Here is a 144179-nt window from a genome sequence, read left to right as displayed (position 1 = left end):
TTATTTAGGAAAACAAAGTAGGAAAGGGTAACTTGAGACATATTATTTTTGTAATTGTTTAGTCTTGTTTCTAATCATGCTACTTTCTCATTCCTCCATCAGAAGCCCCTAAGTCTCCTCTGACTAATACTCTGTTAGCTGTACTGTTCACTTGGTGTTGGTCTCCTTACTCGATGGATGCCTGCCACCGATCTGTTATCAGCAAGGCAAGTGGTTCGTTTCAAATGGGACAGCGAGAGCTGTGTCATTCCAGTTGCTGTTGTTTCTTTGGAAATAACAGTTTAGTTGTCACGACCTGAGCGTTCATTGCGTGTGAGCTGGTACCAAACAGGACCTGGTGAGATACTGAGTGTAAATATAGCAACTTTATGGTCCTCTACGCTGGCTATTAAGTGAGTGTATATGGCACAATAAATCTGAATTGTAGTACCTTGTCCTATTCTGGAAGGTTTTCCAGGCTGTTGATACTGCCTTTAGCAATTGGCCTTGATTTCCTTTGGGACCATTTTATTGTTGGTTTGTTTTTTTTTTTTTCTTTAAAGAACTTCACCCAGAAGGAGGAAAACACAATTCTGACCATGACGAGGTCGCTGGTGTTTTACTCCTTGCCGGCCGGGGGGAAGGTGCAGTCTGGCAGTGGGTGCAGGCAGAAGGGGAGTGCGGCCCCTCCACGGGGCGCGAGGATGCGATGGCATGGCGGAGCTTCATCCGGCACGATGAGGCAAAGGCTTCTCGGCGCGAGGGGCTGGAGGAAAGGAACTGGGGGCTCTGCTGGGAGAGTGGGCATCTCCCAGAGAAAGGCTCGCGGGGACCTGCCGCCGGAGCGGGGCCACGCTTGCCGGTCTCCGCAGGCACAAAGCAAAGTCCGTGCTTTGTCTCGCAGTCACGCAGGGATGTTGCATCCAGGTCAGCATTTCTGGGTGACGTCTTTGCCACGCTGCCTCGCCAGTGTCTGCATAAAGGAAGGTGGCACCTGCAGCAGAGTGGGTAAGTCCAGGGAGGGGGAGACCTTCCGAGTCTGCCCTCCCTTCCTGAAGGCCTGAAATACCATATTGTGATCATTATTTTATTTGGGAGATGAGCTCAAGATCAAAATTATCAATGCTAATTCATAAATAATCTCTTGTTAAGTTATCTTCTAGAGCCATTTGATTTACTGGTAGGTTTTTTGGATTTTTTTTTTTCCACTTAGAAGAGTATTTTGCACAAGTGCAGTCTGCAGAGTTCACGCGTGTTAGAATTGCTTTTAGAGTTCCATCTCATAGTATATAATTACATACAAAATCCTCTGCTTTAAACAGTATTCCCATGACTAATAACAACAATTGCAGACCAATCGTATAACATTAACGTAGTTTGCCTGGCTCTATTGCAAATGATGTCTGGGTTCACGCTTTTCCTGCCTATTCCATTTAAGCTCCTGTCATTAAGGTGATGTAAAAGCAGGAAAAGGACAACTCCCATTTAAAGTTTCGTGTGAAAGACCAGACTGCTGCACGATTATTTTAAAAAACATGGTTTGTAACTTTCAGGGGAGTTAAGACCATGCATTAACATTCATTAACTTGTGTGTAATTTCTCCCACCCAACATTTCTTCACCATTTAAAATTGTTTTCATCTTTCTGAGGAAGAGCATATATTGTCATGATGTCCTTAAACTGCAGTTTGGTAAATGACTTGTTTAAATTTAAGGAAAAGAGGTTGTTGATAAGTATAGTTTTCTAATACTCTTCCTCAGCTGTCATTTACTTTGACTAAATTTATTTAAACCACCTTAACCTTTCGGAGAAAGGCCAGGAGATGTTTAAAAGAATAATATGTGTCTGACATTTTGGTTTACCAAAAGGACACCATCATAATTCTGTAGTGCCTCTGTTAAAAATAAGCTAAGAAAAGGAAATTAAAATCTCCTTTTCTTTCTGCTTAATTTTGAAAGAATGGAAAGAAATTTGATTGATAGTTGCATTAGAAAGTGACCTGCAAAGGTAATCACCAAATGCCTTGATTTGTCACTGCACCACGATGGGCTGAGCACCCTCCGCATACAGGTAGTCTTTCTCTCTAATGAACACCTGAGTGTTTTATTACCAAGAACATACTTTTTTTGTGTTCTTTCTGGTACTGACCATCGACTTGTCCCGCGGCTCCTGCCTTGGCATGGCACTGCCGGGCACCACCTCGTGCTGTGCCACAGCGTCAAGCGAAGCCTTGCTGAGGAGCGGGCTGGGCATGGTTCTGATCAGGTAAGGTGGTCTTAAAAATACCTGGTGGGGTTTTAATATTATTTCATTAGAAATGCTCTTTGCTTTCTTTCTATTTTTGTGCGCACTATGGTGGTTTTGTACAACCTGGAACGGTGAAAAGCAGGATGGAGAGCCCAAGTGACTGCCCATGGCTTGCACAGCAGTGTCTTGAGGTGGCTCTGCGGCTGAGCTGGCAAAGCAGGTTGTTCTGCAGGAGACCCAGGTGGCCACCAGTTTGTCTTCTCTTAGGCTAGAAATATCTTTGACTTTGGCATGGAAAATACAAATGTAGGCCAGATTTCCTGGCTGATTTTAACATAATTCTGTCTTGCTTTCAGAGTGTTTCTTCTTTATAGCCATTTCTGTGTAAACATTTCAAGGTCTCAGGAGGGTATTGTCAAAAAACTTTATAAGTTAAAGAAGTAATTTTCTAATTATTAGTAATTTCAGAGTTATAGAGCTTCTTTCACTCATGTTGTTGTTCTCAGACTGTGAATTACAGCTATGTATCAATGGGCAACACAAGTACAAAAGTTTTACACGTTTAGTTTTGTTATCCTCTGAGTTCAGGTGCAAAGATATCTGGTAGGTTCAGTTAAATCTCCTGGTTTTATTGTTTTTCAGCAGTTCTGGCAAACATATCTGAATTTTAACACTAGAAGAAGTGGCCAAATATGAAGCAAGACATTGCCATGTATGTGACTTTATTTTTATGTTTCATTATTGTTATCCATAGGCCTTGTGAGAGCTACATGGACGGTGTGGTCGTTCTGAAGTGCTGCTGCAGGAGAAGGTGGTGGGGGAGAGCAGACTTTAATACGCAGTTCCAGCCACTTTCCTCCGTTTGTGGGCATTTGTGATGGGCTACAAGAGACCCAAACATAACGTTAATGTTTATTATTGTGGAAAACCACCAGATTTCTCTTTGATGACGTCAGGATGCGCAACTGACAGCCATAGTTGATAAACACAGAGGAACCTGGAGCATGCCCCAGTGCAACAGGTGGGCTTTATCAAGGGTTTTCAAACACTGGCCAGTTCGAATGAGGTATTTTAATAACAAGACAGTCCCCTGTTCTTTTTGTCACGCTCTATGCGTAGTGGCAAAAGCAATCTTGCTCCTACTCATGCATCATTCCTGCAGAAATAACTGCAGCAAATGCTTGCATGCAGAGCCCCTGGTTGTGCGTGGAGCTCGTAGGTGCAACTCGGGAGGGGTGGGAATAAGCAGGGGTGAGCAGGAATAAGTAAGTGTTTTCAGCTTTGTATGTAATTGATAAAGAATCGAAGGGATTGTTCGTTTTCATTTTTAAGAAGCGATTAGGTGGTAGTGGATACTAACTCACAAATAATCAGGACAAGACTGACTCTTCTTTGAATTGAGGGTTTGTTGTTGTCTGCTTGGTGTGATGAACTTTTTAAGCCCTGCTGCTCCAATGGCTCAGCTTGCACATAGTGTTTTGATTGTATTGTATTTCTTGGTGAGAGATTTTATTTTTCATTTCTTTATAACATTCAAAAGGCACAGTGATGTCAAAGCCATATATCGTGTCCCACACTAACATTCACATTATTAGTATTATTTAATTTCTACAATAAAGTTGGGATAATGAGTTCCTTTACAGGGTGAACGCTTCATGATGTTCAAGTTTTTCCCTTGGATGGAACAATAATCCTGCCCTGCTGCAGATCCCTGCCAGCAGGCCTTCCTTTGATGGACATGTCGTTTTGCAGTAAACTAAGACTTCATCAGATCTTCTAACCTTTTCACTAATAAGATGCAAAAGATAACAAAATTCATAACTGCATGACAAAAGATGAGTTACAACAACATGTATATATGCTTTTTGTTCACTCTGACATACTGATATATTCATTTGTGGAGGGGCACCGAGGAGGTCCAGGGCTGGAGCACTTGCTCTGTGAGGGCAGGCTGGGAGCCTGGCTTGGTTACCCCAGAGCAGAGACCTTTGGGGCCCCTAAACAGCAGTCCTGCCCGTACCGACAGGGAGGTTAGCGAGAGGATGGAGCCAGGCTTTTCACAGCGGTGCATGGCGGGGGGATGAAAGGCAGCGGGTGTAAGCTGAAATAGGAAAGTTTCAGACTGGGTATAAAGAAAACTTACTGCAATTTGAGTACAGCGGAGGAGTAGAACAGATTGCCCAGAGGTCTCCATCTTCGGCAGTTTTCAAGCCTAGACTGGGTGAAGCCCTGGTCTGACCCTGCCCCTGACCTGGCTTTCAGCAGAAGCCGGACTAGATGACCTTCTGAGGTCCCTTCCAACCTCGGTTATCCTATGATGCTCATTTATTGTTTAGAGTATATAAATGGCTACGTTGATAGTATTTGAAACTGGGTTTAGAAAATGAATATTTTTTGGACTGATGATTTTGGAAAGAGGTTTGGATGCATCAGGTATGACTGCACTTTACAGTTGTGTCTGCATAATGCAGACAAGCTACTGGAGCCCTGAGCTGTAAAGTAGCGATGGTGCAGGTCAGCTCTGCATAAACATTAGTTCTGTGTGTGTGTGTGTAGTTTCAGTAAGTTAGAAATAAGATTTTCCATTGTTTCTAGAAAGAACTGGAGAAAGTTTGCATAGGTTGTATTAATCGCCTCTTTCCTGGGGCTTGCAAATAGGACTGGACTTTCCAAGTTTAGCTTGGCTGTCATTTTGATTGCCCCTCAGCATTTGTGGGTGTAAAAGGAGCTGGTCTAAGGTTTTGGATTTATTGAGAGAGCTAATTTACATGGTGATGTGCCGTGCCCTTGTCCATCCACTTGTTTTGAGTGATGTGGCCAGAGTGCATAAATAATGTTATCTTGAATGTGCTCCAAACCTCTGTTTGTAGAATTTGAGGTGTCTGTTTTCAAATGATTAAATCGACTTTTTTTAGCCTCCTCCCTTTCTCACCAAGATGAAAAGCAAGCTCAAAACTTTTTAAATACTCACCATTGACAGGCAAGACTAGAAAGTAGATTTCTTGCCCAAGGTGACCCTCTGTTCTTCTTACAAAGCCAAGGTTGCTCTCTTCAGCCGCGAAGCCCTGGTTGGGCTGCTCAGGGTGGGGATGGCTGGCAGAGCCTGCGCGCTGTCCCTTTGCTGATGACACCGCGCCACGCCGGGCTCTGGCACTTGCCTGGTGCCGGCTGTATCAGCTTGGGTGCACGGGCATGGGTACCGGCACTATTCCTACATACACTAAACCAGATTGGGCTTGTATAAGACTTTTATGCCTTTACTCCGTAGTTATTCTACTTTGATCATGCCAAGAGAGATACGGTCTTTGGATCTTGTAGACAAAATCTGGGGTAGTACCTCTGTCCAACACACTTACCTTCAGAAAATGCCATCAGCTCCTCTGCTCTGCCAGCATGATGAAGTTCTACAACACTCCGTGAAGTGAGCATAGAAACGGCATTAAACACAATTGATAATTTCTGTGAAAAATGTTTTCTTCTATTAAATAAGGGGATTAAAAAATTCTTTAAAAAGTATTAAGGCATGGATACAAAATTGCAGAAATCAAAGTCTTCAAACTTGAGACCATGACTGGAGTTACACTCTTGCCCTCCCGCCCTTCCTGAAAGTCGTGTGAATTAAGGACAGTGTCAGCTGTGACTCTGCATTTCCCGGCTTTTGTCAGGTTGTGTCACAACCTTAGCATTATTTAAATGAACTTTTTTTTTTGTATTGAATATCCATATTCAGGTATTCAAGCCATAATTTCTTCTAGTAAAAGTGACATTTTGTAAAGTTCATTATTTTTTTACAGAGAAAATCTCAGGCACTTAAAAAAATAGACATTAAATAATGGAACGGCTGTGTCTCCAGGCTAGCAATCATCCCTACAGTTTGTCATTTTAATACCTGAATGCCTGTGAGAAAGAAGTTTGATAATACCTAGGTTATTTAGCCTGACCCGGGCTGCCTGACCAACTGGGAACTGCATCCATCAGCCTGAGCTGCATCCCCGCAGCTTCGCCGGGCCCTCGGCATCCCACGGGTGCCCTGTGACTATGTTTCTTTTGACACTTTTGCGTGGCACTTTCAAGATGCACCATGAAAACCCATCAGGTTTGTCTCCAGCTTTGGTGTCACGAACGCGTAGCGCGGTGTGGGCACGGCGAGCTGTCTCATCGGCTGAGCCCTGCCCAGCTAGCAGCGTCTCTCCGCCGCGGTTTGTAGGTGACGTGCACGAGTCACTGCACGTGGGCGAGGGCCTTGGGACTCCAGCTACTGTAAAATGAAGTTCATTATTAATAATTTTTATCACTGAGAGGAAAGGTGAAGACTCAAATAACTTAAGATTAAGGGAGAAGTGGACTAGAGGGGCATGTTGTGGACGGGCTCTTCCAGAAGTCCCCCAGGCAGCAGCCTGGCCATTTGTACACTGTGGCTAGCGTTCCCTTTTGTTCATCTTGTAGCAAAGTAATGTAAAACCTCAAAAGGAAATAGTTGGGCCTCCTTTTATTTTTAAGTGACATTGCCCTTCCTTGGAAGAAGATTATGTTCACAAAGGAAAGCCCTCCTTTTGTGCATTTATCTCAGCACTAGTTGGAAAAGTGACAGAAAAGGCAATTTTTGCCTATTTGCATAATATTTTTGAATAAATTATAATACAGAATTATTCCTGTTGGGAAGACCATAAGTGTACCCACTGCCTTTTTTTCAGTTTGTTAGAAATCCTTGCTCCATACTTACCCTTTTGTAGTGTTTGATAGCTGTGAAGGCCAAGAGATCAGCACGTGCAGATGCTGCCTTTCTAACCGCTCCTTGTTTTTCTGTAGCCCGCGGCCTGCTAAGCTCCAGAACAGCTCTCCTCAGCCACTTGAGTTATGCAACTCTCAAGCAACCCACCACCTGAATATCTGACTCGGTCCGAGCTCTTGTGTTTCCCGCCTCGGGAAGCAGCCGGCAGGCCAATACCCGCTCCAGCCGTTCCCGGAGCCATGCCGTTTCAGGTCCTGAGAGCCCGCCTGCACGCACACCAGTTTCAGGAGCAATAGGATGGAGAGCAGGAGTGGTGCGCAGGACACTGCCGTGCGAGGGGGCTCTCCATGATGCTATGAGGCAAGCAAGGAAGGTTTCAGGAAAACCTTTGTTTTCCAAATAGAAGTGGACCAACCAGCATGTAAAGTTTGATATTTTTAAGTCTTTTTCTTTACAGGAACACAATCAGAAGGAAAATATATTCTGCAATACTTTTCTTAGGGTCCGGTTACACAGATCCCTTACCATTTCAAAAATTAATTTGCTGTGTGTAGCTGGCAGATATGAACGACCATTAAATATGAGCGAAACTTAAAACATTCCTGATATTATCAAAATATAGAATATATTTAGCCTACAGGTAAGTGGAGTAAACTTTGTTGATGTTACTGGAGCTGATCGTATACTTCAAAATTGAATGTGGGTGGAAATCCTACGTTAATACTGAATAGCCTGTTCATTCTGTGTTTTAAATATTCTTAGAGCTAGTTTCTCTTTTAAAAATAATTCTTGAATTTTAAGAATTAAAAGCTTCTTTGGCTGTGAGCTATTCCTGTCTCTCAAACATGGCAGTGTATATAGCATTCATGAATTATATAGTTCTGAAAGGTGCTAGTTGTCTGAAGAAATACAGATTTCTGACAAACACAACAAACATACGTGTCATGTTGTCCCTCTCTTCTCCAGTACTACGTTAGAAATCTAACTTTTTTTTTTTTGTCTGGAGGAGATAATTTAATCTGTTGTGTCCATTCTTTTTGATGGGCCATAAGGAGTCCCAGAAACCATTGTTTCTTCTGATAAAACTATTCTTATGCAAGAACATCATATTCATGTATTGGCCTTCAAAAACACTGGCAAAAATCAAGTAAATGCTTGCTTAAAGCCACGTTTCTAGGAGTAATAGCTTCAGTTCTTTCCTTCTGTACCTCTCGGTAATTCCTAAGGAAGCCTCAAGTTAATGAATATACACTCTCCAACTTGTTCCAGTATCAAGGAGTGCCAAAAGCATCGTTTCATACGCTGGTAGTACTTTCTGTTCAAGTCCCCAAGGACCAATTCTAAAAGTGCCACATTAATTAATGCCCTGTAACATTGTTGTGACAATAAATATCCTACTTTTGAGAGGGGGAAAAAAAAACCCATGTGAAGAATGAATACGAATTAATTTTCAAATCTACATACTACAAAAAAAGGTCAAATGCTACAGAGGTCAAATGCCTGATACAGTAGGATGTTTTGTGAAAGCCAAGCGAAATGTCTTAAATTCAGATGAAACATTAGATTATTTTTCTTTAGTTTTCAAAATACTTTTTTTTTTTTCCTTAGGGCAAATAATTTATTGAAGTTTTTGTATGTACCATATTTTAAACTCCATATACTTTGTCAGGTCACTGCTTACTAACAGACAGAATACCCTCAAACACAATTCCTGTAATTATTTACAACCCACAACAATATTTAAAAAACAAAAAAAAAACCCAAAGGCAATGCAAAAAGTTTAAGTGTGGCTCTGTTCCTAATGGGTCATTCTCCAAATGGAGCCTCAAGGATGCTCCACTTAATTCGCCCAGACACCACGGACTGGTAATGTGGCATTTCTCTCAACTACGTCAGGAGAAGGTATTTTTAAAGATTGCTTTATGTTGAGGTCAGCAATGGCTAGACCATTATGCCCTGTCTATCTTGCTAAGAAAGTTTTTGCAAATTTGCTTCACATAGAAACCTATCTCTACATAAAAAAAAAAAAAAAGAAAATTTTGTGTTTCATGGGTGGCTTTGCAGACCGTGTGTGTGAAGGCAGGCAGCTCTGCAAATGAGGTATTTGAAAGTATCTAAAGAACATAACAGCTTGAATGTAAGAGGAGCAGCACCACTCCTAAATCACAGTTTCAGCCATGAAAGCAGTAGCCTTATGATGAGTCTTATACCAGTCAATGCAATATGTCCTTTTAGGTAGCAGTTTTCAAAAAATGAGGAAAACAGGCAAAGACCATCAAAGGGGGAGGCAGTACTACAAACACTGTTTTGATTTTGCAGTAGCCTCTGTAGCTCAGGATGTGTAACTCATGATATATTATGAATACTCATTGAAATGTGGAACTTGAAATTGTTACTGTGTCTTATGAAGAAACCCGACAGTTTTTTAAATTTGGGAGGGAGCAGTTTACTGTACCCTGGAGCTGTTTCTAGGAAATGGCAGTGTGTGCAAGTGACACAGGGATTTTTCAGCTAAAATGATAATATCTATAGTTATGTAATGATTATAAAACAGCACATGTGTACAGCATCTTCTAGATACTATAACTCTTGTAATGTGCTGTCCAGACACACAGAAAAACACAACTAGTCTGTCCAGTGGTCTTCTGGTCCGTGGGGCTTTGCACACAGACTAATAGCAGGTCTGAAAGCACACGGGCATGCTGAGCACAGCCAAAAAAAGCCCCCACGCTCCGAGACTCTGGCTTTTAACACGGCTGTTTGCTGAAACTTGAGGCATCTCCAGTGGTGTTCTTGGGGTTTTGAACTGGCTCCAAATACAGACGCGGATTACATGAACCTGCTTGAAAAGGCCAATGTGATCTGAGAAGAGTAACAGTGAACTTAACAAACCAATGGGCAAGAGGAAAATACCAATCTGAAGGTGACTTTGCACGGAGAGATGTGTTATTCGTTCGGAGCAACCTCTACAAAGAGATAAGTAGAGCAGTCCCAGTTGTTCTGGCTAAATGCCAGCTCAGATATTTAAGGTTTAACTTTGTTGGATAAGTTTCAGAGAACATCTCTCAGTTTTATTGTATGTTTGCAGTACTGGACTGACCACCTGGAGGAACGGCATCTCACTGTACCCAGAGCAGGGAGCGAGGGTGGTGGTGCCTCTCCACACTTGCTTCAGCCACCCAAGGGACCGCCGGCTGTTGTTGTGCTTTAGGAGCCATCCACACCTGGAAACGTTATTCGTTCTCCATCTCCATGGAGCTCTGTCCTTGTGCTCAGGTTTTCATAGGGTGGCATTTTGCCATCTTTGGTGGCATTTAAGGAGAACTCTGGGTCGGCACTTGTAATAACGTGCACCTTTAATAAAATGACTTGGTAACTGAGCATATAGGATCTTGTAAGTGAGGAAGAGAGAGGGATCTGTTTGTCATACTCTGTGCCCAGCCACTGTCACCAGCTGATTTTTGTATTATCTGAGCTGAATATTATAAGCTTTTTAAAGGGGCAGATCCCCCTTCAGTTGCAGTGATGCTCCATCAGGTGCCTAGTGTCACATACCTTGTATGACAAACATTTGATGTGACACTTATGCACGCAGGTTGCTCCAGAAATATTTTTATAGGTCAGACTAAATACCACACATCCAACCCTTCAGTCAGGTAGTGGAGCTGTCTGTGATTGCAGCTAATGGTCTTGGAAGTTGCTATGGTTCCTGGTAAACACGATCCCCTGGCTTCTGCTCCCGTCTTCATCGAAGCGAAGGGGCAGATAGCAGCAGGGACATCGAGTGAGTTGGTGCCAGTGTTAGCTCCAGGTTTCTCTGGACAATCAGCTAATCCAACTGGCCATAATTTCTATTTCTTCCTCCCTGTTGGAAACTCACCTGGTATCCCGGTATCCCAGCAGCGCAGCTGTGCCCGGCTTCCCTGGCCATTCAGCGATCATACAAACCTCCTGGTCCTCTGTAAACCTCTCACGGCTCTGTGTTCCCTGAATTCCTTGACCCCAGCCAGGTGTTTTGCTGCATGATTGGAAAAGGAGTATATGGTACTGAAGTCAAGGAGAGCATGAACAGGGAGGGCCTTGGAAATGCCTGTGTGGTCTGCAAGGATTAGATAATTAGGAAGGATGTAACAATGCTAATTATTATCTGAACCTCTTGGGTATGCACATGGGTCCTGGAGATCTCGGGAGACCTAAGGATGCTTCTGATGTGTTTAGTGCACAGTGGGGCCATGAGTGAAATTAAAACAGGGTGTCTCGCAGAGTTTAGCTACTTCTTTTTCCAGTCCTCATCCTGAAGCTGCATCCTGAAACAAAGAAATGCAAAATAATTTGAAAGCTAGGATGAAGAGAATTTTAATTATATAAAAGTTGGGAATAGTTTTTAGTATCCTATCGTCTTATGAAAAATAACTAAGGACAGTGGTAGTTGGTATTTAGAAATGCAGTTGCATAAAACAAATATGTGACGGTTTGTATTTTAATCACCTCAAAAATCTATTTTGGCTGATAATTTACAAGATATGTTTTCTTAATATTTCTCTGTTGTCTTTTGGGAGACTCTCAGAGGAGGGGAAGGGAACGTTGCAATGCTGCAAGAGAGCGAGCAAGCAATCCTCTCTGCTTTGTCTTCCCTCTTCCTCCCACCCTTGCAGTTTGCTACGGAGGTAATTCAGCACAGAAATCTCTGATTAGCTCAATTTTCAATTATGCTTTCCCGTCACCTTTAAACAACCGCTGCTTAACCCATGTTACAGAGAATGAGTTGCAGATTCAGAAACAGATATCTAGTCAATTATATTCTTTTATGTATTCCAGATAATGCCAAACAGGTTTTATATTTACTTACGTAGGTTATTCTCATGCTATGTGTGCTGTGGGTGTTTTTTATCTACAGTTGACACCATAGGGACTCTATCGCAACGCGTGTCTGTGAACAACTCTGTCTAAACATCTTAAATGCTTCTAATATAAATACAGAAAAAACTCCATGTAGCAATTATTAAACTAGCACAAATGTTTCACTGATTTTAACACCATTCAAGTGGTAGGTTTTTTCTTCATTAAGATAAACAATGGAACTAATTGGAATACCACAAAAAATCCTGTTAAGTAACAGGAGTATCGGGAGCTCTTCCTTACTTGAAGTGACCAGAGGAAGCTGTCTGGAGATGGGGCAGGAGGAACACACTTGTGCGTTCGGGTAAATTTTGCTGTACCTTTGAATTTAGGAGACAAATGTAATATACTGAATTTTGGAAGCACGAAACACGTAAGAAAATGAGAATCCACAGAAGGAGAATCTAAAGGATGGAGGCTGAAGAGATACTGAGGGAGCATCTTTTTAAAATGAAACAATGATGAAGTGAAAAGAGTATGAATTATTACCTACATTACAATATAATACATTATTTATTGTGCTAGGCACTCACTAATAGGTAAGAAAGCCTTCCTGTCCAAAGCTACCATCAGCTAAAGAGGCAAGAAAGTGGCTGGATAGGAGACGGGAGGAGAAAGTTTTCCCAGGGATGTCTGTCGGAGGGAGGAACAGACCCTAAGTCTTCTGCTGCACTGGAAAGATCATCCTACATAGCGGTGATTCCTGATGTTTAGCAGGTGATGTGCATGCTCTGCTGTTTCAGTATGTGCTCTAGAACCGTAGGCATTGATTTGTATTTCATAGGTTTTTTCTATGGATGAGGCAGGTTATAGTAGTTTATAGTGTTCATGAATGACAGACCATGCTGCGGTGGTTTTCAAACTGAAGCGGAGTCAACAGTGTTGTGTTCTGCTGAAAAAGACCAGCTTCTCACAGGACTGTATAAACAGGAAAAAAACCCTAAAGACACGGGGGATCATTTGCTCACGAAGAGTAAGACCTCAGCTGGGGTAGAGTACCCTATTTTGGACAGCCTCTTTTAAGAGTTAGGAACTACTGGAGAGAAAAGCAAAATGTGATGAGAAATGCAGGAAACATGATCTATGGAGAAGTGCTGGGAGATGAGGCATTGCTTATTCTACAGGATACTAAAGGAAAGCACATCAAAAGTCCTCAAATACGCAGAAAGACTGCTGCTGCAAGGGGTAGGACGATCTGCTCTCCACATCCACGTGGGTAGGATGGGAAATGGTACATTTATATTGTAGTGAGGGGGAGCTGCATTAGGTATTGGGAGTTTCCAGACAGTAAGATAAGACAAGGGTGGAAATACGTTCAGCGCATGGGGCGTACGGGCTTCGTTGCTGGAGGTGTTCAGGACTGACATTGCCAGGAATGGTTTAGGTATGGGTGATGCTGTCTGGATAAGTGAGAGAAAACAGTGGTGTTTTTTAGAACTTCTGTGTTGTTACTGGTGGGGACTAAAGAGTGGTTCAGTTATCCCGATGTAAAATCTGTTTAATTACTTGCCGAAAAAAAGATTTAGCTATTCTAGAGGTTTCCCTCCCTGGCCTGGGAGAAGGGAATTTTACTTTCTGTGTAAATTCGCACTATATCACGGTTCCTTTCCTTGTAGTTGTTTTATGATATAGTAAATAAGAATGTGCACTTGTTAAACTACCTCTTGGTGTGGCCTCCTCCTAACCCTACGTTTCATCCTGACATGTTCCACTGTTATTGGTTTAGTACATGTTGGTTGTGTTTTAATCCAGGGCTTGGGTCAGTGCAAAGTTCTTTGAGTTCCAGTCCAATGCAGCAGACGGTGAAGATCACGTCATAATGATTTTCCTGGGGTTGCCCGAGATGTTTAGGGCAGGACTGACACCAGGCTAGGTTTTTTTCGTGATGACCATCCAGAAAAATCTTTGAAAGACTGTGGTTAATGTGTTGTCCCTGCCCATGCGGCCTGGAGCAATGCAGCGAGCCACCTTTGTGGTGTCTCACCCCCGAGCCCCGAGGTGTGCTAGCTGTTCTTTCGATTCCGTGTGCCCGTGAAGTCTGGGTAAAGCAGCAGCCTGCACTGTTGGGGTGCTTTGACTTTGACCAACATCATCCCCACACACATCTTGTTACACCTTTCTGATGCTTTTTAATATCTAGTTTCTTTTTTTATCGTCTGCCTGAATTTCAGCAGTCCTCAGCTAGTTAGCGCTCTACCTTTACTCCCCGCTGACATCACCAAGTGGCCTTTGATATTTTCCTAAGCGTGGTTTGTGTGGTTAATATCAAGTGTATCAAGCTGCTCTTATTGAAATTTTTAAGGTTAGGTGATTGATAGTTTTTTCCCTAATTTCTTTAACTTCCTAATAATCCTTTGTTTTTATATTTTAATGGCCTCCATGGGATGTACTGTAATGTATTTATTGGTACACATAATTGACGCTGAATTTACATTTTGAGTTTAATTTCTGTTTCGACAAACCCTGCCTTTTCATCAGGTACTAGCAGTCTAAAATGAAGAACATTCTCCCCTCAGGTGAGAGCTGAAGACTTTTCCTGGGGCGGGAGGACGGGACCGTGACTCGGGACGTGCGTCCTGATGCTCTTCCTCCTCGGGAGCTGTTCGCTTGCATCAGGCTTCCCAAATTAATAGTGTCCAGACTTACTGTCATCTGGGACTGACGTTAGATTTACCCCAAATTGTTTGAACAAAGCTCAGGAGAGGAGGCGGCTGTCTCCAGACTCACTGTCTATGCCTTTTATCCAGTTCTGACATAATTTATTGGAAATGAGAGGAATTGTTTCAGAACCAGCATCTCTGACAGCTTGGCAGATTGATAGAGAGGTTTTCTGATTTCATCTCTCTTTCTTTTTTAAGTGATGCCTTCCTACCACTTGCCGATCTCTCAAGTATCATCGGTGTCATGATATCAGATGCCGAGATAGCAAGTTCCTGAATTAACATTGCAGGGAGGAGGTTATTTAATTTACTGTGGTCTGTCTCTTGGCTATTTATCCTCTTATAAAATTCCTAAGTTTTTCTAGTGACATGTGGAACACATGCAGTATGAATTTTATTTAGCCTGGGAAGGACCCCACCAGGTCACCTAACATGCCGTAGGTGCTGAACTGAGACCCGGGCAAGCCGTGCCGTTTGGGATCCAATCCCGCAATAGGGAATGAGGCAGGATTCTCACTGTCTTTCTCGAGTAAATGCTGTGTGCCTACTCCCCAGCTTCAAACATGTCCTTCAATAGTTCAGTGTTTTAGGAAATCCCATACTTTGCCCTACTGGAAATGCAAAAATGAAACTAACAGTTTTTCTGGTTTACGTACTGGTGCCACCACTTAAATAGTGCTTGGGACCGTCGGCTCGATGAGGAACGTTTCCCAGAGAGAGCAGCATATAGTATGGCTTACTTACCAGTCATAAACTGTCACTTTAAACAACATCACATGAGCAAATATGTTGATAAAGACACCTTAAAGAATTTTACCAAATTTGTCATTTTTAAAAGATTTTTTTCCTTTGTTCAGAGGAAAAAAAAAAGATTTCTCAAAGAACCCCCTTTAAATACTGGTATTTCTGTTTAGAAAACAAGCAGCTTGCCAGGAAGACTCTTCCTCTCATACCTGCCTTCTTATCTTCAGCTCGCATCCTCTGAAACAGGAGCTCAACTTCTGGTAACAGTTCCGTGCCGTTCGTTGGGTATAAATATTAGGTACACAGGTGAAGTTTAGTAGATTTAGTCCCTTGCTGTTCTTATAGCTTACTTGATTAGATGACTGATATTAAAATGAATTATAGTAACAAATTATGTGTACTCAGAAAAAGAGGCATTAAACCGTGTTATTTGCATTATTCTTGCAGCCATTCCTCTTCCCCATATGTGCATATCTTGATTTTTTGCAAAATGTCTGAATTCTGTTCCGCAGTCCTGGTGTGAAAACATAGGTGTCCAGAGCAGCGCAGATACTGGCTGACGTCATCTATATTGGTTATAATATTTTCCTCTCTCTAGGAGTGCCTGAGGTTTAGATCCTTGCTCCCCCCCGCACACATGTAAACCCCCTTTTTTCTGTAAAGTCACTTTCAGGTGTCTGCCTAGTAGAATTTTAGAAGTATTTATTATTCTCTTTCCTAGGTTTCTCCAGATGTTTAGCTACAGGGTAGTATTACTGAATAGATTAGTGCAGCTGGTTAGGAGACGCTGTGCTAAATAAGTAGAGCATCTGTGGTTTGTCTAGGGAGGTTGAATTTCAATTAATTAAATGTGCACCTAACTTGCAAGGATCTTTTGCATTTCAGTTAAACCGACTTCAGAGCAGACCTAAGATTTATTCTTGCCTTTTAAATTAACTGCCAGATCCTTAGCTGATATAAATTGTTGAGCCTCTCTTGACATCAGTAGAGCTCAGTTTACACCAAACAGGGATATGGATCATGACAGAGAAATAGACTTTGTATAAGCCCAAGTACTTCTTGGCTGCTATAGTGGTTCAATGGAAGTAAAACATTTATTTACTTGAAAACCAGAAGGATGTTATTTATTATTTACATTTTGTGTTAATTTTTTTCCCTAGGATTATCATAAAATATATGTTTGTGAATTTAAGAGATTAACATGTTTTTAGTATTTTAATTAAAATTGTTATTTAGAATTTTAGTTGATTTTTGTTGTTGTTGTTGTTTTGTTTTTAATATGTTTATTTTTTGTTTGGTAGAGCAAAAGAAGAAGTCAGTAATTTTTCCCTGGTAAAATGATGTTGGCACAATTATTTATCAGAATCATAGCCGCAGTCTACACCACTTATAGTTATACCTGTGATGTTTAGATGAATTTCTGCCTTCGTACTCTGTCAAAAGGTCTTCTATCATTATTCAAATATTTGGAAAATGGATTTTTATGAAAAGGCACTGTAATACTGAATGCTATCAAAACCTTTCCCAGATCATCTCCAATAAATTAAAGAACCCGATATATGAATGCTAGGTATTAAATAAGATAATTTGGAAGGTATAGAACTAAGCTAATGTTGTTTTTATCGTACACATTAATGTAATGAATATATGTCGCCCTGTGACACCAGATTGCTAGCCCTGGCCTGGGAACACACGTGGCCCTTCTTCCCCTGGCCATGACTTCACACAAAATGGTGGTCCTGGATGGAGCAGGGGCTGAGAACACGTGAAAACATTTAAAGTTGCTCTTCCTCTGATGTTGCCGTGCCCGTCCATGGGGCAATGCCCTCCTCCATGGGGTGTGCCGGGCACTTGGCACTCAAGGGACTTGCCTCAGTCACCAAGGTGACTAACTTGCCCCTTAAGTCATGGGAGAAACTTGCTCTTGAATTTCTAAAAGGGTGCACCATTTCTCAAAATCTATGCACAGCTGTCATCTTTTCTTTGGTCTTTTCTCCTGCATTGCACATCACCAGCCCTGACTTGATCCGTTCTAGGAATGCAAGCATCCTCTTCCTCCTCCCCCTGCCCTGCTGAAGCCGCAGCAGGAATGTGAAAACACTTTTCCCCTCAAAAGGCTAACCAGCCCTTTTCAGATTCTTTTAAATAGGTATCAATACCTGGCTTTTACAAACAGGAGAAATTAAACTTTGTAGCATTTTGCTATTTGAATGACCTACTCAGTGGAATTACAGCAGCAAACTAATCCTTTAGGAGAGATGGCTCTATCAATCTTTGGATTTTTCTAATGTGGAAGCTACTCAATTGCATCTCAGAAATCAGGGAGGTAATTACTCATGCAGACAGCACAAAATGAAAAAAAAAAATGCAAGTTCTGCTGAGTATCCCTTTTAGAACAAGCAGTGGAACAAGGAAAACAGCCTCTATAATCAGTCAAATTCTTCCACTAATTTTTCAGGAGTTGAAGGCTATAGTGAGGATACATGCTATGAAAGTTAACAAAGCAAAGTGGCTTTAATAGAGGGTTTTACAAGAGAAAAATGCCTCTTATTAGGCAAACATACTATTTTAGATGTAGTTCCCTATTTTACAACTTCATTGTTTAAAAGAAACATGTTCTGAGAGAAATAGATTTACAGATATCTTCTGAGGTGTTTGCTAGAATGACAACATCCAACTGTCCAGGAACCAGTGCCCCAGGGCAGATGCTGATTCTGGCTGACGAGTGTCACCAACCTGCAGATGAAGGCAGCGAGGCACAGCCTTAGAGGAGCACTCACGCCCTCTTATCACAGATAAATGATACTCCATTTAATTTTAAATTCAAGTGCTACTAGATAGATACAAAGTAAACAAAGCACACATAGAAATATATAATGTAAATAATAGTGGAAACAACTGAAAAGGACTAGTGATTTTGCACATCTTGGATTGCTTTGAATCCTGCCTAGATTATTAGTCTAAAATATTATTACCAGGTTGTGATAGACCCTCCTGCAGGAGAGGCTGTCATAAGGAAGTGGATAGCTCTGTTTATTGAGTAAGAAGCTTCTAATCCAGAGGAAACCTTTCAATGCAACATCTAACATGAACACCAGTAAACCAGTATTCAGGTAGGTATGGACCAAATTCTCCAACGTGACTCCAAGAAGGCAGTTGCAATCTTGAGCTTTTTCTCTCTTTTCGTCTAATGTGACTTCGGGCTAACTGCAGCCATGCCTTCCTCTGGTTACACCACTCCGAGATCAACCTAACCTTTGTTAGTTTTATTATAATGGTCTACTTGTACATGGTACTCTGCAGTTCTTGACTGTCAGTGAGGGTGTTACTGGTAGTTAACTGGAGTGGCTGGTGCTCACTGTTAGAGAGACTAAGACTTTTATTTTCCTGTACTGCGTATGACTTCTTTTTAAAAATACATATTCTGAGCTGTGCTAAAACCAGCCACTGAAAAAACCACCATTTGAAGGGCCGCCAGGTGCTCATGAGCATGGTCACTGAGATATATGAGGATGTACTTGATACTTGATATCTCTGGAAGCATATAATAAGGTTTAACTTTCCAAATAGTCATTCATGGGAGACTGATTTAGTCTTTTAGTCTAGCTGTGTCCAGTCAGGTTTTGAATATCTCCAAGGATGGAGACTCCACAGCCTTCCTGGGCAACCCGTGCCGGTGTTTGACCATCCTCACAATAAAAAGTTTTTCTTAGGTTTAAATGTAATTTCCTGTATTTCCATTTGTGTCTATTGCTTCTCATTCTCTCATGGCCTTTGCAGCCTGGCTCCATCTTCTTTATTCCCTCACATCAAGTATTAGCACACACTGATAAGACCCGCCCTGAGCCTTTTCTTGTCCAGGTTGAACAGTCCCAGCTCTCGGCCTTTCCTTGTAGGAGAGATGCTCCAGTCTCTTAATTGTCTTTGTGGCCCTTCGCTGGAGTTTCTCCAGAATGTCCATGTCTCTCTTGCACTGGGGGGCCCAGAACTGGACACAGTATTCCAAGGGTGGCCTCATCAGTGTTGAGTAGAGGGGAAGGATCACCTCCCTTGACCTGCTGGTGACCTTCCCAGAGATCAAGGTGAGGCCACCCAGCCTGTGGTTCTCCAGATTCTCCTTCTTGAAGATAGGAGCGACATCTGCTTCCTTCTAGTTTCAGAAGCGTTCCCCTGATCACCGATATCTTTCCAAGGTTATCAAAAGTGATCTTGTAATGACGTTGGCTGGCTCCTTCACCACTTGTGGGTGCATCCCATCAGAGTCCATAACCCTGTTCCTCCACCAAGGGAAAGTCTTGTGCTGAACTTTCCCACTAGTCTGGGGGACTTTGGGTTGCTGAAGGCAATCCTTACTGAGTCTTACAAGACTGAGGTGAAGAGGACATCAACTGCCTCAGCCTTTTCCATGTCCTTTGTCACCATATCCCCTGCCCCATTCAGCAGCAACATTTTCCCTGGTCTTCCTTTTGGTGTTGATATAAATGCATAAGGATGGCAACCATGGAACTGTTCGAGAATACCCAGATCTGAGTCTTCCCGGTAAGTGTAAAATATGCTTTTAATGTAAGCCACATACCTTTAAACATCAGTAAAAGATTAAGCAAACACTTTGGAGAGCATTACTGTATTAAACCAGCAGTGACTGCCATGTACTTTTGTTGATGTCAGTGTGGGCCTGTTGACATATGCAAGGGTCTTTTTCAAAATTTCATGAACTGAGAAGTCTTACTTTTTGTTTAAATTTGGAGACTCCTGAGGAAACATCGAGGTAGCAGGGCCGCTATCAAATGTGCCGTCAGTTAGATTAAAAATCAAAGGGATGTTTTTGAATGAATGTGAGGGCCCAGAGGGTCTCTTAGACTCTTTATGCCAGATGCCAGAGCAGGAGTGAAACTGTCCTCTGTGCCTAACCTGAGAATTTGTACTGGGCTTCCTCTGTTTCAGGCAGCCCAGCTTGTTCACTCACACGTGGTTCCTAATTTGAAATAATGATATTTGGACACTACTGATTGGGCATAAATAAAGAACATTAAGTCCCTTAGTTCTTAAAGCTTTCTTGATTTCAGTACAGTTATGGTAATTTACGCCACTCTGAATGCAGCTATGAAAGACAGCAGAAGTATACACAAATTCCTGCAATTGCTTTATGTCTAAGTCATTCCATCTTATGTGTCGGGGCACTGAAACACAATTCTACATCATCAGGTATTTTGGACGTTGCCCTGTCACATAACAATTCACCCGTCCTTTTTCTTTTTAAAGCAAAACCAGAAACAGTGCTGAGGTACTATGTTTTCTACTTTCCATGCTGCCTGGGACATATGTGTTGATCTGCCATTTCACCGAACCTCCAAATCGTCAGATACGTGTTGCAAAAAATTACACCCGCCACCCCGAATGCGATATGTGTATTGCAGTTTTCCTTTCAGTGCTCAGCTGGGCACCCGGGAGCAGCCAGTTCTGGGGTGGCAGCTCTTGGGGCGGGGGGACAGCCTGGCGGGACACCCCTCCGCACCGCCTCTGTCCTGTGCCAGCGCCTGGTTTCCCCGGCAGATCACCACCCACCGCGCCCATCGGGTGCTCTCCCTGAAGGACTCCGCTTCACCCTTCGCTTGCTCCGAACTGGAGCTTGGGCAGCACAGAGACCATCCTGGGTGGGGAACTGCTGAAAGGACCGAGTGCTCGAGCCAAGGAGCTCCGTTCCTGAGAACTGCCGGGTGGGTGCTGCAGGCTGCCCAGCTCTTTGTGTACCAGAGACATTTATTTCCCTAACCTGCTGCTGCTCCTGTTGACTTCTCACCATGTTTAGCAGTGCTTGTGTCTGGGCACCCGCAGAGACGACTGGGTTTTTGGGTTGGTTTGTTGGTTATTTTGGATAACGGCGCTTGGCTCCACCCAAACTACCCCACATACACCAGGATGCGGCAGAAATACGGAGGTGAATGTATGCCCGAGGCGAATGCCATCTCTCCAGGCTTTCTGAAAAAATGGGGGTAATACTCCCAGTCTGGGCAACAGCATCCAGTCTGTCCCAACCTCCCCTGTCTTCAGCTGAGGATGAAATAACTCTTGGCTTCTGTCCGAAACTGGTAATGCTGCTGTGTGTGGTGCAGTTATCCATTTTCTTCACCCAACTCAGGGAATGGTTCAAGGCTTAATTATTCAGTATCTGTAAAGCACCTTGAGATCTGCAGATGAAAGACTCCACAGAAGTGCAAAGTATTATTTTTATTATAGGTTTCATGGACAGAAGTGGGGGCATGCTTGACCTGATAACGTTAAAAGCCTGGTGGGCTTGCGAAGCTTTAATATGATCTGTTAAACGCAGTATTAGTGGGGTGTCTGGGTCTGAAGAGCTACGGTTCTGACAATGGGTAATTCACATTCCCTCTCGGCTATAGGCAAAACTCCTCGTGCAATTACCACTGGGATTTGTGAAAGGAGAAGGTATTTTTCACGGATGGTTCTCTTTCTCCTTATTTTTATCCATTCGTAACATCCTTCTAAATATTCAGACTGAGTGGACGTTTGCTAACACTTGACATAAGTAAAGGGTTTTTATTTTTAAAATGTTTTAATGAAATAATCCTTTTTTCAAGCTTTGTCAAGCATTTGCCAAATTAGACGGAAATATTTCTCCTTCAGCATTTACAGATGATATGTTTGTGCATAATTGATACAACTCATGTCTGTATGTTAGCAAAATAATTGTATTGTTTTATCTAATTATATATTTATCTACTAACTTTAAAGAAGATTAAAAAAGACGACCACCTTTCTCAACACGCGTACATTTATATATACGCAGACACACTCATTTCTATGTATATATAAGTATGCGTGTGTATGTGCTGTAATATATCTGTTTGGGATATTAATAAAAGCTTCTAATTTGTACCAGCTTAACTTGCATAAAATCACAGCCAATTCATTAATTGTTAGAACAAGAACAGGAAAACATAAAGAATCTTTCAAGAGAATAATTTTCTGAAAGTCAGAATCTGCAAAGTAGCTTATTTTTGATATCATGAGTATAATGGAAATAGTCATAAAGGTAAGAAACTCCCCTCTTTTAGGACTGACATCTTTGTTGCTCTTTTTGCAGTGGTGGGAGATTCATGTTGTCATTATAATGATTACAGTATATGTAAGGGACTGGTCATGTTTAAAAGTGTTGCTTACTTTAAAAAAAAAAGCATATTTGACACTTCAGAATTATTTTAGGTTGCAAAATAAAGCAAATACACGTAATGCAGTGGATTCTGCAGAAGCACCTTTTAGGGGAAGAAACCCCAAAACCAAATTGTATGCACATAATCCACCGCATAGATCATGTTCTTGTACAAGCATTTAAAAATCCTAATCAGATTTAATATGCTGGATAGAGCTAAATTAGTCTATAATCATGTGTTTAGTTACAATTTCAGCATGATATCCCAGAAAATGGTGCAAAATAAAGCACTTCCAGATAAGTTTGAACTTGTGTGTTACTTCCATACATAATTTTTTACATTCACAGCAGGTTACTACATTGTGCTTATCTTCCTACTGGAATAAACTTTATTCTGTATTTTTTAAGCTCGCAAAACTTAAAATAAATATTTTATTTTAACCTTACTGAGCAGGGAAATAAATCTGTCAGCATCACTTCCATTATCCCTTTTTCACCAATTGGCTCATCGGCACCTGGGTGTTTGTTGTTGGCCAGGAACTTCAAACTTTAACTGAACATCGCAGCAGCCCATCAGAGGTACATGTTTTGAAAATCAGCCAGAAGGCCTCCCCCAAAATATCTCCCTCAATTTTCTGTGAAGCTCAAAGTGTATAGCACACATAGAAAGGGTGCCAGCAACACCAAGGGACTGAGGCGCACCTGTAAGGGAGGAGGGGGCTCCAGGAAGGCTGGGCCGTTGTCTCTCTGCCTTCCTGAGAGGCAAGGCACTTCCCTGAGGAAAAGCCTGTGGCTAAAGCACTGTTATCACAGGAACCTCAATGCATGCAGAACGGCATCACCCTCCTATTTAAGGCAGGCAATCAACGAGATTCAGCTCATCTGACCTTAAATACTCCTAACAGGAGCTTCTTGGTCTAAGCTAGTCATCAAGTCTTCTTCTACAGATAATAGAGACTATGCTATACCCCTAAAATATCTAGAGATAAACATAAGGTAGTCTTTCTTCTTCTCTGGGAGGAACATAAATGACTGTTTACATCTGCTAGCTAGCTGAAGCTCGGTGGGATGAAGCCCAGCATCGGTGCCTGACAGGTGGGGCTCCACTGGCATGTCTCTCGGGCTGAGCTGTTGGAGGCAGATCCATCTGGCTGCCAGGGACCTCTGCTGAGTCCTGCCCTGCGCTAGCTGTTCCTGTAGCTTGGAAGTTTGGTGAGACTCATCTCTGCCAAGGCTTACAAGCCTAGCTAGTCTCACAAGCCAATGTTCTTCTGGACCAGGTATGTTTCACCTTTTGGTTTGTGTAAACATTTAAAGCAGTCTAACAAATAACCTTCTATGAGCAGCTGCATCATTTTTTTATGTGACATACTGTATTGATGAATATTTCCTGTTGAGTTAATTTGCAGAAAAGAAGATCCAACTGACCTTCCATCAGTCTCGCAGTGATTTAACAACTGTAGATTTCAATAGAGTTACTATCAATTTATATTTACTTTTCATATCTTTTTCTGCTTATGTGACACACCGTGAGACTCTTCATGCCGATCCAATAACATCTTTCTAGTTACTTCTCCCCTAAAGAAAAGTTTTTATTTATGACTATGCCTCCCTCCCCCATCTGCCCTTTAGCCGATGTCAATCCATTTTATGTTACATTTATGTCTATTCCGCTTCCTTTCTTTCTTTAGACCTCAATCTCTGTACAAAGACCTTAATCTCTGATGTGGAACTTTGTCAAATGCTGTCTGGGAGTCTGAACGCGGGCTGCCCACCGCAGGAAGGCAGAAGTCCTCCTCTGACAGCAGAGGTATGGCTGGGCTAGGGAAATATTGTGGGTTTGCTTTTGCAAAAGTTTCCAGGCAAAACTAGACTAGTGAGCCTTCTCCATCCCCCTGCATCCACCTACAAACACACGCGTTCTCTGTGGGTTATTTCCTCTTAATGCAAATCACCTATCGCTTGATGCAATTTGTTCTGTACTGGGAACATGACATTTACTAACAAAATAGCTCAGCTAAAATGGATTTTTAGAAGGAACACTTTAGTCCTTATATTTGACCACGTATAGAAGAGATGGTTGTGATCTTGCCTTCAATATGCAACAGAGCAACAACAACAAAGGCTTATTCTTGTATCAGTTCACAAGGTCAGATGTTTTCAAACATGCTATTAGATACCCAAATCTATTAATAATGTAAGTCGATTTTAGCATTACTGGATCTACATTGTTTTGTGTAACTATTTTGTTTCATAAGTGCTGTTTCCCTTGGTGTCGTGGTTTAACCCCAGCTGCTCGCTCACTCCCACCGCTGGGATGGGGGAGAGAATCAGAAGGGTAAAAGTGAGAAAACTTGTGGGTTGAGATAAAGACAGTTTGATAGGTAAAGCAAAAGCCACGTGCGCAAGCAAAGCAAAAATAAGGAATTCATTCACTCCTTCCCATCGGCAGGCAGGTGTTCAGCTAGCTCTGGGAGAGCAGGGCTCCATCACAGGTAACGGTTACTTGGGAAGACAAACGGCATCACTCTGAATGTCCCCCCCCCTTCCTCCTTCTTCCCCCAGCTTTACGTACTGAGCAGGATACCATATGGTGTGGGATACCCCTTTGGTCAGCTGTCCCAGTGTGTCCCCTCCCAGCTCCTTGTGCCCCCCAGCCTGCTCGCTGGTGGGGTGCGGTGAGGAGCAGAAAAGGCCTTGACTGTGTGCAAGCACTGCTCAGCAACAACGAAAACATCCCTGTATTATCAACACTGTTTCAGCACAAATCCAAAATGTAGCCCCATACCAGCTACTGTGAAGAAAGTTAACTACCCCAGCCAAAGCCAGCACACTTGATCCACCTTATTCCTCCTTGTCTGTCATTTTGTAAGGAAACACAAAGATAGGAATTTTACACAGAATGGAACTGTTGGATGGGAGGTCTTCAAGTGCATCAGCCGATGAATACTTGCAGGTGGATTTGGTTCATGACTTACAGTGCTGTTAAGTAAATATCAAGTGTTATTTTTCTTGAAGTGTATTTGTAGGAAAAGTTAAATCAAGGGCAGGAAAAGTTGTGGGTTTGTTGTTGGTGTGTTTTGTTTTTTTTTTTTTTTAATATCAGATTTAATTTGTTTAGGAAGTAAATGTTATCACATTTGTGTGGAGAAGCACTTGACGTCTGTGGCATACTGTTAGTTTTGCCACTGCCAAACATTTGGGAAGTCTCTTAATCTTGATGTGCATCAGTATTTATAAAATAGATGATATTTATCACTTAGTGTGAGGGAGAGGTTTTACAGCCTTTGCATGGGAGACATCTTGGAAGTACCAAGAATTTTGGTGCCTGCGGTTTCTTGCCAACAATTCCTCCTTTCTGACTCATCTGTGATTTAAAAGAAAAAACCAAAAAACTTCTCCTAAACAGTAAGCAAAACAATATCACAAAAAATGCAATAAACAAACCCTTTTACTGGCCTCCACTTCATCGCACCCTGCTCTCCTTCCCACATGCCTGGCCAAACAAAGAAAAAAACTGAGAAGCTGCTTTTCCCAGAGCAGGACAACAACAACTAAGAACCAGCTGAAAGTGAGGCAATATGTGGTGCATTTCTCATTACTCATCAGCTGATTGTTCCTTACATTTCCAACAAGTTTCTCTTCCACACCTACATGAGCTTGCTTATTCTGCGGTCAAGTGCCCCTCTCCCAAGCTGAAGTCTCGCTGATCGTCAGGGTATTGATTCAGCCCACGAAAATATGTTGCATGTTGCAAGTGGAATTTACCCTCTGACCTTCAGCTCCCCCTCTCCTGTGACCAACAAGTATTGTTTTCTCCTCTTTCCCCTTTCGCTGGTGAAAGCTGCTTTTCGCTTGCTGCAGACACTTGGTGCTGTGCCAGCGGCGGGTTTCCTTCACGCCTCCTCCTCTTACGAAACCAAAGAAAATGTAAAACGGACCGTTTCCCTCTGCGGATGGAAAACCCCCGCTTCTTTCCAAATCCACTCCAAACCCCGCTCCAGACGTTATTTCTGAGCGGTGCGAGCAGCGGAGGGCCGTGGGGCCGGCGCGAGGGGGTAGATCTAGCGAGGTGCCTGGGCTGCGACTTGTACTTGCAGTTTCTGAGCACTAAGCTAATGCTCACTTCTTCTTTCTCTGGTGTTGAAAGCCATGGCCAAGGCAGTGACAAAGGGCCTCGTTTTACCTTGCTTTGTAACAAGGAAGCACTTTAATTTAAAGTACAGTCAATTTAGAAAAAATTAAAAGGCGATGCCTCTTTCCATGCCTGCCACAGAGGGTTATCAAGTCAGATGCTGTGGCGGGATTTAGGAAAGGGCTCAGGTAATTTTTATGGCCGCTAATAAATTTGTAGCTACACAAAGTAAAGTAATAATAAAGGTAATTAAGTCTCATGCATCAAAATATAAGCTGATTGACAGTGAAAATCGAGGAAGGAACAGTATGCCATACATACAGCAAAGCACAGGAGGCGACTGTGTTTGTATTGCATTAATTTACCCGTCCGTGTAGGAAGCAGTATTCTGAGCTAATGGGATGTGCGGAGCTTCCCTCGCTTGAGGAGCTGATGACCTAATTGAATTGCTGATTGCTCCCAGAAAGGGATGTGCAGGAGATGCAGTATCTCCTGGCTTGGGTCCTAGTTCTGCTCTTTTGTCTTCCTCACTTTCTGCATCCCTCCTCTCTCTGTCCAAATACTCCCGTACTGCCGCAGCTGATTTCCACTTCGAACTCCTCTGGTTCGGCACAGTAACGTGTGCTGCGAGTGGCGTGTCACGGTTCTTCTGTAAAATCAGTCTGCAATTTCTGAAAAATTTCACATACGTGTTGAAAAGAAAAACCTCTTAAAAGATTTCTCTCTCGTTGCAAGAAAAGTTCTTTTCGTGTGATGCTCTTTTACCAATATTGTGCAGGCATCTAAAGAAAAAGCTTGGGAGGAAGAGTAGATAAAACTAGAAAAGGGCTCCAGACCATAATAAAAAGCCCCACCACACTGTTGAATATTAGTGAGGTACTGAGGAAGACCATTCTCGATTTGGAAGCTGGTGCTGGGGAGAAGGGACCCTTCCCCTCCTACCCCGGCTTTGACTTCTTGCAGTCCCCCCTTCCAGCACCGCCTTTCGGTGGCTGCTGCTTTGCCAGGAATTCGCCGACAGCGGTAGAGATTCCGGCTGCTTGAAGGGGCTCCTTTGCTGGCTGTTCCGCTGCCTTTCAGGTAGCAGATGGAACGAAACACCTTTATTATTCACCTATGCTTTTTGTGGAATTAGATAGTGAAAGTGTAAAATTTGGTTTCAAAGCAAGATGAAAACGCAAGATTTCATCAAGACAGCTCTTTTGTCTTTTCATTATTAGCCAGTGATCAGTCTTTTGTCGATGATCTTTTTTCCCTACTTTATTAATACAGCCGAGTTAACCCCAATTTTTGCATTACCTTAAGTAAACTGCTGTTTTTTTCCACTGATATATTTTAACTGTAATTTTGATATTGTGTCATCCTCATAATAAAAATGTTAGCAAATAGTTCATCAGTCTTCTGCAGATGAAGAAGAATTCTTTTACTTATTCTTTGAAGCTGTTGCTGCCATTGTTAATTCGTGTAGCACAATGCTGCTGTTTTAAACATACTTGCAGAACCCATTTGTTTTTATAGACACCTGTTTTTCTGTTTAGCATATGTACATACAGAGAGAGAGAGAGAGACTCTGGCTATAATGGAATTAAAATTAGCTGGATTTCAGAAAACTTTAAATCAGATCCTATTAAAAACCATTCTTGACTACTTGTGGGAATAGTGCATTAAAATGAAATATAATTCCAGAAATCAGCAACAGGTGAAAAAAAAACCAATTTGCCATGCTCTGTTTTCATGTGCCACTATTGCTCAGTTCGTGTTTAATTCAAATAGAGTCTAAGCCTGTTTCTTCCTTCTGTTATATTGTTTTATTAGAGAAGATGCTCGCCTGTATTAGCCACTTATTAGATAAATATGGGAAAACTGCTTGTCATTTATGGGTTTATCCATTACCATCTCCAACATCGGATAGAGTAGCCTGATTTCAAAGTGACAGCTGGTGGAACCTCTTCTTGATACATGCTAATCCAGTTTTTATTATGGAAAAATTGCCTGCGCTTTCAGAGAGTGAAAGGCAGTTACAAGATGTAGCTGCTGAGGGTGGAACCTTATGATCTCTGCTATAACAGCCTAAAAATGAACCATTATTTTCCAGGGTAATAGCATCTTGGTAAAATATGGACATAGGATAATTTATGGCATGAGCATGTCAAAATGTACCGTTGCTCTTACTGTCTCTTTCATGTGGTAAATAAAAAATAGCTAGTTCTCCAGTGACGGTAATTCACGTGATTAATGATTTTGTGGGAGTGGACGGAGGTGCACCTTTGGCTGCATCTGCAGATAATGTGGCACTGGAACGATGCCTCTCAGCTCTTTGCCCTGGGTGGGAGAGAGCATCTGAGAGTAGCATTGTGTGGACCCTGATGCCATGGGGAGGACGGGGTCATGGCTGATGCTCAGGGGTCCTGCAGGCGGAGTGCAGGCTCTCATTCGTTAGCCTTGATTAGGTCTGGTGTGATCGAGACAGCCGCTGAAGACAGATAGAGTAGAGATGGACCAGGTAAATTTCTTAGTAAAGGCAGTACAAACCTCAGAACCTGGTCGGGAAGGATGACGAGGGGCCGAGCTTCAAGACTGGAGCTAATACATGACTCTGAGCTGCCAAAAATATTCTGCCTCTTCTCAAAATCCAAACCAAGATAATGCAACTGCTGCTCGCAGAGCGCAGAGAAGCAGCTCGCTGGACTTGCAGATCCTGGATGACAGATGGAAAGATCAGCTGGCTGTTTCATTGCTCACCAATTATTAATTTATCACTAAATATATTAACAGAGTCACTAGATAACATAATATCATTTATTTGGGAGAATAATAGGTGTTCTAAACGTTGCTTTTTCTTTTCTCTTTGATTTTATCAGATTTCACTCACTCCAACGTGCCTGTCCAATTTCTGATTTAAGTCAAACATGCTAGTTTAAAACCTGAATTAGAAAAGAATTAGCATTGTCATCCATGCTTGACTCACTTGCTGAAGCTTAAACAACGTTTTATCAAAGCTGAGATTATACGAATGTTAAGTGCCCGTGAATGTACAGACCCTTAAAGACACTTTCCTTACAGACCCTGACATACTCTCAAAAGGAGCTGTGTTTAAAAAAAACAAAAAAAACCAAAACAAAAACAAAAATGGAGGAAGAAAAAAAATTTGCTCTTATCTCTGCCTCTGCTTTTCACTTTGTACAAATAATTTGTTTTACCTGTGGATATATTCTGTATGAGTGATATGATTTTTACCCATCTCAGCTAGATTTGAGGCAAAGCAGCATGAACTTGTGTGTGTGCAGGAATGTCTAACAGCCTACAATATTTTGAGAATTTTAGGAGAAAAGTTCAATATGAATCATGAAAGTCATGCTGAAGAAAACAGACCAGTGGCTTGAGAGGAGCCTTACTTTTTGTCAGAGCTGGATTGAATAGTCCTGAAAAATCAGGTGTTTTTCTCCAGTTTGAAGTTGTGTTGATTACATCACACGTGATGTTGACAGTCATGGTTCAGATCAAGCTCCTCCAAAATGAAATTCAAGGCTGCACAGAAACAGAGGAAGCCGTTGTCGCTAAAGTTTGATCTCTGCAACCTGGTGCAACCTCTGGTGCCATAAACAGATTAAAGGAATATATGAGAACATATATAAAGAGTCAATCTGCTCTCTAGCTCAATACCCCTATTGCTTTTATTGGGCTTTCTGAATTTAACTAAGACCCCTAAGTATATTCGTTGCTGTAGGGAGCCTATACAGTTGTTTAAAAAATTATATTGGCAATGATTCATGAATTTCCCACAGTACCTAGAACTTGTGTTTTCCAGAATGCTGTATTACACTCTTGAATTACCAAGCAAGTTAATTTTAAAGCATGCCCAGTGGGGAGGGAAGATATAAGTGAATATGTACCAGATACAAAGAATAAAATAAACATGCAACAATCGGCACCTATAAAATTGGTTTTGTCAGTATTCCATAAAATGGTTCTCCTGCTCTGGAGGGATGAAATGTGTATTTCTTCCCCATCATCCCCTTTTCTCTCCCCATTACAAGTATTACCTATCCATCTCAAAATTGTTAGTCGTTGCAATCATCATTTAAGAGAAACATTTAATTATCTTGCCTTGATTCTTTTTTTTAAAAGTATAACAAAATTCTGTAAGAATTTAGCCTGGCACTTGGGAAAAAAAAAAAAAAAAGTGCTAATTACCACTGACTTTCAGTGAAACTGCAACTGATACACTTAAAACCTTAAAAAACTCCCAGCCTCTGGAGGCAAGCTGTGAGATGTCTCATTGATCGACCCTGTGCTTGCTTGTATGGGGCCAAAAACGGAGCCAGAGCCCGGTTCCTGCGCAGAGGGAGCTGTGCTGGGGTTTGCTTTATGCTCGGAGGCGCGGTGGAGGAGCTGGGGCTGGTGAGGCGACCGCCCCGCGGCCGGTGGTGGGTCTTTGTGTCGGGGACTGTAGGGCTCCCAGCCTTTGTCGGCACTCCCGTCTGCTCCTGGGACTCACGACAAACCGAGTAATTAAAACATTAAAGCACCATCCTGCTACTCTTGGTTTTAATTGCAATGCGAGGAGGATCATGCCCACTCACTAGTATTTCTGGGGAATAAAAAGAGATTCTTAACTAATTCAGTAAAAACCAGGAAGCGGTTCTTTGTAAGAATGATGCAAAAAAAAGAAAAATATATATATTAAAAAAAAAAAAGTTTCTTCTGTGTGGTTTAGGTTTTTTTTCTATTTAAAGTAATTTTGGACTCTGAAGAAACTGTTGCCTGTTCCTGCACTAGTTAAAAGAGAGTCTGAGAACATTTCTCCCCAACAGTATTTATTTACTGGCTCCCAGCTTCTCAGTTTTATGACTGATGCTGAAGACTCTCCCTGCCTCTCATTCTCTAATGTGCTTTGATCTCATCGATTCATGAACATTTACAGTTTTCTCAGGGACCGCTGTTGTAAAAACTTGGCTCTGCTGTAGATGAGAACCCTTGCAGCTGATACAAGCTGGGTTTCTGCTCTGGTAAATGGTGGTACCTGGAAGAGTTTGGAAAGCAAGCTGAGTGCTCCCAGGTACCTACTCACTTCTTACCCAGATGCGGCTGGGAGCCCCCCAGAAGACTATTGGGAGCCCTCTCCACAGGGGTATTTGTGTTGTCTAAATTAGATTAGGTGGTTGGCTTTGATCTAGAACATCTCAAGTTAGCGAACTGCCTTTGTAGAGCCGAAGGAGCAGTGCAAATGTCTCCCGTGTGTAACTCAGAGAGCAGGAACTAGCTGTGTAAAGGTGGGTGAACGCTGCCCCAAGTATAAAGGACAGACCAGTGAGTGGGTCCAGTGTGAAATTTTCAAAATATATGCAGGAGATGTGATTAGACGTGACTTCGAACACTCGGTGAGCAGTTGGGTTTTGGTGAGGTCATCTTAATTATTTTAAAAAGACATCAAGTGTGCAGCCACAGAAATGGCTTTAGATGCTCAAAAAGGAGCTGGTGTAAGCTCCCGAAGAAGAATGGGGACTGTATATGGACCATATATGGGATCAAAAGGAGCTGCTGTATACTGGGTAACAGAGTGGCTTTTCGAGTACAAACAGCCCCTGCACGGCAGCTTGGGGTGGAAGCCTCCCACGTGCTGCTCCTCCATCCTGGGGCAGCCAGCAGTCTGGCCAGAAACTTCTTAGTGAAACCATGCTGTGAACTCATATGAAACAGTTTTTTGGGAGCGTTGGGGATTTACTGTGTTGGGAAACTGCCTACGTATTGATGTGATGATACTTATTAATATTCCCCATTCATACAAATAGTCCCATTTACCACGGTGGATGTGGGCTGTGCATGTGTCTAAGGTTTTTTTTCTGGGTTTCGAAGTTAAAATCTGTTTTGTTTTGTAAGAATATTTCTCATACGTATGGCATGTTATTTTCTGCCTTTACTATAAAACACAGAAACCCTAGACTGTTAGAAAAATGCATGGAAAGGATGCTGCGGGTCCAGCCGCGACCCATCACAGCAAGGAGATGGGGCCGTGGCTCAGCCAGCACCATTGTTCCCAGGGCTCCGAATTGCCCCTGGTCTCGTATGTCACAGGCTCCTGTATCTATAGGCACATGGGTGGGCTAAGGATGGTGTTTCATCCGTGCTTCTGAATTTCCTGGGTTTTGTGGATTTAACTTATTTGAACACAGTTTTCTGTGATTTAATATAGAATTATTTTAGATCAAAAACTGGTAGGAAAATAGCTGACACTCTTTTGCTGCTGCTTCCCCCCTCCTTTTTAAAGGAAAGAGCTTTATCTTAATTAAAGTTTAATTAAGGATCACGTTTGGCAGTACTTTTCACACCGATCTACACCAGCAGATTTTCTAAGGCTTAACTTTATCGTGCAGAAAATCCTCTTTTATTACTCCCAACCTGTTGTAAAAGCTGTTGGCACAGAGCGATGGCTGCTTCATTCAGTGGCCTTGTTTGCCGCTGGAAAATTCCCAAGTCTCTAGAGATAGCACCACTGTGGTTCAATTTAATATCTGTCCTATCACTACAAGACTCTAGCTCATTATTAATGATACTATTCATTAATTTCTTGTTGGGCTGATGTTGTTATTTATTAAAATATTAAAGAAAGCTCCTGAGACACATACATAATGAGGGACACCTCCATTTCATGAGCTGTACCAGCTGAGGGAACGAATATAGTGTAGATTTACCCACACCGCCATACCATATCCCTCCCTCATTAGTCCTGCTACATCTCTGAGTGACACTGTAAATTCATTTTGTGCACTGTCCAATCGGAGCCTAATACAAATGGGGGGCTCTTTTTTTTTAATGAGCCATTCCTATGCAAAATGAATTGACTACTGTCTAACTCATCTAATCTGCCTGTATTTGGGGGAAGGACTAAATTGCCTATATTTATATAGGAAATAAATAAAAGTCGACATATTTTTCCCTTTTCAGTCTTACATTTGGAAAATTTCAACATAATAAATTCTACATTTTAAGAACCTGCCACCTTAGTTAACTAAAGCCTAGCATGACATTTAAACGTGTGATAGTTGTATTTAAAAAAGCCTCGACAAGCAGTTTGTACACTGCATTGGTCATTTGATGTCTTTCCTCAGGCGCTCAGGTATAGCCTACAGAAATTCCAAGTGCGCTTGATGTATTGCTCACCCTTTTAATCAGAGGGATTTCAGACCGCATCTGCTTTGAGCGTGCGAGCCTGGTCAGAGTCGCACGAAGAAGCTGGGTATGGCAAAATAAATCAAATACACTTGTAATTAATTTAGCGATGATGTCACACTTTTATTTTGGTTATTGGAAGAGGGGCTATATCTTTTTTGGCCGAATGAAAATGATGAAATCTGCATAACAATTGAGGTAGCATCTGAAGGTAAAGTTTTAATTTGTTCTATATGGTTGTTACTTTCACCCCATGCAAATAATTACTGTGGTGAAGAAATACCTCACTGTTTTAAGAGGATTAACTGGGCATAATTGCAGCCTGTTTTGATCCCTCTTTTAATAATGGACCCTCTCAATCCACATTCCGTACAGCAGCTTTGTGTGGATCGAAGGCTGCTTCCAAAGCATTTATACGCACCTAGCAGGTCTTTGTACTGTAAATTTATAGTCATTTGTTTCTGAGGAAAAAAAGGTGTTACCTTGGTACTTCAAAGCAGAAGATATATAGCACAGCACCCTTAGTCCCAGGGAAAGATGAAATAACCACGGATGCCTGGCACGACGAATTATAATGACATAGTAACGGACCGCTGAATGCACTGCTTATATGGCAGTGACAATTTCTTTAGAAAATGAACTTCTGGAAGTTCTTCTTCCTTTTCTTGTCATGAAATATGAATTTTCTGAAGAGACTCCTATATTGTTTTAATAATGTGTCTGTAAATTTAGAACGCCCCCCCTTGTTTAAACACAGTAAGTCCTTTATTATATGTTTCTTGCTACTACTCTGGTCTGGCCTCAAGAATTTATTCTTTAACTTTGATTTCTTTTCTCAGAGTTGACCCTAATTTAATATATTTACAGATCCTGCATTCATGCATTTCATTAAACAGTTTTAGCTGGCGCTCTGTCTGCAGCGGATCTGTCTTTTGCAGGTGAGGTTTTGGAGACCAGGGCATCGGGGTGCCTGCCTCAGCCCTGCAGCCATGGCGGTCAGGCTGAGACACTGCTTAAGAAGGTTTCTAGTGGAAGTGGTGTCTTTAATGTGATTTTGTAATCCCGTGCAATGGATTAACGCGCAGACCACTTGCATTGCGCGATGCATTACATGATACGCAGTTAAGAAGGAGCATTCACTGGGAGCTGGATTGCACCGTTACGATCTGCCCTGCGAAGGGCCATGCACAGATCCTGACCCGCTGCCCGGTGTGTCGCGGTGGCTGCTGGTGGTCCGTGCCAGCCAGATATGACGTGGTGGTCCATGCTGCAGCTGCAGATGCTCCCGTGCGGGGCACGGGTAGTGCAACCCTCCTGCAAGGAAGCCTTTCCCGCGGCGGTGCCCAGCGGGCTGGGATGCCCGCACTGCGCAGCGAGGCGCTGGCCTGCGCGCAGCATCCTCGGGTCCGGCCTGCGGTAATTAACACCCGTTTGTGCGAGGAGGGTTTGGTTGAAATGGTGGCAAGTGAGCATTTTTTACACTTTTTACTGGTGTGGTGGCAAACATGTTGAAGGTGCGTCAGCCTGAAGTGCAAAGTTCAACAAATTTGTGTTTTTCCCCCCAATTTCATCACAGTAAACATAAAGTATTTTACCAGACAGTCTTGAATTTGATTTTTGGACAAACATTGTGAGAGGGTGTTTCATGAAGATGCCCCGTGAGCGTTTTCAGAAATGGCATTTAGGTTTTGAGGTGAGCATGGCTCCCTCGCAGGAGGATTCTCCACATGCCTTTGAGAGCTTGATCAAGTAGAATTGTATTTTTGACAACTTGCTTAATACTCTGTTCACACTGTCAAAATCTCTCTAATGTGCATACAGAGACTGTGTGCGACTTGAGGTCACCAAATGAGGTAGTTATGGACCGGGAGGATCTGTGGGTGAAATTTTAATTTTGCCTGGACCGAGAAAAAGTCTGTTCTGAACCTAAAAGTGAAGGCATGCCAGTTGGCTTCAGAGAAGGTATTCTGGTGCTCCAGTAAGAACTGTAACCTGTGCTTTGTGCTCAAAGTCAAAGCTCAATATTATTAATGGTAATTAAAAAGATTGGAAAGTCTGGAATCCCCCAATAGCAAAGGATAGAGCGGACTGAATAAAACTACTGAAGGGAAACAGGTTCAGAATGCCGTGTCCCTGAGATCTGAGAAAACTTGGGGAAAAAAGAAATCTCTCCCCACAGCCCCCAAGCATTGACAGCTCTGACCGACCGGAGTGTTCAGACAAGTTTCTTCATGTATGTTAAAGATACTCAGGCTCTGATCATCTAAAGTATAAGGGTTTTTTGGACTAGTTGAAACTCTGTTGCACAATCAGAGTTTTTGGTCTGTTGTCTGGTGTTATCTTTTCAATGCCATTCTCTCGTAGGGTTTTTATATTTCTGGCCCATGATTTGCTTGCACAGGTACAGAGCTGCAGTATTGCCAAGTCAGCTGTAAAAAAAATTATGGGATCGCACCCGTGAATTTGCTAAATAATAATAATAAAAAAAGCTTTGCATGCTTTTGTTTGAATAATGTGTTTTATTCTTTACATTTACCTTTTCAAGCCATTATAGGTTGCTTCAAGCTTCTATTGCAAAAATGAGCCCCAGAATATACTTGTACTTTGCTGTATTCGTATAGCTCTAGAAGCATCCATAGTCATGCAATATTCCTGGGCTCACGGGTAAAAGTCAGTAGCGCTGGAACCGTTAAGCACCAGTAAATCCCCGGCTCGCCTCAGACTTGTCTGTGAACCTGCCAGCGCAGCACCCGGTGTCCAGCTGCAGCGTCCACGGCAAATCCGTATCAGCAAATGCATCTGGAGGGCAGTCCTCGCTGCAAAATTAAATAACTCCTGTTGCTGCTTTCAGAGGGATGGGGTACTTAGTACAGTGCTGTAATTAAATAGTCCCATCCATTTGATCATGAAAAATCATTTGTGAATTGTTTTGTGAGAAACCATCACAGCAATATAACATTTTTATTTCAAAGGCTGTGATTATTTTTTTTGACTTCTTTCAGTTAACCGTTAAAGGTTTTAATCTGACTCTGTGATGTAAGCTTTTACTGAAAATGTGTTGCCTAAGCCAATGGAGCCCTCGGCTCTGCTGTTGCATGTGATTTGTGGGAAGGGACAATTTGCTGGAGGTCTCTGAGGCTCTGTGGGGAGGGTTAATAACTCCTGGAGAGGTGGGAGAAAAGAAAGAATTTTGTCTCCTGCAACCTGCAAGACTATGAAATGTTTCCAAGTGTAATTTTCTTGAAGTTAAAGTTGAGGTTATTAAGGTTCACTTAGCGGATAAAGTTTGCCACAATTTTCTTGGTCTCTATGATAAGATGACAAGATTTCTAATTTATAGAACCAGAACAGTATGTTGGGGGCTATGAACCATGCTCAAGGGATACACTGAAGTACTTCGAGCTCTTCTCTTTCACACGTATTTTTATTTACAAGGAAATTTGAAAGCAATGCGCTTGAACTTCACTCAGTAACCCCTCAGAGTTGGTTTCAATTTGTTTGTCTTCGTCAATAGCCTGTGGTATCTGCACAACCACCATGAAGGACGGGGAGCTGGGAGCCTTGCTGAAAATACAGCTCATTTTGGGCTGCTGGCATCCCAGACCTGTGGAGTTACTGCATTTCTGACCCTTTTATAAATGGTCTCTCTGTTGAAACTGCAGGGAAAACAGGTTACCTTTGAAAGAAGAACACGTTAATGTCAATGTGGAGGAAGAAAAGTGCTTTTATATGGAATTTGGAAGATAATGACATTTCTGACTTCATGACTTTCATTGCATTCGTTGTTCTGGTGCTTTACAAAAAATGAAGGGCTGCCCTGTATAAATGTGCATTTATTTCATTACAAACATATAGGAAAAGCACATCCAGGATTTCTGGGGTTTGTTGCAGATGACAGAGATCTCCTGAGTTTGTAATGGCATCATTATAAAAAACAACCCAAACAGAAATGTAAAGTTCAGCCAAAATCTGCCTCATTTTATGCTCTCCCTCACGAGTGCTAGCAAGAAAACCTTGCTGCTCCCTTATGGAAAGTATAAAGCCCTGGGCAGAAGTGAGAGCAACTGAGCTTGTCCTAACTACTACTGCTGTGGGGTTAAAATGTTATAAAATGGTCTGGTTTATAATACTATAAGAGAGATCCATAAACATATAATATTTCCATTGTTTCAAATTTATTTGAGACTGAATAACACAAATTCTACTGGAATTTTAGGAGGGCGCATGAATTCTGCGGCTCTTCATCCTCTGTACACGCACCCGTAACAGGTAAGGTGCCGTACCGTTAGCAGCGGACCCTAACAAAGGCTGTTCATGTCTGAGTCTTGAGGACAACGCATGCAGCTGGAGTCCATCATCTGTCGTGTTACTGAGTTTCTGAGACACAGGTCAGTTATATCAGTGCACAGTTTTAATGTTAAGTTTTACAAGCACTCCTGCTTTAGAAGCTCCTGAGCTGGGGAGTCAGCTGTGCCACCTGGGAAGTTTTCCTAATAACTAATTACTGGTACTTAAAAAGGTGCAGTTACTTTTAGTCCAAATGTATCTACCTTAAAACTGGCGGCTGTTGTTGGATCTTTGTAGTCTCTGCCTAGCAAATTAAGGAACGCTTTGCTCTCAGGAATTTGTAACTCACACAAGTAATTTATGATCAAGTTAATTCTTAACCTTCTTTTGAATAAACTAAGCAGGTTGAACTTCATCTGTCTCTCTCTATGTAGCACGTTCTGCAGACCCCAGTTGTTCCCGTAGCGCTTCTCGGGACCTTTTTTTTTAATTTTTCAACATCTTTTTTTGAAATGTGGACACTAGAAGAGGATATATTGTCCCATTAATGGTCTCGCTAATACCATATACACTGATAAAACCACGTTCCTATTTCTACTTGATATTCAGTTTCCCGTCACTGACATATTAGATGAAGAACTAGAGAGAGCACGAAAAGTTATTTCTGTCTTCTTGCAGTTTTATTAGTGCAAGAGAACAGCTACCTTTCATATCAGCTATGTTTGTTGTATTAATGAGGGAAAAATAGCCATTAACTGGCCTTAAGCATGTACTTGAATTTCAATAAGTGGTTTCTTTGCATAACCAAGAAGACATTACAGATCAGACTTAGCAGCTACTGCATATGGCCAATTTTTAAAACATGGACACTTCATTTGTAAGGTTTTCAAACGCTAAGGATGGATATCTTAAATTAAATACCCAATCATTTAAACTCATCCAGTGTTTGATTTTTAGGTCTTACTGCTTCATCCAAGCTAAAGATGAAAAGACAGGCGTTAAAAATGTATAAATATGCTCAGTTACTCAGCCATCTCTAATTGCCTTATAGCCCTCCACACATTACTTAAAAGAAGCGGATGAAGACTTAGGTATATTCCACAGATAAAATTTATTGATTTCTTGAACAGGTCTCATGGCAGAAGAAAGCACAAAGACAGTAGTATGTCTAATATAGCTATTTAAATTCTCAGAAACACTTTAGTTTTGGATATAACGCAACCTTCTTGATCATTGCAATGCACTTAAATACTGAAAAACACACATTCCCTCTCCTGTTCTGCAGAAATCAGTTACAAGAGCTTCAGGATGGGAAAATCGCAGCTGAGACTCCCTGGGGCAGGCAGTGCCTACCTTGTTTTGAATCACAGATGTCAGAAGCTTTACTCACTGCTGCAGATTGATTCTGAGTGCACCTCGACGTTTAAATCCTGCCTCCCCATTTCCAGGCGCTATCAGTCTCCACTGGAACGTGGTCATCCCTGAGCACGCCTGCTCCTGCTTTTATCGTCCAGGGCAAGACATTTACATAACAAACCAATACAGATTCAGATGCTTTTTGTTGTTTTTGTACCCCTAGCAGCGCTGTGTTTCTGGCTTTCTTCTTCCATGTGCAAGCTGGAACGGGAACATTTTGTGTATTTCGCAGCTCAAGCCTTTCAGCTAGCGTTTAAAGTCACCCTGAGAGCACCAATAAAATAAGCTTATGGCCTCAGTTTCTAATGAGTGATTGAGTTGCCATCAGTACAGATAGAACCTGTTCAGCAGAGAGAGGGAGAGGGACACGGCTGTGTTCATGTGTCCTGGTTATTTTTTTTTCCTTCGGTAACTGTAATATGTTATCCATACTTAAATTGGTAGGCAGAAATAAATGGAGCCTCTTGCTGAACTCTAATCTTCCTCAGTTGCACATGCCCTAGAGAACGTGGCGCTGCTTTTCAGGAGATAATAATTACAGCCAAAATGATGTTCTGCGAGCTTCCCTTATCTTAAATTAGGATAAGATTAAGGTCTAAGGAGTCTGTCTGTGTTAGGTTTTTGGAAATAATGGATGTCTAGTTCAGATTTCCTCAGCATTCCAGAATATTTATTTACTGTTGAGTTTTTACTTCTTGCTGTGCACTCAACCTCTTATCTTTCATAGCTGAAAAAAGGTAAAGTATACATCTATGTTTCTCAAATTAAAAATTTGGTTGGTAGGTGTTTCAAAGTGTGGATTTATATGTATACATAGCAGTCCTTCTTCCAGGCATATTTGGTTTTGAAAGACATTTTTACCAAGAAAATACATATAGATAGTAGCTTCTCTCTTTCAAGTCACTGTATTAATGCTAGAGTTATGTGAAAATATGTAGGCTCATCTTCAGGAGACATATCTGTTACCTGTAGACTCTTCATGCCATCAAACTCTCTTGCTCTCCTAAATTTTAAATTAAACAAAATAACGTGTAAAACTTTCAGAAAGTTGCAGGAAAAAAACCCACGTGACTTTGCCTATTTACCAAAGCCATCTGTATGAAAATCATTTTTATTCCCTTCTTTTCAAACTCAATGTACATATGTTATGTGACTGTAATTATGCTCCTCAGGGTGTGCAAGGCAAAAGGTGGTAGTCAGGTGAAAAACAGCGCTGGGAGATTGATGATACTGTGTTTTGCTAATACAATGCAAAAGATGCTAAAAGATTATGACGCTCACATTTGCCTGTTCTATTACTGTGGTCTAAATGTTGTTTCCTCAGTGACTTCTGAACTGATATTTCACTTATCTCAACTGTCTTTATTAAAAAAAATGATTAAAGCCCCCCAAGAAAAATGAAAACAGAAGAACAAAATAATCTCACCCTCATTTTCTATGAAACCATTTTAAAGGCTCTCAGGACATTGTTTTTCATCTTCAGATTAGAGATGTGTGCTTATTCAGATAATCTCTTCTGCATACATGATGGGCTAATACTACCTAGCAAGATGCAGAAGGGAGATTGAAGATATGAAGACAAATGCAAGCAAGGTTCGGACGTACTTTTAATTGGGCAATAATGCATTATTGTCCATTAGTTTCCTGAGGACAAAGTCAGGAAAAAAACATTTAAATACAGATTTTAAATGTAAGCAAGGGGTTTTGCTTGCAATGTAAGTAGATGTAAGTAAGTGGTTTTGATTAGCAGTGGTGGATTATAATAAGGTTCACACGTCATTTATATCCTGATGACGGACTGCAGTCTTGGTTCTGTAACATACTCAAAGGCTGGAAGATCCATAAGTGTTAATCTGGGTTGATATTTTACAAGCATTACATATTTCTCAATTGTCAGGAGTTCTTCAGTTACCTGATCCTGGGGTGGATCGAATTTAGCGGCCACTCAGCACAGAAGAAACTTTGCTTGGTGTGGTTGGACAGTTTTCACTGCTGAGCCTCCAGCTCAGCAGCAGCCAAGGTTCCCATTTCATGCACCGAGTTTCCTGTGTTATTTCCCTCCGCTCCAGGTTTTTGTGGATCTGCTGCTCCTCAGAGACCTCCCGCCCTCAGCTGCATCCACGTATGGCAGATTGAGGGTGCACCCCTCCTCCCCGCAGCTGAGCCTGGGCAACAGCAAACCTCCCAGATCAGAAAGAAAACTCATTCGATAGGGAATGGGACACTTTGACTACGTTGCCTTGTGCCTCCTTGCTTTTCAGCACCTCGTTGCTGACTGTGTTGTGCATTCGCCTTCGCTGTCCCCTTCCTCCCCTCCCCATGCAAAGGCTCTCCAAGACACCAGGCTTGGGAGCACATAAATAGCGATTCCAAGCCATTAGGTACTGCTCTTACACCTTCTTCATCATCATTGCCTGCTTTCTTTTAAAGAAGAGAACTTGGGCTTCCATGAATATAACAATAATCAGTAACTGCATTCAAGGTTTATTCAAATCACCTTTTTATTGATGAGGGCATTCAGCCAGTCAAGGGTGGAAAGGATTTTGTTTGGTTGTATCTTGGAAAATGACTCAGTTTCTCCTGTGACGTGACAAGTGATCAGCGGCACTTGGGCGAGCAATAGCTCTGTAGTGGTCTGGCTGGAGGAACATGGTGTGCAGAGGGAGAGGGTGGGAGGGACGTACATTAGGGCTTTTGCATCTGCTGTTTTGTTTATCTTTTATATTGTGAGTTCTTCGGGGTCAGTAACCATCTTTGCTGTGAGTTTAGTGCGTTACGCAGTGGATTTCAGTCCCCTTTGACAGCTTTGCATGCAAATATTGAGTAACAATGATGGGAATGAGTTGGACAGAAGAACAAGGGTAGTTCTTAGCAGCATTTCTGAGCCTGGAGAGACACTGAGCAAAGGACCATGGTGTTACATCTTGACAAAATGCTGGAAAATGATTGCAGCTAGGTCTGTTTTCTGGATAGTTTGACAATACATGTACGGAAAACTGTGTTTTTTCACAGATATTCCCAGGTGAAGACTGATGCCTGGGTGTATTTGGAATATCTTGTTGAGTCAATGATTTGGGAAATTGTTTTCCCCCAACAAACAAGAGTCATTGATGTTAAAAAGTGGGGAAACGTACCTCAAGATCTTCATACAGCTGCCCAGGTACAGAGTTGTGCTGGAGAAGAAGTAATAGCCCACTGATATAGGATACAACAAACAGTACACAAACCCAAACTTTTAAAACAAAGTTTATTAAATATATGGCTTGCTTTCGCCTTGTTGTTTGCTGTAAAAACCTTTCACTTCTGGAATTTGTTGATAAGAGTGTTTTCTGGCATTATACCACCTAGCCGTGCCACGTGAGCAACCTGATGGTTATTAGGGCAGTTTTGACCTCACAGCATTTGTGTTTTCCCCACTGTAAGTCTACAGATTTACACTGGGAAAGAGAGTAACCGCAGGATCCGGTCAGGTCTTCTGCACCTCTGAAATTATCACCTAGCTGTGAGTCTGTGAGGTGATGAATTGGGTGTTACATTCACGGGGGGGGGAAAAAGTCAGTAATTCTGTAAGGAATGCAATGCCTAACTCCTCTGGTATTGTTTGAAATACACTGCAATATCCCCTTTTACCCTTGAACCCTTTGGTCTGCTGTGGTAGCAAAGCATCGAGATTCCCACCGGAGCAGCGTGGGCAGGTTTTGCTGTCGTACCGGGGGTCATCGTTCAGGCGGTCTCCTGTGGTGTCCGTGACCCCCGTTTGGGTGATGCTGAGCTGGTTCACAGTGGACGGGTCGGCTGTGGGCCAGACCCAGAGGTGAAGGCACCTCCAGAGAGAGGAGTCCTGGAGAGCTGAGCTAAGCTGGTTCATTTGCACCTTCTAGTTTGCGTAGTCACTAGGAAGTCTCAGCTTTCTGGATAGAGCTTGCATTGTTGCTAGTTGTAAATTGTTTAATGTTACTGTATGATGTTAAACATTTCATCAGAGGTCATGATTTTCCTAATGGAATTGCAAAGATGTTTCATTTGACGGTGCTATGAAATGCTCCATTACTAATTTTTTTAACTTTTTCTTTCTAACTACTACATGTGAATGTCCTGCCCTGTCTTTTGTGACAAATATTAACCAGGGCACAGCTTAACACACGGGTAACATTCATTTTGGATTCCTCTTCCTCATTTGCAATGAAGCACAGTCACTGAACAAATTGCTATAGATCCATTTCATGAACAGCCCAATTTCAATAGCGTGTTTATAATAGGTGTCCCTAAAAATCAAATAGAAGTAGTCCACACAGAATAAGCTGCAAAATTATGAAATCAGGATACATCAGAAACCACATACTTTCTTCCAGGTAATGGTACCATGTGACTTTTAGCTTACACAGAAATAATTTGGAATTTCTTGACAGGTTGCAGTTGTGAATTTGTATGATTGCTCTTTGACAAATGGTATTTCTGTGCACCTGGTCACAAATATTACATGTATTTTGGCTGGGTTTCTTTTTTTTTTTTTTTTTTTTTTTTTTTTTAAGGAGACATCCTTTTAATCTGCTTTATAACAAATAGATTATTCTTTCAAAATATTTGGTTACCCACAGTTTCTCATTTTGCAACATACGCCATCTTTTTCTCATATTTTAGATATAGGGAAATTCCTAGAACTGAAAAGTGGGCAATCTTTTCTGTTTCCTCAGAATCTGAAGAGCTAATATGCTTTAAAAATATCTCCCAACAGGTATTCAATTCCTACTGCAGGCAGGCGTTTTTTCTCTATTTCTGATGTTGGACTAACAGAGACACTTTCAAAATTTCTCAGTAGCTTTGCACCCAAAATATCAGTGCCCTTATTTTGACTCAGGTTTGATTAGGACTGCTGTCACTTATTACAGATTAAAATCGCATTCAAAGTCTCTGTGTTTTGAGCTTTACAGTAATCCAGGCAAAATCGCCATCACTCATCTGATTCTGCACCCCCTTTTTTTCTAAAGCTTTTTGCCACCTGCGTGGAACTCCTGCTATCTGATTTTTTTATATGCTACTGCCATTAGACTGAAATGATTTTTCTTCAGTTTGCTCAAAGACAGATTTAAAGTCAGGTCCCAGAGGTAGCAGGAAAGTCGATCCCCTAAGCTACTCAGTCATTGTTTGCTTTTTTACATGTAATATCCTATTTCTAAGCCAGAGTGTAATTTAAAATACAACACACACTACATAAATACATCCTTTGGAAATTTTGTAATATGACATTTAATGGAAATTAACTGCTTTTATTGTCATGTTTTGTTGCATCCCAACCTGAAAAATGGATAAATCTACTTTATATTATTTAGAAATATTTCTCAGTCTTTTCTTTTTGTCAGAGTTCCTTGACTTTAAATCAATGTAGCTGTAATAATGCTGTTGAACTCACTTAAAATATATCCAAAGATATATAATTTTAAGCACAGTAGTTCACCTAAAAATTAAATCTGTATCTCTTCCCATTAGTTATGTTTTAATAGCACTTGAAAACACACAGATCTGTAGGGAAATACCGGTTAAACCTTCATATTTATTGCAGAGCTGAGAACAGCAAAGGGTTACTTTAGCCCAGGCATTGTAAGTACAAGCAACAGGACTCCATTGGCTTTAATTTGTCCATGTCTTTCATTTGATACTACCAGTATTAATAGCTTTGCAAGGAAATTCTGCAGTCATTAATCATAATAATTAATCAGATCCAATTATATTGCATATAAATGCGAACAAATTGCTGAAAAAATAATGATCTATCACCAACATGTCACAAGGAAAAAGAGACTAAAATAGTAATTAGAAGCAGGGATTTAGTTGTGTACAAGTACTCTGCAACTGATTTTAGCAGTATGATGATCTGATGATGTAATTAGTGGAAAGAAAGTCTAGCAGGCTTTTGCAGCAGACCCCTTAATGACTGTGCAACTAAAAAAAAAAAAATCCTTGTATTAGCGACTGTTTTTACATTCACCACTAATTCCTTGGTTTTTACAAAGAAGATTAGAAAAATACGGCTTCAGGCATTTTAGACCAAGTTTGCCTTGACATACTTCAAAAATTTTCAGAAGCCCCTCTAAAATTGGGGTGGGGCGGCAGCATTTCCCCCCCCGTAAAAAGGGTGTGATCTAATATAAATTTGTGCAATTCAGTGGAAATATTCAAGTAGAAATATCCTGTAAAAGGGACCCATATTTTCATTTCACTGCCATGCATGGTACAACCAATTTCTGGTCAAAGCAGCAAGTTGGTTTTGGTTTTTGTTTCTTTAAATTGTACTTGCATGTGGCACAAGATGCTCCAATGCAGTTTGTCAGCTCTCGCCCCCTCTCCCCAAATCCATACAGCCGCTCCTTTCCCTCCAAGGCAGATTTTCAGTGGGGCTTTCCGTACAGCATAGCTTTACAACGTCCTCTGCTCTCATTACACATGCTGCTGATTAGCACACATTTAATGAGTATTAAAGCATTCTTTTTAGGAAAAGCACCCCCAAATCTTTAAAATGTTCTGCGTTGGTCCAGTGGATTACACTTGAAACAGTTAACTGAAGATTGATGAGCAGTTTTATGACAGATTTTCTACTTGAAAATAAATGTTAAGTTCATCATAGTTTTCAATACTAAGCACTGCACTTTACTGCCTTTGATCTCAGTGTTGTGACTACTACAAAGAAATAAAACCTTATCTTACCTTTTCCAGCATCTACTGCAGAAGACCTCAATAATGCATAAGAACATCTGGAAGTACGGTAATTTCAGCTATCAGAGATAAGAATTGACACAAAACAGGTAAACCCTACAAAGTCATCGTGTTGAAATGAGCTGATTAAAGTCTGGTAACATAAAACATCATGTATAGTGTTTTCATGCTTGCTACATCTTCCCATTTTATATATAAAAAAAGGAATGCCAATTATTTAATCCTTTTCAGTATGTTTAATAGGTTGATTAGCTGGAAGCTATATTATATTTTTACATAAAGAGACAGAAGTGACTGCAAATCTATTGCCATATACATCTACTTAGAGTTAACTGTGAGTTCATAGAAAATACATGGGCATAGTAAACAGGGTTTTGAAATGACAATTTTTTACTGGTTGCAAGTGCTAATTGCTAGTTTCTCAAGGGTATAGAATTAATCACCTGCTAGATTTACAGTCTCTAGGTTGAGACCTGAGGATGGAGGCAATAAGAAAAGCTCTTGAGGGACATATCATATGGTGAGTCTAAATATCAGTCTCTATGCATATGTAAATTGGCAACAAAGTTTTTTCAAAGCTCAAGTATGCTAATTTCAAACAGGCAAGACTAAAGCTAGCTTTTAGCAGCTGTTTAACGTCTGCCTGTGGGTGGTAGAGAGAGCTTAAAATACAAGCAAACAGTGGTGCATAAGTAATTAAGCAACATTTTGCTGGGCATAAATAATTCTGTTTATATTGCTCTTTGAAGAGTATAGAATACAAAATAACAGATCAAGTGCACCTTTGGTCACCAGAGATTAACTGTTCTTCCTCTTTACCTTTCCTTTGGTTTCACATTTTTAGGGAAGAATTAAATGAGGGTCAATGTTGCTTTCTGTCATTTGTGTGTCAAATAACTTCATTTAACATCGCAGCAAAACAAATGCTTAAAAGTTTTTAACGTATCATATTAACAGCTCACCAGCTATTCTCAAACAATTTTGCTTCCTAGAATAAACTTCCCTTATGCTGTGAAGTGGGTCTGAAATGGACATTTATCTATTTTTAGAGCACTGCACTTTCACCAGATTAGACAAAGTTGATAAAATTATGCTATATGTGCTATTTTCTTAAATTGTAAAAATCAGTGAGTCAACTCGACTATTTTCAAGGTCATAAGGCTGTTGATAATCCATAAAACAAAATAGCCTGACTTTTGCAGTTGTTATAATTTAAATTATTGCATGCATTAAAATAATAAGATAGTTGCCATTATGGTATTCTCCTAAAACCGAGAGTTACTGAAGTGACTGAACACAAAATGGTCGTGTAATTTTGATAGCTGCTCTGAACTAGCAGAATTGACTAAAAGCTTGAAAAACTAAACCAGAGAGATTTAGAAAATATCTCATTTGATTCAGTAAAGACCTTGAAATTAATCACAAGGAAGATGAAAGATGTAACACGATTTGGAAACATCTAGTCTGGAAAAAAGGATTATAAGTACTAGCTGTGATAAGAGTCAGGATTTTAAAACTTGGTTTTGATTAAATGTTGATGGTTTAAGGAATCAGTAGTTAAAAGGAGTAGTGGTTAGTAGAGGAAATCCTCTGTACCTATGTGCCGTGTTGCTATAGCAAAAGCTAATGCAAATACTACTATGGTTTTGACAGAACTACTGTTCCTGGTTTGTTGTCCTGGGGAAGGCAGGCAGCTATCGGAGAGGAAAGAGATGTGTTCGCGCAGCAGAAGTGCTGACTGCAAAAGAGTTTGGCATTTGCAAAACGGGGCTCGTGCCCGTGCGCTGCGGGAGGTCTCTGCCTGCAGGGTGGTGGGGGGCAGCGGCCGCCGGCCGGGAGACCTTGGGAAAGCTGTCGCAGGCAGGGGCAGGAGGCCGGTGTGTCTCCTCTAGTTTTGATGTGTCCGTATTTCCTTGGACGTTCAGGTTAGTGGATTTCCCGGATAGGTCCTGGCTGCAGCATCCCATGCCCAGGAGGGTTTGTGGAGGGCAGGGGCAGCACTGGGGGCTCGCTGCTGTCGAGGCCCCCCACCACTGCTCCCAGCCCCTCCTTGCTGCCCACCTTGGGTTTGCCTTTCGGAATACCTGCAAGACAACTTGGCTCCCAGTTTCTTGTAATCCAGGCTTTTTTTCCTCCCCTGAGAATCTCTTCACCTATTTCTTTCAGTTTAATTATTCATTTCCTAATTCGCTTGCCTCTCCCTGCAGAACTTGTCTGGCAATTTGTCATTGCGGCTGAACAACGCTGCGTGGGTCAGAGCCGAGGTGCTAACGCTAGCGTCAAGCCTGATGGGGGAAGCGTTCTTTGAGCCCAGCCACCAACACAGCTCATTAAGGGCCCCAGATTGGCCATACGTGTATTTAGTGTTACAGAAATATCACTTTATGGGCTCCAAATCACAAGCAAGAAGTTGCACGCAGAATTTGGAGATTCTGCATCTGTACCTGTATCTGCATCTGCAGCCGTTCCTGCCTAGTTCAGAATGGGGACTCTTGCCCACCGTTGTGGGAGCATCCCATAAAATGAGCATGAGGAGGAGGATTTTGTCTGGTCACGAGGACCAGTGGTGCTGAAAGAGTAGATGAACTGGAAATACGGGTGCATAAATTATTCTAGGTCACTTACTGGTGCCCATAGAGGGAGGTGGTGGCTGTGACGCTCTGGGTACGGACAGAAGAAAGCCTCAAGAATGGGCAAAAGACTCTGAGTAAACATAATGAAACAGCACAAGAAAATACAGATGTGAATGGTCCTCAAGACATTGAAGAAAACAAACTAAGCAGATTTTGGCTATGCCAGTTTCACGGTACCATATATTTAAACTCAGAGAGCTGAAAATTTAGCTTTTTGCTAAATTGCTGTCACAATGCTTGCTGTGACAAAGCTATTTAAAGTTGTTCACACTCTAAAAGGGTATTATGTTTCTCTGAGTGTACTTTTAAAATGCCTAGATATTTAATTCCTGAATGAACACCCTATATTTGCTGTTTTGGTTATAGTTGCTATTTTCTACCCCTTTTGCTAACGTTCCTTCTTCCTTGCCTATAAATATTACTTGTTCAGACTTGTTTTCTGCTCTGAACCTCTTCTCTTTCACCTGCTCGGGTGGTGGTAGCTGTTCTGCCTCTCCAGTTGGAGGAAGCCAGTTTTTCAATATGCTTGCCTTTTGGTACTCAGCATCAAAAAAGCGGTAGATAGCACCAAGGACAGTCTAGCAATTGAGATATTTTGGGGTTTGGAATTATTTGGTGGAAGAGGTGATAGTTGTATTCAGATTTATTCAGATTTATTTTTCATCTTAAAAAAGAGTGGGTTATAACCTTCAGTCTCCCGATAATTGAGCAGATACTCTTTTTTTCCAGAGTTTTTCCTGTTCTTTTAAACAAAAAAAGCCGACCTGTCTGTCTGAAAGACAGTCTGTTCCCTTCATGGCTTTTTGATTTTACAGGGTGCCTCTCTCAGGCATAGACATCAGGCGGGTTTTGAAGCCTTCCCTGCTGCCAGGCGGGCTGGATGCGATTCCTCAAGCCCGCCCTTTCTCGTACTCGCGACGGTCAAACCTGCACTGGGTGGCTTTGTGAGGAATCAGGCTGTGTTGACCCGGGAAAGGGGCATTTATTGATCTCCTTAAAGATTTTCCTTGTTAATCCATGGAACTTATACTGAATATAATTCCCACTTTCAGTTAGCAGTAAGAACCAAACTAAGAAAAAAAAAATAAGGGAGAAGAGAAAAATATAATTTGTAGCCACACTGCTAGTTACTGGAATAAGAGAACTCTCGCAGAAGCATTTAATATGATCAGATTTCTTGCCAGATTTATGTTCTGGGCTTTCACTTTTGCAGTAGTTCGGGGATGTCAGAAAACTTTTGGGTGTTTTTTGTTGACGCTGTGAAATGCAGTGATACAGGGAAGCTTTCCTTGAGAAATTTCAGCTTTGATTCCTGCCTGTTTAGGCACCTTTCTCTGCAAAGCACATCATCATATTCAGGCTGTGCTCTCCTACGTGTGTGCGTGCCGCTCCCTTCAGGCTCAGTAGGATTTTTATACATATGAGAGGAGAGAATTTGCCCCTCAGCTTATCTTAGAGTAAAAGGATCATCCGTTACTGAGGACAATAGCGCAGCTCTGGAATACTACATTTTAATAGTATTTCTGGAGAACAACATCCTGTATTGATTTTTCATTTTATTTTGTTTCTTTCCTCAGGGCTTTTTTATTGGTATGATTATGTGAGTTTGCTTCCACCTGCTACCAAGCACTTTCTTTCATCTTATAGGCACTAATTTACATAAAACCTAAAAGCAAGAGATAATAACAAATATTTGGCTATTTCATGAATTTTAAAATTGTTTTCATTATCAGGGAGAAATATTTTTGCATAGCCTTTATTTCCTACAGAATTTTTGACTACCATCTGTAAAGTAAAGAAAAGGGAATTTCCTTTCTCTTCTTTTGACCAGTATTTTACACTTGCTTGAACATAAATGTTTTACAGTGAAAGCAATCCAATTAAAAGAAAGTAACCTGCTGCCAGTGCTGTTAACTTCCCAATAATACTATGGGATTAAAAAAAAAAAATACCCAGTAAGCTAACAGTCCTGTTAGTTTCCACCAATCCTAGGAAGATTTCTTTCAGCTCTGAGAAACTTGCACATTATATAAAAAAAAAAAGCTCTCTTCAGCTGTCACGCTGCCGTGGCAGAATTTAGTTCTGTTCTCAAGAGCTTCCTTGTCCCATGAGTGCAAAGACAATAGTACACTATATAGAGAGCCAATAAATCAATTAGCTTTAACAGCCAGCGTTCAGGAAATGCATTTATTCTCTTCAATGAAAACACAGTTTTTACTTGTAGCCATACTTCATACTGTTAAGGTCAATTTTTCATGTGGAAATTAAACCCAGTGGATGAAAAACTGCTTGTATATTCCATAAAGCAGGAAAGAACTGTTCTTACTGATGTGGGATCACAAGTTTGTTTTATTTGTAATTATCCTTCTTAAGAGTAATTGAGATTCTAAACAGTGGCTAATAGCTTGCCTGTCTCAAATTACTACTGCCTGTAACTTTACCTTTCCAAAAATAAGTGAGCTTTTCAATTGCAACACAGCTACTAAAGCCTGGGTCATTTTAGAACAATTAATTGAGCGAGGTGATTAATAGCTTAATAATGGGTTGCTCTGCAAGTGCAGGGAATGCGTAGAAAAGGAATATGCAATTTTGTATCCCTAAAACATCGCCTAATTGAAAACTCAGTGGTTAGCCTTCCATGCATGCCCGAGATTTTTCTTTTGAGGCCCTGGTTTGATGTCATCCGAGGCAAGCATAAATCTCTGCTTCCACTTAACCTCTTGGGTGCTGTGGGCTGAGTGGCACAGAGGAGTGCAAGGCTTTGGGCAGCGACCTGCACCCGAAGGCGGGTGATGCTGGAGAGCCTTTAAAGATGCCATGCACTAGCTACACAACGGCGCTTGGAAATGGCTGGACGCTACCAGTCCCGTTGTGCGGCTGGAGCTGTGAGGAAGGGAGGCCAGGAGAACTGACCAAGGCAACAAGCCTGGAAAAGGGGAATCGGGATTTCCACTCCTGTGCTTCTTCCTCTGCTTCAGAGGGGTTCGGCATCCATATTCATGGGTCTGAGGGAAGTCTACGAGCTGCTCCCAAGGGGGAGAAAGGAAGCTGGACAAGTGCAAATGTAAAGGAAAAAGAGCAAGTTTATTATCAACGGTCTTAAATTCTTTACATGGGAATCATCAGCTCCAGGTTGCAAATGAAAAAAAACCCTAGAAAAAAAAAAATTAAAGGAGAACCACTACTCAAGATCATGCTGCCCAGGAAACCTCAGTGAGACAGAAAAAAGCACAGTACATTGCCTTGCTGAACGTACAGATGCTCCACGAGCAGATGCTCACTCCAAGCTGTGGCTGTGTAAACAGTTACCAGTCCGCTTGTAGAAACTGGGAGTCATCAAGGAAGACAGAGCCTGTTTGAGCAGAATAGGTCAGGACTCTCGACGCAAAGTGTTTCGGGTCCCGAGCTGGTGTAGGTGCAAGTCCTGGCTTCCACTTCTGCCCACAGTCAGGAAAAGCAAATTCTGTGCCTGAAGATGGTTGGACTCGATGATCTCAGAGGTCCTTTCCAACCTTAATGATTCTATGAAAAGCAACTTCTCCCTCACTTTCCTGTTTCTGCCCCTTTCCTGGTACCGGTGATGGAGGTGCAAGGGCCCCTCCTTTCTTCCCCCCCCCGTAGGCATAAACGGTTTTTACAGCCCTGGTAAGGAACTGGCTTTGCCAGAGGGCTTTGAGGGTGTCTCGGACAACAGCTAGCTTGAGCCTCACCATTCTGGGTTGCACTGCAATTCCACCCTGAACTACTTGTCTGCCTACTAAAATATGTTAGAAGAAGGTGCCGTAGCTTACTTTACGTATGAGAACTGCACTGGTGAAGATGCTTTGCTCTGTGTGGCTAACTGTCTCCTCCACCCAAAGTCACAGGCTTAGCGTTTCTGGTTCAGATGTCCAGAAAGCAGCTGATGCAGGCGCTTCTTGGGGCTAGCAGGCGTCAGCTTGATCAGTAATGTGAATGCCTGAGCTTCCGATGAGGAGAAGGGAGTCATTGATGAAGCTGCTCACTGATGATTTGCCTTGAGGTTTTGTGCTGGTGAGTGTGATGGTTTTGGTTTTTCCTCATCCTAGATACACAAAGTGAGCAGAACTGCAGTTTGAAGCTGCATTGGTTTATCTTATATAAACTGTGGTTTTGGGGTCTTGCACTGGCCGGTTGTACAGCTTGCACGGGGGCTGTTTGCCAGCAACAGGCAACCTGTGGCCGATTTCAGGGAAAGTGCTGGGACACTTTTTAAATTATAAATCCTGTGCATTTTTTTAAATAGCTCTGCCCAGGTTATCATTTGCCACTGTGTTTAATCTTTCTGGAACAGAGGGCTTAGGGCAGTTGCAAGGTTGGATGATTCAAAAATCTTTTTTTAAAGGAACATAGTCATGCAGTGTTTATAGGACAAAGAATTCTTTACAGCCTTTGTCCTCCAACTTTTGCTGACCCTTTGTGTCTCTCATGTTTATAGATCTCAGTTGCTTACACAAATTTCTCCTCGCTTGCTGCTACCCGTGCTGTTTCCAGCCAGAACAACACAAATCCTTCCAGGGGTCCCTTCCAGCACTTGTTCCTTGGGTCTTTATTGTAATGTAAAAGCCAATGCAAGTGAGAAGAGCAGGCAGTTAAAATGCAATTGAGTCCCTTCTTTGTGTTCACAGGGAGAAGTGGAGAAGGTTCTGGTCCTGCTTCACCCGCAGAGAAGGAAGACCTGAGTCCATGGTGCATGCTTCAAAATGATGAGCTATAGTAAAAATAGTCTTTATGCTTGGTAGAAGTTTAAATAAACTTCATTTTAAAACCAGCTAATGCATTCATTTACATTAATTAATGCATCTTAAGCTATAGTAATTAGTTGTAATTGTCATTTGGCTAGAGTACAGGTAGAACTTGGAGTGTGACTGTTCAGTCTGATAATTTTGCATTTTCCATAGACAAAGCAATGTCTGCAACATGTGAAGACATTCTTGAATAGCAGATATTTCTGTATAGATTTGCATATTGGATATCAATGAAAAGATTCTCAAAAATTTCATGAAAAACAATTTAAACTGTCTTGCAGTATTAGGGGGGCAATATTCTTCAAATGGTGAACTGGTCTTGGGCAGTAGCACCGGCGTACAAGCAGAAAGCCTGTGTTTTGCACCAGTTTTACTTGTGCAAGGTTTAGGAGAGCTCGTGTGACAAGGACAGTAAGAAACAGCAATTTGGGAGTCCCTTTGAGAATGGTAGAACTTGTTAAGGAAGCTGAGCATGCCCTAAGTACTGGAGCATTAGAAGTCATACTGGCACTGCAAGGGGGAAACTGGGTGGGAAGGGATTTTGTAAATCCCTGTTGCAGTAGTTGACCTCACGCTGAGTTTCCTCAGACTTGGGTCAATAACGAACACATTTATTCTCTCCTTTTTGTCTGAGAAGTCCATCAGAGAGAGTGAATGGAAATAAATAGAACAGGGCTCTGAAAAGGAAGCAGAAAATAAGATTTTTATTGTATCATTTGCATAATAGTCATCTTGCAAAATTGCTTGGAAATAATAAGAGAAGGAGATGGGGATGAATAGGTTGAGTAGAAGGACAGTCAATTTTTAGTCATGTTAGAAGTGGTAATGTTTTTTCCTCTCTTTCATACAAGGAGTAGTACTCCTCATGTAAAGAGCGGAGTTTATGGCAAGGCTACGTGGGAGATATTAACTGAGCAAGGTGTGAAAAGCTAGAGGAACAGTGTACTGCCATTCCAGCCCAGGAGACACCTGGTCAGGAGAGAACACTGTGAGGTCATTATTAACGCTTCAAAAAAAGTATTTTGGAAACTCCTACAAAACCCTGGTGCTTAGGGCTTGTCTTTAAGATGTTGGAGATCCTCCCAGCTTACTGAAGGAATGAAGTTTTACTTTGCCTGCACTTTGGTGTATCCTCGATTTTTTTCTGTTGATGAGAGGTGTGACCCCTTTGTTTCTGGGCTGGACCTGCCCGCAGTTGGGCAGCCGTCGCTGCGGGATGGAGGTGGTGATGGGTCTCGCCCCGAGCCAAGCCTGCCCCACGGCAGCTCCTTACAACCCCAGCAGCTAGAGACGGGTGTATTTTTCCTAACTGTCAGAACACCTCCCAAAGTGCTGCGCTTGTGTTGACCAGCCGCGTGCCGGTGTCCGCGGTGATTTGCACGGGGGTGTGAGCGGGCCGTCTGGCATGAGGAGGGTCTGCGTGGGCCAGGGACGGTGCATGAATAACCGATCTCGAGGACAGCTCATGTTGCTTGGGTGTGGGAATCTAAATTTTTGTGTGCAAAAGGTGAAGAACCAGGTACAAAGAGCTTACTACACTCAATACGTTTTAGTATATATGTTGACTATTTCACTGATTAATTGCCAGCTGAGCTCCAGGTAGAAGTCGCTGTTCTGTTCTAAACAACATCAGCTTATTTTCCCCCGTTTTTGCATTTGATCTGTGTTTACAAATGGCGAGTGGCTTAGCGTGCATTGCCTTACCCCTCTGAGCTAAGACACGGGTGGGCAGCGTTGAGATTAGGGACCGTGGTGCCTGGTTCCCACATGCGGAGCCTCTCCTGTACGGCAGACCAAGGGAGCAAGAGACCTTCTGTTGTCACATTGCAGGCAAATTTCTCCACTTGTATAGAGTGCCTCTGAGGCTGTCATTTACATACTTTTTTCTTTTCTTTGTGTGTTTTTGTTTTCCCCCATTATTGTAATGTCAGCAAAGAATATGATTTAGAGAGAATTAACTCATTTTTGAATCATTTCCTTGTTAGCAAATTCATCAAGCACCTGAAGTTTCTTTATTTTTTCACCTTATGCCATCAGAAGTATTTAATTTATGTAAAAATTTTAAGATTAAATATAACAATAATGAGTAACCACAGCTAAACTGACAGAAACATGCTTGTTTATTTTATGCTAATTTTTTGAGGACATCATTGTAAGGTTTGGAAAGAATTTAAATTCATGCTTGAAATGTATTGATTAGTGAGACTTAATTTTTCTTTAGCTCTCTCTGATAGTGTTGTAAATATTTTCATTTGTTACGCATAACAAAATATACATTAATCTGTCAGAATATAAATGGTTTTCTTCTGGCCACTATGGCTTGAGGGATTTATTCCAAGTCAGTCGTGTTACTATTTGCCCTCAGGATGTATAATATATATTTTAAGGGAATGTGGATTACTGTAAGACACTTATATTATTTGTGTGATTAATATTAGTGTTACAATGAATGAGGTCCTGTGGTCTTACTTTGCTCTTATAGTGACTTAATCATTTCTCACAACAGTGAAGTCATCTTAATAAAACATTCCATATAGTAGTTTGTTTTTTCTCAGATGTGACAAATGCAGCCGCAGTAAGATGTGAATTTTCTGTTATTAAATATATAGTATCATGAATTTAATTTACTGTAAGACATGTACCTGATATTGTTATGTAGCAGAGTGAAATTTGAATTCAAGCCCATTTCTCCTAGCCCGGGTGGGACTGGAAGGAAGACTATAGTAAACCAGTACATTTTTGAAGTTCATTTCTCAGCACAACCAACTTATTCCGGAAGTTCTGGATGTGGAATTTCACACGCTGAAAAAGGTCAGCCCTGTAGAGGCGTATTTAAAGTTTCACGTGTGTAATTTGCCACGATAGGTGCACACTTGGTCCTCCGCATCCCCCAGGTTACGGCACTGCATCTTCTCTTTCTTCACTTCACTCCGAACGCGTGGTCCATCCGTGCTGGGGTACCCACCCTCCCGCTGCTAGCCCGTGTGACACGAGGCAGTGTGCCAATGGGTGGACATGTGGAGTCTAGTTTAAGAAACCCATGGTGGGAGGGAGATAAGGCTGACCCTTCCCCTCCGTGCTGTGCTCCTTCCTACACCGCATCGAGCGCCCTGCCTCGCCGGCCGCAGGGTGGGGAGAAGTCCCAGGTCATTGCGGGTGCTCTCGGGGGATGAAACATCCCCAGTGAAATTTGGGTCCTCAGCATAGACCGCGAGGTGGCCAACGGGCAGGCTTCGCCCACCACCTTTCCCGAGCAAGGTGGGGGATGGCTGCCGCAGCGGCGTTGTGAAGTCCAGCCACCGCCACATGTCTCCTAGTGGGTAAGCTGTTCTCTGATTAAATTACTTAATCTTATTACTTCCTAACTGCCATCAAAGCCTTAATAGTTAAATCTTAAATAAGCTAGTTCTGGGATTACATTTCTGCATGGGGCTTGCAAAGATGCCCCAAAACTGGTGGTGGAGCGTCAAAAGCGCTGGGCTCTCGCACCCTGCCCTGGCCAGGGGAAGGCACGGGAGCTACCATTTCTTGTAAGAAGTGAGCATTTGTGTATTGTTTTAATTAGCCTTTAGGTATGTTTGCTATGACTGCAGCAGCACAGCAAAAGGTTGGCCTGGTACTCTTATAGTTCTTTAAAATCATTATGTTAATAAGATGTACTACGCACAACAGCACACCATGCAGTTCAGTATGCCATATTTGCAGTGATGGACATTACTGTGCACAAAAAAACAGTGGAACAAAGTATACCATGTGTTGTAAACACTCAATTAAATAAAGTCCCACCTGAATAGGGTGTCTGTACCCTTTCTGCGTGCCTGATCACTTAGGAAAAAGTCTGAATAGATAAATCATCTTTGCCCTGTCTCCAGGTTCAAACCCTTCGCCTGGGTGGCAGGACCCCCGTCCTCTCCAAAAGCACCATGTCCTCACCGAGAGATGCACTAGAGCTCTAGAAAGGGCTTGGAGCGGAGAACGAACACGTTTGTGGCAGAGGTGGTCATACCTTGTGTCTAAGGTGCATAGATACAGCCCCGAAAGTTTAACCCACGCACTGCTGCCGCACTCCCTGTGCCGCCAGCTGCGTCCCACCAGCGCTACTTACAGTACAGCACATGATGGAGGTTCCGAAAGCAGAGTCCTTCTCCAAAGCTCTGAAAACAGCTCATATGGCGTAAACAGGATGCTTTATAAAACAACCTCAGTAAAACACTGGCCTTCTTACATAGCAAATATGTATCATGCTTTTTATGGTTTAAAAGTACTTAAAATTATCATGCTTCTAGTGAAAGTTGTCTGCAGTGCAAAAGAATGATGTTGGTAATTACAGTAAATTCAGCTAGGATACGGTGGACAAGAGCTTTAAAAACTTCAGAAACATCAATTAAAGCCCAAGTTCTGTGCAATAAGCATCAAAAATTGATAAAAACTCAAATTTAGGTTTTTAGATTTAGTGTTTAAATCAATCAACTGCAAACAAGATTTAATTAAAGAATATTATTTCAAAGTGTAATTACCTACTGGGATTAGAATGAACCTCTATTGCCCATAATGTTCTCCTACTGTGATCCCACACTGAAAAATGTTGAGTTTTAGATTAATATGCATCTTGTAAGTACAAGTCCTAATCTCAATCTTAAAGGACATTTAAAACACACTTGGAACCTTCTATGCAATCAAGCACAGTGTGACTACAATGTCCACCATGCTAAATTTGTGATTACATTTTTTATGTGCATGATTTAAATCGCTTTAGCAGCCGTCCAGGGAGCATTTTACCCTGCATATTAATTACACAAAGGCTTTGTCATGTGAGGGTCTCAGTGGTCATGGTCTGTAATCCAGCTCATTTGAACTGTGAGTACAGTTTTTGAGCATGCTGTGCACATCAAGCTCGGCTTTAAAGCTAGAATATGCTGAGATGGTTAACAGGTATGGTTCCTGCTTAAGGAATGAATGCCATTTATTTAGTGACATCTGCAAACTAATTGCTTAAAAATCTGAGACTGAAAAGGAATGCTCACAAAGCTTTTGCAAATACGCAGAAAGACAGGGTCTGGTATTCCAGCACCCTGTTATCTCCAAAAAGCAAAATCCCAGTAAAAAATACTAGAAACCAACCACAGTTCTTACTCAAATGGATACTTATGTTATTCCTTTGATTCAAACTACTAGTAGTTAAAACTACGTAGTACTTAATATTTTTCAGTCACTTGCTTACTTCCTTTTCATCTGAATACCCTTTCCTCTTAAAAAAAAATTTCATCTAGTCTATTTTTTTTTATTTGACCATCTTATTTGGATCACAAACTCTTAGTCTGCAAGGAATTTACTGTTGCCTACAATCTGCAAATCAGTCAAGTGTAACTATAATAAAACTCTAGTAAACATTTTGATACATATACTTTTCTCTGCATGTACGTATTTTTTTAGAATCTGCTTTTGTCATCCTAAAGTCTATCACTATAGTACCCATGAAAAAACCATGTCTTATGGTTAAATTTAGGAATACAAGAGGCGGAAGAGCTGGTGGGATCCCAGAGGAGCCTGTTGTAGGGCAGGAGACCAGGCTGGACCCCATCTGCCAGGTTCACTTGCGCAGTCCCATTCTGATCAATAGACGACTTCTGTCAACAGAGAGACCAGGATTTGCTTTTTTAGTTTAGTCATAGACCAGATTCTGCAACCTTTAATTATTTCTCACTTAGGAAATATTTAATTGAACCCATAAGTAGGCCATATTTTTATTATTCTAATGAGATTCATGGGACTAATCACATAGCAGCGACAGACTTGGAACCTCTGTTCCCTTTCCTTTTGCGTGAGAACAAAATGAGAATAACGATAGGTAAAAATGGTGCTCAAGCCTACAGAAAAGGCGCTTTTGACAAATCTGTGCGAGTGGTTTGTGGAAGGCGCTGCCATGCAGTCAGCCTGCTGAAGGACTTGCAAGGATTTGAGAGACGTGTTTCTCACAAAATGTTTCTTCCAATTTGCCTTGATTAACGCCAATTTTTTTGGTAGAGTTACCAAACCTGGTTCCCGGTGGCTGGCTGCCAGGAGCATCTCTCACAGCGCTCGGCCAAAGCGCCCCAGTGGCTCCATGTGATGAGCCATGCCCGTTCTCAGGAGCAGATGCCATGGCTCTGGAGGTGGGGGGGTCTCCTCGCCTGCACCTCCCGCGGCCGGGGGACCAGGAGCAGGGGCGCGTTAAAGGGCAGCCCAGCACAGCAGGTTTGTCTTTGCCCATTCCCTTGCACCTCCCGCACCCAATGCTCATCCCATGGGATCCCCGGGAGGGGAGTGGGCTGCAGCCAGGTCTCCCTCTGCACACTTTCACCGGCAAAGACAAGGAGCTACGGGCCTCATAGGGAGGACAGAACAAAAAAGGTCGCTGAGGGAATGATGCAGAATTCCGTAGGACGACCGCTGTGTTAGGCGTTCAGTGCATGCAGGAGGGCCGTGCCAGGCTTTCGCGCTGGGCTCAGCGGAAAGGAGGAGAGCGGACGCTGTGCAGTGACCAACGGGATTTGGAAAGGCAAATTTATGACTTGACTACAGATGGGCTTTCCACTCTTTGTCTAGTTTTCTTGGAAAGCAGAGATTGCTTTTATGTTCCTGGAGGTTTGTGCCACTTCAGATTTTCTGAAATTTGTATTCAGAAAGACCAACCAAATTTTAAGCAATAGGAGTTTTTGGTTACTAAAAGACAGCTCTTTTTCCTCTCAATTTCATCTGTTTTTAAAGTTGTTTTTTATTATTTTTCCAAAAATACGTTACCAGTAAGAAGAAAAAAAGTGAAAGCGAATCAATTTGGAAGAAGTATTTGTGTTCTAATCCCTGTCCGTAGTTGTGCATATCTTGTTGGTCTTAACCAGCAGTAACAAAACCCCCCAAACCATATTCGAAGCAATCTGGAGTAGGATTCGTTATGGTTCTTCCACGTGAAATCTGGAGAGTCGTTTGCATGGCAAATGTGGTAGGGGTGCTGGTAGGACTCTCCAGCTGGTGGAAGAGTAGGAGAGTGATGTCTGCGACTGATTTCTCAATTCACTGACCAAACTTGAAAGAGAAAAGGAGTCATTTCAGTCGTATCATTTGAATGAAAACCCTTCTTGTTCCCTTTTTGTAAGATTTTGAAGACTAGATGAGTAAGCAAATTGGAAAGGAAAACACTGTTTCAAGATAAAAAACCCTGCATTGTCTAACTTTGAAATACCTGCATAAAATATTTGATTTTTTTTTTAATTTTTCACAGTAGAAGCTGCTCTTCAGATTAGCCAAATCTGTGAATTTCATGTTTTCCTGGTTTTTTTTTTCTGTTTTTCCCTGAAATATAATTACTCCAATCAAAATCCACACAAGTTTTTAATATTTCTTCTTTGTCATTCCTACTTTCCCGGTGTTTCCTGATGGGAACGCGGGGTAACTCCAGAGCCGCTGGTTATTTCCCTGTCTGCTGGCTGTGCTCGGTGGGGCGCGGTGGGGGCGGCCGGGACGGCTCTGTGCCGCAGCAGAGCTCCCCCGGTGCCGCTCTCCCCGCCTCCCAACAGAACTTCCTTCTTCTTGAAACTTATGCCAAAAGACCCATGCAGATTTTTGAAGTGAAAATGCCATTTCGGTGCTCAGGCCGTGCCTCTAATGTGTTTTATAGTGCCTTCTAATAGAGATGCACGTCAATGAAATCTATACTCTCAAGTTGGGAAGCTATTTTTCTTGAAAACCCACCCCAAATCTGTGGCCTTTTACATTAAATTTTAATCAGTCTCGAATTTTGAAATCTCAGCATAAAGCTGTTGATATCGGTCTCCTTTGATAAATTATAAAGGTAAACTTTAATGAACAGTGAATAGAATCACCTTTGCTACTTGGGGGTAATAGAATAAAAAAGCAAACAAACACATTTTTCTTACTGCCACATGCCTCTCCTTAATAATAAGTTTTGTGTCTTCTGCAGAAATAGATGCTGTATAAAGTCTCATTAAATTAGCTGACTGATGGAATAAATACACAGCCCATGGCTCTCCAGTCCATAGTAAACTAAGCAAGGGTCTTGATATCTTAGAGTTCTGCTTATTTACACATGCCTCGGACTCTTCTCACAGATATGTAAATTATTCTGGTTAAAACTAAATGCTAAAGTCTACACCATTAGTCTTCCACTTCATGATCTCCACATGGGGCTGTTAGAGGGATAATGTACCATACAATACACGGTTTACTTTTAATTAATAGAAAAAAAATGTGAAATGAATATTAAATGTAGCTTAATGTGAAAGAAACCTCAAAGCAGTACGGTTGTTATTTTTTTTTAAATATTCAGCTCTGCTTTGGCGTTAGAAAACAAGAAATGTAGTAGCAGCCTGAAAACATCATTAAAGCATGGGGAAAGAAGGAGAAGCAGGTAAAGGCAGTGGGAAAAGGAGGTCAGGCCCAGGCTATTTGCCCTGGAGGGGGGACACTCATCTGGGGAGGCATGGGGGGCTCTGCTCAGAGCCCCCGAAATACCAAGAGCAGTTATGCTCGCAACTCCCTGGGCACCCTGCTGGAATCGTACCCCACCACATACCGCATGAATTGCAGAACCTGGTATTAAATCTTAATATAAAAAAACCTCATCAAATAGAAGCATTTAATTAAAACACAAGATCTGTTTGTCTGCGTTATAATTCAACGTGTCAAAATTAATGCCCCTGTTTTTAATAAATAAAATTACCAATTCACAAACAGTTTATCACACTGTTCTCAACAACGGAATGGAATTTTAATTATATGCCATTATTTATTGCGATGAAATGAGTGTGTTCCATAATATTTGCCAACAGCACAAGTTAGGATTTAAGAAGAAAAGCTCCATTAAGTCGTGATTTTCTCGGGTGGCATCCCCTTTGTCTCATTTGGCTCACCTAGGATAAGGTACGAATCTTGGAATGAGACAAAGACTGTGAACAGCCCTGCGGAGGCTTTAGGAGATAACAAGATACTCACTGAAGGCACTTATTTGTAAGATTAAAGGGTTTGAACTAAAGCCTGAAATTAGTAACTTTTCATCCCTTTTACCAAGACAAGCCAGTGTTTTGCAATAAAATAAAGACCCTGCATTTTAAAGCCTCTTCAGCAGGTGGAGTGTGAAACTAAATGCTACTTGCTCATTTCTAAATTATTCATACATTCTTAATTGTGATGTTATCCTTATAAATGATAGTAATGGTACCATTTAAAGCCTAAAAACCGGCAAGCACCTGCCAGTGAAAAGGGTTCATTTAATGCATGGCAGCTGAATCTTTAATACAGGGGATAAATGAGAAGGCTCTGCTGGCAAAAATACAGTAAGACACTTGATTTTCACAATGAGGCATCAAGTAACCTGAGCCGATTGCTGGGTGGGATGGGAAATCCAGTGCTGGTTCCCGAGGAAAACTCACAGACAGGGCAGATTAACTGTCCTGGGCTCCAGCTGGAAAAGGAGGCGTAAAACACCAGCTCCACTTCCAAGGAAGATTTCTGCCTTTACTGGCAAAATGACGTCGTTTGCTCACCTGCGTGCAATGAGGTAAAAGCACGAACCTCAGCAGGGGAGTGGTGGTTTCACCTGAGGGGCTCAGGCTGGGCTGTAGAATCAGACCAGCGGTGGCTTCGGAAAATTTCCTTGCCATGATCTTTGCTGTGTTGTCATACATAAAACCATAGGACATACCATCCTGTACTCAATTGCATGGTATTTCTTCTGGGAAACAAGAAGAATTATGGAAGAAATATAGCCCCTAAAGAAGAAGTAGGACCTGGAGCCGGTGGTGCCAAGTCCTCTTGCAGGCACCTGGAGTTAAGTGTAGGGCTGACCTGGGTAACGCAACCGTCAATGTTCCTATTTCAGAGAGGGTATGAGGTTTGTTTAAACAGGTGGCATCCTTTCTTTTTGTTTGAAATAACAAAATTGTTCCAAAACTTGCACTTTTTAGGGATTGGCCATTGAAAACAAAACATGAAGATCATAATTTCAAACACTTATTTAAATTATTTAAAGTGTGCAAAATCATGTTGGTTCAAAGACTTTAAGGAGGTGCAAGACTAGAAAAATTTTTTAAATCCACTGATCAACATCTGAGCATTAAGCTGTATTGATCTCTTTGTGATTTTTGAAGTGGGTCACAGTTTGGGAGGCTTTTAAGGGCTTTGACATCCTCTTACTTTTCCAGAGACTCATTCCTACCAGGCTTGTTTGCAGGCAACCAGTCACGTTACTCTTGGAGACAGCTGCTGGGGCTTTAGCTGAATCCCACCAAAGCTGACCATGTATTTCCACAGATGGTGGCAATGGCAATCACCCTCCTCCTTGTCTTGGTGTGGCCACCTGGGGAGGAGGAGGAGAAGAAGGGTGTCTGGAGGGAGGAGGGTCCTAGACAATTTCCTTCATTAGCTGGTGGGGTTGGAGCAAAGCAGCTCTCAGGAATGCAAAGTAACATGCTCCAGTGGAGTCCTGGAAACAAGAGTGTTTAGGTAAGCTCTTGGTGAGCGGCAGTGGGAAAAAAGTTTGGAATACTTGTAAATGATTTGTAGTTCCTTTAAAAGCAGCAATCAAGAAACATATTTGAACTGTAATTTTTGTGTTAAGGTTTGAGAATCACTGAGGCTGCTGATAGTTTGCGTTTTACTTGGCTCTGGACAGTAACCCAGTGTCGCTTTTCCTTCTGTTTGGTTTTGCTTTCTGGTTCTTGTGCAACAGCCAAAGCTACTGAGGCACGGCCAGAGCTGATGGGGGGTGAGCCGGGCTTAGGGACTGCGCTGTCCTGGGGGAATGCTGTAATATGCCTCTGTTTCTTGATCTTTTGAGAATTGTCACTGTTGGTTACTAAAACATTAAACTGGGGACAAGGACAGGGAAACTCTGGAACTTTTTGGTAGCGCCTGGGATTCTTTGAAATTCTTCCACTGGCAAAATGGGCTTTAGAAAACTTTGCATGTTCTGTTTTCCACAATATATGTTAGCCTCAAACTGAACTGATGCTGCCTTAACAATATTCTGGATAATTTCTGCGATTATGCTTATTGAAGGCTCCTTTGGGACCTCTCAGGTTGTCTCTTGGGGTAAAGTCCCCAAGACTGGTGATGGCTGGGACTTTCTGAGTCTGTTGGGTGACACTGAAGCTAAGGGAAAGGTCAGACTGTCCAGGCAAATTCTTTTTGTTTTCCAAGATTTGGCTGTAAGCTCGGAAAGGAAGATTGTTTATTAGGGTAGAATAAAATATCTACTTCCAGTGTAAGTTGTGAACCTGCTCTGTATTCACTTTTTTCTATGCAGGCCATACTGCAGGGGGAAATGTCCCTGTAATTAGATTCTGTATTTTTAGTTAAAAATCTACAAAGATCTTGTCTCCAGAATGGGTATTTTGAATCTCACCTGCATCACAAACCTGATAATGCTGTGAGCCTTGGTGTCTGATTTTTACCATTAAGGAATATCGTGAGCTGCCCAATGTAAGGGGAGAAGGGCCAGAAAAAAAACCAACTGATTTCTTTTTTGGTGTGTGTGTTAATGCACTGGGTTTACACTCTGTGACTTTAATTTCTGGGAGTCGTAGTGCAATGAGTAAGTTGGTGTTTTGCCAGCCTCTGCTGATGACTCTCAGCATTGTCCTGTGTTTGGCATGGTTTGCTGCTGCAGCATCCCCGTGGTCTAAGGACATCCAAGGATGGGGCTGCTGGTTGGGGCTGGGGTGCGTTGCTATTGCTCTATGGAAATCCGCTGCTCTAGATGAGATTTGCAGTGATAATTTCACTGCAGATCATGAGTTTTCCTCAGAATTAAAAGTAAACAAACAGAACAACCACGCAAATTCCTGGTGCGCTCCCTAATATGTCATTGGGCCATAAACTGAAGATAATGAATGTATTCTAGTGTTTTACAACAAACTTTCAGGAAGTGTTACTAGCATTTCCAGTCTCTGTGTTGCAGGAATACACTTAGCCCAGGCTTATTACAAACATCACGTTTAAGATCATTCAAGATCCCAAAAGCCAAAATAAATATATTTACAGATGAATATGTCCCAGCGCTGTAGCAAATGCAGCAAATTCCCAGTGGGATTCCTTTTCCATGCTCGCTTCAAAGCGTGAGTCACAGACAATTTTCTGTACGGGTTATGCCTCAGGGCACTGTTATTAGGGGGAAAAAGAAAAGTAGATTCATTTAGTTAAGCAGCCTTTTATACTTTTTCTTCATAGTCTGCTCTAAGTAGAGTTTTCATTTTCTAAATAACAGGGCCCAAAGCTCTGGTTTGGGAGTCTCCTCAATGCTACAGAGTTTAACTTTTGCACAAAATAAAAGAACACTTTCTGTTGCCTTTGAGCGTGGTGTGTTTTTGGTTGTGGGTTGTTGTTGGTTTTTTTTTGTTGTTGTTGTTTTTTATCTCAGCGGAAGGAAAAATACAGTCCTAGCAAAGCACAGAACAGCAGGTAAATATGAAAGGAAATCTGTGCAAAAGCAGTGTTTTGAGAACAACTGTGAGCAGCTCGCTTACGATACTAGCAGGATGAGCAAATGGAAGCAGCTCTCATTCCTCGAGCGGGCTGGGATCACTAATGCTGTGGTTTGAGGGACCTCCAGGTGCTCACCCCTGGGACCGCGAAGGGATGCTGAGCCACTGTCTTCACAGCTTCCTTGGTGTTCTCCATCCGTGATGCTGTATGGTGTGAGCCAGTCCTGTATAGGATGGATGCTGTATGGCGTATGCCAATCTTGTATAGGATGGTTAGATTCCCCTATCCTTTTAGTGAGGAAAAGAAATTTATTTAAACATACCTTTAGAGAAATCTGAGCAGAGTGGTTTTAGAGACAGCAGGGGCAGTCTTAATTCTGTAGATGTGAGCGTTATTTGCGGATAAATGCCCTTCCTAGTCTCTAAAAATTATTATTCAGGATGTCTTCCCATCTCACAGATGAACTATGAACTAATGGTTCCTTTTTGCATAGTTCACTTGACAAAGAATTGGTAGATTTTCTGTGTAATTTGCTATTATCCTAAAACTCTCAGCAAACCAAAATGCCAACCTGGGTTTTAAAATGTGATGTGTTTGAAAATGGAAATTTGACCACTCCAAATAGCAAAATCTTCATTTCCATTAGGATTTTTATGAACTGTCTGATTATAGATCAGAAAAACTCACACTGTTCTACAGCCTCCTGCGATGCACTAGACAAAATGATGAAAACAAAGGCAATTATTTGTACTGGGAATGGCGTGTTTCATTTAATGCTTTATCGGAGAATATAGTCACATTGGAGGCTATTACATTTTCAAGGCTATATTTACTTTAAAAGGCCCTAAGTCTCTCTCAGACCCTGTACTCTTCTATCCTTTCCATGGAGAGCAAGTGGGAGCTCCCCAGAGCCGGCATCGTCCCAGTTAGAGTTAGGATGCGTCCGCATCTCCCCGACTTGTCCGCCACCCCAGAGACATCGGGGTTGCTCTCCCCAGCAGAGGCAGGGACTGTGGGCACCGCCACATCCTCGCCTTGAGCTGGGTCACTGTGCCATGGCCAACCTCTTGTGTGGCACCGGGGGAGGATGAGAGGGGTGGGCAGGGGCAGCTGCCCTCAGCCTCTTTGTGAGGGCTACCTGGCCTTCCCAGGGAAGCCTGTGATGAAATTTTGGAGAGGTGGATTCCTTCAGTAACAGTTTGTTTGTTTGTTTTTTCCCTATTCTGTGGATTTTTCTTCAGTGTATTGGCTACAGGTGGAGTATATTGTCAGTATGTGAGCAATAAATCTTGCTCCTTTGTAATCCGTTGCCTTTGCCGTTCAGGATGCTCATGTACTTTGATGGAGAAGGTGCAAGGGTGTGGTTTTGGATCTGACCAGCTGCATAGCTGATGTTGTCTCTTCAGTAAATGGCTGTCCTGAGCCAGGCTGTTGGCAGTTTTATGTTAATGTGCTCCACGTTCGCTCCCTCCTCTCCAAGTGAGGCTCTGCCGTCCCCGGGGCTCCCCAGCCGGCTGGATGCATTATTGCCTAAAGCAACCTGGGCACAAAGGAAGCTGCGATTCACAGCAAAGTGTGATTCTGTCCCCGCAAATGCACGGCACAGCTGGAGGAGGTCTCCAGCAGCTCATTTGTATTTCTCCTCTCCTCCGGGGCTGAGCCCGTCTTTGGTGTACAAGCAGTGTCTCGGCAGCGGTGCCAAGCCGCGCGGTTCCTGCGCGCTCTCGCTGCAGCACAAATCCTGAGGACTGATTTAGGATCCCTGTACACTCCCCGACCAGATTCCAACATCACGAGCAGACTGCAAAATTATGATGCATGTCAAAACTGCCAATGGGCAGAGACAGGAGCAGCAGGAGGAGAAAAAATATAGTTCCACACTACTCTGAAAGCTCCCTTTGCATCAAATGCTTGTGCCAGATTGTGCTACGACATGTGTGTCCATTTCTAAGTAGGTCCCTTTGCTTGGTTGCTAATCTATACAGTCTGACTGGTGTGAACTTGTATGCATACTGGGAAGCAGTGTTTTAATTTGTTGGAGGCAGGTTTTGTCTACTGTTTCTTCTTAGCGCTGCTCTCGGTGCTTGGAGCAGTTCCACAAAGAAAGTTACATTCAGATCATAGATGAATTATATCGCAGCTCGCGTCACGTGGGCGCCCCGGGTTTGGCAGGATGCTTTCAGAATGAGAGATGCTTCAGAATGAGATACTGCATGGAGCAGAGCCTAGGCAAAACGAGGAGGACGCAACTCACAACAAACAGCTGTGCAAACAAGTTCTTCTAAAACAGCCATACAGATCTGATGCCACACTCTGTAATATTGTGACAAATCCATATCTACGAGCAGTCTCATGCCTGTCACCACCCTGCAAACCGTGCAGACGCTGCGCCTCTTGCCAGCGCTGGAGTGGGACTCGTCTGCATCCTCGCAGGCTTGCTGGGGTCAGGGCGAGCGCTGGTGGGGAGAAACTGGGCATCGCTGCCTCTGCATCGCTCAGCAGGGGCGGGTGGACTGTAAAATAAATAAATGTGTAAATATACATATATGTATGCAGGAAGCTCAGAAGGCAAGGTCTGGGATTTTTTTTTTTTTTTTATTTTTTTTTTTTTGCTATTAATTATTTCACTCTCTCAATAGCTCTAAAGATTAACAGTTCTGGAGGGGGTTTTGTCTCTTACAAGCTCTGAGGGTATGGTCTTCAGAAAATTTCTACCTGTGCCTTCACGTGGGATGGAGCATTATGGGTTCTAGACCTACTGTAGGGATAATTACACTGAAGCGTTTGGAAGTTTTAGGTATTTAATTTAGGTGGCAGAGGTGGGAATAAAATGTGACAGTCTTGACTTCTAGCCCTTACTCTTCTCTCGGGACCACACTGCCGGGAGTGGATGCTGGTTAACGCCCCAAGGCAGCTCTGCTATCGGTGGTCTGACCTCCCCTCTCCAACACAATTTTTGAAAATAGCAAAATAATGCATTGGCACATTAATAAGTCACTTTGTTACACACGCAAGAACTCTTCAACATGCTGCTGGCTTTGTTTGTAAATTGAAGCGTTGCCCAAGTGCAGAGTGTTTGCTGTGATCTCACCCTTGCTAGCAAGAATTTCTTTAAGTAGATGTTTTCTCTGACATTCTCTTCTTTTCACAACAACTTAGTTATTCTCGTAGTTTCTGTAGTATCCATCTCTTATGACCCTTGTAAAAGACCCAACAGTGTCATAATCTAATCTCCTGATGAATTCTTAAAGTAATCTGTATTATCTCAGACCATAATTCATCTCATCTTCCCTTCTCTGCCTGCACTTCTATTCCTGGCCGCTCCATACATTTCTGCTTTCCTCTTCACCTCCGTTCCCAGGCTCTGGCTCAACACAAATGTCAGCAATCAGCGTAGGTGTGCGAATGCAGACGGGCATCGGAACAGCAGCGCGGTCCTTGCAGAAGGGCTAACCACTGATTTCAAACAGCGAAATTCTAGAAGTTGAAGTAGGGATTTACCTCCTGTGGAAATGGATGTGTTTTCATACTCTTGCATAGAAGTGGAGCTGGTCTAGGATACAGATACATTTTGCAAATAGTTGTGGTTGTTTTTTTTTTTTTTATAGGTGCAATAATCTACATGGGAAAATGAGGTCTTAAGCCCAAAATTTATTCTATCAAATTTTTCTAGTAATCTGGTAAAGAAAAAAAAATTTAAAATATTTTGGTTTAGGTCCTGTTTGTTTTTTGACTCTTTAATGGCTTCTACAGCAGATGTCTGTTTAAGCATGCAGTAGGAAAGCTAAGTGCTGCAGCTTGGTCTTGGAGAATAAAAGTGGTTGTGCTTTTAGTGAAATTCTAGAAATAAAAATTCAGAGCATTTATTTCTTTGTAATTATTCTCATGTATTTTCATTGTGTTGCCAGAGTAGTTTTACTTAAACATAATCCTAGTAATCTAAAATCCAAACATAGTGATGCTCTTCCTAAGCAGAGAGATATGTTGCAAAATATTAGAAATTACAGGATACAGTAATAGCCGGTTTTACAGTATTTTAGTGATGTCAGGAAGAATCTTCCAAAGTATGCACAAAGGCTTGTGTCTCGTTTCTGTTGACTTTCACTAACGGTGGCCAAGGACTAGAGTGTCTTTTCCTCTTACACCGCTGGGATACAAAACTTGTAATCTGGAAAGCTTATACTGTATCAAAATTCAGAAATGTGATAGGCATAGGCTTGGATCTACTCCAACAAAGACAAAAGAATCCAAAAAGATAATTACCATGGAAGACCAAATTCTATTCTTTGTTTGTATCTAATGTGTATTTAGCATATTTTTGCTAGTCCTAAGAAGCAGTTCTGCCAAACAGAAAGTGCTAGATCCAACTTGTTCCATATTAGGATGGTTTCCAAAATTAAAAAAATGGATTTGGAGCAGAAGACCAAATCTGGAGCAACAGTTTTTCAAAATATACCTATTTCTCTGACCGGCTACTGCAGCACGCCAGCACCAGGCGCTGCCCGTCTCCTGAGCCGCTGTTTGCTCTTTGCAGATAAGTGCCGTGTTTTTTGCAGGTCGAGCCGCTTCCTCCGGCCATGGCTCCCGCATTAAGGCCAGCAGCAGCAAACACTGACCCTTTGTCGCCACCGAGCAAAGCGTTGGCGTTCCCGTCCCGGGGCTGGGTAACGCCACCGGAGCGATCGTGGCGCCCGTCGCTGCCGACAATGCGCTGCTTGTGCCCACTCAGGGCGGCGGGGGCTGCGGGGGGCTGCCGTGACTCACCGTCACGCACTGGTGCCACGTCTGCTCCTGGGCGACCGCAGGCCTTTTCCCACCCCTTGGCCCGTGCTCCTGGCAGGGTGAGCAAACTCATCCAAGTGAATTTTTCAGACCCAAACTTTCATCTGAAGCTCTGCTTGACAATGAGTGTTTTTGGAGGTCTGAGAATGCAGTTATTCTGCATTATAGGTTGTTTTGGTATTGTTTGGCAGTGGAAGCCTGAGATTCCTGATCTCTTGTGGCTTTTCTTTTCCTGATTAAATATAATTGGGAAATAACATCAGAGATGCAGTTCTCTCCCAGCAGAGCTGGCTGGGGGAGAGGAAGAGGTGTGACGGTGTCAGTGGGTGCTGGCCAGGACCCCTTGGCTTTGGGTGCTGGCCGCTACTCCCCATGGACTGAGCTGTCCCCTGTCCCACCGCCTGCATGAGTGCTCACTCACAGGCAACGGCACTCGCCACTGCCGTGGAGCGATGTCTCTTCCACCAAAGGGATTGCAGGATAGAAATCCCAAAGGTTAATCTATCCATTATTATAAATATTTATAAATGGGTTGGATAAATCATACTGTGTAATTATCTACCTAACTAGTCAAGCCATTAGGACATTAAATAGCACAAATCAGAACTCATTTGGTTCATCATGAGCCTGATATTGTTATGAAACAGCTGAGCAGTGCTGTGAACCTTTAAAGGGTTTCAGGGCAGGGAGTCAGGCGGGAACTTCTTTGCGAGGTGTGGTGGGACTTTAAACAATGGCAAACCTGGGGTATTTGGTTAAAAATGAATGTCTGAAACAGGAAGGTCTTCAAGCGCTGAAGTGTTTTATCAGCATTAGTAAGTCAAATGCTAATACACCAACAAAACCACAACAAAGCTAAAATACAGCATTGAAACATCAAAATCCTCTTCTCTGTTTTGCAGTGTTTTAATGAGAATGCTTATACAAAGTATGTTCCAACTTTGTTTAATTTACATTGTTTGTGGTTATGTATTGCTAATGAGAGGGACAGCACTTTCTTTGCCTCGAAGACTTTCCAGTATATTACAACCAATTGCAATTGCAGAGAAATTGTCTATAAGGCATGTGTTCCCCATGTGCTTTCCATGTAGTTAACTACTAAACTCTTGATGAATTCTCCAGTGATTTCTTTGAAGTTCATAGCATGGATGGATAAAATAAAGGTGCATGGCTCGTACTGCTGAGTTTAGTTTTTAGTCCAGAATTATGGCATTCCTCTCACTGTAATGACTAAGTCCTTCTTTCCTGCGTCCTCTCCATTCAAAGGTGAGATTGCAGGGAAGGGGGAAATGGTGCGACTTTGTGCAGCCCTCGCCTGGCGTTGTGTAGCCAAACGGGCTCTTTGGGCGGCTGGGGGCTCAGGAGAAGTAGGTGTCTGCACTTCTCTCGGCTCATTCTCCAAGCCCAGTGTGCAGCAGTGAGGTAAAGGTACAACTGTTGTGTTGTTTCCCTTCACTTTTATGTTTTAAAAAAAAAAGGATGATTGTGGGTTTTGGAAGTATCCAAAACAGCAGAGCTCAAGCTTTGTCGATATGGAAGTGGGGGATGAGAAAGAAATTGGGTCGCTGTGGGTTCCAGCCCAGCACTGGCTTCAAGGATGTGGCAAAGAAAAATCTATGACAGGAATAATTTGGAAATGGTATTGGAGTGGATTAGCAGGATTTCCTCAGTAATAATCAACAAACAAAATTTTTCTTGTCTATTAAAAAAAAAAAGCCTTCATGGTATTCCCACTTGAAGTTGGGTTTGTTTTTTTTTTGTAAACAAACAAACAAACAAAATTTCATCTTTCATGCCAAGCCTAAATTTCACTAACTTCTGACTCATTTAAATGAGAAGAGCCACTAGGTAATTAGTGCTTACTCTTGAGCCCCCTGAATTCAGCGTGTCGCTGAAAGGATGCATGGCAATTCCTGGGTTCACCTGCATGTTGTGGCTGCACCCCAGGGGATTTCCCCTCTACACTCTGCAGAGGATCACGGTTGCGTGGTGTCCCGTGGGTGCCCACCGTGGGCACCCAGCCTGCCCCAGCCCCAACGGGGGTCTCAGGCATACCGGAGTGATGAAGTGTGGATGCTATCTTCTGGTTGCTGCCGCTCTGTTTGCAGAGTTCCCTTCCCTTCCCTGGCAGTGTCCTTTAAACTTCAGCTTTCCGTTAGTTTGAGGGAGAAGTATTGAGATTGACAGTGGAGGCACCCAGCACTGCCGCGCTCGGCAGCGGGGCGAGCAGCCTGGGGGTACTGGCAGCTGACACCCCCCAGGCAATCTGCAGTGATACCACTGTGATCTGAAGCAGCAACTCTGGATGCGTGGTACTGAGCAGATTTGCTGGGGTTTTATTTGCTTTTTTTTTTTGTATACAAATTGGAGAAATTATTTTGCTATGACATTTAAATAACAACGATAAAAAGTAGGATGTAACTCCTCAGGAGTATGTTCTTCTCTTGGTGTCTGCGTGTGGCTCCCACTGGTATTGATGGGAATTTTGCAGATGTATCTGAGGAAGGAAAACCTTTAGCATTGTATAACCAACCTGAATTTCTCTTGAGACTATTGGATACTGAAGCAGTTGGTTGAGATTGCTGCATTTGAGAAGTTATTTGTTTTACCTGCATATCAAACGCCAACTTATATTTTTATTTCAACAGCATATTGCACATCCTGCTTCTGGGAAAATACTGCGCACACATTCAAGTTAAATTATATTTCACACTGTGCCTAAATACATTTACTGAAATGAGATTCAAACAATTAAATATGTCTTCTATGATTTTCTCTCTGTTAGTCCAGTAGCCTAATAATTATCTGAACTGTTTTAATATGACTTGCACTGTGTTGTCAATTTATTTAGTTGGAATTAGTTTTCTATTTCTTTTTGTAAGTGTTGCCTGTTTACTTAACAATATTTGGCTTTGCCTAATGATATGTACAGAAGACAGGGCTAAGTGGAACATCAGCTGTTTACATCAGCTCCAACAATTAATGCATGTTAATTTTTAATTACAGTGATTGTACTAGAGGCAGAATGTATGTTTTTTCACAGAACAGATGTACTAGTCAGCTTTGCTGGTGAACATGCATATCGATTAGATGTTGATGCTGCCAGCGTTTTAGAGGGTGTCAGCTCCTAATGTACTTGCAGATGTATGGATTGCAGTCCTGAGACAGACAGTTATGCGCACGAGCTAACCACATACATCATTTTCTGCAGGGGAGATTATGTTACAGCAGCGTCCAGGTTGCTGCAGTGGGCCCTGGAAAGTTAGGAAAGTCCAGGGCTGATTGCCTGTAGGGTCTTAATCCACCCTTAATCTTTTTTTTACTAGTTAGTGGGGTTGTTTTCCAACTAGACTGAAAGCGGTAGCAATCCCAGCATTTTTTGTCAGCACTGTTGACTGTCAGATCCATGCCAGAGAAGGCAGTTAAATGGCCTGCAGAGCAGTTCCCTCTGCCCTGACAGGCATAAAATGTGTATTTTGCTGGTGGTTTATTGAAAACCTTCAGCGAACAGCAGTGGACTGTTGGGAGTTAGTGGGGTTCCTGGCTGTGAAGAATCTGCCCATAAAAACAACAAAGCAAAGCCTATGTTTGTCTTTGACGCAAATGTGTCAGAAGTATTTGACACGTCTGTGCTGAAAGGTAGTGTGGCAAAAGCGAAGGGCTGTGGGCTCACGATAGCTTTTGCAGTTGTGGTGGTGTGTGGCAGCCCGTGGGCAGCTGTGGGGGCGAGACCTCGGAGAGCGGCTGGGGAGGCTCAGCCCCTGGTGAGGGCACAGCAGCACTGCCCTGTTCTCTGTCTGCAAAACCAGAAATGCTCAGAGCGTTGTCTGCAGGTCTTTGAGCTCAAGTAACCTGTGAGCAGAGCCTGGGAGGGATGTTTCCAGCAACAGCAGACATGTCTGCCCTTGGGTTGATCTCCCTCTCCCATATCAAAGTCCAGCTCTGAATGGTGGAGCTGGGCCCTTTAACTTAACATATGGGGACTCTTGAGGTTTTTTAATATGGTAAATTTACCTTAGACTTTGTTTTCACCTAGTCTCTGTTAGTGGGTGATTTTTTTTCCTTTGCCTTCCCAAGACTTCATTCTAAAATGGGGAAGAAACCTGAAAAGTCTGCCAGACTGATGAGTGAACACTTGGCAATGCAGGTTACACCTGAAAAACAGACGTGAAAAAGGGCATATGAGGCAATAGCAGCAGCACTAGTAAGCTCCTTTTTTAGTATTGTACCTGGTGACCTCCAGGTTATCTGAGACTGAAACTTGCTACTGCTGGTGATGGAGCCTGCGTTCTGCTTTCACCCTGGGTCACCTCTGGCTGCCACGTGGCTCTGCCTGGCCAAGCTTCTGCATCTCCACCCACGTGAAGTTGCTGGGTGGGTCAGAGGTGTCTGCTGTGCAGTTGACGTGCTCTTGCTTCCTCAAATCTGCAGGGTGCTGTCAGATGGTTTTACCAGTGCTTGGGCAAGGTTGAGGCTTGCACCTTACCTTCTTGGCTGAGATAAGGTGTTGGTGTTGTGTTAGGTCAAAGGAAGTGTTGGAGGTGCTTTTGAAGAATGTTGCCTGTTTTTTGTTACCAGGCTCACCATCCAGGAGTTTCAAATAACCTGTGGGTGGTGGGGCAGTGGCAGCAGCCCAGAAAGAGGGTGCTTTTCATGCCTGGTAAGAATGTTAAAGCTGTCTGTCCAAGATATGGACCACAATCGTGCCCTCCATGGCACCTTTGCAATTCTTTTGTGTTTGGTGAGTCTTTATTTTCACCTACAAAAGGTCACAATCTAGACCTCAGAGTTGCAGAGTGCTCCAGAACACCCCATAAAAGAGCATTCAAGATTGAGCTGAGGTTATTTTGATGGTGAAGTTAACGTAACCACAACGGTGAAAGGATTGCACTAGAGAGCAGATTTGATCTTCAAGACCCACCAACTGCAATTCAAGCTATAGAAAATTCTAAATTCTTTATTACCTTGGAATGTCTTGTGAATAGGCAGTTGTCATTAAACCCAAGATACAAAGGCTTAGAACCAAGGCAAATTTGTCATAAGACCAGATTTTTTTTTTTTAATTGCCTTTAACCTTGTATGCGTCCTTGCTACGCAAATGTTACGATAAGCGCACTAGGGTGACTGGGACCTTGTTAGACTGTTAGCTTTATGTCCTCAGTAGCACTAACAGGCAGTATTACTCTTTCTTGTATCGAGTTGGTTTTGTGTTCAGCACTTTTGAAGTTCTCATCAGATAAACACTTACAAAAAAATAAATACAAAATTATCAGAAGTAAACTTTTAAACAGAAAACTGGTGTAATTCCAGTGAGCTGTAGAAAAATAAGTAACCATATTAAAATGTGCCTCTCCTAATTGGTAACAAACTCATTTACATCATAAGTATGAGACCAGCGTTGCCAGATTGAATGTAATAATGGTCCTGTTTCACAACATATTCACCCTGATGTGCACTCTTGCATCTGTTAGATATCTAAGTAGTTATTAAAGAATTTAAGAATTACAAATATTGCAGGTAGCAGACTTTTCATGCATAAACTACAATATTCATAGCGTACCAGCAAAGCCACCTAATGAGTAGTAAAAATGAATCATAGTCCTCTCACAAGACGTATTATGCGCAAGTATTATAATGGCTGTGAAGAGAACCTTGCTAGTTCTGTTATCTCATGGGCCTCACATACAAGCGACAGTGATAGCAGTTATTGGAAAAAAGGAGAAAAACAGAAATACATTGATGTAATATTTCCTCTCCTCTGTCATTGGAAATTACTGTAGCAGTGAAGTCTTGGTCTTGTGGAAACCAATGGGAGTTCTGCTGTTTACTTCAATGGGACTAAAATTTCTAGACATCATGATGATCATAAATGTTTGAATGCTGCATGAACTTAAATAGACAAAACGTGAACCTAAAGCCTCCTGTAGGTAGCTTGGTGGCCTCAGTCCATGGGCGAGTTGAGAAATGCCAGATAGAGATAACAGGAAGAACATTACCAGGAATGTGCTAATGCTACTCAACTAGTCATAACAAATGGTTACAAATAACTCAAGATTAAGTATCATGTCAATAAATGGCCAGTGAATGTGAAATATGATCTAGAACGCTCTTTTTGAGTAGTTGAATAAATAGCGGTTCCAGAACAGAACAGTACTGAGATTGTATGTGGCAAACTTGATAAACAGACCCTTCTTTTAATAAGTCCTTGGAATGTTTTTCTGTGGTAAATAACCTAGTCCACAGTCAAGCTTTCACCTGTAGCATCAAGTTTTGAACCCTTGAGTTTTGAGCACTCAACTTCAAAGTTCAATAATTACCACTCATACGCTGTTGAAATTTCCTTTCAAAATGAAGTAGACAGATATTCAAGTTGGAGTCTGACATGAAAGTTTGTATTTGCATGGTTAATATGAGTTCGGACTGAAATCCCCCTTGAACCCATAATGCCTGGATCTGGCCAGGCTGGATCGATGGGCTGAGGTCAACTGTATGAGGTTCAACACGGCTCAGTGCCGGGTCCTGCACTTGCGTCACAACAACCCCAGGCAATGCTACAGGCTTGGGGAGGAGTGGCTGGAGAGCTGCCCAGCAGAAAAGTCCCCCTGTACTGGGCACTGGTGAGGCCGCACCTCGAATGCTGTGCTCAATGTTGGGCCCCTCACCCCAAGGCGGCCATGGAGGTGCTGGAGCGTGGCCAGAGCAGGGCAGCGAGGCTGGGGCAGGGGCTGGAGCACAAGGCTGGGGAGGAGCGGCTGGGGGAGCTGGGGGTGCTCAGCCTGGAGAAGAGGAGGCTGAGGGGAGCCCTCATCGGTCTCTGCAACTGCCTGAAAGGAGGCTGGAGCCGGGGGGGTTCGATCTCTTCTCCCCAGGAACAAGCGATGGGACGAGAGGGAACGGCCTCAAGCTGCGCCAGGGCAGGGTTAGGTTGGATATTAGGAAAAAATTCTTCACTGGAAGGGCTGTCAGGCCCTGGCACAGGCTGCCCAGGGAAGGGGTTGAGTCCCCATCCCTGGAGGGATTTAGAAGCTGGGGAGACGTGGTGCTTAGGGACATGGTTTAGTGGTGAGCTTGGCAGTGCTGCGTTAATGGTTGGACTTGATCTTAAAGGTTTTTTCCAACCTAAAGGAGTCTATGATTCTATACCTGCCCCTGATACAGTATGATGATGGGCCTATATGGCATGTTCAAGTACTGCGTAGGTATCACTGTAGATAAGTTAGCTGGGGTGTGAGGAGCGTGATAAATTCCCCCCAAAGCTCTGCAGGTGTGGAGAATGGGTAGTTGGTGGTGCCTGAGCCAGGTCTGGTTTTTGTCACGTCAAGGCTATGGACCCCTCCATCAGGAAGCTGGGTTCTCCCAGGTGTGGGATCATCTGGCTTTGGGCTTCCTGTGGTCAATGGTATGAAAGGCTTCATTTATTTCGTGTGTGCTGCTGCTAGCTCCTGCTCCAGTTTCCCTCATCCTTCATTTCTTTACGGGTACAAAATTCCACAGAGCAGGTTCTTATCTATTTTGGGATTTTTCAATCCAATCTTAGAGAATCTGAGCTCTGTGTGGGCATGGGTAGATCATTCTCTCTGAGCTAGTCTGTAGGAGATGCCTAGATCAAGCAGGTGTGGCCATGGCACAGTCAGTTTTCATTGGGTGCAATTTGTGCCGTAAGCTTGGGTCCTGTGTTATATTGTGCTCTTAGGGAGTTTGGACATGCTCTGTAAATGCAGTTGTGTAACCTCTGTAGAAGGAACCTACAACAAGAGTTTGCTTCACCTTGAACAGAACTACAACCACCTCTGGAGGGAAACATGACAGCTCAACAACACACAGCAAAACAGCTTGGGAGACGGGGACAGAAAATGTGTGTGGGTTTGTGTATATGTACATATGTGAGTAATGTAAGAGTCTGCATGAGCTGATAGCTGTGGGGTGGTTGTATGGCGGCAGAGTGCAATTACCCAGAAGAAATTTCCCTTTCTTGGTAAGACGCTTGTAGAGCATTTCGCTCCCCGGCGCAGGCGCAGCAGAAGTCAGCAAGTCCCAGCATCGAGGGGTTAATGAGAACAACTCGCTCTATTTGTTATCTCTGTTAGCGAAGAAGTGCCAAGAAATAGACAACTGGCATTTTTTTTTTAATTAACCTTTGATCACCTGGTAAATACAGCTGTGTGTTAAATGTGTTTTAATGCTTTGCGTTTTTTGTGGGTCCCTCCCTTCTCCCCTGTTCGCCTCGGCAGCGTGGAGGGGCAGCGGCGGCTGTCGGTCCCCTCTGCCCGGCTGTGGCCGGGGGCACAGAGGTGGTGCAGTGCTCGTACATTTACTGGACACAGCTCAGAAGAAAAACGATGAAGCGCACGGAGCCACTGACCAGCTGCGCTAGAACAGCGTTATTGATGGGAGACAATTCCCTCCACTCCCATCCCCCTGCGTGCCTGCAGAGAGACCGCCGTGCCCGGGGAAGGGTGCTCTGGGCACTAATTGCGCTAATTGTCTCGGACTGGGGTGCAGCTGAACTACACGCAGAGAGAGAAATGGCAGCACCAGTACCTCCAACTGGGCTGCTTGTCCACTGCAAAACTCCGCAAAGGAGAATTTAAGAAAACGCAAATGGAAATACTCACTAATTGGTGTTTTTGAAGTCCTGAATTTTTTAAAGGCTGTAGATAATTTGTGACTTGCTGTCCTTCACAGGATGCCTTGCTGCCCATTTCAGCGGCTCCAACAAGGGCTGCCCTGTGCCGGGACGGCCACAGTGCTCCTGGGCAGGGATGGACCCTTTTCATGTTCACCCCAGGGTGGGTAGCCCACCTCTTTGGACATACCTTCCTGAGGGAAAATGGTCTTGAAAATGAAAATTGTAATAACTTAAGAAAAAAAAAAAAGAAGCACCTGTGCCTCCTGTTCCTTTCTGTGGTGCAGGAGTTTCATGCAGAGCTGTGAACTAATAGTTATTAAAAATAATTTTTTTCCGTTTTGCCATCTTTCTATCTCAACCTTACTATAAACTCCGCTTCCCAGAATACGTGTTTCGCCAGCTCCTGTGCAAGCCTATTTCAAACTATCAGCCCCGTGCAAAGCCGAGTGCCAACGGAGGGCGGTGCCCGGGTAATCCTGAGGCGAACAGCTTTCTCCTTTCAGACCGGCTGTTGAAACTTGGGTGCACGTTGCACGTGAGCTGGATTAACAACATCCCTCAGACCTGATGGGGCGGGGGGAAAGCGGCATGTTGTTTGAATATAAGTATCTGTTAAAAATAGCAGTATCACAATTAGTAGAATGAAGCGTCGTGGGCAGTTTGTCAGTCGCCCGGCCGGGTCACATCAGCCACGTTCTCCGTCATTCCCCTGGTTTCCTCATGCTCGTTGTGAGGAATCCGATTCCCTGCGTGCACACGATGTTGAAATACTACCTGAAGTGAATTATTTTGAGCAGAAGCTAGGGATCATTTCTCATCCTGGGAAAATCCTCCTCGTGGAGGATGCCCCACGCATTGCACGTGTCCTGGGGGTGTGGGCGGCCACCAGCCGTGGGGGGTCGCCACCGGGGGCCAGGGGAGCGGGTTGCTGGTGGCCAGCGGGCTCCAAGGAGCCCGTAGTGCCGGTGCCTTTCGGGCTTCCTTGTCACAAGAGAAACATTATTCGTTGTGCTTTTTAAATGTAAGCAAAGTCATGTGAATATTTACAAGGGAGATGGTGTCTTTTTGCTCCTTGTGGAAAAACATATTGCTCTAAACACTTTTTTTTTTTTTTTTGTGGACTTCTTTAAAAGTTATCATTTCTAAGAGACTTTTCTTTCTTGACTTATATGAGCACAGGCACATATATGAGAGACTGAAATTGTTATGGTTTTCTCTCTAGAGTGAGAATAGTTTACATACATGTATGTATGTGTGTGTGTTTTAAATGGTTGTGGTGGATCAGGTACCCATAAAATCGCTTTGGCTTTTTTTTGACCCATGCAAGCAACAGTATCTAAAACTAGTGTATTGCAATCTATAATTCAGAAAGACAGCAAATATATTAGTCCAGAGGGAATGCATCATTTTAAGTGAAAAATCTATAAATAACAGCATTTGGTGGTTTTTTAATGTTAAAATATGTTCCTTTTTAATTAGTCATTATATGTATTGATTGATGCTTACTGTACTTCTGATGCCTTTCCTTCAGGGCTTTGTGTATTTCATAGATTGTAAGATGTAAAAAATACTTTAAATCAAAGCAGTAAAATAAGCATAGTTAGAGGGAGAACATGAGGGTTTTTTTCTTCATTTACATTCATTACATATTATGAGTTTAATTACCTCCCTCAAATAATACCAGTATGAAGGAACGATGCTAAAGAAGGCGTACTTCTATGATGATTTTATTGATTGTGACTGATGGATGGCATCAACATTTCATAGTGAAGAATCATGGTTTTGTTACATCAGGAAAATTAAATTGGGAGAGTTATTTTCTTTCCCAGTGATAGTGGCAGTTAGAATATTTCACCTGTAATGAGATGTGTGCGTTATGTGCCATAGTGAACCACTGCTGAGCCATTAAATATATGTAAATGAAGAGAAACACAAGAGAGCCTGGGCATAATAACGTGCAGAACAGAGAAATGGATCCTGGAAAGTGATTAATTTATTTGATGATGCCTCAAGTGAGGAATTTTAGGTCACAAATGAAGTGACAGAATGACAAATTACCATTTTAAAGAATTTACTGGGCATCATTACTGAACAATTGTCAGGTAGTTTATGGTGGCTGAGAAGATGGTATAAATATAGATCTTTTCCTTATCTGAGATGAATTATTAATCACCTTTTTAAAAATCTTTGTGAGTGATGGTTGGCTGTCTGATTGGAAATAATGTGTTCTACAATTTTAACTAAATTCTAATATGATATGTAACAGGAATCTTTACAATTAAAGTCTCAGTGGAGAGTGGTAGGAGGTTTACAGTCAATTGCAGTTTTAATGTGATAAAAGAGGATGAATTCACTAGCATATTTCAATAGGTTTCCTTAGGTATATTATCCCTGCTGTGATGTTATTCAAATGTTTACAGTTTATTTTCATTTGAAAAATGACATTCAGATACTTAAATTGTTTTCCTTGGTTTATTAGTTAATGAAAACGAAATTCTTGTAATTACTATATTTTTGCTGCCTGCCACATTATTTAAAGTGAAGTGACTGGCTTTGTCAGCTGGGTTGTAAATGCCGTCGTCTTGTGTTTTGTTCAGCTTCTGTTTGCTTTATGTATGTCATGTCCCTTCCCTGTCTATGTGTCACTGCCTGTGGTACCGGTAACAGCCAGAGTGTACAGGGGAAAAAAGGAGATATGGGAAATTAAACGAGAAGAAGTAATGCTTTTTTCTAAGCTCATCTCATCTGTTTGATGAGGAAACCCACTTCAGTTTGCCTTTGAGCAGAAGTTGTGCTTTAGTCCCCGCTGGTAAATTTGTTGAAGCTTCTGGCTTGAAATATTGTTGAGGATTTCTGAATATATGTGTGCACACTTTATTGCTTGTTTGTGGCTTTTTTCCCCTAGTTGTGTACATAAACAAATACTTGTATACTCACACACAGCCCTACAGAAAGAGATGTTTGAGTGTATAGTAGGCATTCACAAAAGTGCATTAAAAAAGGCATTTACCCTCTATTTCTCAATAGAGATTTGCTAGTCGATCTACGTCTTGTATTGTTAAAATTCTGCATTTTTGTAATCACCCTTCTTATTCAAAAGTATTGAAAGAATTGGGATAAATACAACTTCACCAGAATTAAGAATATTTAAGAATTTTTTCCCTTGTCATTTTGTTTGTTCGTTTACTGACTGGTTTGCAAAAATCCCCCGCTCTGGTGTGCTGGTGGGGCTCTGCCGTTGTCTAGCTGCAGGGCTTTGGTGGTTGACTTCTGCCTTGGGGGCTCTGTTTAGGTTAAGGAGAGGGGCAGACCTATGGAAGGTGGACGTGGGGCTGGGAGCGATCCTGGGATCTGCCTGGCAAAGCTCCCAGCTGAGCTCTGCCTTCCCGGAGGGTGTCGGAGCGGGCGGGGGGAGCGAAGCTGCTGCCAGAGGTCTCGGAGTCGCGACGTGTCTCAAATCGCGCGCCCGGTTCCCTCTCGCGCTGTAACCAACCCGCCACACATACAATATAAAACTTCTGAGCTCCTGGTGGTAATTTCTTTTTTTCCTTTTACAATTTAATACTCAATTTACTTTTTAAATTTTAGACATAGTAGCAGCTCATTTCATTCTCTGTTGCCCATTGAAAAAGTAACTTTATTAAGAATTAAAAAGAATTAAAAAGAAAAAGTTAACCATCGTTGACTCTTGCTATGACCATTTTGCATTATTAAAGGTGAAGTAAACCTAAGTGAATTTATTTTTATCCACTTCCAAAAATTTTCTCCATTTTTTTCCCCCGACAGAGCATCGAAAATCAGCTGCTTTGCTTATGGCACTTCCCTTCTTTAGCTGATTACCTGCTCAGCATCTCCTGCTGCCACAGCGCTGTTACGTCTGGTTCTCTGGCACTGTGTGTTTTGGATGAAAAGGACTACTTCTAAGATTAAAAATAAAAAATAGGTGATGAGGCTGCTTGATTTAGGTTTGTTTGAAAAATAAGCCTTGAATGCATAATTCCACTCTTTGGGATGTTTTCTTGGTATTTAGTCTTAAGTCACCTGCCTTGAGTTCTATCGAATGCACACAGAAATAAGTTATAACAACCGCATCTGTCCTGTATTTAACATTGAGGAGCGGTGTTATCCGTTGACTCGGTGCTTGTCATTGACTGTGCCCACGGATTTGTGCTCTGCTGCAGCAGGGTCTATTCCGGTGACAAATGTGAGCGTGTTTGATGCCGGTGTATACAGCACCTCTCAGAGACATCACGAACCGTCTGAGTACTGAAACTGCTAATTACCTGTTTGGCTTGTGAGATGAGGTACCAGAGATCCTCAAAGGACGCACACTTAGAGTCACATTGAGGAATTCTTTCCCTCTCGTGGATTTTGGATTACTCCCTCTGGTTGCTCAGGTTCATGAGGAAGAGAAAGACCTTTTCGTATTCACACCTCATAATAGCAGTAAATAAAGAAGTAACTCGGCTGCTTTGGGTTCCAGGCTGGCTGTGACATAAAATGGATGTAAATGATCTTGATTTTCTCTTTTGCAACAATAATTCCTAAAAGAATTGACATTTTGCAGATAACCTAGCAAGGCGTTAAGTAAGAGGTTTCATTTCTAAAGACATGAAAAGCTTGCTTTTTCTTTTTTTTTTTTTTTTTTTTTTTCCCGCCCTTCACGCTTGCAAATTGCTGCTTAAGGGTAAGGACATGTTAAAGGGGAGTGCAGAACAGGAACTGGAGAATTTTGGGCATGCTCGAAAGTCTCCTTCAAGACCAACATTTCTCTGGTGGATTAAGTTGCAGTCTAGATCAGCGGAGGGCTGGCTTTGCCCCACTGCCTCTTCGACAGCGCTGGCGGGGCTCTTTGTGTCTCTCAAGGATTCACCCTGGTTGCGGCAAAGGCAACTGCTAAGTTCTGGCATCATAGCTCACAAAGGGCACTTTGCCACCTCCGGTTTCCAGAAGTCCTTGGAAAGATCTGCACCACGCAGTTGTGCGGAGCTCGTGGCGGTGGGTTGGTGGAGTAGTAACGTAAGTGTTTGTAAACTTTTGTATATAGCTGTTACAAGGATTGTTGTCATAAATTCACCTTAATTGTTACTTACTGACGGGGTAAAAGAAAGTACATGATGGATGCAGCCCAGTGGAGATCCAATAAAATATGTAATCTATTCTAGTCTACAAATTTTGAGCTCGTAACTTACTGAGACTCAGATCTGACAAACTCCAAATTACATATACTGTAGAAAATTTAATATTTAATAAAATCCGTTCTCTGCCCTATAATCCTTAATAGATACGCTGTATTTTAAGAGGAGGTAAGACAATAAGGAAGCAGTAGAAAAAAATACACAGTGTGTTCTGTGTGATTCAGTAATGGCATACCTGGGGCAGGACTTGCTCACTCATTATTTATTGCAAAACATACAGGCACCTGAGGTGTTTCACTGCTGCCCAGCGCAATGGGTCCTGGGATTTGGAAAGCTGCAGTTTTAGGACAATAATTCTACTGAGAATTAAGAGTTTTATGTAGCAGATAGAGAATGGACTGAAAGTAAACTCTGTGCTGAGGTGCCGTACGTAGTTTGTGATCTGTTGAGCTTGCCCTTGCCGAGTCAACGTCGCTGCTAAGCTGGCGTTTCCAGAAGGCTATGAGCAACGTGAAGTGGATGGTGTGCCAGCAGGCTGGGAACCACGGCGGAGCAGTGAAAAAGCTTTGTGATAAGGGGAAGCATAATTGTCTGCTGAATGCTAAAATGTATTTCTAAATAGAATCCAGATTCGTTGTGAAGTCACAGCATCAGCAAAAATACCAAAGGGTGTGACTGTGGATCAATGATTCCTGTAGGCTTTTAATTAAACTGAGGTCCGTGCAGCCTGCCCATGCAGGAGAGCCATCCTTTTTTGTCAGGGTTACAGGAGAGTGATGGGTTGCATCACAGTCAATTTAATTTAGGTTTCTGAATTTTTACTTGCTGGATGTGGAAGAAGAGACTCTCTTGTGTAGTGATTGAGCTAATGGCTACGGTGCCCCAGGGATCATTTCTAAGCAGCAGAGAGGCGCTCAGGAAGCTGGAGATGAAGCTGTAGGGAAAATGCCATGCTGAGAGGAAAAAATGCTTTGAAAAGAAACAAGTAGCATTGGCTCCTGGTGGACACTGAGGTGACCATGAGCTAACGTGCCCTCGCCGCAGAGAAAGCGAACGGTGTCCTGGGCTGCATCAGGAGGACCGCTGCCAGCAGGTGGAGGGAGGGCATCCTTCTCCTCTGCTCGGCACTAGTGGGGCCACACCTGGAGTGCTGGGTCCGGTTCTGGGCTCCCCAGTACAAGAGAGTCATGGACAGACTGGAGAGAGGTAACAACAAAAGGCCATGAAGGTGATTAAGGGACTGGAGCACCTCTCCTATGAGGAAAAGCTGAGAGCTGGGACTGCCCAGCCTGGAGAAGAGAAGGCTCAGGGGATCTCACCACTGTGAATAAATACCTGGAGGGAGGGTGCAGAGAGGATGGAGCCGGGCTCTTTTCAGAGGTGCCCAGTGACAGGGCAAGGGGCAATGGGCAAAAACTGAAACACGGGAGGTTCCCTCTGAACATCAGCAAACAGTTTTTTACTGCGAGGGTGCTTGAGCGCTGGCATGGGTTGCCCAGGGAGGTTGTGGAGGCTCCCGCCTTGGAGGTATTCAAAAGCCATTTGGACATGGTCCTGGGCAGTGGGCACTGGGTGACCCTGCTCGAGCAGGGGGTTTGGACGAGGTGACCTCCAGAAGCCCCTTCCAACCTCGGTGAAGTTTTAATTCACAGAATGGCTGTATCTGCCTTATTTCTAGTGTGAAAGAAAAGAGACAGGACTCCAATATCTTCTTTGCCATTGCAGAATGTGGAGAGTTCTCCCTCAAAGTCAGAAAGGAGCAAGGTTGGAGCACCCCGCTCAGGAGCGGGCTTTGCCAGTTGTTTTATCAGTGAGAAAACTGCAGCCTGGGAACGGTGGAGGTTCCTCTGCTCCAGCAGACTTCCCTGAAGTGCGTGGAGCTGTTGCAGAGCCGCGGCCCCATTTCACTCTCTCTTATTTCTGTTAGATGTTCTGCTTTTGTTTTCTGCAACTTCTTTTATTCCCCAAAATGTTCTGTTCCAGCCTTTGACTTCTGATGTGTGACATTGTGTTAATTTGTTTTTTTTTTCTCTGTGGGAAAGCCTTGATGAGAAATTATTGCAATTTGTGAAAGCTTTATTTGTGCTGCTGATGACTCAAAAGTTAGTAATGCTGCTTTGCTGTGATTACTATGTTTAAAAAAAATGACACAAATGAAAGTGGGATTTTTTGATTTCAGCAAAAGTACTTTGTTTGAGACAGAGAATAGAAGTATTTTTTATCATTAGCTTTCACTCATTTCAGAAGAGCTGTGCTTGTTAATAACTTTAAAAGACACAACGAGTCTAAAAGTATATTAGTCCACTCTAGTGCACTTCTAACAAAATGAATAAGCAAATGCCAAACAGGAAACCTTGGGAGCTTTGGGGAAGGAGTGAGTTAAAAGCAAACTTAAGGACAGGGATAATACATTAGGTAAAAAAAAAGGTGCTGTATTTTACTGAATTGCTTGAGGAGCTGTAACCGAAAGGAATCCGGGCACTGTCTGTCCTCAGCTGAATGAGGTCCTTAAGATTTCATTAATACTAACCTTCAAAGGCAAAAGCAAAGCTGTGTCGCTGGGGCTGCAGGAAACGTTCGTGTGCGAAGCGAGGGGGGAAGCTGAAACGCGAGGGCCGTTCCAAAGCAGGACCCCTCTGACCCCCGAGCGGGCGTTTGGGGTGGCGCGGGAGGCAGCCGGGCAGAGCGTGGAGGTGCAACAGAAAAGTAGAGTCCGAGGGGAAAGTGTTGCCAATTTCTCTTGGCAGGTTTTTAAAAAAACCAGGAGTTTCAAAATGAATCTGGGAAAATTAGAAGGGGAATTTACATGGTATTTGAGGGATTTCCTTTGTTTTACAAATATTTTATCTTTTCTATTAAAAAAACCATTAGGAGGTCTGAAAGGAAGGAGAGAAAAGGTCAAGCTGTGTGCTCGTTTGCTCTGGTGTAAGTCCGGACCAATACCTTTAATATCAGTGGAGCCGCTCTGGATTTGTCAAAGCACGGGCGAGCAAGATCCGAGCACGAAAGGTGTCTGCGTGGCTCGGCGTGGCTCGCTCTGTGGAGCGAAAGCAGAAAAGATGGATGAATTTGGATTTTCTGCAGCATGGCGTGGAGCCTGGGGAAGGAAAGGGTGTAATGCACCCCGAGATTTGGAAGGAGTCACTTTTTAAAGCAGAGTATCATGCAGAGAGGGTAAACAGCCAGATCTCTGGTGTGGCACAGTTGACTCTTTATGGAGTTTGCTGGAGCCAAGGATAAGCTTGGTTTGGGGTGTCCGTGGGAGTGTCCTCGCAAATGCAGTTTTAGAGGGCTGCTAAATTAAAAATAGCAATTCCTGGGAAAACGGAATCAGGAAAAAATTGCCTCTTGGGTGCTACTTTTTAATGTTGTGGGGTTTGGGTGTTTTTTTTTTGTTTGTTTGTTTTTTATGGATGTTGCCTTTGAAGTAATACCTTTCCCTTTTATCAAATAGGCATACTAAGTATACGTCTTTTATAAAACTCCTCAGGCATGTTGATATGAATGGGGGTGGGTGGGCATGGGGGGGCCATTTCGGCTATGGCAAAGCAGCACATCCCAGAGGCTGAGCTGGGCGCTGACAGCCTCAGGCTCCCGCCGTTTACCCACTGATGGCAGAAAACCACAGAGGACAAATTGCCCCATTGGAGAGAAAAGAAAAAAAACAACAAAAAAAAGTAGTAGGAAGGTGGTGAAGCTGGGTGAGGCTGAGGTCTGAGGAGCCCCGCTGCCTTCACGAGGAGCCTGCTCTGGGCTGGATGCAGCAGACTCTTGTTTTCTGCTCTTTCCTTCATTCTGCCCGTATTTCTCATCCCTGTGCCTACATTTTTAAGGAGTGAGTATAATTTCTATGGAGCAGCAACGTACTGAGATAATTCAGTTTATGCATCGGTGATTTCTTTAAAAATGTGTTGTATTTCTATAATCGTTGGTATTATCTTTGTTCATATCAGAGAAAGTAATTGGTAGACTTCCCCCACCTTTTTTTCTTTTTTCCTTTTTTGTTAATTTTTTTTTTTTTATTTTAAGGTAATGGAGCTTACACTTGGGCTGTGGCTTTCTTTGTGTTTGTTTAGTTTTGTTTTCTTTTTTTAATACTGTGTTGTATGAAGCAACGTCTGGTCCAGGGCACAGAAGTAGAAAGCCTGCAAGTGACCGCACTTGGTACCACACTTAGAACCAATATTTATAATTTTTGGTAAGTAGTTCATTGCAAATGCAGTTGTTCTTTTTCTTTGTTTCTCAGGGGTGTGTGAGTGGCACTGGGGACATTCCCGGTCCCTGACATGCCCCAGCAATTGCAGAACTGAGGATGTCTCTGGATGGTTCCCCATTCCCCTTTCCCCGTTCTCCCATTTCCTCCACGCGTTTCCATATCCTTGCAATGTTTATCTGTGGCTTCTAATTAAACAAATGAACACTGTCTTCTTCGGTAATATACAATGTCATTATTACACTGTTGTACAATATTTTACCTATGTAAACTGTTTTTAAGTCGTGACAGAAGCGCAAGGGACAGCCTGTCAGGAGTGCAATAAAGTATTGGATGAGTTTTCTTGGCAATGTTGAGACTTGTGCCATCGAGCTCAGTAAGTGCAGGCATTAGAAAAGAGTAAGCTGCATTTAATAGACTACTTATGCAAACGACAGGAAAAAAACATGACAATAAATAAAGGCATTTATTTTTTTATCTCGCACAGGCCATGCTGTGGAAAGGTGTGCAATCAGAGCTCTGGAAATATAATTTGCAAAGGTCAAAGATTGATAGCAGAATTCATAAATGCCCCTACTTAACAGAACTGGCCAATTATTCTTCATAAGTAACTTACCAAACACTTTTGTGCCTTGTATCAGACGAATCATTAGCTATTGGAAAAGCCTTATTTTTAGATTCTCAGTTCACCTACTTTCTCAGATTTCTCTGTCTTTGGAAAAGCAAGTTTGTAATCTCAAAAGCCTTTTGTTTACAGGATACTTTAAAAATCCTAGCGCAGAAGAGGAAACAGGAATGAATAGCAAGGTACTCGGGAACAGAGTTAATTTTTGTCCCTTCTTGCAGCAGATGAAGCCAGACAGATGAATTTTGTGCCAGGCACTGTCTTGGATATACCTCGCCCAAGATGCACTGATTTACAGATAATGAGGCTACTTGCCTCTTTCTTGCATTTCTTTCAGTTGGAAGTACTGAGATGATCAGTGGCCCTGGAGGGCGATGGGCACATCGGGCTGTGCTGAGGGACCGGACCTTGCGGGGCGGCGGTCAGCTTGACTTGAGAATCTGCAGCAAGGATGCAGGCACTTCTGTGGGTGCTTCCCTGGGTGGTCTATGGAAATTTAGATCTGAAAAAGAGGAGACGGGACAATTGAAGTTTAGTGTGCTCATTCAGAGAAGGGTTTAATCATATCTCGGTGTTATTATAGTAAGCAGTGCCTGAGGCCATCAGCGGAAAGCAAGCGGTACTAGGGACTGTTGGGAAAGGGACGGAGAACACAACCATGGACGCTGTTGCCCCACTGTGCACAAGCAGACCCCTGGCAGGCTCGTGTCCTGGCTTGTGCATGCTGCTGTGGTCCTCTCACCTCCTAACGACCAGCAGAACTGGAGGAGGGACACCAAAAGGTGATCAAAGCTGCTTAGCAGCTTCCGTATGGGAAATGACGCAGTGGGTCCAGTCCTCCAGGCTGGCAGGGTGACAACTGAGGGGCTGTGACGGAGGTGGCCTGGGGGAGGTCAGCTCTGGCCTCCAGGCTGTTTTCAGCCATCAATCGTTGGCTGTCTTTTCCCATGCAAGACCCAGAGGGCACAATGCTTGCAGAGGCAGGGCTTGAAGCAAACAGAAGCACTTCTCTTGCACAAGAGGTAGTGAAGCTGTTGGACCTCCTCAATGCCGAAAGTTTATGGGGGTTCAAATGGCAGCTGAGCAAGACCATTGATGAGATGAAGGCTATTAAATACAGAGGCCAGACCTCTGGCTCAGGAAATCCCTGAGCTGCAAATAGTTAAATTCCTGGGAAAGTGTTCTGGGGAAATATCACTGGGTGTTAGCTCTCTGCTTAAACTCTTCTCTGAGGTAGACGAGTCTTCGGTCATAGCCAGGGTGGCCACTTGTGTCCTTTGTTCAAGGCTTACGTATCTGTTCCTGGCAACCGACTTCAGTGGGAATTAAGCCTAGCTGAAGTGGGCTCCGCCTGAGTGTCCCCATTGTCCTAGATGAGGATGAGCAATTTGAACACAAGTTCTTCTTCTTTTTTGCTTTGTATTGCTGGAGTCTTTCCTTGGTCAGGTGACCTTAGTGAGCTCACTTTCAATGCATGAGACGTACTGCCATGGTTTAAGGGTAATATTGAATTGGGTCTGGATAGAAGATGATGAGAAAGGAAAAAAATGCAAGAAGTACCAATAAAATGATATTTATTGATTTTTTTGTGTTTATGCATGTAGCATGTGTGGTTAAAATACTAGTGAATGTGGGAATATTAGCAAATGAAGAGATATTTGAATTTTAGTGTTAAGTACTGCAGCTATCATCATGTGGGCTGGACTTATGAACTTCAGCGTGTCTGGAAGGCAAACCTGTTAAACAGCGTTAAGAATGCTTTGCACATAGCAGTCCGGTAGTGTTTGTGAGAAGGGTGGGGAGAAATAAGCTTTAGGTTAGGAGTAGCTATGATCATGGAAATACCTTGAAAATCGCTGATTAGTTTTGTCTAATAGGCATATTCTGAAAACAATGTTTCTGCATATATTTTGAAAATTCACTCTCAAGTCTCAACGTTTTCCATGTCTTGCCTCAAGAAAAATAGCTGCAGTTGAAAATCAGGAATTGTCAGTGTGCATTGTCAAAACAACTTTATTTTATCAAGTCAAGATAATGTTGAGAGAAGTCTATACCCACTTTAATTGCTTTGACATTCAATTAGTAAGACATTCTACTCCTCTCCAATAGAGTGAGCTTTTGTGAGGCTCATAGGAAAACATGGCTGGAAAAGCACCAGGGGATGTCAGCGAGGCCATGTTCCCGGCACGGTTCACCTTACCCATCTTGCTGCTGACAAGGTATACATGCTCCCTACTCTCCAGTGTTAGAAATTCCCCAAGAAACCTGTTCCAGTGCTCTACTCTCCCATGTTGTTAAATTTATTTTTTTTCCCTGTCATGAGACCTGAGTCTCCCTTGCTGCAATTTATATCCCTTATTTTTTTGCCCAATCCACCATAAACGTGAAAAACTGATTTTCCTTCCATCTTTGCTACAGCTGTCGATATAGCTGAAAATTGTTATCATGCCCTCCACTAAATGTTCTTTTTTAGGATAAACAACCCCAATTCTTTTAATCTTTCCTCAGATGTCAGGTTTTCCAGACCTCTGATTAATTTCATTGCTTTCCTTGAGATGCATTATGCTCAGTGAATAATGGCTCTTGTCCCCTAGGATAGGTCATTTATACATATAGCCGAATATTTATTCATTTAATCATTTTACAATATGTCAATTGACGTAGCAGCTGAGCACTTGCATAGTTCTTACAAACATGAGTGCAAAACTGTAAGAAGACTAAGTAAGTGGTAACAATTAAATCCAATAAAGGTATTTGTCATGCTCTGAAACTTGTTAGAGTCTCGCATTAGCAAACCTTAATTCTGATGAGCTGGACTTGTTGCACACAGACATTCAGACAAATGCCTCTGGAGTTAATGTGGTCCTGCTGTTGTAAATATATTGAGGGTACCCAAGGAGTGGCAAAAGTCCTAACTCATGGAGGGGAAAGAAATGAAAAAAAGTTTGTGCAATGTTCTGGTTTTGGTATTTAGGCTTGCCTGAATACAGGAAATTTTGCTCGCCCCATGAAATCATGAAGGGCTTTAATAAAATGTCTGTTGGAGGCTGAGGTAGTTTTAAGTGAGAGCTGACAAAGACATGGACTTAATAGGCTTTGCAGGTGATTAGAAAGTCTGAAATGTGCTGTAATTAAGGAAAATGTTATAGACCACTGCTATTGTCTGTTATTCCTGGTACTCTTTCAGTAAGGATGGAAACTGCAGGCTGCTAAGTTGCAAATGTGGTAGCATATTCAAACGCCAGCACTAATACATCTAAACCAGTTTGTAATCTTTGCTCTGATGACAGTGTCAACAGACCTCGTTTCTGTTTGCACTGGCACACTGAAAGCTACTCCCAGCAATGTATTCCTGGGTTGCACAGTTTTTTCTCTATAAAAAAATGGGGGTGGCTGTATTTTCCTGCTGTAATGTGTTGAGGATTAACGCATCCTCGCATTTTTAATAAAGCATTTGAGCTTTCCAATGGGACGCGGGACAGAAAGGAGGAGGGTCGGATGCAGTTTCTGCATTCTGTTCTGTACTGTTCTGACAAATGTTTAATTTTAGAAGATTTAATAGTTTTATCAGCTTCATGAGAAATTTGATATTCAGAAAAAAAATTCCCAAAGAACAGGGTTGATGAGTGAATGTTGTTTTTCCCAAATTGGTGACAACCTGAAAACCAGGGGGAAGGGAGACAAATAGAGTAGGAACCGAAATGATGTGATTGGGTGTGTTTTCCACTGTCTACCATGTTTATTTTTCTTTGAACCAAAATATTTGCTGGACCTAAAATAAAATGCTTTGTGGTTGTTTTTTTTTTCTTTTTTATTTTGGTTTTTTTTTTTTTTTTTTCATGTCCTGGTGTTTCCCTGCGCTTTTTGCTGAGGCTTAAGGAGGTAAGGAAACCACCAGAAACCAGATCCCAGGCAAAAATAAATAGTCAGGGACTCTTTTATCAGTGTGTTTTAGGATACATTTGTCTTATGAAAGCATAAGTGAAGCCATAAGGGCATCCAATTTCTCACTTTTTTTTTTTCTTCAGAAGTTTCAAAACCACTAAGCAAATCATCTTGCATTAAAATAATCTTCTTCTGCAGAAGCCAACAGGCCACAGAGGAGACCATTCCAGTCATACCGTCACTGATGGAGCATCCCTACTTAGCAGAGACCTGCCCCTTCCAGCATTTAGTCCACAGTTCCTACTCTTTCTCCCTCATTTCTTAGAAATATGCAGGCGTCTGCCTTTGAGTGGCTTTTAGAACAAATCTCTTTTTTTTGTGTGCGTGTGCTAATAACAGTCTTTAACTTCTACACATCCGAGTTATATTTTTAGATATTATTCAATGCAAAAATCCTTTAGGTTTTATTATTTATTTATTTACCTCCACTGTGTAAAATTTTCTCTATTGTTTACATAGTTACAGAAAAAATGATTCCAAGTTGGAAGCTCCGAACTTCCTAGAGAGTTTGTTTCTTTACTTTGTTGATAGGGTGGGCAGTGTCCTTACCCCACCCCTGCAAGCAAATAAACGAGCAAAACCAGCACTGAAAGCTGCTGACTTGGCATACTTGATCAAAACAGCAATAAAATTGAGAAACACTTTACAACAGCTTGCATGAGAGGGGTAGAGGGCAAGGCGTTTTGAAGAAGTTGAGTGGGAACGGTTTGCCCAAGGCTGCCAGCAGAGGCACGCTGGGCAAGTCCCTTCTCTGCTTTGTCTTCGTGTCCCTTCTAACGTACCAGCAATATGTGTCATTGCTACTAGTGCTGGTAGTCAAGGTTTCTAGCGTTGTATTCTTTGTTGGAGCCGCTTTGTCCCTGATGCCTCAGAAATAGGGAACAGAGCCAGTCTACATCCCAAACAACTTTCGGGAGGTGCTGGCATGGCGCGGGCACGCATGGGGAACCGGGATCTGGAAGGTGTGCTCCTTCCAAGCATCGGCACAATGATTTCAGGCAACAGGCATATACCTGATCTGTTTTATGCTGGATCCCAAGTTAATAGTGTACGATAGCCTAATCTTCATCATCTTGCAGGCGAGGGCCGCTCGGCTGCACCGCTCGCCGCTGCCTGCGTTGGCGCATCCCTCCCCACACACGCGGCAGTGGTGCGGTTTGTCTGGTCCTGCCCAGCCGGGGTCTAATCTGCATCAAATGTTAAAAAGAAAACACGTGTTTGGCATTTCATATCTGCTCTGAATGATTAGGTAATTTTCACTAAATCTCAGCCTGATGTTAATTTACTTAGCTCTTTCGTTACTAGATTGAGAACTATCTATCAAATTTACATGTAATGAATTTTTGATAAACAGGTTAAGTACAATTATGTTTAGAACGGGGGGATGTTCAGAGGGTGCGGTGGGAAGAGCTGCATCGCCAGGACTTGAGCAACACAGCAGACCTGTCCTGACACGCGTGGCAAGGTCTCCTCGGTGTGTCTGGGGCTTCGCTGAGGAGCCCAAATATGTCCTGCAATCAGCTGCAATTTCTTCTGTCTGATTACAGAGGAATAACTCTTACGCTGGGTTAGGATTATGTGATCTGAAAAATGTCAGCCAAGGCTGCCAAGTGATAGCTGCCTTTGGGTATCTTCATTTTTAATTTTCCCAGCTCAGGTATTTTGGCCCTGATTTTGAAAGGTGCTGAGTATCTCCATCATGGAAACAGTAGAAGGAAAGGGGATAGGATGTGAGACCTGAACAAAAGAAAGAGCAAATCTCTTTCTGGAAAACCATATTTTCTGTTCTAGGCCTGCATGTGTTGAATATTTGATATTTTGAGCTGGAAAAGCAGAATTTGCAAGTGGCAGTTTACATGTACATATAAGCACTTGACTGTCTCCAAAACAAACCGACAGAAAAGTGGTTCTCCAAAGTATGGAATAAGGCAGTGTGAGAACCGTTAGTAGAGCTCTTTAAATTACAAAGTCTCTTCTTTTAAGCCATAAATATTTACACTCCACATTTCTTGAAACATCTGTTCTAAATACGCAGACAAGTAGCCCCATAACCATACATATGACACTAATATTTAAACTGATAAAGAGTAATAATTAATGTGAAATTTGCAAGAAATTAACTCGCTAATTTGCATTTTGAGACACTGCCATTTCGGAAAGTTGTAAAGGATGGCTTTTGTTTGTGTGCCTCCGCCCTGCCGGGGCGGGTGGGAAGGGGGTCTCGGAGGGCTTTTCCCTGCAGGTTTCACAGCGGGAGAGCACCCTCAAGACATTTTCCAGGGGTTAAACACTTTGTGCCTTGCAACTTGTCATTTTGCAAAGCCATTTGGTGAGTGAATATTTCTTTTTCTACTTTAAAATGTGTGAAGTGAAGAAATTTCTATGGCGTAAATTAACTTGCCCGTTGATGGGAAGAGGATCTTTACGTCTGTGGGACCGGGCGGCGTATGTTGTAGTGAGGTAGGGGCTGCACAGGTTTGTTGTACTAAAAAGCCATTGTCCTTAATGAATACCAAATTTAATGGGCACATGACAAGTCAGTTACTGTTGCCCTGAGGTGATCCAAACTTATGGATCCTATTTTTTTTTTAATTTGAGACTATTTTAATTTATATGCATACTTGAAATGTTAGGACACGAGACAGTCTTTTCTGGCTGGTATTCTCATTTAGTGCCAAGTGCCAAGGTGCAATGAAAAGATGGAGACGTGTGTCGAAGCCTAAATGGCCGCAGCAGTTTTAATACGGCCGCCGCATCTGATCACGGCAGCATCTTAGCAGCCCGTGCCCTCCTGGGGCTCGCCCCCGGCAGGGCTTTGGCAGGGCCCCTGCGGGCTCTGATCCTGCAGAGCATCGCTGCCTCCCCCGCAGCAGCCGGTTGCAGGCTCTGCAGTCTCCGTTCACCCTTTGCATAAGATCCAGTGTCCTTGTAGCCTTACAGGCTAGATTTAGATTTCAGGCTGCCAACCTGGGATGAAGCACCAGCTGTGGGACTGGCTTTGGCAGCAGCCCACTGGAGTTACTGGGAGGTGTCTCGCGTGGTGCTCTCCATCCAGACCGCCGTCCAGAGAAGACCCAAGTGAACCAGGTTGTCAGTTTGCCTGCTTAGAGTATTCCTGATATTCTATGTGTGTCATACTACCTCTTGCAAATGTATAAAAAATACAACCAGTAGAAAAGGATGTTGAAATGCTGCCTGATGCTCAACTTGCGCTGCTTGTCTTCTCCATAATCCACATGACTGTTCAAATGATGCTCTGTGAAACAGATTTTCCAGCTACAGTTGTGTATGATATTCTCCAGGTAAAGGTACAGCTGAGCTGGAACATAGATTACCAGACCTTATCCTATTTATCTTTAATATTTCATGTAGCAGCTCAGCTATACTGTTTTTTTTAATGATAAATTGTGGCTATTGTAAACAGAAGTACTCAAATCATGGTCTCGCTGCACATGTCTTTCATGACTGTGCTGCCACAATAATGAGGAATGGGAGATAATGACTTAAGGAAAAAGTGCTGGATTAAGTGGGACAGTAAATTAGGCATTTATCTCTCTCCATTGGAGGCCTGTTTCCAGTTCCCTTCTAGGTCTCAGCTGAGCTCTATTTAAAAGTAAACCACGTCGTATTTCACAAAGCCAACCCACTCCATAGAAATCGGCATATAAGCGCTCACATTAAATTACCATATTACCCAGGAGGTCCTGGTTTTCAGGAAGGTCAGAGTTGAGGTGTATTAGCAAGAAAAAATAAGGTTATACTGTTCTACCTTTTCACTATGTATCTAGAGTATGGAAAATTCCCACTTACTGACTGTCTCTTTCTCTCTGTTTTGTTTTTTTTTCCTCTTGTGTGTTTTAAATTCTGGTAATTTTTGGACCATAAGAAAACTACTGTGTACAGAAATCGCATGCCTGCAGTTTCCTTTCAAGGGGAAAGGATTGTAATGGTATTAGATTCAATGAAGTGTGTTTGACTATGCATATGCTAGCGCGTTTTACTCGGAAAACTATGGCAAAGATGATTATTACGGTTGCAAAGTCATAGGACCCTTGCTTTATTTAATTCGGAAGGTTGAGCTACTTAGAGGATGACTCGAGATTGCATAATGGAGAAGGCTGTTCCCTCTTGCCTTATTTGTTGCAAACGTGGAAGGGGATTCTGAGGAGAGATCCGGGCAGCTGAAGCTGGTTTTGATGAATTTGATGCTCTCCTATGCCTGGGATGTATTTGCAGTGTGACGTTATTCACAGGGACACAAGATCAGAAAGACTATCATGGTCAGTCTGCTGCTGTTTTTCAAGCAGCTACATCATATAATTATATTAAAATTTACTAGTGTTCCCCTTCAGTTAGGCCTTATGAAATGTTGTTTCAGAACTTTATTCTGACTGTAGAAAACCATCATTCACCTTTAAATGAAAATATTTTAATGGGCAGGTTACACCAACTGGTTACACCAATTCTTCCACTGACAGCAATATTTTAAAAGTTGAATAGATGTTCTTGCTCTCAGCTATTTACTACCACCTAATTTATTTCATTAACAAATAAAAAAGAAATGAAAAATCACATCACTTTTCAGTCTTCGTTTTGTTCATTGAGCTGGCCAGGCTCTTTCACTCCTCTTTCCACAAATAGACTTCTGTTTTCTTTCCTGATCTTCTTTATAGTTCTTCCATTTTGAATTAATCTTTCTTGGGCACCGTGCTCCAGAACTAGACATGCTGTCCCACAAATGCTCTGTTCTTAATGATGGATAACGATGGTAATGATGCCCTTATAGGTGTCACATTAACTAAGCCTTTAACTAGTGACCGCTTTTATGGACATGTGACTGTAATGTGATTTGGAGAAGTGCTGGGCTCTCTTTGCCGCAATTTACATTTATGGGAGCTGTGTTTTGAACAGGAAAATGTAAAAGTATGAGTTGTTTATGAGTAGCAGATCTCGGGTTTCCCAGTTTGTTTCCCATGTTGATTTTCTGGTGGCTGTTAGGTCAACTTATCCGCCTTCTTGGGGGGGGAAAAAAACCCACCCCTACCTGGACAACTGGGTTCATAAAATATGGAAGAACTAGAATACTTTGTCTACCATTCTGCTGAGTTGGACTGAAATTAGGTGATGTCTGCAAAGTTATTAGGAGGGGACACAGGAAAGAATTTGCTTCCTTGCATGTGCACACACAAGTAACGTGGTGGCTTTGCAGGCTACAAGTGACATACTGTTATGTAATTAATGACTAAAGCATTTCTATAACCAGGGTCAATGCATGTATCATAGGCAACTCTGGCACTTTAGCTGGGTTCAAGGTAAAGAGAGTACAAAAATCCCACGTTTCTGTGTGAATTATAAACCTCTGAGACGTCTTTTCAGTTCTAATGGCTGCGCAGCCTCCAATCTCTTCATTGGGAAAGAATATTGAAGAGTGGTTGAAGTGATGCTCTGAAAGTTCCAGTTTCTTCTGTTTCACTGGGTTTCTATCAGTTCTCATATTGAAATGCCTGTGGATTTGTAGAGAGACTGAATATTTGTCAGTATTGATGACAGATATATATATTTTTTTTTTTTTTTTTTGTGTGTGTGTGTATGCTAGTAGAACTGTCAATCGCTATCTTTAATCAAGGATCTCTTGGATCTGACTCTGATGACCACCATGACTTTCTCTTTGAAGGGATCTCGGGGAATGGAATTTTTTTTTTCTTTTCAGGCCTCCCACTACCAGATCAGCCTTCTGTCCTTGCTTTCACTAAATAGCTGAATACTGGCAAGGTTATTCCCAGCAGTTTGTGCTGGAAGTTGATCTCCTAGTTAGTTACCTCGTAGGTCAGAACGCCATTAATAAATTGCATTAAGTGTTGAGGCAAAGGTTGGAGAAGGCAGAATCCAGATCAGGATTTTACTTAGCTATAATATTTAATTAAAATATGTAAAATTATATATTTCTGCATACATATTTTCTCTTCATGATGTTTTCTAAAACAAATTTCATTTGACTTACAAAAAGTAATGCAGATACATATTCTCAACATTAGAGAATCTACATCTAAACTCAAGCAGGGTCAGAGGGGCAAACTTTTTAGGTGTTAGCACCATGGAAGTTGATAATCAGGAAAAGGAGGCTGATACCATGAAAATATCAATTATTCTAATTGCTGTGAATTCAAGTCCTGACCTTCATTTCTAACAAACTTTGCAGATTAATTCAGACCTGAGATATTTATATAGCATGATCTGAAACAGTTTATAACTTCCAATTTTTCAAGGCAAGAGTAATATCTTGAATGAAACTTGAACTTAGCAGCTCCTGAACACTGTAGCAATAGCAGGTACCAGGATTTAAGGCTCTCATCTGTAAGAGTGAGAGAAAAAGGTAAAATAACGTATAGCTGAAACAATGTGCAAGTCATCCACGTGAAGGACTATAAGTGGAGCTTGTTTTCTGTGACAATATGAATGGAAGGAAACTCTGAAGGTGTTGGATAGGAACAAGAAAAATGTGATATGTAGCACATATCATATAACTTACCATAATATAAGTTCACCTGAAGTGCTACCTCATTCCCTGTATCGATATGGACTGTTCGGTCTGGTGTAACGTTTGCCCGCAGATGCGGTTGGTGCAGCCGCTCTGTGTGTCAATGCCCTGCCCGTGCCAGCAGCAGCAGCACGTCCTTCTGGTCACAGCTGGGATGCGGCTCCTCGTGCAAAGTGGGTCTTTGCGAAAGCAAAAGGGTTCTCTCTCTCTTAACTAATGCGTGTGCTATTAGAATAAATACATTAATTACAGGTAGTAAATGTAATAAAATATTGTTAAAATATGTTACACAGCCAAGAGAGGAAGGTGAGGATAAACCCAGGAGGAAGGAATATCAACTCTCCAGTCTTCCAGTTCCTTGCTTTCCTTTTGCTCTCCAGGTTTCTACTTTCTTTCTCAAGACATCTTTATCTTAGCAGTTTTATTTGGTTTCTTGTAAGCAGAATAACGTGGGTACCTTCCTTCCCGTAGCAGTATCTTAGCTTTCCCACGCTGCTGGTATCACAGCTGTGTATCAGAGCCCAGCCCAGGGAAGGGGTCCTCTGCTTGTGAATGCAGCTGGTTCTGCTACATTTTATATTTACTTCATTCCGTAACAAGAGCATCCAGAGAAGTAGACATGGCTTAACTATGAATGTCTCATTTCTGTGTATAGGTTTACTGTAGGCATTACCAAGCAGGCTGGCCTGAGTACAGTGACCAGAGCTGCGCCTCCTGGTCAGTGCAATTCGCCTTGTCCCCAGCAGTCTTTCTATACCCTTATTTTCTCCCTCTGAAAGGACACGTTCCATATTTCCACGTTGGTCAACAGAGAGCATGTCCCACATCTGACAGTGCAATCCATACCCCAGCATGGCACAGTAGGTGATAGAAGCAGCTACAGCTGAGCTGAATACATTTGGACTTCTTCTGAGGTGGTCAGAAAAGTGGACTGAATTTTGGGATCGCAGCACTTTGTTGCATAATATTAATTAAATCCATATGTTGGAAGAAGCCTATCTGTGTCGGCATCTTTGCTTTTATGTAGGAGAGGAGTCCTTTTCTAGATTTTCCATAGTCTCAAGACTTGACTAAGTTGTCCATGTGCACTGAAATTCATAAACTGCCTATTTGCCAAGATTTAAATACCTAACCTTTCTGATGGCACTTGGGATTGAACTATGGTTCTTGAGAGAGGTTATTAAGCCACTGTGCCCGTTATGCTTAATTTTTGAGAATAGGAAGTAACGTCTGCACTGTAGCCAGAATTCGTCTCTTTGCTCAGCTCAGCATATTTTTTAATGTCAACAATTAAGAATTGCCATTAAAGAGTATCACAATCAAAGAATGTCTGCAATCCAGGACGAATTAATGAGGTACACTAAAACCTCTACCACGTTTTCGTGTTCCTTGAGATGCTTTTCTTCCCTCTTCCTTAGTAAAGCCACCTGTAACCATTGTAGTTCTTCTTAATGACTTTAGATGAAACTATTCAGCTATTACCACAATGATAAAAAGTAGGCAGAGGTAATATGCTGGCAATAAGGATATGGATGCATACATCTAGAACACCCATGTCCAAACCTGCTAATGTGGTGGCTGCGTTATGGGCTTCCCATGTGTGACCTACCAAGCACGTACAGAGGGAAGAGTGTTGAACGGATTACGATGAGGCTGATGCTGATGCAGAAGTACAGCCCACAGATGTAACAGCCCTGGTACTCAGGCTAACAAAATGAAAATCAAAGGTGGCATCTAAGGTAAAATGTTGAGTTCAGTGCAATGGCTTTATTGATTTACATAGTCAAGGTTTTGTCTCCGTAGTCTTCCTAGTTTCTGTACAGATTGGGGTGTCTCTGGTCTTGTCTGCAGAACTGAATGTGTGACACTTCTCTCAAAGATGACACTTCACTAACTCAGGTGTAAAGCTTAATTCCTGTTTTTATTTTAAAAAATCCGAAAGAAAATTCTCTAGAATTTTTTCCATTGTACATGATATTCCACCAGCTCGAGCTCTGAGCAGCTTTTTCCTGGTGACGAGCAGGATTCAGATCCCACTTTTTCTGGGAGGCTGCTAAAGTAACAGTTTCTACCTTGAAATATTTTTGTTTCCGAGTAAAACTGTGTCAGCAGAAAAAAAAACACCACCAAAAAACAAACAACAACAAAAAGCACTGACTGCTTTGCTTGGGAGGTGTGAATAGCATTTTCAAACAGATTTGAAGCAATTTGCTTTTTAAATTCTTGCTTGTGCATTTTGCCATGCTTTCTGATTAACACCTTGCAGAATTTTTCATTTCCTTTCCATTTGCCTTTGTGAAGTGTGTTTCTCAGATCGGTGTTTATCCTGTGGGTAAGCATTACTCTCAGGAGTAAATGATCTCAGGGAGGGAAATTTTATTTTCGGAAAAACTTTGTTCAATGAATTTATACGAAGCTTTGGGGTTTATGCTACTGAGTTTCTGGTCAAAGGCTGCCGAGACAGGAGGAGGTGATGCTGGTGGTGAGATGCACGGGGAGGCTGAGCTCAGACTTGGTGCTCAACTTCTCAGGCGTTTTCACTCCAAGACAGCAGTGGGTTAAATTGTAAGAGTGGACAATTTTAGCGACGGAATAACATGCATCTCCAATAGCCCCTGAAACCTACTGGGGGATGTGATTCGTAACAGCAAAGAGAAGAAGCGAGCTGCTGTAGGACAAGACGTTTGAATGAACCTCCCTCCATTCCTTAAGAAACTCTGTGAAACAACCTGGCTGGGGCCTGGACCGAAAAGCCCTCGTGAAGCAACGTTTTGGTTTGAATAGCCGGGCAATGTTTTGATTTGAAGCAGTGACCAAAGTGTATAAATGGCACAACTCTGTTTCCAGAGCGCTCTAAACTTAATAAAATAGAACTGAGGATTTTTTTTGTTTTTTAATGAAACATTGGTGACCACAACCCCCTTGGGAATTTGGACAGAGTGGTGGGGAATGGTTGCAGTCTCATCCCAAAGCCGGCAGACCTGAAGGCTTTGTTGTGAGATGAGGAGATATGTGGCTTTACCATTAAAGGATTTTGGAGAAGAAAGGGAAAAAAAAAAAAAATTGTACTTCAGGCTGAAAAATTGTGTTTTGTTTCATGTGTGGGCAAAGCGAAGATGTATTCAGGCTCTTTTTTTTTTTTTTTTTTTTTAATTTATTTATTTTATTTTTTACTCCCCAGAAAGCACTGGCAGCTGGATTGCTCTGATCAATAAAATCATAGCATGGTAGCAAGTCGCAGTTTGTCTGCAGGTTCAAATCCAGCTCTAGTGAGGTAATCAATAACTTTGTTTATAATGACATCTAGCTGGCAACATGTGGTTGCTGCTGAGAAGCCTTATCAAAAAAAAGTTGGACCAAGTAGTAATGATATTTGAATTACCATATGAGACTGGGCATGGTCTCTTCCCATGCAGATTAAGATAAAATACCAAAGCAGAATGGGAAGAAACACAGGTATGATGGCTTCCTTACGCGCTTGAAAAAGAAGGGCTTAATTTTGTAATTCCTTCTGATACCTGTGAAGAATTACGTACCTGCGCTGTCGTGACGATGCGTTTACACGTCCCGCTTCCCCAGCAGTCCAGGACCACCACTCATGCGAAGGTCTTTGGTTGCTTGCAGGGAGCTTTTCTGCTATTGCCTCTATTTTTGTCCAAATGCTTTGAAGCGTCCATGTGCTCCTGGGTCCTCTCTATTTTGCCATTCTCAACCTGTTCCTTGGGTGCAGGTTAAAATCCTGGTCTCTGTTTAGTCTGGAATATATGAGGGTGCTGGATCAGGCTCTGAGGTATTGGACTATCCTATGGAGAAAGCAGTGGTGTAATAAGGCTCTTTAATTTTGCTTTGTAACTATTAGACATCACATAGAAACTTTTCAATAACATGATGAAATAAAATATTTGTTAGTTTTTAATTACAGTGTGGCATAAAACAGTGGCCAAACAAAAGATGTACCGTGCCCTTTTGCCTGATGTGCTAAGGGTGTCGGCCCTAGTTTCACTCTTTGCGTTTCTCATCACTTTTTACCGTTGAATCGAGGGCTCTGGCTCCGTAACCTGGTGCGTGGCTGCCACGCCGGGCTGCGGGACGGGAGGTGGAGGTGGCCTCGGGCCAGGTAGTTCGTTTGGGCGCGATGGTGCCGTATCGAGGTGGCGTGCGGGAGGATCCAAGGGCTAATTGTCTGTTTTCGGGGAGTTAGCGTTATTGGCAGCTGCCATTACCCCATCTGGGCGGCTGTCACCGGCCCAGCCGACCCGCCTGCGCTAATTGCAGTGGCCTTTTCATCGTGCAGGATCACCCGGCTAACCGCAAAGAGCTGTCTCTCCATTAGCGCCGGCGGCCGCCGGCTCGATCGGCCGGGCTCGGCGGGCATGATTGGGCTGTCAGCGTGCGGTGACGTGCCGGCGTCGGGAGCGTTTAGCCGGCACCCTTTGCCCCTCTCTCTGCACCTGAATCCCCTAACCTGGCCGCCCCGCTCGTTTCCGAGGGTGCTCCGGCATCGCAAAGTTCAGCGAGGCACAATTGCAGGCGGGCAGGCGGGCTCTGACAAGAGATCAATACTGTCCTCCCCGGCGCGGGAGCGGGCTGCCGGCCCTGTCAGAGGGATGTGTGCCGTAATTGGATCACGGATGCGGGAGCCATCCCAGCCTCCCGTCAGCACTGTCACAGCTGTCAGATGTCATCCCTCCGTACAGCTGTCACCGCGGGAGGGCCGGGGCTCCTTCTCCATTCTAACCCAATGCAAATGTCCACTTAGCGGATGAATATTGAAGATATTAGACACTTCTCTATGCCTTTATGCAAAATAAAGATCTGTGTCATCTGTGAATTTCATGGAAATAAGTTGCAATTTATTCACTGTGAGAAAAGTGAAGTGAAGCCTGTAAAAATGAGAAATTATTTGGTTCAGGCTATTAAAAAAAAAATATTTCTGAGAATAAACAAAATATGCAGATTTTCTTCTGAAGAGTAAAACCTACCAGATAAAAATATATTTTTATGAGAATAGAGTAGCAGTTTTGTATTAGAATATTATTTTATGCAAATGAAAATTTTTCATTTCTGGATACCCTTACTGACAGAGAGAGAAATGCGATTGGAGTAAACTTGGATTTCTGAAAAAAAAAATCATTATTAAAAATTACTGAGAAATATAATCTTAATATTTGTTTTAAAATAACCAGATGATGAAATCTGCGAAGCACGCTGATAGGTAGAACGGGAGGTTGCTATACAGCTGCTAGCCGGGAAGACAAGCCTGCATGCACCAGCTCTTACAGAGCCGGTCGCTGCAGCGAAGAGCAGAGCCTGCCAGCCCGGAGCGGGGACCGGAGCGCTCTGCTCCGCTCTGCCGGCGCCCTCCCTGCTTTCCCGTCCTCTCCGTGCTGGGAAAGTTTTCGGAGAACGCAGCAAATTTGCAGCAAAGCAAATGCAAACTGGAACAAATGTTTGTGGTTTTGGTTTTTTGGTTTGGTATGGTTTGTTTTGTTTTGTTTTGTTTGTTTTTTTTCTTCTTTCCCTCACTCTTGTCAGTCCTCTAACTTGCACGTGGATATGGCATAAACCAGACCATTGTAGTTAACTTAGAAACGTGATTCAGTGAAATAACAGAACCTGTCAATCTGTTGGGGATGAAGCACGAGCAGCGCGGTGGGTAGGCTGGGCAGCAGTTATTGTTCCCTGTGACTGGGAGTAGTTTATACGCGGCAGAATAGGATCCAGATCTCTCGTGCTGTCATTAGAGAGGAATAAACTACTATATTGTCTGTTAAGAAATTAAAACCCAATAGACTACTGGTTTTCTTATTCTCCCTTGATGATGTCAACATCATCCCTGGCTTTCGGTCACGGCCGTTCCCGATTTGGCTGGCTGGTTGGTTGTTTGTTTATTTATTCATTGCATTTCTCTGCCGGAGCCCAGAGCCCTGGGCTGCCCCTGTCAAGCGAGGGCGGCCCCGCTGACGGAGGAGCACGAACCTGATTTCCACCACATAACCCCGGAGCTCGGCGAAGCACCGTGGGAGCCACCGAACCCATTTACAACCTACCCCGACCACTTGTGCCCACGCGCCAGGGGAAGCCGCAGCCAGGCTTGCCGTTACGGCCGTACGCAATTTGCAACGCAGGAATAATAATAACAGGGCAAACGGGAGAGAGCAGCGGTGGTGGGCCATTGGGGCAAATGCCGGCCCTAAGGGGGGCCTGAAGAAGGTGGCCTGAATATTAAGTTAAGATGCAAAATTTCCATTGATTTCGATGGCAGCAGGATCAGGCATTAATTGCTTCGTTACTTGTGCTGTTTGGAAATTTAAGAACTAATCAGGCACTGCCTCACCTTTGCTTTCGTCCAGTGCGATGCTCGTAAGAGCTGAACAGATAATCCATGTATAATAAAGCCGGAGGCTGGGGCGAGGGCCCCGCCGTGGTTGGGTGGCTGGAGCCCTCTTTGGAGCATCTCCGTCTCCACGTGCGAGTCTGCGTGCCACCGTAGTGACAAAAGAAGTACTTTTTTTTTTTTTTTCTTTTTTCCTTTTAAGTGTGGTTTATGGCTAATTACATCAGAGATCCAAAACAGTCCTTCTTACATTTGCATTAATAAGGTGTATCACGTGATCCGTACTGAAGTAGGAGTATACATCAAAGGTAGATTAAAGGTTGGTTAGGCATCAAACTATGTTCTATATGTAAATTTATAGCAATGATGTGCTGTGGAAAGATAGCTTACCCTCTATTTCTGTGCTACTAAATAAAATTAAAAATTCACAACTCTGGTTTATGGGATTTTAAATGAATTTGATCTCTCTTTTGGGCAGGGCAAATAAGTGTTTTGTGATGTATTATTTTACAAAAAAAAAAAAAAAAGACCATCGTTCTGGCTCATTTAATTTTGCGAGTGAATGATCTAAGATTAACTACAGACTAGTCAGTGCAGTTTAAAAGCTGAAAGCAATTTTCAGCCATAGATGGTAATGCCACATTTAGTCCACAACCGAATGACTCTAAATGACTAAGCTGCAAGGTCTTTGTATATGACCACAGGGCCTGATAAAGCCATAGGAATACAGTAAAAGCACAAAAATAGTTCCAATTTATTTGGTGCCATCACCTTAATGAGATTAATACAGACGTGTTCATGTGCCTAATTGGTGATTTTGTTTTAACTGGTAATGAAGGATTAAATCTTCAGGCAACAGGCTACTTGCAGGAAAGGGGATTGGAGAAAAAAAGTTTTTAATTATAAAAGGCAGCTAGTGAAATATGCCACTACAAAGTTAATAATGCATCTTTAATAACATATATATATGTGTGTGTGTTGCATTTGCCACTTCACTGTTTGCCTGAGTGGTTAGAGGGATTGTTTATTTGGAAGAGAGGGATAACGGTGAACTCGGTCATGTGTCCTTGGCATCTCTTGGTACCGAGGAAGACAAAAGCTGGGCATGAGGCTTGCTCTGTTTCCAGACCTGGGCATCTGCAAAAACCACTGTCCATAGATTCAAAATATTTCTATGGATCCCGTTCTGCTCCTTAGACCTTACATCTATGGAGCAGAGTCTGGGGAGAAGCTGGCTCCCCGGAGGCTGGGCCGAGCTCCGTCCTGGCTGACGGCAGCTCCTCTGATGAGCAGCCGCACCAGAAGGGTGAACTTCACCCTGAACGGCAGCGAGCTCTGCCCTTCGGAGTCTGGCTGTGACCATTTAAATGCTAACACTATTAAATATGCTGCCAAAACACAAACACCCAGCCTAAGTCATTAAAATGTAATTACAAGGGGGCAGCTGAGCCTGGTTTGAGTTTTGAGTCAGAGGAATCTTGCAAAAGACACCAATGCATAAACCCAAACCCACCCCAGCTTCAGCCCGAGCCCATGGACTGCTTACAGGGAGTAATCCCGGCTGCCTCTTAAAATGGCTCTTTGCAGTCATTTGGTTAAATTTAGCTGTTTTGTTGGGGAATTTTTTCCCCTTTTGTACCTTTCACAAATGGATGTATAGCGTGGGCCTTACGGCGCTGCTCTTTTAAGTTCGACTTTCAGTAGAGACGATGGCAAAAAGGTCTTTAACATCTTCGATGTAGGATATCCTCACATTTTTAATGTGTTTAAATTAAACTGTTTGTGAGTAAGGTGGCTTTTATCAAGCAAATGGCTTTTTATAAAAAAAAGCAACATTTGGATTTGTCTCGGCAAAAGAGCAGCTCTGGCACCATGTTTTATCGCCTGTTCCCTCTTGTTTGTGAAACCAAGAGGCATTGTCTAAAATTTCTTCCATTTTCCACAATTTTATTTTGCCACTGGCAGAGCTGGGGGAAAAAAAAAATAAACCAAACCCCAAACATCAACAACCACCAAAAGAAAAAAAAAAAATGGCAACCCATCAGCGCATTGTACAGCAAAGCAAACCCAACCCCAGTACTCCGAGTGCCTGTAACATCTTCAGGCTTCGATGATATATTAGGAAGCGCTTTAAAAGGACTCTGGGTAGCGATACCCCACGCTGCAAGATGCTCCCTTCCCGACGAATGCAGACAGAAATATATTTTACATTTCTTGTCAGATTGAACTTTAAGACATCTTGACTGCTTTCTCTATAATTTAAACATCGCAGCCCAAATGGCAACACGCTTTGCTCGGTTCCAGTTGCGTGGAGCCTCGGTGCTCCGCTGGCTCGGGGCAGCGGCAGCTGGCCCCTCCGCCGGCATCCCGCTCTCCCCGCAGCGTGTCAAGCCATTATACCGGGGACCAGAATGTCACCCTGGTCTCAATGGTTCGTCAGCTGAAGGATATGGTTAACAAATGTAAAACCAAACTTCAGAGGAGCTGCTTTTCTGTGCTAAGTGATCTGTATTCCCTCTGAATTTACTTTCCCCTAACCCCGTGAAATTAACAGTACTTTCTGACATTCGACCCCCTGACCTCACATATAATAAGAATTTAAAAAGCACCATGCATGAGTGTGTCTGTGTAATGCAAAACTGGGAAAAATGACCATGTCACCATTTTATTATACAAAACCTTCTCCATCTCCATTGCATGCTTCATATATGAGTGCTCGGTTTAAAGTTATTATAAAGAAAAACACAGTTTTAACAGTAATAATTCACCGCTCGTGACTTTTATAGACAATAAATTGTAGCAAATACATATTGCTGCACAAGAGCCCTGTACTCCATTAATGCAGATATTTACCGGGATAAGTGTTAAAAATAGTCTGCGGGAAGAGGCCGGCGGTTCAGAGGCAGCGGCTTCTGGGGGGCTGGCTGCCGGGGGTGCAAGTGCGTGCACAATGTGTAGGTCTCGAGGTTTAAGAGGCAGAAGCAGAAAAGTGTTATGTGGAAATGATTTTGCAGTTATCAGGCTCAGGGGATGACAGCATACAAGAGTAAGAACAAGGTGCTATGTGGCTTTTTCTTCACTGTGAAGTAAAGATTGGCAGCTGGAAGTAAGGCTTACAGGCAGACCTGCACACAGGACCTCTTCACCCAGGACTCATAATCACTACTCAAAGGAAAACGCATTTACCAGTAAAAAGCGGCTGTAGCCATCAGAAGTGTGCTTAAAACACCACTTAAATATCACTTTATACGCTATTACTTGCAAACTGTGGCTTGGTATTAAATTATACTTGCATAGGCTTTTGCTTAGGTGCTGATAATGCTTTTGAGGTTGCATTGGTGAAGAAGAATTTAGGCTGCTTTACAAGAGACGTGACTGGAATATCCCCCGGTGCTGACAGTGACAGGGTGAAAAATTGCAGAACTGTACTTTCTTTCCCCATATAGATTGTAATTTTAATTGTCATTGTGGCCCTTCTGTTTTAATTATGGGACTTCTTTGATATATACCAGGACATCGTATTGAATGAAAATATGGTGCTATAATAGTCTCTTTATAATTAATGACCACATGTAGATCTTGGTGCATAAAAGGAAAGGAATAAATGAACAATTTATTTAACTAGGTTTTGGATTTCTTTCTGTCTTCCAGTGAATATAAAATGATCCTGGGGCTTCTGAGGCTGTTTGATGTAAGAACTGCACTGAATATCTAATAAAATTACATTGGTGTAGATTACAAAACATATTAGGTGGTTTTATTTAAAGATGTTCCCATTACAGTTGGTAGATTTCTTCTATTTACTGTGTCAGCCTCCCTTGGTGTCAGATTTTCAAACAAACGATCGTTTTCTTTAGTTTATTTGCAAAAGCGTTTAAAAAAATTAAAGCAGATTTTACTCACGAAGCCAGCAGTTTTGCAGGTGAGCTCTTAGGTGAAGTGTAGGTACCATCTCCTCTGGAGGTAATTCGTGTACCTATTGCACACTGCAAATAGCCGTTCCTCCCCCCCAACTTTTGCTTTCGAAATATGATGGATTTATGTTCTATTAATTTCTGGCTGAAGAACTCGTTCTGTGTGTCCAATCTTAAGCAGGAGCGGTTGTAGGAAAACACAATAAAAATACAAATGACTGGTAGTTTAGTGCTTTTTACATAGCCTAGGGAGGAGAAAACCCCCCAAAATAAAAGCCTGTGGGGAGTGCCACGCCATCGCGCAGCCAGCCCTCGCAGGTTCTCGCCATGCAGGCACACACAGACTTGCAAATACACCCGGCTGATATACATTTCAGGAGAGTAGAAACCTCTATGGATTTCTGAAAAGCAGACATATTTGTCCAGTGTCTGTCAGTGTAAAACTAGAAAATATACCCTGACAAGCTTCTGCTAATTTTATTGCGGCGCGGAGCAGTGTGCATGCATCCTGGGCGGGCTGACTGCAGTTCAATTGCCGAGCAGGATGAAATTGGATCGGCAGAGACAGGGACTACCCTGGGGTCAGCCGCGACCATGCCACTTCCATGTGATGTCTAGTTGGGGTGATGGTGTGTAAATAAACGTGGAGAATTGCAAATCTTGTCATGGCCACGCAGAACAGCTCAAGCATTTAAAGATGGTTGCCCGCAAACCTAACTGGAAGGTGGTTGCTCTGTGTGGTGGCTGAAGCAAAACTCCCTTCTTCGCCCTGGTCTTCTCCTTCCTGACATCTCCGAGAGCACTGACCCAGCACTGCATCGCTGAAGGGATTAATCACCAAATTGTTTTTCATTTTAGCGGAAAGTAAAGAAACTAACTAACCGCGTTCTAATATTGTTCTTTTAAAGCCGGGCTGCACCGAGGCTGGCAAATGCTTTGTATTTATGTTATCTGACTTGATTTATTTGTTTTTTAAAATGAGGTGAGGAATCTTAATGTCCTACTGTTTAATGAATTTAGGCGCATTAAAGTTCCATGAGGTCTTTTCATTATTATGAACTTTACTAATGTTAGAAAATAAAATATTATAGAATTCACATTTTCTGCTTATGAATCTAATTTTATTTAAATACTACTTACAATGGTCATTAAAATACACTTAAATTTTGCTACCTTCGACCAGTAAGCTGTATTTTTTACCAGTTTTACATTTACACATATCTGTTTTTCTGTTACTTTTCCCACATGACAATTACCTTTCATTACAAATTTATAAAATCATTTACATTTTAGCAGTTTAAATGTTTCTGCTGACATTTTGTAACTATTACCCTCTTCTAGAATGGCATATGTTCAGGCAGTTAATAAAAAATTAAATGGAATAGCACTAGACAAGGTGAAGCTTTGTATCAGAGTGTTCTGCACATTTCTGAAAATACCATCTTTGTGTTGCAAACTGTGAAGTGAGGTTAGGGCTATGCCAATATGTGTATTTGTCATAACTGTCACAGAGTCCATGAACTAGCCAATCATTCCGCTCTTAATTAGACAGTTACATTTTGCTTTTTAGAAAGCATCCTCATGTAAAATGGTGTCTGAGATTCGAGAAAGGTGCTTGGAGCAAAGGGGGCAGAGAATACCAGCATCAAAACACTTTTTATCTGGACAAGGTGGAGTTTTTAACTGCTGCCTGACTCCTAAACGAGGGATATAGATCGTATACCATTAAGAATCCTCGCTGATTTTAAACAGAGGAAATGTCGTCTCGCACTCCTTGAAGAAGGAGGCAAAGAAACTGCTTAGGTGTAGGTTATTTAGGTGCATACTGCATCTGTAGCATAAATAAATTAGAATGGCCATTTTAAAAAAGAAAAGGAGAAGAAAGGTGTACCATTAGCTTACTTGGAGATTGTTAAGCATCTGAAGACTGTGCTTGGGGCGTGTGTGCTGGAATGAGGCTGGGAGGGCTTGTCTGCATAAAGCCGTGGCTCTCATCAAGCACGCTTTCTCACTCATAAATCTGAATTGATTTCACGAAGACATTTACAGTATGTTCCGCTAAATACAGATTCTGTGGCCAGACTTAGGGTAAAGAAAGCAAAAAATATTAGTAAAAATAATCCTGCCTGCCTGCTGTATTTCGGTTTCCCTTTTTTTTTCATTACTCTATGTCAATAACCATTTGGGATTTTTTTTTTTTTTTAAAAACAAAACCAAAAATTGCAGTTCTTCATTTATGACTGAATATGTTGTTCACAGCTATATCATAATCCCATGTTTAAACACGAAGTTCACAAAGATCCTTTTTAAAAATAAACAGTGATTTACACTGCTAGGAGGCAGGGTTGGTCTAATAAGCGCTAGGTTTCCAAGAGGGATTATTAGTGTTTGCCACTAAATTCACCTTGGGATAGGACTGTGATAAATTCCTTGGCTCCTTAGTTAAGCAAAGCGGCGCTATACCGAATTCAGAATAAGAGAGAAATTCCATTTCCTCTCCGTTAATGACAACTCTTTGCTGCTTTGTTTTCCAGCACGAGTGCTCCAGCGATGTATGAAGTGTTTCTGATAGTCCAGGATTCCCCCTTCGCCTTCTGCTCAGGTCAGATTCTTCGCTGTGGGGTAGCTGTTGGTAGCCATCAGAATCCAGGCAGTTGAGCAGCAAATGCAAAACAGAGAGTTCTTTGTGGGGTGCCAAAAGTGCAGCCCGAGGCGGGGGGTTTCAGCTCCTCTTCTGCCAATGGAAATGATGGGATTCGGGGCAAAACTTTAAGGGAGAGAAGAAATAGAAAACAGTTTGGGGTAACCCGCGTGGTTCACCCTATTTTAAATCTTTATTCAATAGGCATATCACAGAAGTTTTAACAGTCATAGCGGATTAACCTTGCCTGTGCATTTGGAGGCTAGTCATCTGATGAATTTACATGCAGCCGGATGAAAATGCTATTTGGAGAGAGATTGAGAGTTTATTTGATTAAATCCCTTTCTCCAATACCTTGACCTCTTTCTTGTGAAATAATCAGAACTGTTTAGCAAGAATATTCTGGCATTAATAATGAATTGCTTTGGAGCAGGTTTTTCCTGCTCTGTAACAAACCCATTGGTGCCTGTGCTTTTGGGAGGACGTGGGGGTGCTGCTGTGTGCTCTGTGTGGAGGGAACGCTGCTTAGAAAACGCTGAAAAAACGCATTTCAGTTTTTCTTTTGAAATTTATGGTCTGGTGGACAATTTACAAGCCAATGTATTATTTAGGGAGTGCATTCTCCTGGCGTGTCTACCAGTAACTATTGGTTTTTGTGACTTGCTGATGAAAATGAAGACGGAAAAGCAGGAGCTCTTTGCCTGTTGGGGTGGGTTACAGGTCCGCGGGTACAAAAGGCAGTTTTGTCTGTAATAGCCATCGTGAGCACTTAGCAAGCGGCGCTGCGAGGCGACTGATTTTGTTGTTTTTAACTCTTGTGTTGATTCCGGCTCTGCACTTGATCCTGCGCCGTGTTCGAAGCAGTTGAAATGTGCCTTCTGCCCAAACTTCGCTCCAAGTGTGCAGTATTTGAATGCTAATCAGCTTTGTATTTGTTATTTTGAAAAGAGCATTTGTCAGTCATGATCACAGAGTGTATTTGAAGCCAAATTGATGACTTTATAGTATTACTTGACTTTAAGGTAATGAGATCACATGCGAGTCTTAAAAGGTACGGTGCTGTTGCCTGTGTACGTTTGTGCTGGAGATACTTGAGCTGCACATAAGTTGGTATAATAGCTCTATAAGATACCTTACTACATTGTCAACCGTGATAAGGCTACGGTATCTTGTCTCCCAACTAAATTAAGCTTCATTATAATTTGTTTCTTAATAACATGCACTTCACTGTAATATGTAAAATGCTTGGCTTTCATGAACAACTCTATGGAAAAGCCGTACAGTATCTCATTTGCATTTAGCAATTATATTATATTACAATATATTAAGCTGCAGAAAACCTAATCTAACATCATAATTTAAAATCATAATTTACAGTACTTTACAAGGAGCATACAAGGCAGGTTACAATAACACATCGCCTTTCCATATCAGCCAGTAAAATTATTTACTCATCTATTATTTAGTTTTCCAAAACGTCCTGGATAAATTTTATTCATAAAATTCAGGGAGTCCTTACAGCAGAGCTCCATTAGGATGTCCAAATATGCTAGTGTACTATTTACCGAAATTTAGTGACCGGTGCTCTTTCTAATAACTTTGGGTTGAATGTTTGCATTAAAAGGGGTGTGGTTTCAGAAAAAGAAGGTTGTTCAAGGAAGTCTAGATTTATCCAGATATTCTTTGCAGCTAAAATCTAACGAAAGGAGGAAGGATCCATTTTTAAAAGACTTCATACGGGTTGTGACACAGCATTTGATGAATCATTTAATATGCGACACGTGATGCAGAGTGTCAACAACTGGCTCCTGTTGCAGTCTTTGTTTGGAGCTCAGTTCGACTCGGTCTCAGATAAACTTCAGAAAGCAGCAGGCTGCAGCCAGCTCCCCGTGTTTCTAGTCACTCGAATATTTTGAATAAGCTTTTGTCAAATATGTATTACTGTTTAAATCTAGCATTAAGAATCTAGTATTAAAAGGAATATGGGCTACTTAGCAGCTGATTTACCAGTTAATGGTTTAATTCTAGTACAGTATCTGGCTTCAATTTATGACTCCAGTTAGCAATATTTTATCTGAGTATGTGTTAAACAGTGCTACTGAGTTTGCACTACAGAAGCAAGGTGTCTGTCTCAAGTGTATATAATCTGCATCTCTTATATGATAAGGAGTGCAATACACGATGACCAGCACTGTGACAGCAGTTCAGTCTCGATCACCTCTGTGAAATACCCGAGAGTGTGTGCGAGCCCCTGGACGTTATGGACGAGGAGGGTGCTCCCAGCCCTGAAGAGAAGTTGGTCCCCACTTGGCCACCTCAAGCTGGCCACGCAGGGTTGTGATGACACCTGGGGACATGCCACGCGCTCCCGCTGCCACGCTGCAGAGCCTGGCAGGAGACCAGGTCTTGTCTGGCCACCAGTCACCCCCGAAGGGAGGTTTGCAGAGACTGCCTGCCCACCAGGTTGCACTCCAGTTTTGCTCTGAAACCAAGCCTTGGTGAAAATATTAAACGATGATGGAGTGACAAAGAGGGAAGAGGGAGAGTCTTTTTACCTTCAATAAAGTAAAACCAACAAAAGCTCCTTCTTGCTCACATTCCTCCCTACCCAGCCCCTGCAAATCAGTGTTTTGGTGCTGATGTCTCATGTCAACATATTAGGTGCAGAGCTCAGAAAATGCCTGAAAATTAAGAGAACCTTAGATCTAAGTGTTATTTTTAGTTTAAAAACACATCAGCGCAGTGATGGTTTGTACTGGTACGGGATCCACCTCCCTGGGGGGGATATTCTCTGGGAATAAGCCCAGATGTTAGAAAAACAGGGAGACCTCAGGTTTTGGATGCAAGGTCTCTTATGTAGCAGGAGTGGCTCTGTACTTGAAGCAGAATACTCTACCAGTGAATGATGCCGATGGTCTCTGTTGTGCTTTACATAAACAAAAATACTTTGCATACTTTAATTAAACTGTATGGTGAATCACATTGCACAGTGATATTAATGCTCCAGTCTATGACATTAGTGTGCTTTCCTTGTTGAGAATATTAATGATGTCATTGTGCATTTGCAAATATGTTGGCAGTTCATGTGATAATTGTATAATTGTCAAAACTAGAAATTGCCCCCGATAGCTTGAACTGCAAAGGCTGCAAGATTTATTTTGTGCCTCTGTGAGGAGCATTTTATTTGGCATGACTGTCTCCATAATCGTGGTCTCACTAAGGCATGCATAAGTTTGGGAGACTGGAAGAGGTCTCTGCTCTTCCCAATGAAGCTGGTGGACTCTTTCTTCCTGGGAGCTGGATTTGAGAGGATCCAGCTCAGTGCTAGAGAGTTAATACAGATTAGATCTTGACAGAAAAGATCACCATCCCACAATGAAGCTATTCACATTCATGTATTTCATTTTCACATTTCCACTGTATAAGTGGTGAAGGCAAACCATTAATTGTGGTTAGCCTTTTCTTTAGCCCCTTTCTCTGACCCTTTCTGGCCCTTCTCATCTCTCAAGGTGCTGCGATGGACAATATGAGAGAAGGTCCAGCACTGCTCTCTCCTCATCAGCCTCTAATCCTCACTTGTGTACAGTACTCTTTGTCTCTTCAGACGCTTTTAGCTTTTTCCCTTTTCTTTGAAATATGATAATCTTTCTTTTTCTAACTTTCCTACAGACTTTCCTTTCATACCTTTCCTTGCACACAGAGCAGGTTGGTTGTGCCCTGCTTTTCTTACCCAAATATTGTTCTTCAAGATGTCTTAGCTGTGTCATCACACAGCACATTCACATCAAGCTCTTTGGCCGTGCTTTTATGCTCATCCTCTGTGCATCCTGAAAACCTGCTTTTCTATTCCTATGAACTTTTGGAGCTAGACCAAAGTTCAGTTTTCTCTTCCAAAGGCTGAAATGGGGACAAAGTCTGAGACTTTGCTAAATCCTAAGCCAGCTTCTTACCACCTGGCAAAAAGAAATGAGATGCAATTTTTCCACCTCACGCTTCCAAGCTTCATCTTGCACTGAATCCCAATTGCAATCTGCAGTTCGCTCTACATTCTTAGTGAAGGCAGCAAACAACATCATTTCCATAGAAAGCCTATGCTCTGTGATGTCCCAGTGAAGTCTTCGATATAAATGCTGTGGGTGTGCAAATTGCCACCTACTTTTAAAATAGTTAATGGATTCCACGATTACAGGTTGTAAATCAACTCCACTGTTAAACTTTGTCTTGTATTCTAGTAATGTTCCTGTATTATGATGAAGAATAAACAATAGTTAGGGAAATAAATGTGTATAAAAAGAGTAAGTCTAAGAATTATATACACAGCTGATATAGTGTATTAACCTTCCAATACTAGTGTAAGCATAAAGCAAAGTCAACGCAGTTATTCTGTCCGGCCTGTGATGTTGTCCTCTGATAAAGTTAACCAATGAAGACAAGACATGACAAGATGAGTTACAGTATCGCCTGGCAAAAATGTATGATGAAAATTTATAGAATCATAGAATCGTTTAGGTTGGAAAAGACCCTTAAGATCATCAAGTCCAACCATTAACGTAGCACTGCCAAGCTCACCACTAAACCATGTCCCTAAGCACCACGTCTACCAGTCTTCTAAATACCTCTAGGGATGGGGACTCAACCCCTTCCCTGGGCAGCCTGTTCCAATGCCGAACCACTCTCTCCATGAAGAAATTTTTCCTAATATCCAACCTAACCCTGCCCTGGCGCAGCTTGAGGCCGTTTCCTCTCGTCCCATCGCTTGTTCCTGGGGAGAAGAGACCGACCCCCCCGGCTCCAGCCTCCTTTCAGGCAGTTGCAGAGAGCGATGAGGGCTCCCCTCAGCCTCCTCTTCTCCAGGCTGAGCCCCCCCAGCTCCCCCAGCCGCTCCTCCCCAGCCTTGGGCTCCAGCCCCTGCCCCAGCCCCGCTGCCCTGCTCTGGCCACGCTCCAGCCCCTCCATGGCCGCCTTGGGGTGAGGGGCCCAGCGCTGAGCACAGCATTCGAGGGGCGGCCTCACCAGTGCCCAGCACAGGGGGACGATCCCTGCCCTGGTCCTGCTGGCCACACTGTTCCTGATACAGGCCAGGATGCCATTGGCCCTCTTGGCCACCTGGGCACCCTGCTGGCTCATGTTCAGCGGCTGTCGACCAACACCCCCAGGTCCTTTTCTGCTGGGCAGCTCTCCAGCCACTCTTCCCCACGCCTGCAGCACTGTGTGGGGTTGTTGTGACTCAAGTGCAGGACAAAAGGCATTTGCCCTTGCCTTCAAAAATGTTCCAATTCAGGTTGCTTTTCTGGGGCTTGTGCCTGTATTTTGGAGCACTGTTCCCTGAAATAAAAGGTGTCCTTTGTTTCCATACGTGACTCTGATCCCTGGAGCTGACTTCTAGAGTATATAGACTTCTATAGACTTCAGCAGGTTGACTTCCAGCCATAGCAAAGCCCTAGGTGAAAAGTCCTTGAACTTTCTATTCATTGTCTGTCGTCTTCTTTATTACATTTAAATTGATTGACTCTGCAATGCCATTATAAGTATAATATTTCCCAAGTTATTTAGCTGTGCTCTATTTTTGCTGGGGACTAGTAATATAGTGAATACTCAGCCCTGACAGACCTCCTTCTATATCAGTTTCTTATGTCTGAGAGATTTCAGGTAATGGGTACAAAGTTCTCCCTGATAAATACCTTTATTTTGGGAAACCCATTTCATGTGTGTACTTATGACATCCTAAAAGTCAGAGAAAAAGAAGAGAAGTGGAATCTGAATAATACATTCTCTTGAGCTAAAGGATAACTATCATGTCTAATTTTTTTAATTGTTGTAGAGACAATGTGAGTGCAATCAACAGATCTCTCCAGTCAGAGTGGGAATGCCATTGCACAAATAAAGACCTCAGAATACTTTTGTTTGCTCCTAGGGCTCAGGCAACTCCACTTTGGAAATTACTCTTAGCTATAGGCTGGAGTTATACAAATTAAAACAAGAAAATTTTCCTTCTCTCTCCCCCAGGCACCAGCACGCAGCGCTGCTGGCACCCCGGGGTCCACGCAGGCAGGGTGGGCAGTCCTGACCCATCCCGGGGTATCACGGGCTTTGCCTTCCTACCTGAAATGGGCTTAGCTACCCGCCATTTCGTGCGCAAGCAGAGCAGCACGTAACAGACCCAATGTAATGCTTGGATAATGTCATCTCTTGGTCAAAATAGGAGCCGTATGATTAAGTGCATTCAAGTGCACACAGTGATGTCCAGAACAATTTTTTTTTTTTACATATAGCTGTAATAGTGAAATATAAAAGTGGTCCTTTTGTCTTTCCCTTGCTTGTTTGAACATATGTTTTAATCTTGACTCTCCAGACAAAGCAAAGACAGTAACCAGGTACTGCAGAGCACATTCTGCCTTTCCTCTAGCTGCGCAGGTATCTGCCCTTCCCTTCCTCTGCAGTTCCTCACGTCCGTGAGACAGTTGACATTAACAACACAGAAATACATTCTGCATTATGTTTTAAAAAGTGGTTAAAGTATTTTAGTTACTTTCTGTAAATTCAGCCCTTGGATCTCCAAAATTTCAGCATCCTCGTAGCCCCTCCTGGTGCCTTTGTCGGCAAGACCACCGGCAGCTTTCCCTCCTCAGCTGGGGAGGTGCGGGGGGTTGGACAGGAGGCTGCTGAATGCCCTGGTCTGCACAGAGAGATCGCTGAAGTCTTTGAAGAATAAAAGTGATACTATTTCAACTCAGCATGAAAACGTAAGAAGTTGCTCTTTTTCTGACATATTTTTTACGTTACCACGTGAATATATATGTTTGTATGAGTCACTGCAATGTAAACGTACATCTTTTGGCTATAAGACAAAACTGACATCTTGATCATTAAAGATTGCATGACATTTTTATAGCGGTACAGGTGTTAACCTTTATGTCTTAACTGGGTGCAAACGTGGGTAATTACATTGTAAGCGATCCTGAGATGTGCTGAGCGCTTCCTGACAGTGCCGAGCACTTTCACCCTGCACCAACACCGGGATCCGCTGGACCCACAGGACTGGGATCCACTGGACCTGCAGGACCAGGCTCCACACTGAACATCACTGGAGGAAAAGATCTGAAACTATATGGGCAGCTTCAGCAGGGGGGCAAATGTGTGCTGGCTCAGGTTTGACTTGGTCTAAATTACGGGGAGACAGTAATCTCCTCTGAAAAAGGCCCAGATGATTAAGGAACGCCATAACCAGCTTGGCAGCACTGCTGAGAAGCAAAGTCGGTGCCTGTTATCGCAACAGCGAGCGCATCAGACCATCTTATCACCAGGCAGAGCGGGTGAGATAATGCCGATAATCTCGAGTTTCTTGGTTATGTGCGATGTGTTTTTAACACCTCGCAGAGTTTTGAGATGGAAAGGACCATGAGGGAAGAAAAAGATATGTACATATATATATGTGCAGAGTATCTTTTACCCTTTATTATGCAGGTATTTTCAGGAGTTTTAAATGCCATCTTTAGAGGAGAAGATTCAGATAGCACATGGAGGGAAGGGAGAGAAGCTGGGAGGACCTTCTTTTCAAGCTCACTTGAAAGCGCACAGTATAGGTAAATTAATTACCACAACATTGCTATCTGCCATGGATGAGATGATATCTCACTCTGGTTGAGGGCCTGTAAGCCTCTATGGATGGTGTACATGAGGCGTGTATGATTAAGGGTATCCATAACAGCTTTTTCTACTTTGGAAGACTACGGATACAGAAGTGCCATCTTTACATCTGCTCACTTTTGCTCACGTAGCACCATGTTCTTTGCAAGACAATTTAGAAAATTCAAAAGTACTGTTTGAGCAAAGTCCTTTTCCCTGCTCAGCGTAACCTCCCATGTGAAAGTACACTTGACTGCTGGGGTTTTTGTAATAAATTAGGACTAATTTTAACAGGGTTTAAGCAATGAAAGAGCCTGGTTCTGGGCATCACCTTGGCTGGGAGCAGCCTTACAAAGACACAGTGAGAAGCCGTGCTGGCTCTGAAGTTAACAGCCTTTCACTGCAGCGTTTAAATTGAGATGTTTTTACCCTATGTTTTCTTTCCCATATTTTATTTTATTCTTCTCGCATAGTTTCCTCATCCATGCAGTGATCAGCCCTGATATACGATAGGGATTTTCACTTGAAGGACTGTGCATCTTTAAAATGTCTTCCCTTTATTCTTCCTAGTTCTTACACATGTAATTTCCCCTTTAATTTGACATCATTTAACGGCACATTACACGTCAATGATGTGATCTGTGAATATTTACAATGTTCGTGTCATTTTTATTTTCTAATCCAATTTAAGTAGCTCTGCTTTTTATGACATCATGAATTCTTCAGTCTTTTTAGTCTTTTTGGAACTAATTATTCCATTAGTTCCTTTGAACTAGCTCCGTGTTGTCAGTCATTTTCTTCCCGTTTGATCATAAGACCTTTGCTGCCCTCCTTTGCATCTGCCGCCGGAGCCAGAGGAGGATGTGACCACTGCTAATAACTGCGCCAGGCGCCTCGCCCCTGCCCCCAACACATTTTTACTACTGAAACAAAATTATATATGAAGTCTTTTAAATATATTCAACTGAGCAACTTTCTTCCGATTCAAACTTTTATGTCTTTACAGTAAATGTCTTCATGTTGTACTTTACGATGCGCGGTCTCCAGGCTGTAGAGGACACGCTTCTCAGCTGTTTGGCTTTTCGCTTCTTCACCTACCAAGAGATGTAACAGAAAACAAAGCAACTGGTTTTGAGTGTAAAGTGGGAAAGAAAACACGAAACCAATTTAACTCGCTACCATATGGTCCAGCTCATATACTATGACTCATGGTTTATGCTTATTTTTAATATCTGGGTTTGAAAAATTGACAGAAGATAGGCTTAACTTGTTAAGCAGTCCAGACTTCCCTAAGACTTTCCAAACCCGCTTGCCTGTTAGCATCCAAAGGAGGCTGAAATGGGTAATAAGCAGTCTCGGACGGTGCTCCAGCAAAGATCCCTGGTCTGCCCGCAGGACCAGTCTCTCCTCGCTCCCTTGTTTACTGGGAATGTTTAACATTTCCTCTGTAATGCTAAAGAGCTCTGTTGTCTGTTGCTGCCCTCTGTAGTGATAGAGTAGAGACCACAAGATTTCTCTTGTGCAGCAATAATTCTGTTTATTAGCAATTGCAAATGCATTACAAAATTAACTGTCACTGCAAATCGAGGGTTTCCTAGTTTTTCTTCTGTTGCTTTCTTCCGTTTATGATTATCTGATCTTCACAAAATTATCAGATTGATGGGTCTTCATGGTTTTTTCATTTTTATTTCTTTTCAATTAATGTTTAGAATATGTGAGGATAACATTTTTAGCGTGCTGACCTGCTTTAAGTACAGCATCTTAAAAACCGTAAAAACTCAAATCATTTTACACAGACCATAGAAAAGAGAGGGGTGGTTCTTTTAGATTTCACAACGTAACAATTATTTTTCTAAAAGAAAAGGGCAAATTCACAGAAAATCCCATGCATTGCTCATTGTCTCATTTCTTCAAAACTTTAGCTAGGTAAAGCAACTTTTTTTGTACAGTTGGATGTAAAATCTACACTACTTGGGGAATAAAAAGCAAATATTGACATATGTCTGTTGCCTGGCCTCTCACATTGTTAAACAGATTTCTCCTCAGGACAATGGTTGCTGATAACCATCAGTATTTTATGGTAGCAGTAAGTGCAATACAAACTGTGATTGCTGAGAAAATAATGCTACCAGGTAGTGTAATTACCTTACCTCGCTATATTGCCCTAATTTATTTTATTTCTCTTGGTATAAAAATTAAAATAATTAGTCTTTGAATATAAAAGAGCTTGTAAAACTAGACCATGTATGGCAAACAGCAATCCTCACATTTTAGGTGATGGAAGTAGAAGTCTCTCGCACTCTTGTTTTACAGAGGTTTTCAGATAGTGGTGGTTGTGGACTCTATTTTAGATTTTATATAGTGGCAAATAACTTAGTTTGCAAAAGACAAACTCTAAAGTTGGCCCTGGCCATCTTCCAGGTGATACAACATGCTTAACATGAGGGAATGATTCATTTTAGAAGTCTGAAGTGTGTGGGTCGTGATGTTTGGAACACAGGTGCTTCGTTTTAGGTTGTGTTTGATGAAACAGGGCATTTTCATCTGGAGATCAGAATGTCTACGCTGTTCAAAGTGAACCGCATGTTTGTGCCGGCCATATGTTAAAGATGTTTAAGGGTCTGTGATGCCCATGTGCTTGTAGTGTTTGAGATGGTTCTTCAATGGCTGTAGCTGGTGCAGTTGAAGTGGAGGAGTTAATCTGTGGTAGTTTTCCATCCATCATAGTGGGTCATCCTGACTCACATCACTAAACGAAGGTAAGAAGTGGCCTTAAAAGTTAAACCAGAGTAGAGGAAAATTAACCTGGGAACTCTAGAACAATTTTTTTTTTTTTTTCTGTGTCTTTATTTCCACAGCCCCCAGTTTTCTGCAAGGTTAATTTTATGTCCAGATCTTCTTTTCAATTTCCTCTTCACTTCCATTCTCCTCCTCCAGTTCCCTCTCTTTCCTCTGTTCTGATGTCACTCCTTCCTTCACAATCTTTTGTTCCCTCTTTGCTCATACAAATGCTTTTCCTTTTATTTTCCGAAATAAATTCTCAATGTCAACAATGGTGGCTTTGTTGGAGTTTTATACCCTCAAACTTCAGCTCCTAGAGAAAAAAAAAAACTTTTCCTGGTCCTACGTGTTTAATCTAATGTTTTTGTCTAGTTCTAACTTTAAATGATTTTTTTCCTCAGACTTTCCTAGAGGCTTATAAAGTGATAAAATAGTGGTACTACTACTGGTGCTAATAGAAAGAAAAGCCACCTGCATCATTTATGGTGGCTCAACATGTATTTAGATGTAGATGCTGTCCATACTGCTTTCTTGCCCTCATAGGTAGAATGTCTAGAAGTAGAGGAGAAAAAAAAAGAAAGGAAGAAAAGATGGAGAGAAAGCTCATATTCTTTTCCTTTCCATTTCTTTCTATCTCTCTGAAGCTACCAGCCAGTCACCTCTGTTTCTCCTGCGAAAAATGGTGATTCTTGTGAGCTGCAGATCTTTGCCTACAGGTAAGGGAGGAACGATGCATCTCCTCCTAGGGCTGCGCGCTGCTGTGTCCCAGCTGCATCTCGCCTGTACCGGGGATCGCCTTCTCCTTGTTCCTTCCGTGCTCAGTGTCTTCTGAGCTCACGCTTGGCAGGCACTGAGAAGGTGAAGAAAGAGTGAAGGTTTTGTAAGATTTGCCCATGGAGGCAGTGTCTCTAGGCAAACAAGGCCTGTTATTGTATAACCCACATGCAGAATGAAGGGAGATGGTGGAGCAGACTCCTTCACCCAGAGCTGAGGTTGTTTTTACGGCAGTGGGTACAAGCATCTTCTCGGAGGCTGTTGTGATTGTGCATCAGACTCTGCAGGACAGGAGCCGCTTTCAAACCCCCAGCCCAAGTGCATCTTGACATGCTTGTAGACCAACCCAAAGCCTCTTAAGAACGCATCTTCAAGGGTGGGTACAGAGAGAGGCGCCCAACTTTGCCCAGGCTCCGAGGTGGTTGGCTTTGCATCCAGCCCATCGTCATCTGAAATGGGTGCAGGAGCTCCTGGACAGTGGCCAGACACCCAAAAGCAGGGCGTGCCAGCTCCAGCATGACACTTCCACTCATTGTCTTTTACGAGACTCATTAAGCTTTTGTTGTCTTTGTTTTAAAGCTATAAACAGGTAACAACTACATAAAGAGTTCTCCTTGGCAGGGAAGTATGGACATTGAGCAATTGCCAGAAGTTCTCTTTCCAGTTCTCAACTGAGCTCCCTCTTATTTTTGTTTGTACTACACCAGCAGCTACAATATCTAAGCATGGCCAGGATGTCCATGTGGTCGGCAAATAGAATTTGTGTCCCCAAAAATTAACAAGTAGGCAAGATACAAAATTTTCACCAAAGCAATGTTCATGCTGGACTAAAATCCATTTGTTCTCACTCTGAGACTGGTGCTCAGCCAGGAGAGCATGCGGTCTCACAACAGACCATGGTCCATCCAACGCTGCTCTCCCCTAGAAGTGGGGGGTAAAAAAGGGAATCTACATCTAAATACTCAAGAGCAAGGTATCAAAAAATTGATTTGGACAATTATCCTCAATCTTATAAAATTCTTTTAAAGATATCAAAAATGAAAATCTACAGATATGTGAAAGCTAATGATATTCTGAGGAATAAATAACATTCAACAACATAAACCAATAAAAAACCAGAAAACAATAATGTCAGACAAATAACTTTCTATATTAAGTAAAGGAAATAAAGAAATAAATTATTGTCATTATAGCATAGCTAGGTGTTAAATTTATATGCTAATAATTACATATTTGTTAGAAAGAAGAGTTCAGTCTGATCGTGTGGAATGAAAAGCAGTAAAATGCACTGTGGAGAGGATTTTCTTTAATCCTGCTTGCCTAGCCTATATGTATGTGTGTGGTTTTGCTCTCCTGGAAAGATCTCTAGGGAAAGAGCGATGCCCCCCACCAAGCGGAGTAGCTTCCTCTTCCTTTCAGGAGGCATCTTTTGAAATGTTTCCTGCGCTCAGAAGTTTAAAAGAGAGCCACCAGATCCTATTGAATTTGTTAATAAACATGGAGAACAGGGTGGAATTATTTTCTCCACCAAATTGCCTGCAGTGGGAGGAGAAAAAGGAAAAACAAAAACCCCAACAAAATAAAATTTTTGTAACTGTGGTACAGTGTCAAAATCTTTATTGATGACATATTGCAAAAATAACCCTGTGTGTTACTCTTTCATGTGCAAATGGGAAAAAACACATATTCTTCTTCTAAACTGAGGATATTTAGTTTGTAATCATTTAGGAGCAATGAAGTGGAACTCCATTAGGTCCACGGCCGTTTCGATGCAGCCGTGCTGATGCTCAGTGTAGACAGTGCTTAGCGTAGAGGCAGGTTAAATGGAAAAAGAAATGACTGCAACTATCTTATAAAAAAGTCTATTTTGTGTCATTAACCCAGCTCTCACATTCATAATAATCACCATAACAGCCACAGGTAAAGCAAGCTGCTTGGTTAAGTCTCTCTGTAAAATTTCCATGTGTTTACATTGGGTTTTTATGCTGAAAAAGTAGCAACCAACCTGGTGAACCCAGGTGTTTCAAATGGGGCGAAGGAAACTATCAAAAGTTAGTTTGGAATAAGACATTTAAAATTCAGAAAGTTATTTAATTATTTTTCTGTGTTATTTTGATGAAAATAGGATACCAGGAGATCTAGAAACCATAAGAACCACATGATTCTCATAAGTTAAGGAAAGCTTATACGCATAAAATTACACGTGCATAAATCTAGCCAAAGCATTGAAGTTATCCCAATTTTTTAATTTCAAATATATTACAAATGATCTCTCATATTATAAATCCAATCCTCAGCATGTACTGAAATGCATTTATATTATCTGAATATCGATTGTTTTCCTAGGAGAATCGCAATCCAGATTTTTCTTTTTTATATATCTATTTATCTATCATCTATCTATCTATCTATCTATCTATCTATCTATCTATCTATGTCTGTATTTTGCTATTTATTGATTGAACCCACTGGTAAATTAACTGTATTTTTATTTCCCTGAAGTTATGTTAATGAGTTAGGGAGGTGTGAGAAGTGAACCATCCCTTGGCTGCCAGTGGCTGGCTAGAAGAATGGAACCCTGGCCAGCCCTGGGACGCGGTGCGGTGCCCGAGGTCCGGCCGTGCGGCGCTTGGCCGATGGCTCTGCCGGTCCCGGGTGGCGGGCAGGTGCTGGGAGCAGGGGTGTGCCCCCGCAGCAGCTCCTGGCGCTGGGCACCCTCGGCACCCATGGGTCCACTGGACCTCAGTGCTGGAGACAATCTCATACGGGAGGGCAGGCTGCTTGTGCAGGGTTTTAAAGTGCATGCTTTGGACACGGGCATGCTCTTAAGCAGTTCAACTATTTGTAGTAGAGAGGATTTATTATTTTCCTCCTTAATGAAATAAATCCCTTTCCAGCCGGTCTGCCCGAAGGGCCGACGGTGATAAAATACTATTGAAAGTTTTAAGGACGTTGTGTTGCAGTTTTCCTCGGCTGCAAAATGCATCAGATAAACAGTTTTCAGCACTCCCAGCTTCAGGAAATGCTTGAATCTCAGAAAAGCATATAATTGAGTGTACCTGTGGTACAGGACTACGTCTAATCAGTCGGCTGTGTAGGTGGGTAGTGTCAAGTGCCATTCATCTGCTTCCCCTGAGATCTGTGGAAACAAGGAGGAGGAGTAGTGATAAGACAAAGATATATAACCATGTTGACCACTGAAGTACATGGTTAACAACTTAATTATCTGAGTTCAGCTATCAGTCAGAAACAAACCTGTACAATTTAGACATACTTTATAATTTGCTATAAAAATGGCATAATGATAAGGACAGTGTTGCTAGAATTAGAATCTGCATTAAGTGTGTTTAATTTAATTTTTCTAATTATATTTCTAATAGCTTAAATATGTGCACTGATAAAATGGTTAGCCACCTGCATTTAAATGCCACCTGATGCGTTTATTTTGGAACAGTAGAAGATTGATATAATTTGAGCTCGAGTTGCTCTGAAAATTCCTTTATTAATGGGTGTTAAATCATTCTTTGTGGCTATGCTGCACGTGAAGTTACAGAGCTGCTATCATTGTGGGAATCGCTGTGAAATGCTTTAAATCTGAAAACGTTTATTATATTTTCTGAACTGTAGATAGGGGCCGATTTAATTAAAACTAAAAGTTGTGCTGTCATTTCACAGTTCTTCAGTGTTCATTAATTGTGGGATTTCTTTTAAATCAGGTGAGTTAACATTTTTGCATAGTAACACGTGGATTGAATGTATGTTCATATAAAGCATTCCCATACGATACTGACTCATCTAATAAATTTAATGGCTAAAAATGCAACCAACTATCTGTTGCAGTTTCAGTGATAGCTGTCTGCTTTCATAAATTTGAGGTTTACTAAATAATCCCTCTTTTAAGCTGAAATGGTACACTTTTGCCTAGATAGACCTCTGTGTCAGATCAAAGTGAGTATGAAAAAAACAATTGGAAAAATATAAAAAAACCCCCCTTCTTCTTTCATACGAGTAAATGAAAATTGACTTTTAAAAAAACTTTTGTGTAGCTGATCCTGAGAGAGGATGTCTCCAGGCCAATTTGAAATGTATAATAAATTACAAATAAAATAATGATTTAGAAAACACTATTTAAAAAATCAAAATAGCTTAATTTCATGAATTGTACACTGCAGATATTGTTTACAGGGCTACGAGAGAAACATAAATCCATAAAATCAATGTTTATTAATTGTTTATTTGTACTCTGAGCTCCATTCATTTTCTGTATTTTACCACCAAATGATGAGATTGTGCTGTGATTGCAGCCCGGAGAAAACCGAGCAGAGTGGGCACCTTTCTGCTGAGACAAATTAAACCCAGAATTGGTGTGAATGTAGAATTTAAGTTGTACAAGCAAGGTCAGGTAAAAAACCTCTTTAACAAGCACCCAAAAGGACACCAGGAAAATAAAGCTCAGCGTGTGCCAGCAGCTCCAGGCTGCCCTGTGTGCCTGGGCTGGGCTCTGCCACGCTGCCCATAAAAACCGGTAATCTGGTGATCAGGTAATCTGGTAACGATGACGATTAGCTGCAGGCGGAGCTTGGCCGGGGCAGGCAGATGAAGCGGGCGGCGTCTGCTCCCGGGATGCTGCTGGAGATGCTGCGCTCGCGCCACGAGGGGCTGGACCACACGCCTCTGGTCTTCCTTTGAAGTTAAATATTCATTTGCTCCTTTCCCCAAAGAACCTCACCCTCTGACACGGCCTCAGTAACAATTTCCCCTCTGTCTTGTGTCTCAGGGGACCGGCTGACTTGGAGCAAGAGCTGCCTGCTCCTTTGGTTCTGCTGTGCGTCCATGTTCCTCACTTTTACGTGCTCGTCGTGGTGCGAGATTTTAAAAAAGCACCCAGAAACCAACTTATTTTGATTCAAGAGCCAGTGTCCAGTGTTGGAAAAAGTCAAAGTGTGCAAATCTCATCTTAAGCACTTTAAACAAGAGGAACACTGATTTTTCAAAACAAAACACAACGAAACTGCGGCCTCCCTCTAAGCCCCTTGAAGTCCATGGGATTCCTTTTATTGACTTGGCTGAGCGCTGGATAAGGCAGCAGAAGTGAATGCCACACGTACAAAAGGACCCTGACTACTTGGCATATGATTGTTTTCAATTTCATGGCCCTTTGATCTCGTATGGATTCCCTTAACATTTACCTTGATAGAAGAAATATTTTCAGTTGCTCGCACCAGAGGCATATTAATCTTTAAATATTTATATTTTGAGTGTGGGTACTTGCATAAGCTGGGGTATGAACGTGGGGCAGGGCGGCAGGGCCGCGGCAGCTGCCCATATGCGGTGCTGGGATTCGGGGTGCAGCGGACGCGGCTCCGGCAGCTCACCCCACAGCCAGCCCCGCCGCGGGCAGGACGCCATCGCGGGGTGCGCCGTTACCTCCGCCAGCCCAAAACCCTGCTTACTTTGCAGTAATTTTCTCATTTGCCCACAGCCATGTTAAGGCTTTTCTGGTTTTCTGGTCTATCGATGTATTTTCTTTTCAAATCAATCTCGTAGTTGGTTAAAATTGATAAAAGCACTAGCAGAAACTAACAGTTTTATTTTTTTTCCTGAGCCCTTAGCCAATCTTACCTATCAGTGAAGCTCTGCCATAAAAGATCTTTTTTAGAAGCCAATCTTTTGAGTGTGATGCCAGAATGTAATTGGACATTATTATGCCCACACCTGGGTTTTCTGGGCTGCGTGCAACACTAGCCCATGGCTCAGCATTAGAAGGAATATGTGGGTTAGATCATCTGGCAGAGAAGGATGATAAACCATAATTAAGCTTTATTGTATTTTTGATGAATTTATAATGAAATGAATTAATCTCCATAGAAAAGTAGAAGTTCTTATAGCTGTAAACGTGTATCTGAAATGAACTACAAATTCGCTGAGCCTGGTTTAAGGCAGGTGTTTTCTTGCACTGAGGATTTTGCCTCCAGCCCAGTTATTGTTCAGTTACGTTCTCTGCTTTTTTGGCAGTAACATGCTTTATTTGAAAGACTTTATTATATGATGCTTTGTGCCTATATAATATGGCCAACAGCGTATGTCCTAAACACTTTCTACCAGAGAAGCTTGGAACTATTGCCAAAAAACGGTTTTCATCTCTAGGTGCTGTTATCCAGGTATTAAAAGGAGTTTAAATATCAGAGGGGAGATGTGGCGTGGCGTGAGCCGCTGCAGACAGCTTCATCCCCAGCACCTGTGGGATGCTCTGCTGCAAGTTATCCCCAGCCGTGGGCCGAGGGTAACGAATTCCCCAGCGGGGATGCGGATGCTGGGGAAACACACTGCGTGTTGAAAAGTGCCGAGCCGGGAGAAAGCCTCGGGCGTGCGTGGGATCTTCCTGTGGCTCCACTGCGCTTAAATCCTTGCCGACGCGCTGCTGCTTCACTCGGTGCCTTCTCCGCCCGCTTGCTAAGTGATCCCCATCCTGCGCTTTCGCGACAAACACTTTTATAATGCTTCGTTATAACAGACGGCTGAGAGACAAGTGAGATGTGCAAGTACAAGAAAATGAAATCAGTATTTAATTACTAAATATTCTACATCTAAAATAAAAAAAAGCTTAAATAATTCAGTTTGATTTGGTCTAATTAGCCTGATTTCCTAGTATTTAGCCCTAATTATGTGATACATAAGCCCTAATTATGTGGTACGTATACAGTGTGCTCTCTAAAGTTAAAGATCAGAACGGATACTGACTTAAATGATAAAATATGTTAAATTATTAATTATAATTAATCTTACAAAATAGGCATAATTAGTTTAAGTACTTTAGATATTCTACTTAATAGCATTACGCATTATATGCAGGGTTTGAACATTTTACAAATACTGTATCAAATGAAAAATAGCGGCGAGTACTTTGATTTAACTAAGATCTGCCCTCGTAGCAGGCTCGGCCACCGTGCCGCTGCAGCCGCAACGTGCCGGGCTCTCCCTGCTGAAAAGGTGGGTGTGCTTGAAGGCCTCTGGTGCCCTGCCCTCTCCCACCTGGCAACGAGAGCCTGGAAATCCTGGTTTATTTTCTCTCTCAGTTTATCAGATGGCGTTGCATTAGAAAAGCCATGGAGGACACCAGCGTGTCTTCTAGTACAGAGCACAGCAGGTCTTTAGGTGTTCAGAAAGCACCCTTTTGCTGCTTTCCTTGAGGTTATGCCAGAGTTGATGGCAGCGGGATGATGTCGGGAGGAGAGCAGCTTGCGAACATCTTTAAATTCTTATTTACTGACGCGACTTGTTGCTGCCCAGCACACAGCCAGCAGGAGAGCTCGAATCAGTGCAGGGTTTACCTTTGCATCCTTTGTCTCTTTGCTTGGGAGCTGCTCCAGATTTGAGACCGAAAGGTAAAGCCTCAAACACCCTGGGCAGCAGAGCCAAGCAAGGCACGCACAGATCTGCTGGAGGCCATGGCAGCGCGGGCAGCATCGTCCGGGCAGCCCCAGCCTGCAGAAGTGGGAATGGTCCCTCGAACAGGCCGGGAAGGGGCATAGTCTCTGCTTTTTATTCGGGGGGACTAAGCTTGTTCTTTACAACAACTGTAGGAGCTGCTGTTAGTTGAAATCCATCAGTGCAGTAAGAAAAATTGGTGAGATATTTATAGTTCTACTTAAAATGTGCTTTACAACTCGTTTCTCTAATATAATGTGGGAAAAGTTGGGCTGAAATTACTGTGAAAACTGTCTCACCAGATGTTTTTTTATAGTTCTGTCTTTTGATTAGGTCAGAAGTTTGTGGGGTCAGCTTTGCCGTGGCGGTTCAGCACGGCCCTGGTGGGGAAAACACAGTAATATGCACCAGTGACAAAAAGAGGGGACTCCAAAATCACCTGAAAAAGGGAAAGGGAAAAAAAAGGTTGTTCTCTTTTCCATTTCAACATTTGCAGGAATAGGGGAGCGGGAAGACATTCAAGAATATTTTTATAAACAGATTCACCCATTATTAGAACCAGTGTCAATGATTTACAACACTTTCACTGCATTTGGGCAGTAACTCTTCATGTACATAATGAAAGGTAGTAATGAGTTCACGTTGAAAACAGTCACGTTATCAATTTTACAAAGCCTTTCTTTATTTTTTATTTTTAAATTGCCTACTGTAAAAAGTAGACCCAAAATATGCTTGAAAACATTATTTGAAGATTTTCTTTTGTTAGATTTTGACTGCATTTATAGAAAAAACCCAAACACTGTAATCCATTGCAACTGACATTCTTTTATGTTAAATCTTACAAACTATTTTTTCCTTTTTACCTTTTCATGAGTATTTGCATATGTATCCTAGCATAGTGCGAAATGGATATCGATATGTATTGCAGATTGTGCATGCGTACAGTTAAATAATCATCTATACCATCATACCTTCGTCGCAGGTAGGCAGGCAAAGCGGGACACATATATTCAAGCCAGGCTCATGAGTCTGAAGATGCACTGCAAAACATAGGGGATTTTATGTGCTATGCGTTTCTGTTTCCTGTATAACAGCAAACTAAATTAAATTACAGTAGAGAAGACGCAAAGACGGGAAACTAAGTATAGTAACATTGTATGCATATATGTTAGAAATCCCTTTAAATAGTTCAAGCTATTTATACCAACACAGCGTTCGTGGTGTTGGCAGTGCTGGGAGGATGAAAGGGGGTGTGGGGGTCTCCAGCAGGGCCCTCGCGAGGGGGTTTGGGACCTGGGAGCCCTGGGTCAGCCCCCAGCCTGGCCCTGGGCACCGGAGCCCCCACCACCACTGGGACACCCCGGGGAGATCCCACGAGCGGGGGGAACTGCTCACAAATGCAATCTTTTGCATCTCTGGGGATTTTAAACCTAAAATCTTTTGGATGTTCCAAAAAACATGAATAGCTGTCTTCTTATTTATTCAAACTTAGTAACAGCGTTGGGATGCGATGTGGAAATCACAGAATACGGGAGAGAGTGGTTTTGCAGAACTTGTTCTTCAAATATTATAAATGGGAATTTTTTTACATATCCAGCTAATTTTTGCAGATTGACAGTTTCATAGACTAAATAAGCCTGAATAAATATAGCAAATACAGATTAACTAAATGATGTGTTGAAACGATTCCAACAGACAACAAACTATGTCCATGAGAAGAACAAATTTTCCAATCTTCAGAAGCACCTTTAAGGCTCCATTAAAAAACACGTGCTACGAGCTAACTTTCCATGAAGTCAATGCCACGTGTGCGTTCCTCTAGCTCCTGTCATTTCAACTGGACTTAGGCACTGACTTACTGATGTACTTTCACCCTGCATTATTTCTTGTGTGAGCTAAATTTAATTTTTCTGAAGATGAAATTATTTTTTTTAAACAGGCTTCCATACAGAGCAGCATTCTGCCTGAAGTCCATCATGGTCTGCAGGGGACCCCCGTCCCCCCGCTGTGATGCCCTCTGGGAGATGACATGTGGGACTGGTCTACGGAGCCAGATGCAGTGATTTCTTCTCATTTCTATACCTAACGAAGGAGAAATTTGCAGATAAAGAATTAAAGGTATTAAAACTCTAGTAAAAATGCTTCAAATGTATGGCTAGATGATACTCATTACTTTAAAGTTTTTGAAGAGAAATTCAAGAGAGAGTTAAACTGCTTCAGGTTTCCTCTGCCATGAAAAAAATCTTCAGGACGAGGGGGCCAACCTGCGGTTTACGTGCAGTGGGCTTTTTAAAAACTGCTATTTAATGACTATCTTTGTTCCAAATCCCTTCCAATATTTGCAGTGGAGAGAGATGAGCGCGTTTGGACTCGTGGGCTGGCCATCCTCCCTTGGCTGATACTAGCAAAATGTTTTCTTTTAATTTTCTCTGGATATCTTCTAGTGCTAAGTAAGTCTCTGCCTCTTTGCAGTCATTACTATTTATTTGTCTGAACCGTGGTGATACTGGGGGCTGCGACCCCATTGTGGTTAATCCTGCACGAGCAGGCGGAGGAGACCCGGGGAGGCTCATGTTGAGCCTTTTTCTTGCATGCATCTGTGCTCATTGGAAAATATTTGAGAAGCCAGTCAAACAAGTCATGATTTTCAGTGGAATGGCTCTTTTCTCCAAAAAATATGGGCGAGAGTAGATAGGGCAAGCCTGAGACACGGTGACTACAGTTCTCCTGTCCAGAAGGACATGGAAGAAGGAAAAGCGCTGCAAAACAGTGTGAGGCTGTGAGAGGCTGGGCTTGAGATGCTTCGGGCCAAAAAAGATAGTGTTCAGTGAAATTAGGCTCTGACTTCACATGCTCTTGGCTTGGGATTTGGGAAAACTGGATTTAGTTGTCTGAGCTAACCTTGCCTTTCCTTCTCTTTTCCTCCTCAATTTTTGTCCGCTCTTTCATGAAACAGTTTGGTTTTGTTAGAGCTGGTGTGAGCGCGCACGGAAGTGAATTACATTCTGGAGAGGATGCCCAGCCCGGCGCAGGGACCACCGCCTCCCAGCATCCTTCCCACCAGCCCCATGGCACTGCTGGTGCCTGCACAGTCGGGGACACCCATGCACTCCGGTTCCTGAACAGGTCAGCAAATACAACATCATTCCACACGTGTTATCCTTCTAGGGGCTGCTTTCTCAGGCCCAGACAAACTGCTAGCCCGTTCTCTTTTTGTTTTACCAGTGCCCTCCTATTTCTGTTCCATGCCGTATTCTCTGTCTTCTCACCCTGTAGCAATTTATGCATTTGAATAATGGAAGGGACACCTTAAATTACGTTGTCTTCAAATATTACATGGAAGGATAGGATTTGCCATTGTGGATCAGAGCGCTGGTCGATCTTGCCAGGGCTTTTGCCCTGCAGCGGCCGCCGGTGACCGAGGCACAGCACCTCCTCCTTGTGTCCGCCACCACAGCATCCGACCTGCCTCCGTGCAGCGATGATGCCGTGCCGGGGATCTGCTTTCCCAATACCCGCCATGAGCACCCTGCGCCCTCAAGCAGGGTATGTATATGTTCTTCGTGGCCTGTTTCTAAGCTGGTGCTTTGACACAAAATAGCTTTTCCTTCTTAATTAAGGTCTCCTTAGGATTTTCTACAAACTATTTCTTACGATTTTCTACAAACTATTTCTTACGATCTTTTGCCCTTTTTTTCCACATATATACATCGATTCAATAGTTTAACTAAGTTTGATTTTGTGGCTCGTCCTTTTGCAATGCATACCATGTTTTCAAGGAAACGTAAAGTGAATGTGACAAAGTGATATGGTCCTTTAAATCTAGCTTAATTTTACTGGGGTTACTGGTGAGCGAGCCTGCGATGGCTGACACGTCTGAATCTTTCTGTGCACATGGATGCACAATAGGGCTCACTGCAATGTTCCTTGTAACACTAGATATTTTCTGAATTTTGTCATTGCTGTTTGGGTCTCTCTTCATCACCCTTTGCATAACTGAGTCTTTCCTCTGTCAAACCAATCTTTCCTTACACTTCAGCCCCTCCCACAGATGTTGGTCCAACACCAACGAGCAGGCTTATTTGCCGCGAGTTGGGATTATGTTTCGTATCCATTTCTGTTCTCTCCCTGTGCTGCAGAAGATGGGCAGTGTGCACGTTGCTGAGCAGCGTATGGGAAACAAGGCTGCCTGGAAATGCACTTTTTTCCTTGAGAAAGAGAGGATTTCCTTAAAGTAGCTCTAATGAAGGCTGATAAGTGATCGAAGCCTTTTCCTCACTGGGGTTTAAGATGGGCAGGGGCTGCGAGGAGGAGAAGTCCCTGGTCTCTCTCTGTTTTTCCCTGAGCAAAGCCCCTCTGTGAAAGCAGATGGCCACACGCAGAGGGACTTGGTGCAGCACTGAACGCGGGACTCCAGCTAAGACCATGTGTAAACACTGTCATAAGCTGTGCTTTACCGGGGCACTAATCCATGAAGATATTAAAAACGTTACCTGCGTCACGTTGCAGAGGTCTAATTGCAGCGCGGGGCTGCTCTGTGCTCTGCAGGGCGAGTCCAAAGTCCTGCGGATGCCCGGAGCAGGGGCTGTCCTTGCAGCCTACCCTCGGCAAGGAGCGAGCCCGGGGCTGGGCTGGGGCTTGTGCTGCCATTCCTGATGGTAATAAATAGCCCCCTCGTCACTGCGCTTTCCCCGTGGACGGTGGGAGCAGGAGCCCTGGCCGTCCCCTCTGCTCCCGTGGGCCTGCCTGGGGCTGCGGCGCTCAGCAGCCACCTGCTGAGGATGTGTTCTGGGAGTAGGCAACCGTTTTAAAGATGCAGCTTTTTCTTTATCTAGAATGAATATCTTATACCGCTTTCTAATGTAGAGTGGCGTAACCAACACAAAGGTGGAGAGGTACAAATACACGCTACTATTAAATGAAAACACTACCAGGAGGGGATTCAGATAGTCTCAGATATAAAAGTTCCTTCCCATCCTTTCCTGCCCACCCTCCTTGCCATCTACATAGATTTGTTATTTCCTTCTTTGTACAACAAATGCAACACAATACAACATGAGCAGAAATAGGAGTTTAGTTATGTAAATGTTGCATATGGTCAGTGTGGCTTCAGGCTCCTTTGCAATTTTAAGTAGGAATTGTATGAAATTGGGGACCTATGCGCTGAAGTTCATGGCTCTCTTTCAGTGTCCAAACTAGAAACCCATAAATGGTGTAAACCCCAGGTGAGGCCAGCTCTGTAGTGTCCGTGAGCTCTATTTGATGTCCTGTCGTTGCTCTCCAATGGCAGAGCAACATGAACAAATTAGAGAGTTGCACTGTACTTTTGTTTAACATTTTTGAGCTTTCCATTCTTGAGCTTATTTATTTAAAGGAAAATTATCTTTCTCCTTGACAACCGTATGTGATTATTCGAAGTCCATCTTCAACTTGGGTAAATAAATATTAGTGGATGGGTTATTCCACAAACCAGATGTGAAACCAAGCATCTAATCCAGTACCACATCTGCACATACCTGGGGTTGAAGCAGAAAGCATGGTGACCAGAAGTTTACCTCTGTTTTAAAAAACAGAAGTAAATCTACTAACCAGCACTTTCAGCTTAGTGGAATGTATTTTTCTACCAAGTTTGAACAGGATGGATTCATCTCCATAAATATTTTTCACGTCACTTGGATAGTAGTAGGTAGTAGCACGTGATGGGCTCTTTGTTCTCACCCACCGGGCGTCAGGTTACCGTCTTCCATGTGTTTATGTATTCTTTAATCTATTGTTTGTTTTATAAAATGGACGAATATAACAAAGACTTTTTGTTTTATTGAAACTGTGTAAGAAAAATTATTTAAAATAATACACAAAGGAATTTCTAAATCTTGGTTTAATGTTTTTTATATTCTGCATTACAATACAGAAAAAAATCTGTCCTTCTGTCTGACTTATGTTAGTTTGATGATTATACTAATATTAACTGCTTTACTTGAGTAAGCAAAGAAAAAGTAAAATACCAGTCAGACCAGCTGCTAATTCACAGAGTGTTGTACTATGGTTATTAAAAATACCCAAAAGATGTACCTTTGTGGTTCAGTCTTTTGAATTAGAAGCAGAATATTAATTTAGGCCTGAAGCATGATTAAACATTGTAAGGCCCCTTAAGAATTTTCACCAAATTTTCTTGGATTTCTCTTTATTGGGTCTTCCTCGACTGTGTTTAGCTCTGTAATTGCTTTGCTCCTTTGTTGATAGGTTAAAGCACAATGTGATTTTCTCCATGTCATAATATTTAAGAGGATGGTTCAATGTTCCGCATGTATGATGTGCAGCTGAGGCACGCGGAGACACGATGGGGGGAGCGGGCTCTGGGTTTTTTCTGTTTTTTTCCCCTTCCCTTTTTTTTTCCCTTCTATTTATGAAACGATGCAGAAGGAAGTTGCAAGATTTATCCGTTTGGGCCACAAGGCAGAAAATGCAATAAACATCTGTAGAGGGGAAAAAAGGAATGAGAATTTGCACCGGTGCTTAGAGCTGAGGGAGTCAGTCCCCTCCCGGAGGCACTTCGGTGCCCCAGCCGCTTGCCCGGCCACCGCCTGCTCTCCCTTCCCCAGCCTGCTCAGGGGGGGACCGCTTCTGGGCTGCAAATTTACCTGCGCTTCCACCGCAGGTGCAGGTCTACTGGAAATTTAGGAGGGGTTTTCTGGAGCAGAGAAACTCCCAGGCACAGATAAATGGGGTAAAAAATCCAGCTCCCTCCCTACTCTCCTGTTTTGAAGAATAAATTCAAAACATTACTTTTTTTAAGTTTCTTGGGGAGAATCAAGAGTTAAAATGTAATTGTTAAAATCCATTACACCAAAAAGAAATCTTATTTGGCAAAAATAAGTGAAAAAAGATTCCAGAGCACGAGCTAGATGTCACAGAATAGAATAAAACAAAATAACCTGTGGTCTAACACTGAGGTAGGCAAGGTGCCATGCCAGGAGCTTCAGCAGGGCTGCAGCTTTCTCACCGCCCAGGCTTGGGACACGATGGTGGCGGTCTGTGCTCGTGGAGCAAACATCTCCCTGGGGTCCTGCCCCACCAGGAAAGAGGGAGAGAGGGGGGACTGCGTTCCTGGCACAGCCCATGGCCTGGGGACAGCGAGATTTCACTGGAGATGCCTGGCCAGTCCCTGTGCAAGACAGGAGGTTGACAGGACCAAAATTTTCTACTCTGGAGCTGGATCCATAAAATGGGCATAAATTGTCCATTTGAGTGTCTGAGATACAAGCTCTAAGCAGGAGCTGGAGGCTCCTGGGGTATCCACGGCTTAGGGAAAGGTGCGACCCTGCTGTAGATGCTTGGGTTTTGCCAATGGAGGAGAAATGTTGTCAGAGCAAGGGATGGGAAAGGAGCAAGCAGTGGCTGGTGGACATTCCCGTCCCTCCAGGGAGGCACCCAAGGGGACATGGTCTTCAGCAAGAGCCTCACTAACACCATGGAGGTCTGAGTGGTTTGGGAGGATTCATTACAGCTTCAGGCACTGGCTGGCTGGGTGTGAAAGGAGCAGTTTTTGGGGCTTCCTGAAGCCCTGAAGTGTTCCTCCCTTGGGATGAGGTTTCTGCCCCATGGTGCAGCTATTGCCATTCAGCACCGGTACTTCTGCCAGCTTTTGCAGAGCAGCAGCTCTGGAGGTTGTTTATGAGATTGCAAGGAAAGTCAGGAAGAGATATGTGTGATTGCAAGCCGAGGAGAGAGTTGAAAGAAAGAAAGCGGCAAGAGCTGAACCTGAGGCTGGTGGTGCTGGTGACAAAGCACAGGCGGGGGGTCAGGAGAAGTATTGTGTATTTTGCATTTACCAGGATTTCAGGTGAAAGCTTAGCTAGAAACCACTTCACAAAGTAATGTGTATGTGCCATGTATTTTTCTTCAGAGAAAGTGTGATCCTAAAAAAATGAGGTATGATAGTTTAAAATTTTAATGAGATTTTAAACATCCATATTACCCGTGTTATGGAGGAGGCCTCATTAACAATAATGAAGGATACGTGTGTATATCACACTGTGATCCAGAAGTGGTTTGAAAGGCCTAATATTTGGCTGTGGTTAGATAATTTATATATAGCACTACTAAAACTCTAATGTGTCAGCAAAAATGTCAACATAGTTTTGGAGTACCGTTAGACAGAGATATTCAGACATGTTGATATCATTACTCAAGAAGGTAATAATTGTCTTCTACATGCATTGATAAAGACCTTCATCTCCTCAGTTTTTAAAGAGCAACACTGCTAAAAATACTGGCATTTCCATTTTACACAATGCAAAAAAAAGAGGGATGTAATAAGAAGACTGTGCTACATCTGAGACATGCCCCAAGGCCACATTCAAGAACAGAGTGGCTACAATAGTTGGTATATTCTAAAATACATTTTATTTGAGCATCTCCCATGCAAGTTGCTAAGAACAGTAAAGCTAAGCTGAAAGTAATGCTGAATATTGAAGTATACCATCAGTGTGAAGAATGAGCTAGCAATTCATTAATAAATAATGATTTATGAAGATAGCAATGACCAAAAAGATGATATCTTGAGGCACAGCATAAGAAAAATCCTTTATTTAAATTCTTTATAAGGGAGGGAGGAAGGAAGGTAGGAGAAGAATATTAACTATACGTAGAAGAAATTTACAATCAAAAAGAAATTTGAGCTGAATCACGATACTAAAGTTTCTAACCAAGTAGCAGGTTCCGCAAGAAGCAGGGGGTGATTGTCGTAAGCGCTATGGTGGCATCTCAAAGCATCAGAGCAAAAGCGCATTGAAGCTCAAAGCATAAATTGTCGACAGCGTTAGCGAGTTTCCATGAGTTCTCACGGAAGAGCAGTGTGGACAGACGTGACTGGTAGAACCTGAGCACGGTCAGAAGAAAGAACCGGGGGTCATTCATTGGTGTAATGCTGTAATGAAGTTAACTTTGTTCTCTACGAAGTTGGCAGCAGCAATTAGTATTTCAATAAGCAAAGGAGTTGGGCTCAAATAATTATAACAAGTCAGTGATGATAATTTCTGAAACACAAACAACCCGGGCAACCCAAAAAATATGTTGACCTGGTCTAGCTAGCGCAGATCAACTAGTGCATTAATTAGCAGTAAGACTAGTGCAGACGTTTCGTTCTCTGATTCAACAGTGAAATTAAAATCCTTCAGCTACCAGAACGTACCAGCTGCTAGTTGGAGTTTGAGATCAGTATCCTCTCAAACTTTATCCGCTTATGATTCGTGCCTGTTTTGAGTCGCAGTTAAGACATGAATCATAGAATCACGTCTCGAGTTGGAAGGGACCCATAAGGATCATCAAGTCCAACATGAAATACCAGAAATTCATTTTTAAGTGCTAATATTATCTCAGTATGTTCAAATCAAAAAAGCAATTTAATTTTTCAAGTTTCCTAAGACATAACAGGTTGTTTGTTTAAAATGTAATTAATTGCATTTTTTTTATTTAATGCGATATATGTAATTGTGTAATTCTGACATAACACTTGATTAGCTCATTTACCTACATTAGCCTGTTTTCCTGAGGGCTGTCCAGCTGCTCTGGAAGCATGTTTCCTGAAAGCGTAGATCTTCACATTCATGGAATGACAAACCTTAGAAATACACTCGTGGGATAATTTTGCATGAAGAATGCACAGTCAGGAAATAGAACCTTTAACACTTCCAAAATTTCTTCTTTTCCTTTTAGTAAGAGTGCACCATAAGTTATAAGTTATTGAGGTTGTATCCATTATTTGAACATTTTTAAAAATCAACAGAACAAATTGCGCATTGGGTTAGATAATCCCTTCCCATAACACACAGGCTTCACCTTCATGAGGAGTTTCTGCAATTTGAAGAATTTTCTTTATCTGAATTGTCATTATAGGAAGGAAACATTCTGCTCCCATTGATGGCTGGTGTATAAATTCATTTCAGAACAACTACATTTTAAATAAACTAAGTCAAACTCAGTGAATGAAATGCAGAAATTGATGCTTTGAAGTTCTCGGTATTGTTTGAATCCAGCATTTTAGTAGAAAAGAATTTAAAAAAAACATTCTTGCATTGCTATAAATATACATCGTTATATTGCAACCAGTTTTGTCAGCAGTACTTCTTTTCCTCCCTTTGTTGACTTTTCCTTTCTTCATGTAATTTCTGCCCTGCTGCATGTTTAATTCTGGCAGGCGCTGGTTAATCAGGCCTGCGTTAACTGGATAATCTTTTCAGCAACTCCTGCCAGGTTATGGGCAGGATTCCTGCCTTCTGCAGGGGCGCAGGCAGGGTCACTACCTTCGGGGACAGCACTTGATTTGCTTCCCTGCTATTTGAGATGCTAACGTTAATGATGAATGTTATGAATAACAATGCTGCTCGTACAGAACCACTCTGGAAACTCGCTATCGTCGTCGTCTTTATACTTTATCGCTTTTCCATATGGGACTGGAAAATCACTCTGAATGTGCAGCAGCAGATAAGTATTCTGGTCCTAGGTGTTTTCCTGAGATTGTTTACCGACTGCTTGGGCTGGAATCGCTAGATCTAATTGACTAGTAACAGTATGCAGCATCAGTGTGATTATTTTCGGAGTTATCTGGGCTAGGGTTGCTGCGGTGAGGAGAGGACGCTGTAGATGGACGGTGACGTCTCTGCCACTTCAATTACAGCCAGTACCCGACTCAGCGTGCATCTCGCCCTGCTCTGTGCCGGCGCTGGCGCAGCAGGCCGGCGGCCGGGGGAGCCATGGGTGAGGATGCTCGGCAGGAGCATGGCCGCGGGGACGAGTCCCGCTGCGCGTGATGGCAGGGAGAGGTCCGGGACGGGCCATTGCTGCTGCCCCGGAGCCCGCAGGGCGCTGGCGGCTGCCGGTGGGGCAGGCACCCCCCTTTGAGAGGGGTGGAGGGATGGATCCCAGCTGGATGGCCAAAAATTTGCAGAAATTCAGGATTTCAGATTATGTAATGTAGGTGGGGCTTAAAAAAAAAAGTTTAAAAAAAAGTGCATTTAATTGTTTTCTGTATTTTCTGGCTCACACTGCCATGGCGACAGCACCTATAGGATGCTTTGGGACGATCCGAGTTCATTAAAATGAACAAATAAGTAAAGCCTTGCAAAATTCTGGGAACCACTGTATCCGTGTCTTTTAAAATGGTTTTATTTTTAAGTATGGAAAAAGTGGAGAACTGTGACCTATTGTACTACCTATAAATGAAAAGTAGGTACTAAATATTTTATTTTTCCCCACTGGTCTATTTATTCTTCTGCCTTGCTTTTCAATCTTCATGTAAAGTTTGTGCATGAGTGTATGTGTACTTTCTATGAGCACATACGGTATCTGTAACCGTGGGCTGGATTTAATAATTCAAAGTAATATGAAACCTTCCCAGTATGGAAACAGGCTTGTCATTGACTGTATCTGCTAGCTAGATAGGATAAAAAAAAATCTCATTTTTGGAGAAATAATCAAAGATTATCAGCTGCATCCAGGAATTTTTGGAGTCTCACAGAGAAGAGTCGCCTCCTCTGCCCATATGCATTTAAACTTCCCCATTGACACACAAATATAATGCTTATATTAAAAACGTATCTGAATATTTTAGTGTTGTACTCCTGTCACCTGTCTCACTCTCTGTTTTTTGCCAAGATACTAGCAAAAAAATGAGGTGAAAATGATGCTGTGGCAATCAGTGGACAGAGTCAGAGCATTGAAAGAAACACTGAGAGCACAGTGAAGTGTAGGAAAAAACCAAAAAAGAAAGCCCACCAGAACCCAGAGAGCAGAAACCTGGGCTTGACTTCCATCCCCTGCCCACCTTCCCCTGGCTTCAGCAATCACTTGGGCGCTCGCCTCTATTTTTGTCAGATAGAAATGTGTTTAAGCATATGCTCGGCGTTAAACACATTTAAGTGCTTTGCAAAGTCGTGAGCCACTGGCCAGGCTCCGGGAAAGTAATGCTGCTCGTCGGAAATGTTAGCTGTAGTCTTTTATCTTTAGCTCCCTTCGTGAGGTACAGTAATATATTTGTAATCTCTTAAGGAGCATTAAGAGCGTTTTGCTACCAAAAAGAAATAGTATTCAAGGAATATCACCTAAATTACAGCACAGAGACACAACATATAAATATATATATACACGCACACACACTAATAAGCATTAGATGCAGATCCCTGCACATCACAGAGAAAAAAGGTTTCTTTGGGCACTGAGTAATGCACTTCTTTTTGAGATACTGTGGCCACCGTATTTTGGAGGAAAAATTAAAGCAGTTAAAGAGTTCTTGATCCAATTTAGATCCTCAAAAATCTAGTCCCTTTGCCCTTTATATTCCCTCCTTTTTAAAAAAAAAAAAAATCTTATATAAATATAGATATAGAGCATCATGATTGGAATTCCCAGGGGGGATTTTTGTGGAACTTCAGAGCAAATGTGGTTGACACTTGTTCTTTGTTACCCTTGGGCTACTGTTTTGATCATTGACTGAATGGATTTATTCTTGTCAGCACAATGAATTTTTCACTCTTGTCGTAAGTAGATTTTACAATCCTTTCTCATGTGCAAATGAAGTACGAGTATATTCAGGTGCTTTATGTTTTGACCAACTTTGGAAATTTAAAAAAGGAATACCAGCAGATAGAAGAGATGAAACCTGAAATCTGAATCCCTCTTTCCTTAGGCGGCTCTGGGAAATGCGTTGCAATTCAGAGGCCTGATTTATTATTTTTTTTTCACGTGGATGGTAGACACATGAAACGCTAAACAGCAATGGTGA

At 42.4% G+C, this 144179-nt stretch overlaps 1 long non-coding RNA gene across 2 annotated transcripts; it reads left to right on the top strand.

The window, feature by feature from the left end:
• The first annotated feature begins 63953 nt into the window (after positions 1-63953).
• On the top strand, positions 63954-129658 carry LOC148052410 (uncharacterized). 2 transcript variants are annotated; one of them, XR_015699149.1, is made up of 3 exons: positions 63954-64047; positions 112683-112750; positions 128748-129658. It is a non-coding gene; the product is annotated as an uncharacterized LOC148052410 (long non-coding RNA). The 2 variants fall into 2 exon arrangements; XR_015699148.1 differs by lacking the exon at positions 128748-129658 and adding an exon at positions 114957-115251.
• The last annotated feature ends 14521 nt before the right edge of the window (positions 129659-144179 follow it).

The sequence above is a fragment of the Nipponia nippon genome, unplaced genomic scaffold (genome assembly GCF_047370975.1).
Source record: "Nipponia nippon isolate SJK-2023a ecotype South Korea unplaced genomic scaffold, ASM4737097v1 scaffold_5, whole genome shotgun sequence".
Taxonomy (NCBI): Eukaryota; Metazoa; Chordata; class Aves; order Pelecaniformes; family Threskiornithidae; genus Nipponia; species Nipponia nippon.
Note: the sequence above shows the minus strand (reverse complement) of the source record. Positions and strands in the feature narration are given on the sequence as shown.